This window comes from Saccopteryx leptura, chromosome 6 (assembly GCF_036850995.1).
Source record: "Saccopteryx leptura isolate mSacLep1 chromosome 6, mSacLep1_pri_phased_curated, whole genome shotgun sequence".
Lineage (NCBI taxonomy): Eukaryota > Metazoa > Chordata > Mammalia > Chiroptera > Emballonuridae > Saccopteryx > Saccopteryx leptura.
This window is the reverse complement of record NC_089508.1, coordinates 8,480,786-8,623,878: the sequence shown is the minus strand read 5'-3', so window position 1 is coordinate 8,623,878 and position 143,093 is coordinate 8,480,786. Positions and strand designations below refer to the sequence as shown.

Sequence of the window (143,093 nt, the reverse complement as noted above, 5' to 3'; positions counted from 1 at the left end):
TGAGGCTCAAGGAAAATATGGAAATGCTTTGAGAAGCCGTGTAAATAAACAGATTGTTTTGAAAGCCCAGGGACATTTTGAATTCTCTTCTGTCCTTTGCCTTCTTAGGTCTGGGCATCAAAGGTCTGATTTGAATGTAATGAGACCAGCAGAGCAACCAGCAGACCTGACGCTGGCCTTGGAGGAGAGATTGCAAGTCCCTTTCTCTCCCCCTGCAGGGACATGCCCCCGGGCTGGGGCTGCGGAGGCTGCCTCCAGATTCTGGACTGGAGTCTCTCCTGGTAACCGCTCAGCTCTTGGGTGAGACATTGTTTCTTTCTGATATATTTTTTTTTTGGGGGGGGGGGAGGAGATTCCTTTTAAAGCCCACAAATATTTGCCAGTTCTTTCTCTCTTTAAGAAATGTTTTTCTCCAATCTGTGATGCTAAAGACTGTCGTGGGCATTGCAGCTTCCGTGGCCCATGAACGGTGACTGCATACCAGGCTGCGCTGCCCCAAAGGGGTTAATTGCATCTGAGCATTGGAAAGTGATTATCTAATTAAACTTTGAGATGGAACGGTAAAAACACTGGGTGGCAGACTGTCTGTAGGAGGGTCCCCTGAGGTGCTCCGCAGTGACTGCTAATCATCGTCCCCACCCAGGCTGTGCCTGTTTGCAGTGGAGCCCAGGCTCGGACCTGGCTCTCGGAGCTCGGGGTCCGCTCAGAGGCTCGTCGGGGTTCCCCTGCGTGCTCGGCGCCCTGCCTGGACTCTGTAGTCGGACCTGGGCGTCTTGACAGACCTGCATTGCTGGTCTTCAGCTCCCGTTTCCATTTAAAATCAGAAGGTTATTTAAGTGCTTAGAACCATGAAATCAAAAGAAATGGGAAGGGCTGGGCATTATTCTGGATATTTGTGAATCTTACCCAGGAAATTTGGTTTTTCAAGACCTAGGATGCCACCCACCTGGAAAGTGCACCTGTCGTGTTTAAAGCTGTCGGGTTTATTCAGTCCTTCCAAGCAAGGCCCCCCGGGGGGCACTCCGGTGGGTACAACCTGAGTTTGCAACACGGGCCCTGGAGCAGCCGGTGGGCGGGGACGGGCCAGATGTGCGGCCCTAATGTAGCTCTTGGTCACTCAGATAACGATCCCATTTGCTCCTCACTCCCCCCCTTATGGTGTGCTTACCTGCACCTTTGCCTCTTCTCAGATGTGGAAACTGAGGCTCCGGCCCCCTGGCATTGGGGACCCGCATCTTTGTACCTGCTGCTCCATGGAGACCTTGAGAGGGAGGAGTTGGTTTCCACGGGGTGCAGGGGGAGTTGAGAAAGAACGTATCATACAGGAGATGGCGTATGAGTACGATTTTCACAGATGGGGCTCGACTCGTAAGAGAAGGCGCAGGAGAAAAGCCACTGGGCATCGAGGTTGGGGACCAGCAAGTTGGCAGGAGTGACTTGAGACACCGGGCTTTGTTTTTATTTTTGAACGATCCCTTCGTGCAGCAGTAAACATTTATTGAGCACCTATCCTGTGCCAGACCCTGGGGGTGTAGAGACAGACAAGACAAACAGGAATGCTGGCGGGGCCATGCACAAGCCAAGCCAAGACAAGCCACGCTCAGATCCGAGTTTTCGGACAATCACTGAGGGGACAGTTCGGAGGAGGGGTTGGGTGTGGACGGGGTTAGGAGACCTTCGAGGAGGCTCCTGTCGAAGGCTCAGGGAGAGATGAGGAAGAGCTGGCGTGGGACCAGAGCAGCGAGGACAGGGGGACAGACTTAAAAGCACTTACACTGAAATTCCAGAATTATTTCTGTGTGTTCTTCGGTCTGGCACATGAAGGCACTGTCGTTACAGGCCTACCTCCGAGACATCGTGGGTTCGGTTCCACGGCGATGAAGCAACATCGCAATAAAGTGCGCCTTCATCTTTTGGCTGGTGGAGGATTGCCTTCAATTTGCAACAAAAAAGCTACATCTACGGAGGGCAGTAAAACGAGGCGTGCCTGTATTTCAACTCCCCCTTAGAGTTGTCTTTGCGGAACAACACTTTAATATTTTGCCCTCAGCAAAGGTTACAGAATGATATAAGTAGAGCCACTCAAGGAACATCACTGCATGCTTTAAATAAAATGAGTATTGGGGACATAATTCATTATACTGCTCAATGCCACTTATGCTAATGTCCCTATGACAAATGCATTTAGGGCGCCGGGCCAAAAAAAATCGGGTCTCCTGACATACAGGCTGGAGTCTACCTCTGGACGATGAAAACCTGCGGTCGGCCACCCTGCCTCCCGGGCTCCAGCTGCTGGGAAGCGCGGAGGAAAGTTTGGGGCTTCATTTCTGTAGCATTATCCAGAATATTGTATCCCCGCCCCTGCTTGATTTAATTGCATCCTATTTTTATTGTAAGCTGGGTTTTGCTTTTTTGTTTTTGGTTTTTTTTTTTTAAATGGAGGTGGGGAGAAAGTCCAGTGATTAAGTCAATCAATAAAAAGCGGCTAATAGCTCCTGGCAGCGTTAATGGAGTTTGCATGTGTCTCCTGAACACCACTTCCCAAACTCTGTTCCATGGCCACACAAAGGTTCTGTGAGATGTTCCAGAGTGGGGGGCAGGGAACAATCCCAGCTGGTGGCATTTCCATCTTCAGCGTGTTTTAAAGTATGTGTTGGGAGAAAAGGCGAAGCTTAGAGACAGAGCCGTTCTTATGATCCAGCGAGAGAGGCTATGTGGTGTCACAGGAGTGCAGGCTGCGGAACCAGCGTCTGCAGGCACAACGGGACCTGGGAAATTTCTCCATCTCTTTGTGACTCAGTGGCTTCACCCGTAAAATGGCACTAATTGTAGCTTCTACCTCAGAGGGTTAAAAGAGGGTGCCTGGCCCTCAGTAAGCCTTTGATTAGTGGCGGCTTTTATTTCTAAGCGCTCACCTACCTTTGGGAAGTGGTGTCCTGTCCCTGACAATGTCCGGAAGCCACGTGACAGGGGCCCGCCGCAGGAGGCATGATGTTCGGCACTGGGTTGTACATTTTTGCCTTCCTTCTGCCAAACTGTGCGTGTTTTCTCCTTGACAATTGCCAATCTTTGTTATGCATTTTATCTCATCATTTTAACATTTATTGGTGCAATTATTCAGTGTTTGCTTTATATTAAGCATATGGATCAGATTTTGATCATTTCTTACCACAATTAATTCAACTGTGAGACCCTTTTTTTTCCTATTTTAATTCAGATGATATTGCACGAGCCTGTGTGGGCACCCTGAGAAAACAGTACGATTGCAATGATATCCCATGCTCAGACAAGTTTGGGAACCACCGGAGGTTATATATTTGTTTTTATATGTAGTCTTTGAGCAAGACTACTAGGTAGACTCAGGTACGGCACCAGCCAACTTGGTCCTTCAAAATATCATCACTCTTTATAACAGAAATCTGATCTGTAGAAGCTATGGGTGTTTTTTTTTGTTGTTTTATTTTTTGTTTTTGTATTTTTCTTAAGTTGGAAATGGGGAGGCAGTCAGACAGACTCCCGCATGCGCCCGACTGGGATCCACCTGGCATGCCCACCAGGCGGCGATGCTCTGCCCATCTGGGGCACTGCTCTGTTGCAACCAGAGCCATTCTAGCACCTGAGGCAGAGGCCATAGAGCCACCCTCAGCGCCCAGGCCAACTTTGCTCCAATGGAACCTTGGCTGCGGGAGGGGAAGAGAGAGACAGAGAGGAAGGAGAGGGGGAGGGGTAGAGAAGCAGATGGGCGCTTCTCCTGTGTGCCCTGGCCAGGAATAGAACCTGGGACTCCTGCATGCCAGGCCGATGTTCTACTACTGAGTCAACCGGCCAGGGCTATGGATGTGTTTTTTTTTGGATGTTTTTTTTTTTTTTTTACTATAGGTCATAGTTCTGCCACCAACACCAGCTTGAAAACTGTGCCTGTGTATTTAGCTTTCATTCATTCAATAATGATTTACCGAGTCCCTCCTATGTGCCAGGTACCATGCTCAGCATTGGTGGCACCGAGTTCTACCTTCCGTGTTCCAGATCTGTGCTGTCCAGTACGGCAGCCACAAGCCACACATGGCTACTGCGCACTTGAAACGTGGCTCGTCCCAAGTGAGACTTGGTGCACATTTTAAATGCACACCGAAACTCAAAGATGTGGTATGAAAATGAATGCCAAGTATCTTTTAAATAATATACTTATTTTAAAATCTATATTTATTATGTGTGATTACATTTATATATACTACAATTATTTAAATAATATTGGTTACATGTTGAAATAATCATATTTTAGATTTCTTGGATTAAATAACATTGATGATTAGAATTAACTTCACTTGCTTTTTTACTTTTTTTTTAGTGTGGCTATTGAAAACTCTTAGATTACATAATATGAATCATATTTAAACTTTATTGGATACTGCTGGTCTAGAAGGTTCTCAGATATGCAATTGGTTAGCTTTCACATAATAATGGGATTGCTATAATTTTTTAATTCTCCCAAGAGCCTAAGCCTGACATGGAGAGGGTCCCCCAAAGGCAGGATGGAGAGGTCAGCTGCAGCTCCAGCTGTGGGGGGTGGGGCTCGAGGCCCTGCTTTAAGTTGGGGTCAGGCGACTGGGTTGGAATCCAGGGAACTGAGCAAGGGTAGATACATACTGGGGTCAGATGGTCATTTGGGGATGCATAAGTCAGCTTTTGCTGTGTAATAATCACAGCGTCACAGAGACTGAAACAACAGCCTTTGGTCTCCCTCAGACCTCTGCAGGCGGGCTGGGATCCAGGCGGGGGTTGGCTTCTCCCTGAGGACTTGGCCCAGGTCTATGCCAACAGCATTCATTTCAGTGCCCAGACTCCCGGGGCAGCTGGAAGAAGCTCCCATGATGGGGCAGGTGCAGGAGGCAAAGCCCAGTGCGAAAGTGCCTCTCAGCCTCAGGTCATCTCACCTGCTAACCTCCCATCGGTCACCTGACCAAGACCAATTTCAACAGCAGGGAGAAACATTCTACTCATGTGCACAAGGGGACACAGCAAGTCACAATGGCCAGGTCCCGTGTGCAATGCTACACGCTCTGTCTTGTCCCACCAGACTCAGGTGGGGTAGTGGGGGACACCGAGCCGGACAGAAGGGCTGCGTGGGGCCAGGTGGCCCACAGGCCCGCACTGGGCTGCCCTGTGCGCAAGGATAGACCTCGTTGTGGGAAGGTCCTGACATGAGGGAGTGCGGCTGTCTACTCTGCCCTGCACGCCTCCCTGCAGCCAGGGCAGGGGCCCTGTGCAGACAGCTGACCCAGATTAGTCTGTGGGACAGAATGGGCCCCGGGGCAGCCTGGCCAGGGAGAGGCCCATGTGGCCCAGAGCCCCAGCTTCTGCGCATCGAGGTCAGGCGAGGCGGCCTGATAAAGTCATGTCCCCAGGGATCGGCCGGGCAACCCACTTCCTAAGGAGGGACAAAGTAGAAAGGCTGAAGGGGCAGGACCGGGAGGTTGGGGACCCCAGCTTGAAGTCTTAGATGGTGTCCAGGGTCTTCAGGAGCCAGAGAGAACAGTTGCTGCAGAAGTGAGGGCAAAGGCCGAGGCTGGAGGCCAAGGTCAGGAGCTCAGCATGGACCACGTGCAGGACAGGGACCTGAGAATGGAAGCCCCCTGCATGGGGGGCCTGCTTGCTGCCAGGGGAGGGTGGCTGTCCTAACAACGCAGGGTCTGTCCTTCACTCGTGCATTCACTCATTGACTCATTGCACACACACTTCGTTGACTCCTGCTGTGAGCCCAGTCCCATCAGGAGGAGGAACTAACACCTAGGGCACCTGGACTTGGAGGTGCTTCCGCTGCGCAGGGAGCCTCGCCACCGCAGATCTACACTAACAGAGCATGCGCAGTGCTCTAGCGGAGGAGGAGACGTGAGGAGAGGAGGCGCTCGAAGCACATCCCCCGAACCCCGGGGCAGGCATGGTGATCACAGTAGCAGCCCCGATGTGGACCCCTCCAGCACCCCCAGAACGACTCAGGGGGCACTTAGCCACAGCGCCATGCTGTACTCATTAGTGAAAGCCTCCTTTGTCCCTCTTCCTTGGGGAGGAAGGACAATGTCTGGTCCCTTTTTGCTCAGGGGCCAGCAGGCTCTTGGTGGATGTTAAATGCTATAATACCCACTTATTTTAGCAGCCTCTGCTTTGGTTCCCACTGGTAGCTGGAGGAGACACACACACACACACACACACACACACACACACACACACACACCGCCCATGGGGTCTGGCAGATGCAATTAGCCTCTGGGTCCCTCAGAATTAGATGCAGGTGGCTAATTGTCCATGCCAGGAGGCAACTGTGGGCACAATTAGTCATGTCTCTTTCCCCACTCGGGGCTAATAATGGGTGTGGAATCTGAGGGGGGAAGGAAAGAATCTGATGGGGCCCGGTGTCTCCCTTAGCCCTGGGTTGTGACAGGCAGCTTTGGGTGGTAGCCGCACTCATTCTCCGGGCCTGGGGAGGGCTGAGGGGGCTGGTGTGTGTGTGTGTGTGGGGGGGAATGAGTGGCAGCTCCTCCTCCACTCCCCTGCCCAGCCCCGCCAGCACGCAGAGCTTGTGCACCCCAACCTACTGATGGTGCCAACCCCTTGCTTTTGTGTAGCTAATTAGGGGGTGCACACATAATAGCATCCCACAGCCTGCCCAGGGAGGGGGTGGGGTTATTCCATCCCATTTTACAGATGTGGAAATGGTGGGCCACTTGGCAACTGGCAGAGCCCATGTTAGAGCCCGGGTCTAGGAGGCCGGGCTTGCTCATCTCACTCCCTTTTGTCCCTCCTCTCCTCCCTTTCCTGTGGGGGTCGAGGAGTGGCTCCCCAGGGAGAGAGAGCAGCTCAGGCAGAGGAGGCTGGAGAAATCTCCCGCTAAAATTTTCCTCAATCAATTTTAAATGATGTTTGTTTAAGCTTTGAAGACCTTTGCTGCCTAAGATGTTTTCAAGGAGGCAGGGGGGATACAGAGATGGTGCAGGCACAGTCCCTGCTTCTACTGGGGTTTGGGGCCCAGCAGAGAGAGTCAGGCATGCAGATGACATCCGTTATACCAGGGAGGATGTGACTGGGCGCTGAGACTTCCCTGGTCGCTCCCCTGATCTGCAGAGGGAGTTTTGGTCGCATTCCGTTGCTTCTCTGGGCCTCAGTTTCCCGAGCTGCTAAAGCAGGGTGTTGAACCTCACTGAGGTCTCAGGTCTGCCCAGTTCTGCTAGCTGATTTTCAACACTGCAGAGGAACCAAGAAGGAAGCAATGGCTCCCGGTTAGGGAGGAGAGACTGGGGAGCGGAAATGGTGAGTAGGGGAAGGGCTCACCAAGATGCATATCTGATGTGGGTGTGACAGGTAGGGTTCCAAGAGGGGAGAGGTCAAAGCAGACCCGCATCCTAGTCCAGGCTCTGCTCAAACTTGCTTTTGGTTGCAAGCGATGAAAACCTATCTCCAAGGACATCAAAGGGAACATATTGGCATATGGAGGTAGCTAGTCTCTAAAAATGGCTTCCTAATGAATCGTGCCTCTTGGTAGTCATGCCTTATATAGGCTCCTCCCATTGAATCTGGGTTGACCCCAAAGCTCCCTTGTAGGCAAGGTAAGTGGCAGAAGTGACGCTGCCTGGCTCTGGAGGCAGAGGGGTTGCAGCCTTCCTCTTCTGCTCTTGGAACACTCGCTCTGAGGAAAGCCAGACTCTGTGGGATGAACCCTCCATACTACGAGGAAGTCCAGGCTAACCACATGGAGAGGCTGCTTGGAGACTGATGCCTGGCCAGCCCCACGCTGTTTCGGCTGCACCAACCTTGCCCATAGACAGGTTGGTGAAGATAGCATCTTGCACCTTAAGCTTGGGAGACATCTGAATACAACAACACGCAAGACCCCTGTGAGACCCACCTCTCCGAGCCCATGAAGATAACTGCTGGAAGCCACTACCTTTTGAGATGGTCTGTGATGCTGCGATCAATAACCAGATGACACGGAGAAGGCAAAGGCCCGGGGAGGCCTAGCTTCAGGCAGGGCTGGATTCCGGGGCTCATATAAACATGGCCGGGTCCCGTTTTTCTCTCTGTCTCATGTGTTCTTCTCTGTGCTGCCTTCTTTCCTGAACCACCTCTCTCCGCTGATAGTCCCCCGCACTTCCAGACTTGGGTCACCCCTGCTTCCGGCGGTCCCAGTGGACCTGCTCTTTCTCGGCATTAGAACGAATCTCCTGAAAGTACAATCTCATTGGCCTCGTCACGTGCTCTTCCTTGAACCTTTCCTCGTGTGGCTGCAGGAGAGGGCGGGGAGGGAACGCTCTCAACCTCTAGGAGCCGGGGTTGGTGACATGGGAGGGTGAGCTTTGCCCTGGCCAAACAATGGCTTGAGCGGGGGTGGGGGGGGGGGTGACACTTCCCAAAAGGATATTTAAGGGGGCTGTGTACCAAAGAAGTGAAAATGGACTCGGGACAGGCACGAATAGATGTCTGTCCCGTGGTGTGGTGTAAGAAACTTAACTTTCTGAAAATTTTGCTTCCTCTTATTTTTAGAAAATTCTTTAGGAAATAATGCTTGTCCTGCCCAATTGATCATGAGGCTCTGTTTGGAGAAGGTCACAGCGGGGAGCCTGGGAAAGCTGTCGACAGGATCTCTCTAAAAGAAGTGACTGTCAACACGCCGACAGCTTAAAAGCTGAACAAAGTCCGGCCGGCTGTGGCTCCCCCAGCCCCAATCCTGTCCACAGTGAGGAACAGAACACGGAACAGGAGGCTTCCAGGTCAGCAGGCAGAAGGGAGTGTCCCCACACACCTGACCTGCAGGAGACCTTTATCATACCTTTCTGGGGCCATGCATTCCTGCACCTGTGGCAGAGTTTGTGTCCCCGAAGGGTTCCCTGAGTCCAGGTCTCAGCTTGAAGCCGCGGAGGGTTGCTGGAAGGGGGAGGTTTTCCCTTGAACGGGCAGAGGGATCAGAGACACTGCACAGGGGGGAGGCCACCTAGGACGGCCCATTTTACTTGAGGACATACATATACATTGTTTTCTTTCTAGCCATTTCTCTCAAAACGCCCTGACATAACTAAAGAAAGGAACTTTTGCATTAGTCAAGGACACGGGGCAGAAAGAAAAGGCTATGAGAAAGGTCTTGATGCTAGAAGTCAGAAAGCCAACACTCTGTCTATTGCTAAAGCAATTCAGTTCTTGGCTATCTAATTCTTAAAATCTGGTGTGCATTAAAGTGGTATGTGCCCATGCACCCATCGATCCACCCACCCATCCATCCATACATTATCCATCCATCCATCCATCCATCCATCCATTCACCCATCCACCCACCTGGCCCATTGCTCTGTTCACGTAAGTCAATTATTCACCTTGTTAAAGCCATACCAGCCTCAGTCGGAGAAAAGCTCCAAAGCCTGGTAGAGGCCTAGAGAGAAATTCTCAGAGCAGAGAAATGGTTAAAATAAATCAAAATAAAATTGGAGTTGGCTGTGGTGCTTATTCTTAATGACACACAGGAAACTATAAACCAGCCATGCTACATAATTGACCACTGAGGATTTTTCGCTCTCAGTCAGTTTGAGATGTACCGAATCCAATATCATATCAGTGATTTGATTTGTTAATAATCAAATTGCAAATACCTTTTCATTTGGCTTCAAAAAGCAAACAGCCATTCGGAATAATTTTTATGGGTCTTGGAATGTAATATAAACTTAAAATATTGTGTTTGCAAGTCCTATTGGCATGACCGTATTATAATTTATATTGGCCTATTTTGATGTACAGTGGCATAATGAAACTTTAAAAAATATATTCAGCAAAGCTGCGTCTAAGCCCGAGCCGGCAGCACGATTAATGTAAGAACATCATGGGGATTCTTTGAATATTTTCTTAAGGTGATTTCTAGAGAATGGCTGTTCTACTCACCACAACTTTCACTTAAGCAGGGATTGCAAAGTCTGCCACCATTCTGCCTGGGTCACCTGGCCGGACCCGCGGTCTGACCCTGCTTCTCCTGCCCCACACCCCTCCCTCCCAGGCACCCTCACCCCTACCCTGTTATTTTTGGTTTTCTGAACATACCGTTCGTAAACATTTCTGTCTTCAGGCTTCTGTTTCCTCTGTCAGTGAAGCCCCTCCCCTCTCCCCTGCTTGGGGAGTGTCCTCAGACATGAGTCAATGCTGTTCCATGCCCTCTGAGGTATAGTCACGTCAGGGTCACCCTGCTGACTCACCTGAGCGTTGATCCTAGACCCCTGGCCACTTGCTTTTGAGCTATGTCATGCCCACTTCTGTTAGCCAGACACACCCAACATTATGTCCCCCGCGGAGGGAGGCTTCTAGAAACAAGGTTTGAGGAAGGACGTGCTCTGAGCTCGCTTCTTTCTCTCCCAACCTCAGCGCTTCAGCTCAGTGCATAAAGGAGGTTCTCCTGAAAGAGCAGGATTCTGTATGCAAAAAAATAAACAATCAATCATTCTTTAACCAGTCTTTCTGAGGGTGTTTCTGGGGCCTCTGGTATTCACTGTTGGGAATAAAGGCCAAGCTCTATCTCGAAATGAAAAGGCAAAAAGGTGTGGGTGATGGAGAGGGGTGGTCGTGGCCCCACGACCTGGAAAAGTCAGAAGTCCAGATTTGATAGTTTCTCACGCACGCGTTCTCCTTCCGAGAGCGGGAGACACGAGTTCGCGGGTGGACGGCAAGGAGCTGCTGGGGAAAATGAGGAAAACGAGCAGAAAGGGGCAGTTCGCCATCAGCGTCCGTTTCACAATAGCGCCTGCGCACAAAGGCCCTGGGTGAGGGCGTGCACTTTGAGTTCGTTACTCAGGGGGAATAACGGAGACGCGGCTCGGAGAATTGAAAATTCCCAGTTACAGTTCCCACGAGCGGGGTTGCTCAGCTTCTGCTGAGTGACACGCGAGACAGTCGCGCTGAACCCAGTCACAATGTGAGAGGGAGATGCCACCCACCCAGGAACAAAAGCTCTGATGACTTTGTCAGGTCCCATTTGGAAACACAATATCAATCTTGCCTTATCCATATTATTGATGGGTTGTGGGTATTCTACTGTAATTATGTCAAAAATGAAATATTTCAAAATGTGATTGGCGGGCTGATTACAATAATGCGCGTGATTAAGCCCAGGGCTTGCTTGTGCAACTAAAGGAAGAATGTCAGTGGCAATTAACTCTATTTTCTTTAAAGTTTGCCAAGATTTCTCTTGTTTTTCATTGTGTCGTTGTAAAATAGCCCACCAGGCACCTGGCGGTAGGCATCCTTAGTATTCTCCCTCAGAAGAGCCAATGGGATTGGAGGCAGAAGTGAAAGGAACCCTCGCCTCCTGTCCCCCCTAGGTGAGCCGTGCCAGCCTCAGGAAGGGGCTGGAACCAAGGACAAAGACTGTTCCAATTCTCTCCATGCCTCTCTCTCTTGGTCTTACTCTGCCTCAGGCTCTCTCGGGGTCCATCAGTCTCGCTTCCATCTTCTCTTTTCTCTATCTCCTCATTTCAAAATCCTGAAGGGACTTACTGACTCAAAGTCACATGCCCAGTTGGCTGCCATTTTGCATAATGCAACCCCACCCCCCACCACCTCTGACCCATCACATAGGCCACAGATGGGTGGACTTGATGGGTAGGTCCGCGGCTGGGTGTGAAGGAGCAGGTAGGTGGTCACATCTGTCTCCGTGACCCCAGGAATGGGCTGGGCTAGGGTTCGGTTTTGCTCTTATTTCAATTGAGTGAACATTTTCAGAGAACCTACCAGGCACCAGGCTCTGATCTGGACCCTGCTGGGTTTAGAGTCCAAGAAATGACACCCCGGCCCTGGCTGGTTGGCTCAGTGGTAGAGCATCAGCCTGGCGTGCAGAAGTCCCGGGTTCGATTCCCGGCCAGGGTACACAGGAGAAGCGCCCATCTGCTTCTCCACCCCTCCCCCTCTCCTTCCTCTCTGTCTCTCTCTTCCCCTCCCGCAGCCGAGGCTCCATTGGAGCAAAGATGGCCTGGGCACTGGGGATGGCTCCTTGGCCTCTGCCCCAGGTGCTAGAGTGGCTCTGGTAGCGACAGAGCGACCCCCCGGAGGGGCAGAGCATTGCCCCGTGGTGGGCAGAGCGTCGCCCCCTGGTGGGCGTGCTGGGTGGATCCCGGTCGGGTGCATGCGGGAATCTGTCTGACTGTCTCTCCCCATTTCTAGCTTCAGAAAAATACAAAAAACAAAAAACAAAACAAAACAAAAATTCAAAAAAAAAAGAAATGACACCCCTTGTCTGCCCCTTGGCATTCATAGGCAATTGGGAAGTCTCAGGCAGGCCTCGCTGACCTTCTCTGACACCCCAGCTGCTCTTCTGCTAACTAGCACCCACCCCTGTGTGGAGAAACGATTCTTGTCTTGGCCCCACACTGCCATGTGGGGTTTTGTCTTTAGAAGAGTGTGTGTTGAGCGCCAGAGCCTTCCGGTGAAATGTAACAGTGGCATTTAGCTCATGAGGAGCTTGTCCTTCCCAGCCCTGAAAGTCATCCAAATACAGGTGTCACTTTTTCTCAGAAGCCTTCCCTGATCCCCTGGGCTGGTCTAGGAGCCTCTTCTCTGCACCCTGGCGCCGCCCTTATTTTGACCTTAGCACACTGCTTTGGATGCGGTTTGCTCTCGAGAACACCCCTGAGTGCAAGGAAGGACCGTGTCTTACTCAGCTGCGCAGGAGGCCCAAGAACATAGGTGGAGCTCAGTGAACGTGTGTTTGTTAGAGAATGATCCCTTGTCTTTTTCTAGAGCAGCCATTGCAAAGTACTACTAACCAAGTGGTCTATAACAGCAGACATTGATTGTCTGACGGTTCTGGAGGTGGGAAGTCTAAGGGCAGGGCGTCTACAGGGCTGGGCTCCCTCTGGAGGCTCTGGAGGATCTGTTCCAAGCCTGTCTCCCGGCCGCTGACAACTTCCTGGCTTGTAGCAGCTCAACGCCACTCTTCACGTGGTGTTCCCTGGGTGCGGGTTTGTACCAAAATGTCCCCTTTATATAAGGACTCCAGGCACACTGGTTAGGGCCTACCCCATCTACTATGACCTCACTTAACAAATAACACCTACAATGACCTTATTAACTAAGAAGACCACCTTTCTAGCTATTCAGAGAGTTAGGACTTTAACGTGAATTTTGGGAACACACAAACTCAACTCATAACAAGCCTTTAGGCTGGTCTCAAGGTTCCTTCCCTCAGACTGAACAAAGAGCTTGCAAGTTGCCTACCTCACTGTGGCCTCACAATACCCCTGAGCCAGAGAAACAGCTGGCGTGTTACAGAGACTCCTAGGCTCACAGCCAGGGCCTGCGAGCGGGTCTCCAGCCCCCAGAGCAGGACCTGGGCCTCCAGCAGTGGCCTGGCCAGCGTGTTCCCTCCGGGGCCTCCGGGACTGTTTTTCTCTCTCCTGCAGAATGGCCTCCCCGCACGCAGCAATCTGTCAGCCCCGCCCCTCCACCCCAAAGGCTGAGGTAAGGCTGAGCTCTGCCCTTGGCTCTTCTAGGTGGACTTTGAACCTTGGGAGGAGACAAATGGCTTGAAATCCACCCCCCCACCACCACCACCACCACCGCCACGAGGTCTTCCTTGAAGGGCAGTGTTTGCTGGCTTGACAGTTGCGGTCTTGGATTTGACCCAGGAACATAGGGAATCTTTGCAGAGATGACTTTGCAGGGGGAACGAAACACCGGCTGACGTGGTGATATTGCTTGGCTCCCCTCGGATTGTGTGAAGTTCTCATTAATTAATGAAACCCACCTACTAATGATGTTCCCCGTATTCATGCCGTGTCCTTTCTCAAACGGGCCATGGTTCCTATGTTGTAGGGATTGTGGCTACGGCATGACACATGCTGGGGCAGAAGACAGGGTGAGAATGAACGATAAAATAGGAGTTGTGCTTGAGAAGTGTGTGTGAGTGCGTGCTTGCGCGCGTGTGCGTGCTTGTGTGTGCACATACACTGCTTCCTACCTTTTTACAGGATAGTTTTAAGTAGATTTGATGCTTTGAGATTGTCCAGTGTTCTGTGTATGCCTTACTGTGTATTAAACCACCCCAACACTTACTGACGTAAGACAACAGCCGTTTAATTATATGCACACTTTTGTGGGTTAGATACTGGGACAGGAACGCAAGACAGCCAGTCTCTGCTTCACAATGGCTGGGCCTCAGCTCAACTATGGCTGCATTGCCGGGGCCTTGAACCTGGCTGTTGGCCCCGCTCCTTGATTCTTCTCCACGTGTGCTTGCTAGGACCAGATTGTCCTAGAGGGCATTTGCAGTCACATGCCTGATGGCCGGGCTGGGGCTGGGCATTTTGCTCTCGATACACACCTCTCCACGTGGCTGTCTTGGGCTTCCTTACAGCACGGTGTTCCGAGGGAAGGTGCACAGCATACCCTCTAGGAGTGTGTATTCCAAGGTTAGGTGGAAAGTCCGGGGCTCTGATTACCTAGATTCAGAACGCACACGGTGTCCTTTCTCCCACATGCTGTTTGTTGGCCAAGCAAACCACTCAGGCAAGTCCTGATTCAAGAGGAAGGGAAAAAAACTGTACCTTCGGATCAGAAGTTTGACAGAATGTGCCACATCTTTAACCTTTAAAGCTCATCCTGCCTGTGAGCTCTTACCCCAGCCCTTCTCCACGGGGCCCTGGAACTACTGTTCTTAACCACAGATCCAACCATGTCCACCCCCTTCCCCCCAACATAGCCATGTGTGTGCGTGTGCACACACCCACTTACAAACACACACTTCTTTCATTGCCACCGAAGAATACCTAAGCTTCTTGGAATGCACGATTCAGCAGATTCTTCATGGCCTGGCCTCTACTTACCTTTCTATTCCTCTCCCCTTGTGCCCCAGTCCCCATCCTAGTTAAGTTCCTTAGAAGTTCCGAAACCTCCTTGTCTTCCTCTGGGGTCTGTGTGCATCACCTTTGCAGCATCCCTGCCTCCCCGGCTGTTTCCTGTGGCTCTGTCATCCTCCATGGTAATTGTCCGTTCACGTAGCTGCTTCCCTTTCATTCAGCCAGATCCTTGCAGCCAGGAGTCATAGTTTTAAGGGTGTTGTCTTTGCCAAGGAGAGGCCACGGGCAGGGGGGCAAATTTTGTGAAAGGGGGAGGCATGCATGAATGAATGCAATGAGAACAGGCGGTGAATGTCGCTGAGAAATGGTTTCATACTGGAATTCCTGAACGGAAGCACATAAAGTATCGGCAGGAATTCCAGAGCTTAGAAATTGCTGAAAAGTTCCATCTCGGCTTCCGGGATCTTGGAGCCTTCCCTCACCCCCATGTTCGCTCTGCCTTCCTTCCGTTAGTTTGATGGACTGGTGGATGTTGCTTGGGGGAAAGATATTCTGTGGTGGAATATGTTTGGGAAGCCCAAGATTAAACAAAATTAAATTTGTCCCCTTTGACTATGGGAGTTACAGATGCGGGTGGGCACGGAGAATCTCCTCACAGAAAGTAGGGATGCCATGTTTCCCAAACTTATTTCATTCTGGAACTCATTTAGGGCCAGTGGGAAATGCAATTTTTTATTTTACTTCTCACTGTTGTTCTTCCCACCATCATTGTCAGGGCCTAGTCCTGCTGTTAGCCCCCGTTGACTAGGCAGGCAGATGGTGGACCACGTGGCCCTGGTCCTCAACTGTTGGCAAAGGGTGGGTCAATGGCCAAGAGGGACCAATAATATCCTCTTCTCCACAGCAGGTCACTGAGCTGGAAGGTCACATGGAATTGAGGTGGAGGCAGCCTTATTGGTCCATACACCACACGAGTGACCATGACAACTCTGTGGCATGTTCAAATGCCCTTTACAATGAGGAAGATGGGGCTCAGAGGAGTGAATGGCTTGCCTAGGATAAACCTGAGAGTCGGCGGTCTTTGAGTTCTGAGTGTGGGGTTCTAGCCACTACACCACTTCCCTCTGTGGGGCCCGAGTCCTTCTGTTATTCAAGAATGACATCAACCAGGGACAGGGAACCTTCTTTCACTGAGCACCCAGATATATCAGTTGTAAAGAATTGGCTCCTCACAAGTGCACAGGAAGCTGGTCTTATGGGACGTATATTATAGATGAAGGGACCCAACCCCGGAAACACACAGACCAGTGATGAGGTGGGCGAGGACGACACTCCATTCCTGGACAGCCTGGCTGTCTTTCCTGAGCGACGTACCTTGCCGTCCATCCAGAATGGCTCCGATGTCCATGAAGGGGCACACGGGCAGTGAGCCCGGCGAAGTGTGTCTTACGAGCGGGGGGTCCGGCCTCACCGTGGGGTTTGCTGTGCTGCTCGGGCTGCTTGCAGGGCCGCCTTCTGGGGGGAAGGATCAATGGCCAAATTGGTAGAGCCAGCGAGGCTTTTGCAATAAAAGCTTTTTATGCCTCTTGTTCAAAGCATTTAAGTGCCTTTTAGATCACAGATTGAACCATCGCCATTATAAAGTGGAACCTTTTAATACCAAAATACACTCCCAGAGTAAAATTCCATTATGGGGAAAAGCATTTCACGGCAATGGGCTAGATAATAATTCTCTCACGTGTAATAGGATGTATGAAATGTTTGATGATAAATAGAGCTTCTCAGCATTGTAATAAAGCGACTGATACTGTGGTGTGTGTGTGTGTGTGTGTGTGTGTGTGTGTGTGTGTGTGTGTGTGTGTGTTGTCTACACATAATAAGTTCCATCTCATTCCGGACACCAGTTTCTTTATCTGTAAACAGTGGGAATTGAACTTGATGGGTTCTGAGGTGCTTTCTGCTCTCAGATTATATGAAAAAGCTATTTTCCTACTCTCGGTTTCCATTTCCTCATCCTTAAGATGGGGTTTTTTGAACCAATCAGGAAACTTTCAGTTGCAAGTGAGAACTGGAAGTGGCTTAAGTAAAAGAGAAGAAATAATATATATATATATATATATATATATATATATATATATGGACTGTAATGTCTCGTGTAACTAAAAATTTCGGAAGTGCTCTAGGTTCAGGTACGGGTGCATCCAGCTGCTCCGGCCGTGTGACCAGGCTCGGCCGCGTGGTCAGTCGGGCTCCCCCTTCGGGGTCCCCTCCCTTCAGTCCAGGTTCTGTGCTCACTGCTGGGCAATGCCCGCAGAAGCAGAACTTCCTTCTCCCAGTATTTTCAACAAAAGCCCCTGGACTGAATCTCATTGGCTCAGTTGGATGGCACGTCTACCCCTTAACCAATCACTATGTTCAGTGTACAGACTACACCGATTGGCCAGACAGACCTGGGTCAGGTGCCCACTCTACAGCAGAGGCGGGAGTGGGGGAGAGCCCATTCCAGCTTAGAGTGGAAAGTTCTAGAGGATGGTTCCCGTGGAAGGATAGGGAGGAGTTGCTGAGGCCGGAAGGGGGAAAGGATGCAGGCCCAGGAAACAGGAGACGTCCGCTGGGGGTTGGAACCAGCTCTCGCTGGCCCTGAGGCTCGTCCAAACTGTAGAAGCTTAAGCATGATAAAATGCTTGGTGCTCGGGGCACTTCGGAGGTTATGAAGTCCAACCGGTTTTGCTTCAAAAGTTGCAGGAGGCTGAGGTTCAGAGGGGAGAAGTGACTTGCTCAAGGTCACTTGAATCTTTCCTAGCGGGCCTGCTGCCAGAGCTCAGGTCTCTTTCCCTCGGAGTCAGGCTCCTTGACCCTCCCCTCTGAACTGTGCAGCCAGGGAGGCCTCCTGGGCCGCACCGACCCAAGGGAGGCTCTTGGCAGTGTCTGAAGTGTCTGAAGAGGGCTTTGCTTTGTCACCTTGCTTTCCACTGACAACAGCCCTTGGCGCAGCCAGCTCGGGGTGTTTCACGTTGGCTGAAGCCTTCCCAGCTTCCTTATGCAGCTTTCAGACTATATGCTACGGATTCGCTTGGTCAAGTCATTTAACCTCTCCGGGCATCAGTTTCTCAGTCTGTAAATCTGCCCTTGTATCAAAGCCCTCTTCATTTCCTTCCTTCCTGCATGCATACCCCTGGGATCTCTTGTGTTCTAGAAGGCAATCTAATACACTCTTCCACGACCTGGGTATCCATGAAGGCTTGGAGACCACAGCAAGTGTTTGTCTTTTAACACAAATGAGTTCAAAGAGTACAATGTGGGCTCTCTAATGATGGGAATGTGTCAGGCAGTGAGGGATGGTCATATCCCTGGTTTCAGAGACGACACACCTGGATTCAAACCTGGACTCCTCCATGTGTGTGACCTTTTCAGACCTCTGTTTCCTTCTCTGGAGAGTGGGGACCTTGCAGGGTGGTTGTGCTCGGGCCAGAGCAGGCTCCAATCTGGAGAGGACCTGTAGCAGCAAGAGACATGCCCGACAATACCTGGGGATGGATAGAAAGTGTCAGCACAGCCTTATCTTTTAATCCCATTAAAAGGAATTAGGGCAGCCTCGTCGGCCAAGGCTGCTGTGGTGGGTTCTCTTGTGTCTCCAAAAAGATATGCCCAAGTCCTAAACCCTGTTCCTGTGACTATGACCTTATTTGGAAATAGCCTCTTGGCAGATGTAATCAAGCTAAAGATTTGGAGATGAGATCACTCTGGATGTAGGGTGGGCCGATAATTGGTGTTCTTGAACAAGAAAAGGGGAAGATTCGACGCACACAGGAAGAGCCCTGCGAAGACGGAGGCAGAGATCGGAGTGATGCAGCCAGAAGCCTGGGGCTCCCGGAAGCTGGAAGAGGCAGGAAGGAGCCTCCCCTAGAGCCTCTGGAGGGAGTGGGACCCTGCTGACACTTTGATTTTGGACTTCTGGCCTTGAGAACTGTGAAAGCAGAAACTTCTGTTGTTTTAAGTCACCGAGTTTGCGGTAATTCGTTGTGGCAGCCATGGGAAACTAAGACAGCTGCCAACCTAAATTGATGATAAAACAGAAACTTTGTGAGGCCTGTGGCGTTGACTCAAACTGCCTTTCCGACGATGAAGAAGTCTTATCTCTGTCTTACTCTCCCCTGCTTCCCCCTCCCCTCCATTCCTTCTCAGCACGAGCCCTATCTTTATGTTCAAGTCTGATTACCCATGGAAATTTTTCCTACTGAGCTGATTAATCACAACACTGAGTCATTCATATTGCACGTAGAAATTCCTGATCGTGCTTAAGAAAAGTCAGTAACCGACACGTACACATAAGCCAGAGCAATGATGAGTGATGTAGCTCACTCCGGATCATAAGGTGTGTGTGTCGTGTGTGAGGGGGTGGGATGCAGGAACGCATTTTTAATCATAGGTCGTTACTAATAAAAATATATATTAATACATTGTACTCATGTAGGCTTTGGTGAGCCAGCCCTCCCACCGTTCATTACTTCCTTCAGCAAGTAACTCGTTGGACGCTGCGCTCAGCACTGTGCAAGGTCTCTGCTCTTACAGACCTTCAGTCTAGTGCGGGAGACCAACAGCTGCATGGGCAACGAGGTCGGATGTTGAATTTGGTGATGAGTTGACTTTGGTTGAATTTAGTGGTGAGTGCTTTCAAAGGAAAAAGGCAGGGTCCTGAGAGAGGCGCTTGAAGGCAGTGGTTGAGTCCCAGCCCCGACACGCATTGTTAGCTGTGCACCTGAGACCAGCTGCTGACACTGTGGGGCCTCTGTGTCCTGGTTCCCTGGTTCTTGGACATAGCCTTTCCTTTTAGTCTTGGTCCTCTCTTTGGGTTTCAGCGGTCAGCCCGAGATGTGGATTGAGCTCCGCTAAGTTGGTAGGGCGCAAGCTCCCACCCAGCCTCCCCCACGGTGGGCAGCGGCGGTTGTCTTCGCCTGCCCCTGCCGGCCTTCCAGTGGTTTCGGTCTGGGGCTGCCTGAAGTCTTGCTCATGAGAACACAATCCACTAATCAGCCACGGTGTCAGGGGTGGTTAGACGGAGGGTTCAGGGCTGCCCCTGTCACTCCCTTCTTTCTGGGATCCCCTCCTCCCCAAACTCCAATGGCTCTGGCTGTTCACATCCCATCCTTCCGCTCCTCAGGCGAATAAGATTGCGGTGTTCTCGAGTTCGAACAGCCATGCGGGGAGTGTCCTCGCTGGAGAGTCAGATGGACATGGCTCCCCTGGAGTGTGTGGCTCTGGTCGGGGGGCAGTTTCGTATGATGGAAGCTCTGCCGCCATCACGACCGGAACGCTCTGACTTCTTTTCACTGTTCTCACGGATAATCCATTCTCGTTTCTAACGAGCTCACTGCATGCTGATGAGTCCCAAGTTTTCACCTCCGCCCTCTAAAATCTGCAGATTTGAGCGTGAAGATGGAGAACAGGGCCTCGAAGACTCAGAGGTGGGAACCGCGGAGGAGACACCGGGTGGAAGGTCCTGCAGCCGAGCTTTCAGCAAAGAGACGGAAGCGAGGGTAGGGCGGTCCCAGGGGCCGAGAGGGGACACGCTTTGAGGGGAAGAGAATGGGCACCGGGGTCAGAGAGGCTGGCAGGATTAGAACAGGGGTCATTGTCACTGGTAACACAGGCTCACTGGGGACCAGAGCAAGCAGGCTTTTGGTGGTACGAAGAAGGCAGGTGGCCCCTTGGAGAAGTTGAGGAGAGGGCCAAGGAGGAGAGGAAGAAGCAAAGACATAGACGGAGGTGAGGGTGCGGACGAGGGGCCGCCGCTGGAGGGGCTGTCGTCCACGAGATGGTGGCCTTTTGCAGTTTCTCAGAAACTGCTTTCGGGCCCCAGGTCTGCGCATGTGCCTTGCCCCCTGCCGGGGATGCGCCCCCGTCCTGTCTGCTGGAGGCACCTGCACTTGCCCTTCAGTACTCCACTCGGCCCCGCCTTACCCACCAGCCCGCTGGCCTGCTGGGTTAGGCCTCTCTCTTCTTTTTTAATTTTTTTCTCTTTTATTTCCTCCTCTGTCACAACTGTTGGGGCTTAGGAACCCCAGCAATGAACACTTTTGTCTCCTTCCCTTTGATTTTTTTTTTTTTTTTTGTATTTCTCTGAAGCTGGAAACGGGGAGAGACAGACAGACTCCTGCAGGCGCCTGACCAGGATCTACCCGGCACGCCCACCAGGGGGCGACGCTCTGCCCCTCTGGGGTGTCGCTCTGTTGTGACCAGAGCCACTCTAGCGCCTGGGGCAGAGGCCATGGAGCCATCCCCAGCGCCCGGGCCATCTTTGCTCTAATGGAGCCTCGGCTGCGGGAGGGGCAGAGAGAGACAGAGAGGAAGGAGAGGAGGAGGGGTGGAGAAGCAGATGGGCGCTTATCCTGTGTGCCCTGGCCAGGAATCGAACCCGAGTCCCCCGCACGCCAGGCCGACGCTCTACCACTGAGCCAACCGGCCAGGGCCCTCCCCTTTGATTTTTGAAGTAAATTGAAATACAGACATAGAATCAAACAGATGAATATCCGAATGTCAACTTTATCATCGATAAAGCCAGCTTGACCTACGGCCCAAGGGGCTCCTTAGACTTTGGTCCCAGATGGAAACTTGACTCCCCTGAGCGAGTGGTATACAGCCAGATGTGACGGGGGCCTCTGCCCCCCCACCCGTGAGCCTCAGCAGAGTGGCTGGGGTCCCAGAGGTGAGTCAGGAAGGCAGGCTGTTCCTGATCCTGGTGTTCCCACCCGTGGGAGCAGGAGCAGGCAGTCAGATGGGGGTGGGGGGAGAGACAGGCACTTGGCCCCATTCTGAGTTCCATCTCCCAGCCTTCCAATCAGACACGGTGCTTCTTATTTGAGAGGAGTGAGTGGGAGAAAGGCTGACGTTAATTTCTAATACTCCCCTGGGGTGTGGACAGGAATTATCCAATGGGAACTTGAGGGTAGAGACGCAATCCCTTCCCATTATGCAACAATCCCCATCCTATAAAGGTCGCTTTGTGTCCGTCTGCCCCAGTTGAGCGTGGCCTCTGAGACACCGCATTCTTGTCTGGCTCATCCCATCCTGAGAACCCAGCACCAGGCCTGGGACAAAGTAGGTGCTCAGTATACCACTGTTCAACAGTAAGCGAAGAAACTTCAAGGTAAAATAGTGGATGCATCGAAGGACTGTGCAATGTGTCCTAGATCCTTTTAAAGTTGCTTGACAGATGTTAAAGCACCTGGGGCCTGATCTCTAAGACCAATGGCAGTCAGAAGAAAGAATGATCAGGTCCACACATTAGCCTTTGGTTTATATTTTGATTCCCAAAGATAAATGTAACACCAGTTAAATCATGCTTCACGCCACTACCGCAGGTGTTAGCTTATGAAAATATTGGCTAAACCCAGCTCCCCGGTGTGAAAGGCAAATCCTGAGAAGCTCACACATCCCGGTGAATCATTTTTATTAATGGTCACTAATGGTCTGCCATCAAGCCACACCTGTTTGGCTCGTTTGCTTGAATTGAACATAATTTACCAACTTGCTGATTATTCATTCTCTCTCAAGGTGTTAGACAAAGACATCTATGTAGAAAAAGAGGGGAAAAAATGTCCACTCCTCTGGTTTTATTTATTTATTTATTTTAATTTTATTTTTTTTACAGGGACAGAGAGAGTCAGATAGAGGGATAGATAGGGACAGACAGACAGGAACAGAGAGAGATGAGAAGCATCAATCATCAGTTTTTTGTTGAGACACTGTAGTAGTTCATTGATTGCTTTCTCACATGTGCCATGACCGCGGGCCTTCAGCAGACCGAGTAACCCCCCTTGCTAGAGCCAGTGGCCTTGGGTCCAAGCTGGTGAGCTTTTTGCTCAAGCCAGATGAGCCCACACTCAAGCTGGCATTCCCGGGGTCTCGAACCTGGGTCCTTCTGCATCCCAGTCCGACGCTCTATCCACTGCGCCACCGCCTGGTCAGGCCACCCCTCTGGTTTTAATAGGCAGTGAGGAGTTGTCACGGCCTTGGAGTCAGACCGGCCTGGGTGTGAAGCCACATTCTGTCCCGGTGAAAGGCCCGTTTCTCACTGTTGGGTGACGATAGTCACGCCTGTGTTTCAGGGGTGGGAATGAGGATTACATGAGTCAGTGCCCTCCTGAGACCGCCTCTGCCAGAAGGGCAACATGTCTGCCTGCCTGTCCCTTTGCTATTTTCTAGGAATTCTGTCCATCTAGGTACCACTTTAAGGTACAGTTGCATCAGCATCAGACGTCCGGCCTCATAAGAGGTGCCCCCTGGACTGAGTGACAGAGGGGGCTCCTGGCTAGGTGGCAGCAAAGAGCTGGTGCGCAGGATGGACGGGTGGAGAGGAACCCCAAGGCTCTCAGGCAGTGGGCACGGGGACACTCGGAGGTGTAGGGGTTGGCTTACACGAGAACCACATGGCTCTGTGGCTCCAGGTGTGGCCGCCATGTATATTTGCTTGCTGGGCTGCCATAACTAAATGCCACAGGCTGGGCGACTCCAACAGCAGAAATTCATTTTCTCTGAGAGTCCAAGGCCATGGAGTTGGCAAGCCCGGTTTCTCCTGAGGCCTGAGGCCTGTGTCTTCACACGGTCCTCCCTCCGTGGGCATCCGTGTCCTCGTTTCTTCTTGTGAGGACACCGGAGTGGATTAAGGTCCACCCAAATAGCTTCATTTCAGCCTAATCCCCTCCGTAATGACTTGTCGGCAGTACAGTCACATTCCGAGGCCCTGGGGTCAGGACTTCAACATATCAACTTTGAACTTGTGGGAGCACGGTTCCGCCCATCCCACATGGGAGCAGAGCAAGCAGCCCAGAGCCTGGGAGAAGGGGCGAGACCCCAAGTCTGTTGCATCAGGCGTGTCCCACGTGAGGTTCTATCAGGGCCACTGTCCGGGATTGGCCTTGGGCTGGGGCAGGGGCAGGGTACACACGGGGCTTTTGTCAGAGATGCCTTGGCCCACTCACCCTTTCGCCTCCCTCTTTCTTCTCGCCTTCCCCCGCCCCGTCTTGGCCGGGAGGGCAGTCTGCTGACACTTCTGCGGTGCTTGGCCCTTTGCCTTCAAGATCTTGACTTTCGATTCTCAAAAGCCCAGGCTTTTGACTCACAAATCTTCCCTGAAATATATTGCTTCTGCTATGAGTTTCCAAAGCGCACTTTACAATTTGCACACTGAGATGTGCCATCTTTGTTCCCGGGGTCACGTCCTTGTGGCCTCCCTCCTCGGAGGCAGGGAGCCGGAAGCACGTCCCTGTGGCCCGGACTGGGGAGAAGCCACCGGCCACAGAGAAACTGGTGGGGGAAGCAGAGGGGTATGCGGGCTTACTGACAAAATAGAGATCCCTGCACTCCGTCTTCTCAGACCCTGTCTCACTACTCCTGAGCTCGGCTCTGGTCTCAACCATCAGATCCCAGGTTTCTGAAGATTGGGGGCAGTGTGCTATAAATCCCATATATATATATATATATATATATATATATATATTTTTTTTTTTTTTTTTTTTTTTTTTGTATTTTTCTGAAGCTGGAAACAGGGAGGCAGTCAGACAGACTCCCGCATGCGCCCGACTGGGATCCACCTGGCACGCCCACCAGGGGGCGATGCTCTGCCCATCTGGGGCTTTGCTCTGCTGCAACCAGAGCCATTCTAGTGCCTGAGGCAGAAGCCACAGAGCCATCCTCAGTGCCCGTTCCAAATTTGCTCCCGTGGAGCCTTGACTGCGGGAGGGGAAGAGAGAGACAGAGAGGAAGGAGAGGGGGAGGGGTGGAGAAGCAGATGGGCGCTTTTCCTGTGTGCCCTGGGTGGGAATTGAACCCGGGACTGCTGCACGCCAGGCTGACGCTCCACCACTGAGCCAACCAGCCAGGGCCTAAATCCCATATATTTTTTTTAACGTCAAGGCAGAGCATAGCACTGGCATAGGACAGCCGAGTTCAAATCCTGGCTCCCCCGCTTATTAGCTTATGACTTTGGGCAAGTTGCCAACGTTCTCCAAGACTCGATTTCCTCACCTGTAACATGGGTTAATAATAGTGTGTACCTTGCTGAATTGCTGGGAAGACTGGCTGTGATGCTCAATATAAAGTGCTTAGGACCATGCCTGGCATGTGAGAACTGCTAAAATATGTCGATGGTTATTATTTAAAAGTATTTTCCTATAGATTGATAGGCTACGGGTTTAGTTAAAGCCAGGTGGTGGTGATGGTGATGATGCGTGAAGAAAAAAAGGGGGAAATGCATTTTCCACGCAGTGACTATATTTGGCAACAAGTCTCTCCAATTCTCTTGCGATAAAAGGATTTTGTTTTGCTCAGAACCCCTTTGAGTCTCATAATAATGCTTATATATAGTGCCTTTTGTCCCAGAATCTTGGAGCAGCCCTGAAATCAAAACACAACAGGAGCTGGATGGTGGCAAAAATAAAAGCAACAATTTGCTTTTGTTTTTGGAAGAGCCTGCCTTCCTTTCCTCATTTGCAACTTGGCAGCTGCGTGTGAACATGTACGTATATGTGACCCGAGTCTGCGGCAGAGCTCTGACAATGAATGATGACAGCTGCCCGCAGCTTGGCTCCAGGAGACGGACTGACACAAGAGGGGACCTCGTGGTGCTCAGAGGGAGGAGAACGGGAGAGGGACGGGCAGCAGCAGGAGGAAACCACCTTCCCGAGAGCCTGCTAGGGGCCCCAAACTTTGCACATGCTGTCTCATTTAATCCCAAACGCTACCAAACACGTGCACATGACGAGGAGGCTCAGCGAGGCTACCCATTTCTACAAAGTCGCACAGCAGGTCAGTGGCGGCAGGAGGCTCCAGGCGAAGGTCCTGTCTCACCCGTAAAACCCAAGCACTGCTTACATCACCACTTCGTTTGTCTCTTCTCCCTGAGAACGTTCGTTTTCGCTTTCAACAACGTGTGGAGTGGGAGGAAGGAGGAAAGGGTCTGTCGCTCGGGAGTTTGGGAGTCAGACCCAGTGTGCGTCCTGGGGCGCGGAAGGCAGAAGAAGAGGGGTGAGAGCTGGAGTGAAGTTCTAACGAAACAAACGCCAGGCATCCCAGAATTTCATCAGATCCAGGAGCCCATCGGGGTGAGATGCCCCAGTGTTTTATGTGTTACTGATAAGGAAGAAATAAAATCGCTGATAATTATCACCAGGCACTGATTGCAAGACACATCTGAATTTTAGAGACATTACAAGGTGAAAAGCTTGCGTGCTAGAATTGATGAGAGATGTCATTTATCAGGGACAGCTCCTCTTCTGTAGTAGTTGACCACGGGGCACAGTGACCAGTGTAGGTGTTTCAAGCGCAAAGGGATTTAACACAGAGAGTGGAGGACCTACAAGCTGCGGCCGGGCCGGGCCGGCAGGAACCCACCCGCTGGAGCTCGCACCCCTGCCTTGCCCGGGAATCCTCCAGCTCTGCCACAGTGAAGAGGGGGAGGAAGGCTGCCTTTGAGCTGGAGCCTTTCAGAAGACTGTCATAGTTCCAGTTACCCGTACAGAGAGAGGGAACACAGCCCACCACCCTTACTCCGACACCAACTGCAAAACACCCTTAGTTTCAATGTTCGTGAGACGGACTCACAGAATTCACCGGAAGCTGTTATACTCGTGGGTATGGCTTATTGCGGGGAAAGAAGACAGGCTGGAACTGGCCAAGAGCAGAAGCCTGATGGGTTCCAGATGGGGAGCTTTATTTGTCCTCTTCCCCGTGGGGTTACAACAACCTCACTCTTCGAGTATTAACGTGGGACAGCGTGCGTGGTGTGTTGCCCACCAGGCACCGAAGCCTCAGTGTCCTGAGTTTTTGTTAGGGCTTCATCACAAGGGTCTGTTGATTGGCAGTGGGCTGATCTCAGGCTCTAGTCCCTCCGCAGGTTGACTGACACAGCATGACGCAAGGCACCCACGACAAGTGGCATCGGTCCTTCCTGCACGACCAGCCCCCTGCCCTAAATCATATCGGTGCCCCCAGGCTCCTCAGCAAACAAAGATAATCCTTTCAGGCGTGAGATTCCAAGGTCTTAGTGATCATCTCCCAGAAGCTGAGGACAAAGGCCAGAGCCTTTTTTTGGAGCAGGGTTAAATTCTTTACTAGACAAACTCCCAACTGTGCCTGCACCCAGAGATCAGGAAGCGGCTACTGCCACCAGCACAACTGCTTTCTGACGCTCATGAAGTTAGACATGTGGCACTAGAGCACTGCTGCAGAGATGTCCCACAGCTCTGTGACTGTAAGGACACCGCGTTCTGCCCTTCAGAGCTTCCTGGAGGAGTCTAACTGAGGGAACCTAATTTGCATCCAGAGCCTTAAGCACTAGGGTGTCTGGACATGCAAGTTTTAGCTTTGCAGCCCCTGCAGTAGGAAGGGAGAGTAGCAGGGGCAGAAACCCGTGCTGAGTGTCAGGAGACCATACCTGCCGATCCTCCTGACAAGTGGCAGAAAGCAGCCCATCCCCAGACAGCTGCCACCACCTTGGGCTCCCAGCGATCCACTGGTGCACTGTGCAACAATTCATTCTTGGAGGGGCACACATTAAAATTTCTAAGGATGGCATCTCGAAAACCAGCTCAACATGAAATGGTGAACGAACAGTTGTGCGCTTCATGGAGAATGGCTAAGCATTTGTTCTTTTGAGTCAGCTGAAACATTGGCTTAAAACCCAAACTGTATCTCTTACTAGCTGTGCGACCTCGAGCTAGATACTTACCTTCTCTGAGCTTTAGTTTCCTTATCTCTGCAGCGGGGAGGAGAGAATATCAACCTTCAAATATCATATTATTGTGAAGGTTTCTTGAAATGTTGTTTGTAAACTCTTAGCACAGTTCCTGGAAAATGCTTAATAAAACTTAAAAAAAACAGAAGTTGCCATCATCATCATCACCATCATCACCATCATCATCACCACCATCATCCTCATTGATATCATTATCAGGATGAAGAAAAGGAGAAGCAAGGAACACTTTTCTGAAACTTTAAATCCCTGACCTCAGAATAATCGATAATCATCAACTATTATGTCATGAAATCTAAAAGGACCTACTGCTGCAGCTGTGGGAGCCTCTAGATTAGTGCAGCACAGTTGTTGGTCAGTGTTACTTTGTCTGTGAAGCCCGGCAGAACAGCTTGCTCTTTTTCCTGCATCCTCCTGCCACAGAGTCTGTGCCTACAGCTAGCTCTTGTCTCATTACTTTTTCCAACATCAGCAACTGCGATTGACATCAGGGTGACAGAGAGTCAGACATTCTATCGGTCACTGCAGTGTGAACTTGAGCAAATCAGATCATTTCTCTGGGGCTCTGTCCCCTCTTCTGGACACCGAGGTCCCCAGGTTACACGAGATGGTTTTTTTTCCAACACATAAGTGCTCACAAAACACACAGCCGTAGGATTGGCGCGTCTTGCTCTCCCACTGGATTATAAATCTGTTAAGGACACTGTGACTGGCATATAGTAAGTGCTCAAAAGTCCTTCCTGGAATGGAAGTAAGGGCTCTGGGTGCCTGGGATGTAATGAGGCATCACAAGGGGATGGAGGAGCAGAACCAGGGGCAGGGTCCTCAGAAGACCCCTGAATGCATTCTGCTTCTCGTCCCTCTCCCTTTCCCTTCCTCCTAGGAGGTAACATTTCCTAGGGTTGTTGTTAGGTTGATGACTCTGAGTAATGACACCCTAGCAGCCTTCCAGGTAGATCAAAGCTCTTCTCATATATTACCTCATCTACCTCCCATCAGCCGGGGGAGACAGAGAGCGGGTTGGGTCAGGATGATTGTTCCCATTCTACAGATGAAAGCAATAGGGCCAAGGACTTGTAAAATGACTCATGGGTGGAGCCCGCGTCCACTGCACAGCCTGCCAGGGCTTTGTTGTTTGCTAGCGACGCTCATGTTTGTTTGAACTTCAGACTGAGTTTCTGCTATAGTCCAGCCTATACCAACCTCCTCACCCTTTCCCAAACCTCCCTGTACTATCGTGACCTTTCTATGCCTTTGTGGTAGGGTTTCCAGGGGTGGAGGGGCTTCTGGAAAGAAAAAAGGACCGATCAATACAGATCCCATGTATAGATTTTTAGCTGGTCTGCCCTTGCTAGGTGGTTGGAAACTTTTGTTTCTTGGGTTAAACCCACTGATGGGTCACCCAGTTTTATCCACGATGATCTGTCAGCCAGGAAACCCATTACCTGACTATGACAGTACTTTACAAATCTCTATCACAGACTGGAATTGCTTTTTTATAAGAAGTCTCCTCATGTATTGAAGTTATGCATAAAGGGGCAGTAAAAACAATATTTAGAAGCGTATTCAGGGAGCCTTTATCTCTTTAAAGTTTTTCTTTCTCTTTAAGAATTGAGCTATTCTATGTAAAAAAAAGCACAGTACCTAACGCATGGTAGGTCCTCCTTAAACATGAGATGATCCCGGAGTCCACAGTGGTGAGCCCAATCCCTGACTCACAATAGGTACTCAGTAAACATCTGTTTGGACTATAGAGATAATTTACATACATGGCAGGACTATATTCACAAACCTGTCCTCCCAGTTCAATTCTTAACTTCTGAAGTCCAGCCACAGCAAGTCCTCAGAGGTCAACTTTCTGCACGACACTGATCTTGATACCAAGCTGTCAACTCATCAAAATTCACTGAAGATCTCCTTTGTTCAGATCCTCACCTACATACAGCACTTCAGATACGCCGTCTCTGTGACGGTGGCTGGCTCTGGTGTCCTGCCACACTCTGCGCTGGTAAGACATTTCAGCACGTGTGGGTGGTACTGGAGGAGTTGGCAACTGCCCTGGAACATAGCTGCACCGAAGCAGCGTTTAACAGTAAGCCACCCAGCTGAGGGCGAGGCAGCCATGAGCCCCAGGACAGATCCATTCCATTCTTACCTTGGAATATGTCATGTAGTGTTGCTGATTTAATTGTGTTTTAAGGCCAGCCCATTGTCAACCCAGTGTGGAAGCAGGGACAGTTTTCAGCACTTGTATGGTGAGTTTAAGGGAACATGGCCGCAACATGACAGATAAGTTCCAAGGCTTCTTAGCATGTGTCTGTAGGTGTGCTGTGTACATGTGTGTAAGATGCTTTCTTTCAATGGATTCTGTCCACTGAGTCTTGCTGGAGAATCCCACACACATAAGAGGTGTGAATCTTTGAGCTCTCTTTGCTGACAAATGTTCATCAAGTGCTCACCTTGTGTGCAGGTTTCCATCAGGATTTCAACAGGAAGCAGACGACACATTTGAAAGAGGATAATTTGAGGAAGGTTTATTTGCAATGAGCCAACTAGCAAAGGAGATGTGGGGGTGGAAACCACAGGAAAGGAACAGGAACTTGAGTTGCAACAGCAGCCCGTGATTTTTCATCTGAAGATCTAAGGCATGAAGGGGGAGGGGAGATGTCACTGTGTGCTGAAGGGAGAGCCATGGAGCAGTCACCTTCAGCTAAGGGACACAGCCAACTGAAGGTGATCTTACCAACGAGGATCCCAGGGAACACCTACCCTCAGCAACCTTTGTCTTTCTGTCCAGTCCTCTGGGGAGTGTTCCCCATTGGCCAACTTCAAAAGAAGCCAGGGGTCATAGGAGCCTTCAAGTGGTGGTTTTTCCAGCTCAGCCTCCTGGGCTGGAGGGCAGGCGGGAGCAGGTGATGGGATCTGGAAGGGGCAAAGGTCAGTCATCATGCACAATGCTGCACTATCCAACTGACAGATTTAGGTTTCGTGGGGACTAAAGTTCACACAGGTTTGGAGGCCTTCTTTAGGAAAGTCATACAAAAATATTTTACATGGCAAATACAAAAACCAAAACCAAAATCACACAATGATGTAACCCCATTGTTAAGGCTCTTCCCAGGGCTTTAGAAAGGACCTGTTCCAGTGAGGCTCTGAAGCTTATGTTTCATAAGCTTTATTGCAAATCTCTATGGCTTTGGTGATTTTGACCTAGAATAGTGTCCCAGTCCACAATACGCTTCCAGTCTTATGGGTGATGGAGGCTTAGACAACTGATTGTAAGTACAAAGCAAACTGTGGCCTAAGAAAATCACGGATAAAATACTAGCGAAGGTTAGGAGGATATTGAAAGAGGCTTTGAAAGACAGGCAGGCTTTAGAGCAGTGGTAGTCAACCTGGTCCCTACCGCCCACTAGTGGGTGTTCCAGCTTTCAGGGTGGGCGGTAGCAGAGCAACCAAAGTATTGATATAAATAAAAAGATAGATTTAACTCTAGTAAGTTGTTTTATAAAGATTTATTCTGCCAAACTTAGGGAAAATCCGACATAAAGTACTTGGTAAGTAATTATTATTATATGCCTTAACTTGCTGTAACTCTGCTTTATAAATTTTATAAAGTTACTTCTCTACTTTATAAATCACCATTACTGTGGAACCGGTGGGCGGTTAGAAAATTTTACTACTAACAGAGAAGATACAAAAGTGGGCAGTAGGTATAAAAAGGTTTACCCCTGCTTTAGATACATGGCAATGGGAGTGGGGCAGAATAACATAATCCTCTCTACTATTGGTTACTTACTATGTACAAAGCGCTGTCTATAGATGTATTCAGTCCTGACAGAAACAGGAAACTTAGACTCCTAGGGATTAAGTAATTTAGGTCACAAAGCTATAAAGTAGGAGAGCTAGGATTTGAACTAGTGGCTGGGCTATTTAATTCCGGAGCCAGGCCCTCGTGCACTGAAGCAGCTGCTGGGGCGCAAGCATTCCAGTGCGGTGCAGGTGCACCAGAGGTGGGAAACGCAAGTTCACACAGGCAGAGGAGACAGCCAGTGGGAACTTTTACATCCAACCTGCTGTCAACACTTATTTAATAAATCAAGCCACTGAGAACACTGGCAATAATTACTTCGGTTGCTATGCACCGAGGGGTACAGCCTCTGAGCAGGACTGACTCGGAGCCTGTAGACCACATTTCCCAGAAGCCCACGGGGCAGAAGGCGGGGGAATCCTACTGCGACTGTGAAAGACTCCACTTCCCAGCATGCAGTGGGAGCGCGGGCTCCCAGTTCCCGGCATTTCAAATGCGGCAGAGGGGCTGGCACAGGCTCCGCCCCGCTCCGCGACGTTCCCACTCGCCCCGCCTCTCTCGTTCGCCGCCGAGCCAATGGGAAGACCCCATACTGCCGAGTGTGACGGGGTCAGCGCCACCGCGGAATTGCGAGTCGGCGAAAGCGGCGGGAAGTTCGTACTGGGAAGACGGCGACAGCTGTGCGGTTTCAGGTAGGGGGGCTGCGGGCGCCGACGGGGGCCACGCAGGGGGCTGCCGCGGGCTGGGCCGGCGCGGGGCGGCCGGGCGGCTGGGACCTGGGGCGGCCCCGGGGTGCTGTGCGCAGTGCGGGCATCCCCTCCAGCTCGGTGTCCCGTAGGCCCCGCGGCGGCCCGGGGCTGCCCGCACCGGCCGGGCCGGCCCCCGCCCAGGCTGGCCTCCAGGCTTAGCTGCACGTTCGGGACGGCGTGGTGCGCGCTCGGAGCCCGGCCTGAGAGATGGGGTCTGTGCCGGGCTGGACCGATGAGCCCCCTCTGCTGTCACGGAGCTGGCGTTCGGGAGGGTCAACACGGAGGAGAAGCAAGTACGGTCATTTGCAGATGCTGAGAAAGTTCTTTGCAGTGAGGACCGGCGATGGTGGGCCCGGGTGATGGGGGTGGGAGAGGGCGTTTCAGAGGAGGTGACGTTTGACTTGAGCCCTGAGAGGGGGCGAAGGAGCCTGTCCCGTCGGGCACAGCGTCCGGGACCGCCCCTGGGCTTACCTGTCCGGGTCCGGGTGAGGGAGCTTGCGCTTGGGGGTCTGATGTCAGTGGGTGGAGCCCCGTGGGAGTTTTACAAGGAAGGGGTTTCGTGACCCACTGACAGGTCCTCTTCTGATCTCTCCCCACTCGCGGGCGGGGTGCCACCCCGTACTGACGCAGCTGTATTCAAGGGCAGCAGATAGGTTTCCTATCATCAAAATAGGTTTTGGCCCTGGTTTCAAAACTCTTAGCTGATTAGTTAATTTCGACGAACAGCACCAGAGTCGCTGATGGGGGGGTGGGGTTGGCAGGTTTCTGTTGAACCCACTCTTCTTTTAATTTCTCTATCAAGCCAACCATTTTTATCTTTCTCTGTATGGACTCTTCCTTTCCCTCCCCATCTCCCTTTGTGGGAACAGCTTGGAAATAGTTTTGCTATTGGGAGGGCGGTGCTTTTCGGGAACTGTTGAAGAGCGTCTTTATTTTCCTTTCTCCCCCTTAAAAAAAGAAACAAAAAACTGGAATTGCCCGTCTGTTGAGTCTGAAATTCGCAAGTGAAAAGGCATTATGCAGCAGTATTTATTTTTCAGAGTTCAGAATGAAGACACTTACTTTTTCAAGATATGCTGAGCGTGATACTTTTGGGGGAGAATGTAGTCTTCAGTTTTAAAGCAATTTTGGAGGGAAGCAAGACTTCTTTATATAATTATTTTATTCAGATTATGCTTGTGCTGTTCAAAATGGCATGGAGTAATAGGAGTTAAATGTCTGGGTAGATAAGGTTATGTTTATCTGCCACCTAGAGAAGGGGCTGTAACTTAAGAAGGCAAGAACAGCTTTCTCTGCGGCACCTACCACAGGTGGTGGTCTCTGCATCTCAGCATTGCTGGTCACAGTCTGTGTTAATACAGTAAAACAGCTTGCATTTAATAACAATAAGCTTGTGTTAAGCATTACTATCAATTTAATACTAGTATCTAGTACAAATTGTATCAAGTTTATAGATTAATGGCTTATATTCAGTGCTGCAAAGATTATGAGAGGATATTTGTTAAACAAATGAGATAATGGAGTAGTCATGTGTCAAGGATAGAACCTGGCATGTAGTAAGTTAGTTAGTGCCCAGGAAATGGCTATATGAAAAGCTTAGGCTAAGTTTTATTCCAGGATGCAAGTGTATATTTTAAAAATAACAGTAATGAATTCAAAATGTTGACAGCCCCTAAAATTAAATTTCTTGAATAGGCCAGCATTTTTTTTAAAGGAACTAATGTGAAATAATAAATAAGTGAATATCCCTCATGTCTAGAAAAGGAAAAACAAGATTTTTATTTTGACAACTATATTTTTTCCTTAAAGCCATCCCTACTAAGATAATTTACTATGAATAGAATTTTGATTCGGAGACTAAAATAAAACTTAACTGAAAATGAAGCAAAGCTTTACATTTTATCTTATATCAAATGAAGGATTACTCCTGAATTGGTACAAATGTGCTAGTGCTGATGTCTTCATATATCAGGCAGTGAACTTAATGGGCATTCAATTCTGCCTCTTTGTATGGGTGAGGCTTTCAGGAAAATTGCTTTTAATGGGTCCAGAGAATGGATTGATAACTGAGTAGGACTGGAGAATATTTTAAAGACCGGTAGGATGTTTTACTTGCTTGCTGAGGTTAATTTTCAAACTGAGTGGAAGTGGACTCTTTAGATATACTGTGCCTACTGTGTGCCAGGAACTACTAGGGTACAGTCTTTTCTTGCTGCTGCAGTGTTTAGTTGAAGTAAGTTTTCTTTTTTTGTGTGTGTGACAGAGACAGAGAGAGGGACAGACAGGCAGGAAAAGGAGAGAGATAAGAAGCATGAGTTATTCGTTTTGGCAGCTTAGCTGTTCATTGATTGCTTTCTCAATGTGCCTTGACCCGTGGACTACTACAGCAGAGTGACTGACACCTTGCTCAAGCCTGCGACCTTGGGTTCAAGCCAGTGACCTTGGGCTTCAAGCCAGCAACCTTTGGGCTCAAGCCAGCGACCATGGGGTCATGTCTATAATCCCATGCTCAAGCTGGCGACCCCATGCTCAAGCTGGAAGAGCTCTCACTCAAACCAGCAACCTTAGGGTTTTGAACCTGGGTCCTTTGCATTCCAGTCTGATGCTCTATCTACTGTGCCACCACCTGGTCAGGCAGTTTTCCTTGTTTTAAATTAATAGAAGTCATTCTTTTTAATCTCAGGTATATAACATCCAGCACACAAGAAGTCAATAAATGTATAGGACACATTTGAAAAACTACATTATTATTAAAATTTAGCAAATAGAGAATTTTGAACAAGGGCGTAAGAGTAATTTAGATAGGTGGTAGAATCTTTACAAAGCATTTAGTAGGTGGTATAGCTAGCCAGGATGTGTTTGTACTCTAGGATATATTTGGCTCTTTTGACCAAACTACCATTAATATGTACTTGACATCATAAAGATGCAAAGTGAGCTGTGCCCCCTTCCCCAGCTCCTGTATTATACTCAAGTATCTAGCATTCTGAGGTTGGGGTTTTGAAGTAATTTCATGCACTTTCCCAGTTACTTCTCCATCTCTCCCAATGTTGTCGTAAATGTTTGCATTCAAACGCAAGCACGTTCTAAGGTTCTCGTTCTGAGTGCTGTGTTGGCAACACTTTAAAAGGAAAGTTCTCGAGAGCCTAGAGAGAGATGAGGTGTGCCCTTCCCCCCCCAAAGGGTTAGATTTTTAGCATTTACCAGTAAATACTAATGACGAGTAACTACTTTTAGTAATACTCTTCAGTAAACTTACTAAGAATTTTATTGGCCGCATCAACTTTGTCAGCTGGGAAAAATACATTGTCAATCATATTACTTAGTCTTCATGTAGGTATGTGACTCTTGCTGATTCTTTGCAGTAACTTCTATCTGTTCATGAGCCTCTGGCCCATAGGAACGGAACCGATACACTAGGATTTGGAAGTTAAGATTAGACACTGCTCACATTGGCAGATATTTGGGATGAATATTAAACATGCACTTAAATGTTTATCAAAAGCCATATACATTAAGTGAGAAGATATAATAGATGGAAGTTAGATAATTAAATTGCAAGGTTATTGCTTTAAGATTTGGGAGTGTTCTGTCATCTACCTTTTAAGCAAATGCATACTTTATTGGAAGAGGCCACATTTGTCTTGTGGAGCTCAGTATCTGGAACAAGATGGTTGGTCCCACAAGGGACTAAATTAGAGAACTGGCAAGTCATTAGGAACAAGGGCCACCCCATCCCACCCTGTTGGGGGCTTTATAGTTTCCTCCTGTGCCTTTATCGCATTTTCTCTTTACACATGAGAGGTCTTGCTGCTGTTTGCAAGTGGGGCAGATAGGTTTGCTGTGGACATAGCTCCTCCTGTCAAGAACCCCCGAGAGACGCTTATCTAATTGTCGATTATGCTTAAAATAAAAAAAAAGATTAGAAATCCAAGATAACTGTAGCTTTATTTCAGGTTAGTTACTTTTCTCAAATTGTTTTTCCAAGTAACAGCTGAACAAATGTCGTTATTTGATGGTATTATGTATAAATGCGTTGTGATCAGATTTCACAAGGCTGAGTGTTGGAAACTGCTGTTAAACTTTTAGTCTTCCTACAGTATTGGGAGGACTTAGAAGCATAAACCTTTCCTGTTTCTTCTGGCAGTGTGGCTTTCTTCACCTCTTGTTGCAGTTTACAGTTTACTTTATGGCAACAGAGCCATCAACATACAGATTATATCTCATAATTCTTTGTTAGAGGGGATAAAAAAGAAGTTAGGAAAAACATTAAAAAAATTTATTTTTTAAAAACTAAGGTCAGGCTTAATCTTTCTGCTTTTTCAGGCTTTCAGGAAATACTTTGGAAATTGAGAGTTTGAAATTATTATACACCTCATGTTGCTGGTAGGAATGTAAAATGGTATAGCCACTTGGGAAATTAGATAGGCAGTTTCTTAAAAAGTTAAACATATGCCTCACACATTACCCAGAAGTCGTTCCCCTGGACATTTTGGAAGAGCAGTAAAAACTAGAGGCAGAGACACAAACTCCTGCAGGTGCTCCCACGGGGATCCACCCAGTGCTCCATTGCTTGGCAACCAAGCTATTTTAGCGCAGAAGGCAGGCCATGGAGCTGTCCTCAGCACCTGGGTCAATTTGCTTGAACCATTTAAAGCTTCCCCAAACTTTTTACACAGGGGCCAGTTCACTGTCCCACAGACCGTTGGAGGGCCACCACATACAGTGCTCCTCTCACTGACCACCACTGAAAGAGGTGCCCCTTCCAGAAGTGCAGCGGGAGGCTGGATAAATGGCCTCAGAGGACCGCATGCGGCCCCACGGTCCGTAGTTTGGGGACGCCTGATTAAGCCATGGTTGCAGAAGGAGAAGAATGAGAGAGAGAGAGAGAGAGAGAGAGAGAGAGAGAGAGAGGAGGGGAGGGGTGGAGAAGCAGATGGTCGTTTCTCCTGTGTGCCCCGACTGGGAGTCGAACATAGGACTTCCACACGTTGGGCCAAACGACCAGGGCTTAGAGGAGTAAAAACTTTTGTTGACCCTAAGACCTGTGCATGATGTTCACAGGGGCATTGTTTATAGTAGCCAGAAACCAGAAACAACTGCACACATCCTCCAGTGGGTGAATGGTTAAATAAAATGGGGAATAGCCACATAATGAAACAGTACTGCTAACAAAAAGAAACAAATCACTGACACATGACACATGCACCAATTTGGATGGAGCTCAAGGGCATTGTATTGAGTGAAAAAAGCCAATTTCAAAAAGTTGTATGATTGTATGATTCCATGTATACAACATTCTCGAAATGACAAAATTACAGAGATGGAGAACAGATTAGTTTTTGCCGGCGTGAGGACATCACTATAAAGGGGTAGCATGAGGGAATTTCTTCGGGGTCATAGAGCAGTTCTGTATCCTGATTGTTGTGATGGTTACATGAATTTTTACACATGATAAAATGCCTTAGAACTAGATACAATACAAACAAAAAGAGTGTAAAAACTGAAAATCAAATTAGTTTAATTACTAAAGCTGTATCAATGCAATTTCCTAGTTTTGATAATTGTGCTATTCTTGTCCATTGATGTCTTTTGCACATTATACTTAACCATTCACCCTTTGAAGGACATGTGAGCTATTTCTAATTTTTGACTATTACAAATAAAGCTGCTAACATGCACGCACAGATTTTCATGTGGGCATGTCTTCATTTTTCTACGATAAATGCTTAGTAGTCCAGCTGTTGGGACATAGGGTAGGTGTTTAACTTATTAAGAAACTGCCAGACTTCCCCAGAGTAGCTGTACCATCTTACAGTCCTGTCATCACAACACGAGACATCAGTTTCTCCGAATCTTTGTCAGCATTTGGTGTTGGCGATATATTTGTTACCTGTTACAATAGGGATGTAGTGTTATCTCATTATGGCTTTAATTTTTATTTCCCTAATGGCTAATGATGTTGAACGTTTTTTCATGTGCTTTTGCCATTAATGTCTTAGTTCAGTGACTTTGTATTCACTGCTTTTGCCCATTTTGTAGCTGGATTGTTTGTTTTCTTACTAAGTTTAGAGTGTCCTTTATGTGTCCTGAATACAAGTCCTTTGCCAGATATATGATTTGTAAATATGTTCTCTCCGTTTGTGGCTTCTCTTTTTGTTTTCTCACAGTGTCTTGCAGCATAAGGGTTTTTACTTTTGATGAAGACTAACTTACTGACACAGGGATTGTGTTTTTGATATCATGCATGTCTCAGAACTCTGCCTAGCCCTGGATCAGGAAGATGCTCCTGTTTTCTTCTAAGTGCTTCACAGTTTTATGTCTTACGTGTAGGTCTAGGGTCATTCTGGGTTAATTTTTATATAGGATGTGGGGGTTAGGTTTTGGTTCTTTCTTTTCCTTTTGCCTGTGGATGTCGAGCTATTCCAGAATCGCTTGTTGGAAAGCTTACCCTTTCTCCAAAAAGTAAAAAATTATTTTATTTACCTTTATAAAACAATCAGTTGGGCATACACTGTAAACTGCATACCAGAATGAAGACCAGAAATGAGTGAGCAATTAAGTATGACAGTTAATACAGATTCATGAAGGTATGACATGGCTTGAGTCTTGGTGAAAGTAAGTCTAGTTTTGATAGGGAGTGGGGAACCATTTAGAGACTAACATGAGCAAAGGTAGGTCCTAGAGCAAAAGGTGAGAAGACCTGGCTGTTTGGGGAGTCATCGGGTGAAGGGGGGAGAGGGAAGTAAAGGAAGAGAAGTTGGTTCATGTGTGTGGAAGACTGCTGGTTAGACTGTAGAGATTATAATCAGTTCCGTTGGCTGCTAGGAAGGTACTGTCGGTTCTTGAGCAGGAAATTGATAGTGGATAAATGATATTTAAGACAAGTTGTTTAGGGCCATGGGGGAAAGGAAATAATAGGTTGGTTGAAAGAACAGTATATACTCATGACCCTTAACTTGGTTTACCACCTTGTGTAATGTATGTTTTTCAGAAAGCTATGAAACTGGTGTCACTTCAGAATATTAAGTTCCTAGTATTTCATAGAAGAATAAAGGTAGATTTTAGGCTTTGCAGCTGTCTTCAGTGATGGATGCTGAGAATCTGCTGGACTTTCAAACTCCATACTAATGCTACTTTTAGTAAGTTGTACATGTGGGTAAAGAGTAGTTTGGGTTTTTTTCTCTTTTTGGGGGGCGGTTTGGGCTCGTGGTTGATGTGGATGAATGACATTTCTTATCAGGCCTAATAAGGGCCTAAGAGTTGACAGCTGAAAGGATAAAAACAGGGTTGGAAGTTGGTCCAAAGAGGAAAAGTTAATGGAAACACTTTTGTTTATTATGGCAGAGGAGACGGGGGTTAATCAGTGTGTCCTGATACTTGCTTCTGGAGAACTATACAGAGAATGATGATGACCAGCTGTTCCTCAGAACCACCAAGGACTGCATGAGGACAAATGGCTCTAACGGCAGCACTGGGGTTTTAAGTCTTAGGGAAGCATTTCTGGGAAGTAAGGGCATTAGATACTGCACTGTTGATCCAAAGTTCTTTAAAGGTAGGATGGGAACCAGACACTGTGTAGGAAAATTATAGGTAGGGGGTATGACAGGTGACAGCCCCAAGTCCTAATTTATTGTGACGGAAATACTCAATATTTTTTTCTCAGCACTCATTGCATTTCTTTATATTTTTCCTCGAACAGATTATACTTTTTAAAAATTTATCTATGACAGTCTCATTTGGTTTCAGCTCTCTTTTGTATATTTAAATGATTTTTTTTTTTTTTTTTGGCTATAGATCAGACTTCTGTCATTAAAAAATAACCACTCAATAAAGAGAACTTATTTCATGTCAGACTACTAAATATCAGTGCATTTCTACTTTTTAATTGAAAGCATGGAAAAGTGTATTGTGCTGTTAAAAAGAAATCAAGGGCTGTGAGCAGAGGGTTTTACTGCAGAAGAGATCAGCACGACAGGAACTGAGGGGAGATGGGAAGTGTGAGAAGATGTCGGGCAGCCGCGTGTTTGCGTTCCAAGTACCTTTTCTGTCTGATTTCGCTTCCTTAGTCGGAGTCTTTTCTTCCATCCTAGATCTTTTTTTCCACCGCAGTGTTGACACTGACCAAGACTGTTTCATATGTGATTGCAGCCCTTCGGTATTAGCGCAGAGAATTTATTTTTCCGCAGAAGAGCAAGCTCTTACAGCGCTATGCAAGCTGCCCATTTAAAACTATCATTGCTTGGCACCTATGCCCTAGTGACAGTTTGACCAACATGTGAGCAGGCACGGTGCCATCCTGACAGATGGGCGTGAGTGTCGGCAGCCAAGAAACCATGTATCTGCGTCTAGTGTATTTGTTAAGGGCAGGATTCCCAGTCGGGGCTGTTCAAACGTCTGTCCATCCTGAGCTTTCACGCCTGTGGATAAAGGGATGTCATCATTAATCTCAGTTTCTGACTGAGAGTCCCTGGGTCTATAAGAGCTTCTTGGCTCTTACAGAAGTAGTCAATTGGGGACAATCAGGATAATTGTTCTCTCCTTCATCACAGGACTTCTTCAAATAATCCTTTCCCCTTTCTCCTAGCCAGCCAGGTTAGCAGCGAGTACAGAGATATTCAGACGTTGTTCCGCATTTCTAGAATGTGGGCGGCTTCCTTTCTCTAGAATGCAGAAGCTGTGAAAGTCATTTCATATTTATGGCCCAGACCGGGGTGTGTACAATTGGAGCGAGGTGGATCTGAGCTCAGGTACTGACTGACTGCTGCTGTGTGACCTAGGGAACCTAACTTCACCTTCAAACCAGGGAAGAGTGCTACTTCATTAGGGTAGTTGTGAGAATTAAGTGTGAAATACGTCCATTCATCACTTGATACAATGTCTGGCCCATGGTCAGTGTTCAGTAAATGTTTATCATCATCACCATCATCATAATCATCATCACTTTAACATCCCTGTTTTTCTCTGGAGAGTTATCTGAAACAGATAATCTTTTTAAAATTTGTTTCCCATCAGGTTTGAAAGTCATGTATGTCCTGGTTATTGTTACGTTATCTGGTCTATAACGGAATGCTTCCAGTGACAGGGAGCTCTACCTGTAGTGTTTTAGCCATGAGACTAGTGACGTTTCAGGCCGATTATTCTCTGTTCTGGGGGGTTCTTTGAATTTTAGGATGTTCAGCATCGTCGCTGGCGGGGGACAAGGTCATCTCCAGTTGGGAACTGCTGCTCTAGAGACAGCCTATCTTGTTTTTTTTTTTTTACAAAATTTCGACTGTTAGTAAGTTCTTGTATTGAGAGGAAGTCTGCTTTCTTATTTTCCCACCCAGTCCTGTCTTTTGGAGACATGAAGAACAAGCTGAATCCCTGTCCACTGTTCTTTCAAATACAGGGTGGGGTAAGAGCAGGAATTTGGTGGGGACAGCTTGTCCCTCTAGGATGGTGAGAGTCTAGAATCATTCCGTTGCTCCTTCACGCACATGTATGGCTGGGATGTCTTGAACACCAGGGTCATCTGGGATTAGTCAGCACCTACATTAACAAAAATCCTGTTTTCATTGATGAGGGCGGGGTGGGGGAGAGGCACATCATCTTGTTCCACCTACTCGTTCTATTTAGCTGTGCACTCATTGGTTGCTTCTTGTCTGGGCCCTGACTGGGGGCGGACCTGCAGCCTCGGTGTGCCGGAATGCCGCTTTGTCCACAGCCAGGGCCTGCATCTTTTTTTAAGTGGATCTATTTTATTTTTCCAGTGGTTATGTAAAACACAGTGTCAACAGAGACAGAAACTTCCACTTGAAACTTGCTTTGCTTCTTTGTCACTTTTGAGTCCCTGGTGGACTGTAGATAGTGTTCAGTTCTCACTGCTGGAAGGTTCCAGAGGGACGGCTGACCGTAGTGGTCATCATGTACGTGTTAGTGTCAGCGTCCAGCAGCAGCACTTCCTTGTGACAGAGAGGAGGTTTTTAAGAAATGCCAGGTGAGTGCAGTCTCTGGTAGTGGATAAAATCACAACTGTTTTGGAGATGAGCTCCTGCATTCTCATTCTGGGCCCTTGTAACGAGACACCAAGCTTAACCTGGACATTGCACGTGTGGGCGCATTAGTTGGTGTTGTGTTTCTTCAGTGCATGTCCTTCCTCTTCTGGTTTGGGAATAAGTCTTATGCCTTACAACTAGCCCTGTTGTTGCTTTAAAGGGGTCTGTGCCCTGGCTGCAGATTCTCCAAGCGGCCTTGGCTGGGTTCCCAGAGGAAGCTTCCCGAGAGGGACTTCTCCTCGGAAGTCACGCAACATCAGTTCCGCTAGACTCTCTTGGTGGAAATAGACACAAACCTGCCTGAATTCAAGGTTAGGGAACATAGACTTTACCTCCTTATAGGAGGTGTGTCAGAAAATTTTTGGCCATTTGTTAAAACCACCACAGATTATATACAACATAGTATTTATCCATTTTGCTGTAGATGGGCATTTGAATAGTTTTTAATTTCTAGCAGTTGTGAATAATGCTGCTGTAACCATTCTTGTTGGTATCTTTTGGTTCACATGTATTCATTTTAGTTGGGTACCTATCTTAAGAGTAGAATTGTGGGCATAATGTATGAGTACCTTCGGCTTTAATAGATGGATACTGCCAAACAGGTTTCCAAAGTGGTTGTACTAATTTTTACTCCTACCAGCAAAGTGTGCATCCCAGGTCCTCGGCAGCCTTGCCTCCACGTGGTACTCCTGGTAAACAGTAAAACCGTTCTGTGGTTGTGTGGAAGATCTCGGTGTGGCTTTAATTGGCATTTCCCTGACGACCAGTGAGTGATTTGAGCACCTTTTCATATATTTGTTATCCATTTGGGTGTCCTGTGTAGTGAGGTGCCTGTTGTCTTTGCCCATTTTTTTTTTATCAAACTGGGTTAGCTCTCTTTTAACTTATTGAAATGTTGGGGGTTTTATACATAGCTAGCATGCATATAATAGGTCTCTTTATTTTATATGGATAGAAATGTTTTATACACAGTTCTTCCCTTGCATTTTTTTTTTTTTTTTTTGTATTTTTCTGAAGCTGGAAACGGGGAGAGACAGTCAGACAGACTCCCGCATGCGCCCGACCGGGATCCACCTGGCACGCCCACCAAGGGCGATGCTCTGCCCACCAGGGGGCGATGCTCTGTCCCTCCGGGGCGTCACTCTGTCGCAACCAGAGCCACTCGCGCCTGGGGCAGAGGCCAAGGAGCCATCTCCAGCGCCCTGGCCATCTTTGCTCCAATGGAGCCTCGCTGCGGGAGGGGAAGAGAGAGACAGAGAGGAAGGAGAGGGGGAGGGGTGGAGAAGCAGATGGGCGCTTCTCCTGTGTGCCCTGGCCGGGAATCGAACTTGGGACCTCTGCACGCCAGGCTGACGCTCTACCACTGAGCCAACTGGCCAGGGCCCCCTTGCATTTAAAAAAAAAATTTTTTTTTTTATTCATTTTTAGAGAGGGGAGAGAGAGGGAGAGAGAGAAGAGAGAGACCGAGAGAGAGAAAAGGAGGGAGGAGCTGGAAGCATCAACTCCCATATGTAACTTAACCAGGCAAGCTCAGGGTTTTGAACCGGCGACCTCAGCATTTCCAGGTTGACGCTTTATCCAATGCGCCACCACAGGTCAGGCCCCTTGCATTTTTTACTTAATGGTATCTCAGCGACCGTCCCATAAGTATAAGAGGAAACTGGAATATCTCATACTAGAAAGCAAGGAAAATTCCTGAGACTGTTGGGGCCGTGCCAGGACACAGTGGCCCACTTCTTGTGCTGCCTAGCACAGCGATTTTCAACCCGTGTGCCACAAGAAATTTTGAAAGATGCATAGGGGCACTGAGACCTCTTGTCCCTGAGATTGTCCACTAAAAAAATGACAACAGCCAACATATCAGTAGCCGTCCGATGTGAATGCATTAAATTTATACCTATTTATTTATTTATTTATTTTTGGCAGGTTGGCAAAGAAATATATTCTTTTGGTGTTTGTGCAGCAGAATTTTAGTGATTAGTTTGCCTGTGCCTTGAGGTGCAGAGGTTGCAAGTCGCTGCCCTGGTGCCGAGGAGGAGGGAAGAACAGCTCTGGGGCCGCGCTGTGCCCCCCCCTTCCCAGGTGGACTGCTGCTCCCTGGTTAAATGTCAGCCGTCCCACAGCATGCTTCCGACACGGTTTCTCCGAGTGTGTGATAGAGGGAGACAGGCGTGACTAAAACCAGGGGCGCTATGCCACCCTTAAACTCTTGGCCAGAGAGTGACTGCTGCCTCCTTACCAGTCACGGGTTCATCTTCCTTCTAGTCTCCCCTCCCTTAGGAGAGGTCTCTTGCCATACTCAAACATAGGACGACCCCACTTTCTCCCAGCATCCAATTCAGAGAGGGCCCTGCTCCCTCAATCCTCCTCCAACTCAGCCAACCAAAGCCCGAGCCCTGTAATAGATCCTCTAGAACATTCCATTACTGATTGTCCCACTGTCCCCATGGTGTGTGTTATCTCAGCTTGTTTAACTTACAGGTATGTTCTTGGTAGTTTTTGGTTGAAGGGCTTTGACACCAGAGATAGGACGATCTGAACGGCCGTAACATATTGCAGGGGAACAGGTTAAGTTACAATAAAGGAACACAGTCATCAAAACTCAAAATGTAGGAAATTTTACAGAATGAATGACAAGGGGGAGGAAAAAAATAAAGAGGATGATGACCTTTGTTGATTAAAAAGATTCAGGAACATCAGCCAGATGCAGTGACTAAAAAAATTAACTATAGGAAGGCATTCTATGAGACAATTGAGATTTGAACATACTTACTAGTTACCAGACTCAAGTCAAAGGATACTGGGATGACCTCACCTAGCTAAGATAATGCTTCCAGATGCAGGTAGGCTGTCTCCTGAACCGGGGTGGGGGTGGGGCGCAGAGTTTCAGTGTTCACAGAGAATGGGGAAAGTGGACTATAATGAGGTCTGTCAGATCAGGGTGACAAGGCCGGTGGCTTAGGCACCGCGTGGTTTGCTTCCCAATGTCCCCTGTGGACTTGCCTGCCCTCTCAGGTGTGATGCCTTTGCTCAGGCAGGGCAGGCCGTTCCTAGCTCCTGGAACCGGAGCGGAGGTGAGTGACTGGACTGCAGTGTCTGCTTCCTGGTTGGTTCCTAACCGGTGAGGGCTCCAGGGCTGGACCTGCCGCCTGCTCTGTCAAGACGCAGAATGAGAAGCGAGCAGCAGAGACTTCACGGAATCCTTCTGTGTTGGGGGGATGTGGTGACAGTGTGGTATGCTGGGCTTGTGTTTGAAATCGTGCCATACTGTGTGTTCTCAGTTAAAAAGTTATTTTTTATTGAGTTATTGGGGTGGCATTGGTCAGAAGCATTATATAGGTTTCAGTTGCACAATATTCCACAACGCATCACCTGTATACTGTATACTGTACACTGTATTGTGTGGTCACCACCCCAAGTCAGGTCTCCTTCCATCACCATCTATCCCCCTTTACCCTCTCCTACCTGGCCCCTCAGTTAAAAATTAATTCTGCAGTTAGTGTTGACTCCTTTAGAACTTTTAGAAATCATTTAAAGGAAGTGACAGTTGAGGAGGTTTATTTGATACTGTATTTTAAAAAAATCCATTCACTATGCCAAACATTTTTATAATAAACATTAATCACTTTCCTAATACTGTACATGTAAAAATAATTATGATAAGGAAGAAATTTTTCTTCTCTGAAGATCCTTCCTTTCTCAGAGTTAGAAGCGCGAGTCCTCACCTAGTTCTTTCCAGCGTGGGTGTGAAACCATGACTAGGGTGACAATTGCTCCAAAGATTGGATCAGAGTTTGAGTTTAGCTCAGTGTTCATCAGGAATAAACCTATGAATTTATAGGATCATTATTTCTCGAGGTTCACTTCTGTATTCTTATAGTTGTTGTGTTACATTTGACTCTTATTTGTTAATGCTACTAAGGGTGCCATATAGCATGAATGCTTTTCATACTTTTATTCACATGCATGTTCGCTGAGTGACACAAGGGCTCTGACCGGCTGTCTCTAACAGGAACTCACAGTTCATCACCTTTCTGTGTCTCAGGTTTCATGTTAAATGGTGTTGGTAATAAGTGTATTTTTATTCCTGAGGATTTTCTTACAGCTCTGTTCTCACCTGTGGAAACTGTGGGCAAGACCCTTTGTATTGGCAAGTGGCTATAAACTCAAGAGTCAGTGTTTTATTTTTCAGATGATTTCTTAGCACTAATCAAACGCATTAATCAAATTCTGATCAGCTGGCTCATTTGTGAGAGAATTATCTTTAGATGTATTGCTTTCAAATTGTTCCTGATGTAATTTAGCAAAAGAGGTGACGAATTCTTTGTTGACCGATTACCTCTTGTTTGATTTTGCACTTGAACCCAGTGTAGTTTGGCAGGAAGCCATTCACACCAAAATAGGTAATTACTTCTTAATCCCAAATAAGTTTGAAGTAAAAATGAGTGGTTTTGGCTTGGGATACAATGGGATGGGAAAAGGACAATGTTTTTTTGGCTCCTTATGTGTCATTCATTCACTTATTTATACATTTTACTCAACTTCTAAATGAACCAGAGGGGATTTTTATCCCAGTGGCGTAAACCAGTAGAGTGGTATGTAACGGAGCCGTTACATGGAAGCGAGTGAGTCAGTGAAGAAAGGCAGATGTACCGGAACGCCTCCGTCCAGATCTCTGTATCACAACCCTGTCAGCCTTAAACGTTCAGAGGCGGCGGCTCTTGGAGTAGGGCTTTTAGTGTTGAAGTTCCACTGGTGATTTTGGTGGATAGCCAGGATGGAGAAGTACTGCCTCAGGATGGTGCGTTATGTAATAGAGTTTAATGCTTTTGCGCTGCACTTTCTGGCTCTGATTGAAACAGAGGAAACAGTTTCATAGCTCTTCAATATCTTAAAAACTTACATCACTGGAAACAAGGTGCTTTTTTCTCACCATGAAACTGACAGAGTTTGGTTTTGTAGATGTCTACAACTGCTCACTCTCTTTAATAAATAGGTTTATCATGGATTCAGAAACATTGTTTACCTGGAAGTCTTTGTATTGATTCTTGTTGGAGGCTGCTGGTATAGTATTAAATTGTAACTGTTGATGCTGTTCTGCAGGAAGCTAGGGCAGTGTCCTGAGCCCAAAGGTTGCCTTTCATTCATGTTTGTATTTCCAGCCCCTCACACAGTTTCCAGCACGTATTTTGGAGGTGTTTTATAAATGCCTTTGGAATAAATGAGTTCAAGTGTTTAATTTCCTGGTGAACTAACTTGCCATAAAGATAGAGCTGAGGAAATCTAGAATAAGAGACGATTAGCATGTTACTTACTTAGACCATCTGTCACTAATATCAATTATTTCTACTTGGCACTGAAGACTTGTTTTTGGGGGGTAGGGTAGTTTATGTAAAGCCAAAAGAATTAAAGAAAACCTCTTAGGTTACTCTCTAACCCTCTGTTTAGGGGCTAAAAGTACTGTTTTAAAAACTTGACATTCTTACTATTCAGTGAGGACTGATGCATTATTTCAATAGTAACTCCATTGTGGTAACCGGTAGTAGCTGCTTCTGCCTTGCCCCCTTCCAGTCTGTTTGATGCAGTAACCAGAGCGGTGTTTTAACATGTAAGTCAGAGCCACTGCTCCTCTGCTCAGAACCTCCCATGATTCCCCGTCTCGGTGTGTCTGCAGCGGCCTGTGTGTTGGGTGTGTCACCGTGCTGTGCCCTTTTACATCTCTGCTGGGAGCCAGTTTTCTGCCCTGGCTAATTCCCTGCCAGCTCTGCCAGCCTCCTTGCTGTTTCTAGAACAAGCTGGGCATGTTCCTGCCTCAGGGCCTTTGCACTTGCCACTCCCTCCGTGTAGGATGCTCTTCCTCCAGACAACTGCCTGGCTAGATTCCCTCACTTTAGTCTTAGGTCTTGCTTTAAATGTCACTTTCTTATGAGGCTTTACCAGATCACCTTTTAAATTCTGCACTTCCCCCAACTCCCTGTCCCTACTTTACTATTATTTTTCCTTAGCAGTGGACATGTTTTAATTTTTTAAAATTTATCTTAAATAAAGATACAAGGTCAGTGAGGGCAGGGTTTCTTGTCTGATTGTTCACTGCTCTGTTCACATTTTCTAGAACAGTCTGGCATAGAGTATGTGCTCAGGAAATATTTGCTGAGCAAATGAATTAATGAAGCAGGCAGTCCACATTGTCATATGTAGAATTCCATGGGAGTCAGTATTATTTTTTAGTTTAAATTAAAAAGGAGTATAGCATGGTGAAAGTTTCTATGTTTCTGTTAAAAAGTTGTAAACCACTCACTCTAGTAGAGCGCTACCAAATTAAACATATATTTAAGTTACAGTGGAATAGGGCTTACTCCTGTCTACTTTCTGGAATGGAATTTCATCCATTACAAACCCTTTCCTACTTCGAGGTGACTTTAGTGAGAAAGGCATTTGACATTTGGGATTTGTATAAATTTATATAGTTCCGTCTATAGATGGAATGGATTTTGAGAATGGAATCATACATGTTAGCAAGAACTATAAAAAAATGTAAAAACTTTGGTGAGAAATTGGTCAAGTGAGAAAATTGTCCTTGACTCAAATGTTTAGAGTGTGAGTTTAATTTTGATTGAAATATTGTGAATTAAAATGCAAGTATAGTACCTTCCAAAAGAAGTATTGAATATGTTTACCCTTTTGCAAAGTCATGTGGCCTTCAGGGCTCACGTGACCAATTGTCCTCTGCTAGCTCTCCTCCTCCCCCTCCTCCTCCCCCTCCTCCTCCCCTTCCTCCTCTGCCTGCTCACTCCAGACTGGCACCCTTACTCTTCTGTTGCCTGGCATGCTCCCGCCATAGGCTTTGCGCTCCTTAACCCTCTGCTGAGAAGATCTGCCCTAGATACTCGCCCGGGTGGCTTCCCCACCTCCTTCCAGTCCTGAGTCACGTCTTACCTTCTCCATGAGGCCAACCATGAGCCCCCCCCCCTCCGTTAATACTGCAAGCTGCCCCATGCACTCTGTCTTCTATACCCCTTGTCCTGCTTTACTTTCTTAATGTTTGAACATAGCACCTGCATTTTCCAACATACTAGATCATATATCCATTATGTTTATTTTTATTACGTCTCTTTCTGCTAGAATCTCAGTGTCAACGGCAAGACCTTTGTTTTGTTCCTTGAGTATAGCAGGTGCCTAGAACAGTGGTCGGTACGTGGTGGGTTATGGGCAGGTATTTGCTGCGGGCGTGAATGGATGCACAACTGCGCCTTCTCTCCGTCAGTTCACAGCTAACCTTCGCTTATTGCTGTGAAGCTGGTCATCAGGGATTGGAGCTCCCACCTGGGGAGAGCGGCCTTCCTCATTGCACCGCCCCAGGTGTCTGAGTGCCAGCGCTAGACAGTGGGCCGGACACCGGACACCCCCAGTGCAGAGGAGGGGGTCTCAGGGAAGGAGCGGTGAGCACCGATGAGTGCTGTGGAGCAGGCCCACGCGAGGCCCGCTGTGTGACCGGGCTCCGTGCCCGCCCAGCGCTGTTCGGGCAGATCCTGTGCCAGCAGCACAGTCAGGGTCACGGCGTCGGGCATGGGAAGGGAGAGGAAAGGTAGGGTGACCATGGAGGGGCATTACAACACACTTTTAAAAAAATGGGTAGCCATGAGTGTATTTAAGGCTGATGAGAAGGCTCTAGTTGAGGGAGAAGTTGAATGTCGGACAGCGGTGAGTTACTAGTTGAAGTCTTGAGGTCGGGACCGAGGCATGCAACACAAAGCAGGGCGGTTACTCAAGTGTTTAGAGTGTGAGTTTAATTTTGATTGAAATATTGTGAATTAAAATGCAAGTATAGTACCTTCCAAAAGAAGTATGCTTACTCTTTTGCAAAGTCTTCTGAGAAGGGTGACGTAGGAAGGCGCATTCTGGTTTTGAGAAGGATGAACAGGGTTTGGCATAGTCAGTGTAGAGAGTGGGAAGAGATTTTTGTGCTGGGCTTTTAACAGGAGTGACACATCCCCTGCAGTTGTGGGCTGTTAATGAAGTGTAAGTTAGACGTCAGGTACTCACAGGGCAAAAGAAAACTTAACCTTTTGCTGTTTAATTTTGCACATTTTTTGAATTCCTGCCAAGTGTAGTATATTGTAAAACAGTTCTCTTTTCTGGGAGCTTATAAACTTATCAGTAACATTTGTCAAACGCAGTAAGAGGTAGGAACAGTGCTGAAACTGGAGGTCACATCTGACAGAGGGGGAGAGACATTTGGGTGGGGAAGATTTCGGTAAGTGTAGATCGTGGCGGGGGCAGGGGCAAGAAACAACTTTTACTGTGAAGAGTGGAGGTAGACCAAATTGGTGCCACGTTAACGGAGCGGCGAATAGTCCAGTGTGCCTAAGCAGCCTTGAGTCACCAGGCTGTTCAGCAGCGTCAGGGAAGCTACGAGTTTAAAGAACGCTTCGTGAAAATATAGGACCCTCTCAGAGGGGCTAATGTGTCTGCCTATTTTAGGGAGAATTTATGTCTAGCGCCCACTGTGACCAGCTTTCTACAGCACTGCCATTTTCCAGTTTGGGTGTGATGAATTCATAGAGCTCATTAAGTGTAAGCGGAACTGTTGGAATCAGTCAAGCTTTTTCTTTTCTCTCTTCCACAGAAGATTAAAAAGAAGAAATGATTCCAAATTTGAATCCAGGACTTGGAAAATGCCAGTTGTCTAAATACAGTACCGTATTGTGATAAATATAGCTATTGAAATTTAAATACCTTTTCACAAAACTTTATTTTAATATTCATAGCAGAACTTTTTTGGAATGTTATCTGAAAAACAGGACCGTTTTATTATCAGAGCTGACTATTAATTAGGGTATTGTTTCAGATATAAAAGTTGATCTGCCACTGAGATTCTATTTGAATATGTATAGTTCCAAGCTTGCTTTGTGTATTTAATAACTTTAGTACCATAATTACTCTGTTTACAATTAAATTTTGGTGAATATGCGAATGTGGACGATAGCAGCCAGTGATTTCAGAGGAGGGCAGCGCTGATTTGCATTTTGATGTGCTTTCCCTGCATCTGCGTTTCACTTAGTGGCAGGGGGAAAAGGAGTTGGATTTTGTGGTGGATTATATGTGATGCTAAACTTTTTCTTTGAAACATCTCTGTTGGATTGGCTATCATAATAGTGGATTTTCTTTATTCTGAGTGGTCAAAAATTACACAAAGATTTAATTTGGTCAAGGTTTGTGTCCTCTGGTGTATAGTGTAAGGTATTTTATCCCTGCCGAGGAAGAAAGAAGGGCGTATTTACCAAGCGTGGAATAGCAAAAGCTTTATTTAGTAGAGCACATCCCGGACGAGGTTCTCTGGTCTGCAAAATGGGCCAGAGAAGTCGCGCTGCCTCCCCTGTTTGGGGGCAATTTATAGCGTCGTCGTTAGGGTGGTCGGGTTGATATGACGTGGCGAAATTTCATTGGCTGACAGTTGTTCTTTTTCAAAGGACTCCTGGAAGTTTCTTTTGGCGTGCATGGGTGTGGGCGGTTTCTGCCAAAGTTCCAGGCCTGGTTCCTCACATGACCTTCTCCCATTGCCAATCAACCTCACATACAGGAATTATCTACATTAATGTAAATCTTAATTAGATATTGGTTCATTATTAGAAGAAACCTATAGTGTACTAATGCAGTTGTTTAAATTGGGATTTTAACTGCTTTAGAGAATTCACTAACTTACTGAAGCAAATGCTATGGTTGTGTTATCACAGTTTTTGAACAGGGACTTCTGGTTTTAAATAATTCTACTTTTCTTCCTTTCAGAGATCACATGAAAAGGAACAAGATTGGGAGACACAAATTTCCCGTTTTCTCAAACTAGGAGCCTTGTGACCCTGAGCCGGAAAATAAGGGGCTGCCAGAGGCAGTGTGGCTCAGAGAGGGGCATGGGAGGATGTGGAAAGGGACACTGGGTCTGAGAACAGCCTCAGCCGGAGCCGCAGCTTGGTGCCCTCTGGAGTGAGGGCACGCCCTGAGGTGCCGCCCCCCCAGTGCGCTGGGACAGGAGCCGGCAGATTGGTGCCCTCTGGAGTGAGGGCACGCCCTGAGGTGCCGCCCCCCCAGTGCGCTGGGACAGGAGCCGGCAGATTGGTGCCCTCTGGAGTGAGGGCACGCCCTGAGGGTCCCCCCCCACCCCAGTGCGCTGGGACAGGAGCCGGCAGCTTGGTGCCCTCTGGAGTGAGGGCACGCCCTGAGGGTCCCCCCCCCCCCCAGTGCGCTGGGACAGGAGCCAGCAGCTTGGTGCCCTCTGGAGTGAGGGCACGCCCTGAGGGTCCCCCCCCCCCCAGTGCGCTGGGACAGGAGCCGGCAGCTTGGTGCCCTCTGGAGTGCTGGAGTGAGGGCACGCCCTGAGGGCCCCCCCCCCCAGTGCGCTGGGACAGGAGCCAGCAGCTTGGTGCCCTCTGGAGTGAGGGCACGCCCTGAGGGTCCCCCCCCCCCCCCCAGTGCGCTGGGACAGGAGCCGGCAGCTTGGTGCCCTCTGGAGTGCTGGAGTGAGGGCACGCCCTGAGGGCCCCCCCCCCCAGTGCGCTGGGACAGGAGCCGGCAGCTTGGTGCCCTCTGGAGTGAGGGCACGCCCTGAGGGTCCCCCCCCCCCCAGTGCGCTGGGACAGGAGCCGGCAGCTTGGTGCCCTCTGGAGTGAGGGCACGCCCTGAGGGCCCCCCCCCCCAGTGCGCTGGGACAGGAGCTGGCAGCTTGGTGCCCTCTGGAGTGCTGGAGTGAGGGCACGCCCTGAGGGCCCCCCCCCCCCCCCCAGTGCGCTGGGACAGGAGGAGGGAACGGTGCTGGCAGGAAAGGGGCTCCGCAGCTCTGTGCTGTGCTGACCGTGTTCCAGGGTCCTGATTGGGTGGCCGTCGCTCAGTGAAGATGCAGCTTTAATCTTACAGCCTTGTGCAGAGAACCAGCTAGGGCCTCAGCTGCAGATTCACCTTCCTCTGCTGGTGTGATGACCTGAGTTAGAGCCTGTAAACATTTTTTCCTTTAGGCACAATGTTGATTTTGTCACTAGAGGGAGAGGGAGGGACCCTGCAAGACACAGTGGGGAAGGGGCTTCTCTCGTGTGGCAGTAGGCTTGGTTTCCCCCCTCCCTCTTTAAGGTGTGGCTGCCAGCCTGGCTCACTCTCCGTGGTGTGACGTTCTTTAGTGTGCTAGTGGGCTGCTTCCGGCCCCCGCAGGACCCCAGCGAGCAGGTCCCCGTGGACCGGCTCCAGCCCGCTGGTGCTCCCGAGAACCCTGCCACCCGCAGCCTGTCCCATGAACAGTCCCTTTCTGTGTGCTCTCCCTGAGGCCTGTCGGTAGGAACTGCTGTCTGCGTTTGCTCAGAGTTCTCTTTACCCCTTTTAGTCATTCACCACCTTTTATAAATGAATAATTTTTATATTAAATTTTTCTGTTTTTAAGTTACGTGTGAATTTTTTATCTCCTGACGGGACCCTGACTGTTTCAACACTTCTGATCTGTGCACATTAATGTTAATATTACATAAATTAAAAAAAACCCAGAATGAAATAACTCATAACTTGATTAATTTTTATGAAGTGTCCACACGGTTTAAATATCACCGAGACTGGGACACAGAGCATTAACCTCCCTCTGCCCACTCGAGTCACTTCCTCCCCACGTGCTGTCCCTGCTTGACTTCTGTCGTTGTGGGTTAGTCTGGTCTGTTGTTACACTTCACGTAAGTGGAATCATACAGTATGTTGTCTTGTGTCTGACTTCTTTTTCTAAACATAGTGTTCAGGAGGTTCAGGGGTTCATCCATTTTATTACATATATTTTTCGGTTGATGGACACGTGAGTTTCTGGTGTGTGTGGCTGCTTTGAATAAAGCTGCTATTATCATTGGTGTACATGACTTGGGGACACGTTTCCTTTCTCCTAGGTAGAGGCACAGCAGAGGGACTGTTGGGTAAGTGAGCGACCACTGCCAGTCTGATGTCACGGCGGCTGACACAGTGCAGCGTCTGGGAACTCGACTCGGTCACACCCTCTCCAGCCCTGCTGTGTGTCAGGCTTCCCTGTCCAGGGTTCAGAACCTTTCAGGACAAGGTCATTTTTTTTATTTATTTGTATTTTTCTGAAGTTGGAAATGGGGAGGCAGTCAGACAGACTCCCGCATGTGCCCCACCAGGATCCCCCTGGCATGCCCACCAGGGGGCGATGCTCTGCTCATCTGGGACGTTGCTCTGTTGCATCCAGAGCCATTCTAGCGCCTGAGGCAGAGGCACAGAGCCATCCTCAGCGCCCGGGCCAACTTTGCTCCAATGGAGCCTTGGCTGCAGGAGGGGAAGAGAGAGACAGAGAGGAAGGAGAGGGGGAGGGGTGGAGAAGCAGATGGGAGCTTCTTATTTAAGTGCTGTTTACACTCTGTATTGTGGTCAAAAAAGCAAAACTTCTGAAGTGTTTATGAAGTGAGCATCATATTGATATCAAAACAGGTAAATATAGTAGAAATACTGCAGACCAGTGTTACTTAGGAATATCAGTTTTGTTCCCAATTAAAATAATAGCAGATAGAATCCAGCAGCACACTCTGAGAATCATAACTGTTATTAGGTATGACTTTTTGATTTTTTAGGACTGGTTGTCATGTTAATTGCCCTGTATAAGTAAGTGGTCTACCAGCTGCAGTAGCTGCATTTGCTTTGGTCTTTATGTCTCTCAATATTTTGAAAGGTTTGTTATTTGGACAAAGTGTTTATTAATCTACTGCCATCGTCCCCTCTGCACCCAGCAGAAGCCAGCCCGTGGGCACTGTGTGGCTGTGGCCTGAGCCCTAAGAGTCCCGGGGCTGGGAGGCTTCTGCAGCCTCTTCCGTGAAAGCCCCAGGAGGAAGGATGTCTCATTTAGGGACATTTTAAGGAAATGTTTGGTGTTGCAGTGGCCTCTTTCTATTAGAGCAACAGAGTATGTTTCAGTGACTTCTTCACATACATGTGGAGTGGACTGAAGTGTGAAGGTTTTCCTATCTTATATCTTATACCGTTATAAGTATAAATAGGTCAAAAATTTACCAGCAAATTATGAAACCAAAGAACAACTAAAAGAAAACACGGGAGACACTTGAAAAAGGTCATTTGACTGGGTGAGATCTAAAGATAGTGTAAAAACCAAAAGTTCAATATAAAAAATAGTAACAGACAAATTGGGAAGACTACAGTGGTACCTTGAGATACGAATTTAATTCGTTCAGTAACTGAGCTTGTAAATCAGTTAACTCGTATATCAAACTGCCGATACTGGACCCGTGTGTCAACGCGGCAACTTGCGGTAGCTTTCCAAATCACGACTCATGGCCCTGGCCGGTTGGCTCAGTGGTAGAGCGTCAGCCTGGCGTGCAGAAGTCCCGGGTTCGATTCCCGGCCAGGGCACACAGGAGAAGTGCCCATCTGCTTCTCTCTCCCTCCCCCTCCTTCCTCTCTGTCTCTCTCTTCTCCTCCCACAGCGAGGCTCCTTTGGAGCAAAGATGGCCCGGGCGCTGGGGATGGCTCCTTGGCCTCTGCCCCAGGCGCTAGAGTGGCTCTGGTCGCGACAGAGCGACGCCCCGGAGGGGCAGAGCATCGCCCCCTGGTGGGTAGAGCGTCGCCCCCTGGTGGGTGTGCTGGGTGGATCCCGGTCGGGCGCATGCAGGAGTCTGTCTGACTGTCTATCCCCGTTTCCAGCTTCAGAAAAATACAAAAAAAAAAAAAAAAAAAAAATCAAATCACTACTCATATCTTGGAATCTTCCTTTTTGATTGTTTGTGTGATTGGACAAGCTCATAGAATATGAAACGATTTCTAGTTTTGATCACGTGGTGATTGTTAATTATAGAAATAGTAACTTGTTTTTAGGTAAGAGGAGACACACAGAGTTCTGCATGCATCCCAACCGGGATCTACCTGGCAACTCCATTTAGGGCCAATGCACGAGTATCAAACTATTTTTAGCACCTGAGGCTGACCGCTCGGATCAACAGAGCTATCCTCAGTGCTTGGGGCCAGTACTTGAGCCAATCAAGCCATTAGCTGTGGGAGGGAAATAGGGAGAATAGGAGGAGAGATAGGAGAAAGAAGCAGATGGTCGCTTCTCTTGTGTGCCCTGACCAGGAATTGAACCTGGGATGTCCATACTCTGGGTGATGCTCTGTCCACTGAGCCACTGCCAGGGCCAAGAACAGTAATATTTTAATATTTAAAACAATAAACTATTTACCAATACAGAAAACCTTATTAAGCAAATAGACTTACTGTGGTACCTTGAGATGCGAATTTAATTTGTTCTGTAACCAAGTTCGTCAGTCAGTCAACTCGTATATCAAACTTCCGATACTGGACCCAGGAGCCAACATGCCAACTAGCGGCTGCTTCCCGAATCATAACTCATATCCCGGAATTTTGCTCAGATCTTGAACAAAAATACGGACTGAGTTGCAGCTCGTATCTTAAAAAATTTGTATGTTGGTCTGTTCGTATCTCAAGGTACCACTGTATAAGGTACTTGAAGAAATAGAACTTTTTAAAAAAAAATTTTTTTTTTTTTTTGTATTTTTCTGAAGCTGGAAATGGGGAGAGACAGTCAGACAGACTCCTGCATGCGCCCGACCGGGATCCATCCGGCACACCCACCAGGGGCGACGCTCTGCCCACCAGGGGGCGATGCTCTGCCCACCAGGGGGCGATGCTCTGCCCCTCCGGGGCGTCGCTCTGCTGAGACCAGAGCCACTCTAGCGCCTGGGGCAGAGGCCAAGGAGCCATCCCCAGCGCCCGGGCCATCTTTGCTCCAATGGAGCCTTGGCTGCGGGAGGGGAAGAGAGAGACAGAGAGGAAGGGGGGGGTGGAGAAGCAAATGGGCGCTTCTCCTATGTGCCCTGGCCGGGAATCGAACCCGGGTCCCCCGCACGCCAGGCTGACGCTCTACCGCTGAGCCAACCGGCCAGGGCCTCAAGAAATAGAACTTTGCCAGCATCAAGAAATAGAACTTTGCCAGCGTCAAGAAATAGAACTTTGCCAGCGTGGGCTCCATCCCAATTACAACTTTCTTATACTTTTCCAGTGTAACTTCTATATTTTGTGGTAGTCTTTTATTTCCTTTATAGTTTTATCACTCAAATGTATATCCCTAAACACTATAGTTTAGATTTGCCTGATTTAGTTTTGTTTTATGTGTGTCATTTTTAAGTAAAGTTCCACCCCTCTCTCTTTCCTTTATTGAAGAGATGGGCTTCCTGTACTGTAGGGTTCCCACAGTCAGGGTCATGCGGATTGCTTTCCTGTGTTACAGTTTAATGTGTTCTTTATTCTTCTTAGAGCCTGAGAATTGATAAGCTTGATCAGATTCAGGAGCTATTTATTTTTTTATTTAAGTTTTGGCAAGTTTGCTCCATGGGTAGCAGTGTGTTCTTTTATCAGAAAGTGGGCGATGCCTGGATGTTGCTTACATTTTGGTGTTAGTAGCCGTCAAGGCTCAGTGTCTGGATTTATTCATTAGGAGGGAGAAATGGTATTCTTTTTTTTTTTTTTCACATTTTTCTGAAGCTGGAAACAGGGAGAGAGTCAGACAGACTCCCGCATGCGCCCGACCGGGATCCACCCGGCACGCCCACCAGGGGCGACGCTCTGCCCACCAGGGGGCGATGCTCTGCCCATCCTGGGCGTCGCCATGTTGCGACCAGAGCCACTCTAGCGCCTGAGGCAGAGGCCACAGAGCCATCCCCAGCGCCTGGGCCATCTTTGCTCCAATGGAGCCTTGGCTGCGGGAGGGGAAGAGAGAGACAGAGAGGAAAGTGCGGCGGAGGGGTGGAGAAGCAAATGGGCGCTTCTCCTGTGTGCCCTGGCCGGGAATCGAACCCGGGTCCTCTGCATGCTAGGCCGATGCTCTACCGCTGAGCCAACCGGCCAGGGCTGAGAAATGGTATTCTTAGTCATGTATTAGCTGAAGTTTTTATATATGGAGACATTTCTCTTCACCTTTTATCGGTTACCCCGTGGTATAATTTATATTAGCAAGGAGGGGTATATGCTTGATTCTTGCCCTTTATTTACCAGTTTTCAAAAGTGTGTGGTTTTCTATTATCCTCTAGAGGTAACTACTTAGAATGTCTTATTGTTATAAGCTATTAGATTTACCCATTTTATATATTTTAACCCATTGTGGTTGTTACCTTTGTTGACACAAATTGGCTCATCTTTGGTCAGGGGGAACATCCTTCAAGCTGGTTCCTTAGACATATTTGACATAACTCTAAGTATTTCTTGATAGCTGTCTTGACATCTAGAAACTACAGGTATTTCAAGTCTATCTTGTGCATTTGCAGCTCTAGACCTGTAATCAGTCATTTCTTCAACCTGGTTTGTTTTAACAAGAAATGATATTTCAAGAATACAATTTGTTTACTAGGCATGCTTATCGCTGCTGGGTTGGTCATTGTTTTTAAGCCTTTTTGTAATGGGTTTAGGCAATACAAAGAGAGGGGTGTGTGTGTGTTTTGTAAAAATACCTTCTTAATTAAAAATATTTCCAAATATACAGCATTTTTAACTTCTGTCTTTCATCTGTATTCTTTCTTCCATATTTGAATCCTGATTTTTAACGATGCAAGGGGATGATACAATTAAAATATCACATAATTAACTCATCTGCATTATTTCACATTTGTGCAAACAGTAGCCTTAGTTAACAAAACGAAGTATTAAGTATTATCACAACGTGATTATTGTATAATTACTTCTTTGCATGTGTTCTCTTAGGTTGCCTGGTTGCACTATATCTGCACTGTCAGAACATAGACCCATTATGTATATTTCAGTCTTTCCTTTATTGCCTTTGCTGAGACTGGGGTTCTGCAACTAAATATCTATTTACTGCTCACTGTCAGCTCTTCCCTTAGTCATTTTGGGTATCTGAGGCTTGTTTTCTAGTAGATTCTCACTCCCTTTTTCCAAGTTGAGCACACTTTGACGTCTTTATACTTGAGATTTAACTGAGTATAATATCTTCTGTTTATGTTCATGATCCTCGAGTCTTAAATACGTTACTTTTTTTTCTGGCATAAAAGTGTTGCTGTCAAAGTGATGACAGTCTCATTTTATACCTTTTTTTGGGGGGGGGGCTGGGGTACTCAAAGAATATTAAAATATTTTACTATTAAGTTCAATAATTTTATTAAGTTATGCCTTAGTGTTGGTCATTCTGGGTCAATTTTTCTTATGTATGTGGTATGAACTTTCATTTTGATCTTCACATTTTTTTTTTAATTTTTATTTATTTATTCATTTTAGAGGAGAGAGAGAGAGAGAGATTGAGAGAGAGAGAGAGAGAGAGAGAGAGAAGTGGGGAGGAGCAGGAAGCTTCAACTCCCATATGTGCCTTGATCGGGCAAGCCCAGGGTTTTGAACCGGCAACCTCAGCATTCCAGGTCAACGCTTTATCCACTGCGCCACCACAGGTCAGGCAACACATTTTTTTTTTAAGTTCAGAAAAATTGTCTCCTTTCCCTCATGTTAGTTGTCTTGTGTTTCGGTCTATACTATGCTTTTATCACATCGGTATTGACTTTTATAAACTTACTGCGTTATGATAAAGTGTGCATTCTTTTTTTAAAAAAATTTTTCCACTAATTTGAGAGAGGGAAGCATCAACTCGTTACACTTAGTTGTTCCATTTAGTTGTGCACTATCTAATTGCTTCACATATATGTATCCTGCCTGGGATGATCCCATGACCTTGGTGTGCTGGGATGACGCTTTAGCCACTGAGGGACCTGGCCTGGCCCCAGTGTGCATTCTAATTGGGTGCACCTTTCCCCCTCGCCTTGATAGACCAATATTTTTGTGGCTAAATAGCATTTTCAGTCATAGATGATATTAAGATCTTGGATCTTAAAACTGAGTATTTTCTTGAAAGTAATTGCATAGGTTTTATTTTATTTATTGTTTTCCCCCCTACAAAAATTAAGAGATAATTAAATAGGATTATGCGTTAGAACAGATGTCCTTAGTTTTAGAGTTGGATTTAAACAGCATCCGTATCGCACAGAAGTTCTAGTGAAAAGTGTTTTAAGCACTTCTAGGATTGGAATTCTGAGTGTCGCCTTGTTTGATATTTTAGTGACGATGCCCCGTGTTAAAGCAGCTCAGGCTGGAAGGCAGGGCCCTGCGAAGAGACGGCTGGCAGAACAGTTTGCAGCTGGGGAGATCATCACCGACCTGGCAAAAAAGGATTGGAAACTAGGCTCACCCATTGGCCAGGGCGGCTTTGGTTGCATATATCTTGGTAAGTACATGACTGCTTCCAGTGGATTGTCAAGCAGAAGTGTATATGCTTTTGTATCAAATAGTTTCTCATTTAATGAGCTTTTCCAGGGTGTTCCTAATAATCTACACACCATCAACCTAACCTTATACGATCAGGCGGAAGTGCATCTCTGACACTGGAGTGGGAAAGAAGACGGTTTAGTCACAGTAGAAAAAGAGGATGAAATGCCTATAATATTGTCATTCATGAGCCCAGTGCCTGTAGATTTTTAAGGTATTCCATATGAGCTTAGTATTTTTTGAGACCCAAAGAATTCTATGTAGAATTTTTTCCTCACTTCTACCTAATTAGGATTTACCCCTCTGTTTTGGTTTAATTTGGCAATTTTTAGATCTTAACTGTTGTAGATTTTTTTTTTTATTCCTATATAACCCTAATAGTCATCATCATAGAATTAGGACAATGCTTTCGAAACTGCATATTAGGCCTGATTTAATGTACTATTAGCATAGTAACCTTGACATTTTGGGGGACCTATTGCGGAACCTGAGATTCCGTATGTTAACTACCTGATTACTTCTAAAGCTGTCCCCTTCACCAAGAACATTACAAGTGATATAACGCATTTCATGTTTGCTTTTCATATTTCTAAATTTTCTGTGTTCTTATTCTGCCTCCAATCTCAATTCGTCTACTTATTGAATTTCTGCTTGGAGGTTTATAAAAGTTTGTTTTCAGTAGTGGAACCCCTTTTCTCCATGAAGCAGTATCTTTCTCAGAATACTGATACTAGCCCTGGCCAGTTGGCTCAGTGGTAGAGCATCAGCCTGGCGTGCCGGAGTCCTGGTGGGTTCGATTCCCGGCCAGGGCACACAGGAGAAGCGCCCATCTGCTTCTCCACCCCTCCCCCTCTCCTTCCTCTCTGTCTCTCTTCCCCTCCTGCAGCCAAGGCTCCATTGGAGCAGAGTTGGCCTGGGTGCTGAGGATGGCTCCATGGCCTCTGCCTTAGGCCCTGGTTGCAACAGGGCAATGCCCCAGATGGGCAGAGCATCACCCCCTGGTGGGCATGCCGGGTGTATCCTGGTTGGGCGCATGTGGGAGACTGTCTGACTGCCTCCCTGTTTCCAACTTCAGAAAAATACAAAAAAAAAAAAGAAGAAAAAAGAATACTGATACTGAGTGTAGACATGTGGGAACCTGTTTGAACTGCACATTCTCCAGTCCCGCCCCAGATCTGACGATCAGAAGCTGTAGTGTAGTGGGCCCATGCACGCTCCCGTTTGAGACCCCCAACATAAATAGCGAGCAGCTGCTCTTCCTCAGCCTTCCTCAAGGGCTGCAGCTGGTTAGCTGGTCTCTGGAGGTGTGTTCATGAAGCATAGCTTACAAACCACGGCTTTACTGTTTTCATAAGTACGCTTCTTCTGGGTCATGGGAAATAGGTGTCGGTTCTGTGGTTTTGTTCAGCACCAAACCCATTTCAGTGAACTAGGCTGTCTCTGACTTACGGTGAAAATCCTCACAAACTGAAAGGTTCGTAGCTTTTTATTAGCCAAGTGTATTCTTTTTGACCTTGTAATTTAGAGATGGTTGTCCCTTTGTAGAATGTGGATTGGGGTATCCCATAGGGGAAATGGGAACTTGTGTTTAAACAAACAGGTCCTTAATTTTGCATTAGTTACTTTGCTTTTGTAACCAATGGCAAATTTGGAACTTGCTTTTTGCATGTGTGCTACCTATTTTATTGATATTTGTATTTATCATCAGAAAGTGTTATCTGAGGGTAAGTGTTTTTAATATTTAATGGTTTGAAAGAGTTCTGTGATAAAACTTCACTTCTGTAAAACTGGGTTGGTCAGTCTGGAGAAGGGGTTTGCTTTAACACTGCCTTCAATTCTCAGCAACTCAAGATCATCAGTTTCTGCTCATGAACTAAACACATTCTTTTGAATTTTCTTTGACTATTTTCTGCAGCATTTGATACTGTTTGTATCACACTCATGACTGTCGCATCCATTGTCTTCATGACGTCATTCCTTCAGCTCCCGTTTTCCCTCCTGCCTCTGGACCTGCCTGGCCATCCCCATGGCTGCGCTGTGTGTGTTCTCTTGGGCTCACTTTTCAGGCTGTCTGCTCTTTCTGAGTGACCTCATCCAGACTCACGGCTTCTCTGAGGGTCTCTTTACCGTCGGTGTGCAAGTCTGAGGCAGATCTTGCCAGTCCTCTTCTCAGAACTTCTGTCGATAGCCTAGGACTTGATCTCCACAGCGCAGGCCCGTGGCCAGGGGCCCCCAGGGATGTCTACGCTGTGTCCTCCAGGCATGTCCACAGCTTACACTGTCCTCTTCCACCCCCTGATCCTCTCGTGGTCAGGCGGGGTTATCTGAGTGAGTGACACCCTCAAGGCAGACACTGACGGCCTCCAGGTGTTCCTTCAGTAGCAGCCCTGGTGCCTCACCTAGCCTGTCAGTGTCGCTGAGTGACTCCTCGGGTCCGTTCATGCCCGCCCACCGTTGCTGCCCTGCCTTCAGTGTGGGCCGTTTCCATGTCCGCTCTGCACCCTCCCTGCGCAGGGATCTTCTCCGCTCAGTCTTGTTCTCTTGCGTCCCGTTGTTCAGCATCATGGCTTGAGTGACCTAATCTGCTTATCAGATCATATGACCTCCATTTAAACATCTTTAAGGTGTCCCCGGTGCCCTTGGGGTACAGTGCCACAGTTTTGAGCATGGCATACAAGACCCTTCCTGTAGTCTGGCTCCGGTGTAGCTGTATCTTCCCTTGTATCTGCTCACGACCTCGCTTTGTCTCTCGTGCTGCCTCTTGATCTCTGTGATGCTTCTTTTGCTTCAGTTTTCCAAAGCTAAGTTTAGGGCAGGCACTATTTGTTCACGGTCCCCATAGTGCTAATCCTTCCTTCCCACGCTGCATCGGAATGACTTTTCCTCCTTCCAGAACAAACCTGCGCTTCTTTTTTATCTTATTTTTTTTACTTTTCGGAAGTTAGAAGTGCAGAGGCAGTCAGACAGATTCCCACATGCGCTCAACCGGGATCCACCCGGCACGCCCACCAGGGGGCGATGCTCTGCCCATCTGGGGCATTGCTCCGTTGCATCCAGAGCCATTCTAATGTCTGAGGTGGAGGCCATGGAGCCGTCCTCAGCACCTGGGCAACTTTGCTCCAATGGAGCCTTGGCTGCGGGAGGGGAAGAGAGAGAGAGAGCGAAAGGAGAGGGGGAAGAGTGGATAAGCAGATGGGTGCTTCTCCTGTGTGCCCTGATCAGGAATCGAACCCGGGACTTCCACACACCAGGCCGACGCTCTACCACTGAGCCAACCAGCCAGGGCCTCAACATGTGCTTCTTGACAAGGGGCAGCTCTTCTCTCGGTGTTCCTAGTGCCTGGCATATTTTGCAGCACACATTGTTGAAATGAATTCCTGAGCTGCTTTCCCCTCTCCTCCTATGCATTGTACAGTATTATGAGTATACTACCCTTATTTTAATATTTTATGCACTACATGCTTATTTAAAAATATCTGACCGTGCTTTATTACTAATTTAGTATCTCAGTGACGTTCCCTGACTCTTCCTTCTGCCCACTAGCCTATTTCTTGGGTGTTTTTCTTTAGACTGAGGTATTCTAGCCGCTTCCCAGCTGGTTGGTGGTTTCTTGGCTCCTTTGCCTGTCCCTTCTCCTCTCTCCACCTCTAATGTGAGAATGCCTCGGGCGCAGTCCCGGACTGTCTTCTTTTCTGGCCGCCCTCATTTCCTAGGGGATCTCTTCCAGTTTCCTGGGCTTTAAGTGAATCATTCCTTGTATTATTATTTATTAATTGCATTATATTTCCATACCAATAACTGTAAACCTGCTTTTGCCTCACCCTGTGCGTCCACTGCCTATTTTCATCTGAACTTGGCTAATAACCAGCATCTCGAATGTTAGACACCCCAAAGCCCCAGGCCCTCCTGTGGTTTGCTCCATATTCAGAAGTAGCAGCTTCGTCTTTCTAGTTGCTCAGGCCGAAAACCTAAAGTCTTCCTGGCCTCTTTCCCCATCTTGACCTCCACGTCCAGCTCACTAGCAAATCCTGCTGGCTCTTTGAAAGTACGTCCCCACTCAGACCATTTCTCACCACCTTGACTGCTGCCACTGTGGGTCGGGCCGCGCCCATGTCACGCAGAGTGCGGATGGATGTCCCTGCTGCCCTCTGCTCCATCCTCCGTTCCGCAGCCCGAAGAATCTCTAAAAGGCAGTCTGACCTCGCCAGCCCTCTGCAGAACGTTCCAGTGGCTCCCCTTCTCCTCTCAGAGTGACAGCTGTCTGTCACCCTCCAGCTCATTGTGAGTTCCGTTCTGCTCTCTGGTCCAGCCTGTTGCTTCCCACTCACTTACTCTTCTCCAGCTACTTTGGCCTGTTAGAACCTTTCCTGAGACATGTCCGAGGCTCCCGCGTCAGGACACGGAGCTGCTGGGCCTGGAATGATCTTCATGGCCCATTCCCTCTCTGCCTTCAGACCACTGCTCCAGGGACATGTCGGTGAGGTTTCTCTTACTGTCTTGCAACACTGTCTGCCTTCCTTTTCTGCTTAATTTTTCCCTATAGCACTTAACCACCAGAATACATTGTTCAGATTTTAATTGTGTCCTGCCACTGAAATGTTAGTTTCATTAGAATAGGGATTATGTTTTCTTGGTCACTGATAAATCAGTGCCTTTGAAACTCGCATGCAGTAGTGGGTACTTGTAAAAATATTGAATGAGTCCGGGCAGTCTTCTGTTCCTGCCTCCGTGTTCTGGGGCGATGTCCTCTCTGTTTGCATGCCACGCCGTGACGGCCACACTGGGATTACTCAGGCTGGCAGGCAGTCCAGTGCCACATCCTGGGTCTGGACGAGTTTCCCCCCAGAGTGGGGGTGTTTGGAACGCTAGCCCCCTCTTTCCTCACTGCTACTTAGAAGGACTCTCTAGCTTCCTAAGTTTAAGAAATTGCATCAGTTATCGTTCTTTTGGGAATTCACAGCGTACGTTAGCTTACCAAAGATCACACATACATTTGAATTGAAGGTTTGACTTAGAGTTTTTCATACTTAATTGGTGATCATGTTAAAGATACCAGTCACTGTAGATGCATTCCAGTTTTAGACATGTTAACACATGAAAAAAAAAGTCTTAAAATTGATGAAATATATTGTAATGATATTCTGAAACATATTTGGGAACTGAAATTTATTCTATCAAGGGGCTATGGATATACAGACTTAAGTGTTAATAAAGGGTTAATAACAGGCTATTTATAATGATGCTACTTCTTGTTCTGATATTACATGTCTTTTTTCAAACAGCTGATAAGAATTCTTCAAAATCGGTGGGCAGCGATGCATCCTTTGTTGTAAAAGTGGTAAGGAAAAATTTTTTTCTTTTAATGTTGCTTTAGTGTGGTACTGTATTTATTTGGTAAAACATCCTTTTTGATAACCAGAATTAATTAAACCATAAGGTATTACATTTTTAATAATGTTTCATAAATATTTAATGAGACAAAAGTAGCTTTATAGTTTTAAATAATTTGAGTTCAAAAAGTCTCTCTTCAGTTGTTTGAATTAGAATGGCACTAGAATTTTGGGGGAAATGAATGAGAGCGTAGAGGTCTGCAGGTGTGGAGTTAAAGGACTCAGAGCAGGCCTTTGATAGTAGTTGTATTTGCAGTAGGTGAGATGCCTCTTATGTGTATTTTTATGGAACTGGACTGCCGTCATGATACTTTGTTGTATTTTATCTTGCACTTGCTTCTGAACTACTTGGTCAGTTAGTTCTGTGTATTTCCAATTTTCTTCCCTTCTCCTTTCATTAGTAAATTAAATTATTGAAGTGTGATCGCTTTGAACTCTGTTAGCTTACTGACGTTGAGATTAGTTTGTAAGGAGCAGGGGTTGTCAGCATTCCGTCTACTGCAAGTGTATTTGCATAGCCAGGTCAGTTTACATACTGTGCACTAGAAGACATTTTCACTATTATTACTATTTTTTGTTATCGGTATATTATGCATTTTTTTGCTTATTAACATTTGTAATTCACCTCTCTCAAAGTTCTTTCATTCATGTCTAAGACACATTTTTGTTACATAGAGGAGATACAGGATCTGCTATTTAAACAAATTACCACATAAGTCCTCCACGCCTCCTTTTTTTCCTAAAGGCTACAGAACTCTGGAATTATTTAGAATTACCACATGTGTTTTTTGTTTGTTTTGTTTTGTTTTATTTTACTCTTTTTTAAAAAAGGACCATATTTGATTCCTAGGAGTTAACTTTTTTGGATCTGAATTGCTTTAGTGATTGTTTTTAACATTTTAAATTTCAGGCATAGTTTGTTTTTTTCTAAGGAAATACATAGATATTAAGTAAACAATTTGAATACTTTTGACAAGTACATATAACTGTAATTCCCACCCTATTAAAATATAGAATACTTCCCTTACCCCCAAAAGATTCCTTGTGTCTTTCTCTGGTTGAACCCCACTCGTCTTGAGCTTTTCCCGCTGTGGATGAGCGGCTCCTGTGGAGAGCGCTGTATAAGTGGTATTTATTCTGCAGCGTGGACGTTTCTGTCTGACTGCTTCTGCTCAGCACAGTGTTTTAAAGGCTCATCAGTGTGGCTGGAGTATCAGTTGCTTGTTCAGTCTGACTGCTCAGTGGTGATCTGTCTTGGAGACATTCCAGTTTGCTTCCTGTTTCTGTTGATAGACAATGTGGTTGTTTTCATGTTTGTCTATTATGAATAAAGCTTCTGTAAACATTCTTGTCCAAGAATTTTTATGGATAAAGGTTTTTATTTCTTTTGGGTAAATATCTAGAAGTAGTTACTGGTTTATAGGGAAGGTATATAGATAATTTTATAAGAATTGCAGAGTGGGTGTGTCACGGTCATATCCACAGTACTGCGTGTGAGTTCTGGGCACCCACATCCCCTTCAGCACGTGGAGTCTGCCGATTGGTTGGTTTGTTCGTTAGTCAGGGTATTGGAAATGTTGCTGTGTCTCGTACTTTTAGTTTATATGTACTTGATGACTGATGTTGAGCACGTTTTCACTGTGCGTGTCAGCCATTCATTTTCCTCGTAGAGCCCCTCCTCAGCCTTCTGATAGCCTCTACCCAGCCCCTTCTTATCTTTAAATAACAAGGCTGTTTTGCTTCTTAAAATTGAGCAGTAAGGGAGGTGTTCTGGATATAAGTCCTTTTTAAGATATACATACATGTTGTAAATTGATGTTTTTCAACCGTTGGTCCTGGTGCTGGTCCACCAGAGATTTTGTGCTGGCCCATGAATGTTAACCACCTTGATGTTGTATGAAGATCGTAGACCCAGTGATCTTAGTTGAACTCGCTTACACTCAGGGTGATTGCCACTTATCAGCTTACATCGTTGATGAAAATACCATTGAAGTTGTCTTAGACATCTTTGGAACTTGCAGCCTCATTCAGACAAACTTTTGCACTGTGCAGAGCATTTAGGAGTCATGCGCAGTAGACAAAGCATTCGGACAAACTTATGTAGTCAGTGCATTGTACGTGTGGAGTGCGGAACTCAAGCACCAGCTTGTACCCTGTTGCCCTGTTCTGCACAGTGAGATAAAACTGTATTCATTCTGTGTTTCTGTTCTGGCCGGCTAGGTCACAGGTCCTCAAGTGTGAAAAGGTGGAAGTAGTATTTTGTCTAGTCTGTAGTTTGGCGTATTATCTTTTATACTTTTTCTACATCTTTCGAGATGGGTCATAAGACTTTCCTCCTTTATTCTGTTAATGTGAGAATTACATGATTGATATTTGAGTGTTGAACTAACTTGGTATTCGTAGCATAAACTCCATTTAGTTATGGTGTATTGTGCTTTTTACATAGTGCTGGAATTGACTTGCTAATAGTTTGCTAAGGATTTTATGCCTTTGTTCATGAGGGTTACTGGTCTTTAATTTTATTTTGATTTTTCTAAATTAAAATTTTAATCTCCTCGACTGGCTTGGGTGCAGGGTTGTGGGGCACTGTTTGGGCTCCCCATTTTCTTCCTGCTCTGTCTTCGTCCCCCATCTCTGCCTTTTTACTCCCGCTTCCTCTGTGAAGAAGGCTGGGCTCTGTGGGCTCGCTTTGTTTTCTAGCTGGTACAGGTAACCAGCTGTTCTGTACGGCCTGCTTTGCCTAATGTCTGAAATAGTAATTTCCTGTATCTGTCCAATTTTTGTATTTGTTCACAGTGGGAGGGCTCATTGGGTCCCCGTTACCTTGTCCTGATTGTAAGTGGAAATGAAGTTGACAACTTTAAAGTGTGTCACTGGTATGTTTTCCCCCAGAGTCACTTTTCCTCATGCCTTTTTCCTTTGATTTTTCTTCTTTCTCATGTGTGGAATAATAAGCCTTTTGAAACAATCAGTTTGCTACTGTATCAGAACAATGGAAGTTCTTACTGTTAAATTGGGTCATTTGCATGGAACTGCAGAATATTATCTGCATTTGTCATTGATACAACTAATTAAACTATTAAAATCTATGGATAAGATTAGTTTCTTCTTAGGATCTTAAAAATGTTTCCATTGTGAGAAGAAAGTAAGTCCTCATATGAGTTTTCATAATCTTGAAGCTCAAAAACTAGGTTACTTGTGACTGCTTTGAGCTGGTTAGCCTGATCCTCTCCAGGTCTGGGAAGGGAAGCGTGCCGGCCAACGCCTGGGGGCGGCTGGTGTGGAGCCCTGTCTCCTTCTCTATAACCTGAGCTTCTTTAAACTGGGATTTATTCTAGAATTAAGATAGTCTTCTGTATTATGGGTAATTCTATTGTTGTGATTCAATGTAACTTGACTTTTACTACCTTTTTTACTTACAGAGTTAGGAAAGCAGTGTAGTAGTAACAGGTCCTTCCTAACTGCTTAAGGTAGCAGATCGCCTTCCTTCCTCTTCTCCCTCTCAGACCCTGTGCAGTGCTCTGCCTCTCCTGTCCCCTTCCTTAGTTCTGTTTCCTTTCGCCTGCATCATTCCTCCGTGTTATTAGGACAGTGATAAATACTCAGTTGATTTCTCTTTTGCATTTAATATTTCATTAACGGTTTCCATGTTGTAGTTTATCTGTGATCCTGGGAGAATGTCGTACACAAAGTAATATTATTGACTTTCTCTTCTCTGTCACGGGCAGAGTTTAGTAGTGCTGTTCGCTGTTCCTTCCCTGAGAGCTGCCTTCTCTGAGCTCTCTTTCCATCTCATGTGCTAATATCCTTCTCATACCTATTTTTTTTTTAAATTTTTATTTATTCATTTTAGAGAGGAGAGGGAGAGAGAGAGAGAAAGAGAGACAGAGAGAGAGAAGGGGGGGGAGGAGCTGAAAGCATCAACTCCCATATGTGCCTTGACCAGGCAAGCCCAGGGTTTTGAACCGGCGACCTCAGCATTTCCAGGTCGACGCTTTATCCACTGCGCCACCACAGGTCAGGCTCATACCTATTTTTTTTAAAGTTTTTAATTTGTTTATTTTATGTCCCTAACTAGGTTTAAGTTGTCTCATTTTAAGAACTTTGTTTTCGTTAGGCTGCCCTCAAATGCCTACTTTGTTCTTTTGAAACTTTCTAGCCCTGATTTCTAGCACCTTTGAGCACTCCCTGCCTCCCCTCCAGCGGGTCCCTGCCTCCCCTCCAGCCGGCCCCTGCCTCCCCTCCAGCCGGCCCCTGCCTCCAGAGCAGCCCGTGCTCAGCTGGCCTTCGCTGGGCATCCCACCGCAGCTCTGCCCATGGCTGCCACCCTCATTCTGTCCTCTGCGCATTAGGACAGTTAAGTTGAAATGGTTCATCAAGTAGAAACATATAAAATGAGTATCAGATTTTTTCAGTATTAAAATCTGAACTTCTTATGAACATTTGCCATATAAAATATTAAGGGCTATTAGTAATCATGTTTTCAAAGAATAAATACTATACTACTCTTTGGGGAAATTTCATGATGATTATTAAATAAAAGGCAAGACACAAAACTAGTACAGAGGATGTTTTACAGAATAGCTATGTATATGAAGAAAATAAACCAAAATATTTTCAGATTTTCAAAAATGAATATTTTCTCTTATAACTTTAGAGTGTATTTTATCTTTAGAGAAAAAAGAATCTCAGCAAATATTAAGAAATAATCAAAGGCAAATTGCTTTTTAATGTGACATTAGATTTAATCATGTAGCAGCATATTGAGCAGTGGCTCTCCGCTCCGCCTGTGCAGTGTGATCAGGGTCTCGGTGCACAGCCTGGTGAGGGCAGCCCCCAGAGGGTGCTCTGTGCATCGAGCTTGGGCACCGCCGGCCGAGTCTGGCGCGCAGAGCTCCTTAATTATGTCTGGTGGAGCCATGCACGCATGCTCACGTTTATCTGGTTTGGGGCCCTTTAATTCATAGGGGCATGCAGGTACCCTGTGCTTCTCTAGGGCTTCTACCTTCATGTGGGAGACTTGTCCAAGAAATTTGGTTTCTGCTAACATGCCTATCTGCTCATGAAAGAGCTCCAAATAGTTAACCCACAGATTTTTTACAGTTGGCTTTGAAATGAGGTTAAGACATTCATGTTCAAGGTAGATGTTTAGGTAAATGCTAGATATATTCTCCCTTCTACCAAATGAGTGTCTGGTTTTGTTAGAGTCTTAATCCGTATGGACTTAATCCCTATTTATTTATGACGGTCACCAGAGATGGTAAATTTGTATCTCTGACTCTAGATAACCGAGAGCCACCATCTGTATTTTATTTTAGGAAAGTAAATGTGCCCAGAGAAATGGTGAATTAATAAGAAGTTGGATAATGCAAGGAGAAAAACATTCTCTTTTGTGACTTCTTTTTAACAGACTGTACTAATGAGTATTATACATTCCCCCTCTGCTGTTGCGTCAGTGAGCTGACAGAGAGCTGGAGGTGGAGGGCGGGCTTTTGCATCTTGGAGCCGAACAGTTCTCTGTGTCCTGGGCCCTTCCCAGCATGAACTGATAGAAGCCTGGCTTCCAGGTTCCATGGGAAGAAGTTTGCAGACTGATGTTTCAGTCCCCTCACTGATGTTATAAGAAGTGACCCAAATTTTTAATTCATAGATCATAAATTTTTGGTAGAAGGGAGAAACTTTATACAGCTTCATTTTTAAATGGCAGCCAGTTGCTTTTAGATGGTGCCATTGAAATATATCACATTTTAATTTTTTTGCTGTTGTCATCTTCATTTTGACACTTAAAAGTCTTAAAGAAACGTTTAGTGATATTCTAGTTAAAATGTCAGTCCCAATTTCTTTTCTAAATCTTGGCTATTACAGAGTTGGCAAAGTATTTTAGATTTGAGATATGTTAATAAAATTTTAGTTATGAGTTAAGGTAGTTTCTTCAGCAGAAATAGCTGGCTTTGGCTCAAGTGCAATGCCAACGAGGTGCTTCTTTATTTTGTTACAATGGAATCTTACCGGATTAGAAAAGTATGCGTGTGCTGAGACCCCTCCCTGTAGGAGGCTTTCATCATAATACCCTGATTTATATAGGTTGATTCTCATTATTACAAGTTTAATAAATTACTGCCTGAAGGAAAGCCTGAAAATTAAAGTTGATATAGCATGGGTTGAAATGGAATAAATCAGAATTTTATACTGATGGGTAATCCAGGATTTGTCTTAGGAAAACCCCTTTCAAACCTGAGTTATAGTAATGAACTATTCTAAAAGTTAGCATTTGGACAGTAGCTTTACCAAAATTCCTCCTCTTAAATTTCAATTTTTTTGTTTCTTAAAGTCTTTTATATTTTATTTTATTTTTAAAATTTAATTATTGATTTTAGAGAGAGATTAAGGGCGAGAGAGAGGCAGAAATACCAATCTGTTCCTGTATGTGCCCCCACCGGGGGTTGAACCTGCAACCTTTGCATATTGAGACAGTGCTCTCTAATCAACCGAGCTATCTGGCCAGGGCTTTTCATTTCTTACACTAAGTCTCTTCCTCTCGCCGAAGGCCTGTTCTCAGCCGTGAGCTCCAAACATGCACATGTCTGTCCAGCTTCCGGTGCTGCTAGGAAAGGGGCCACAGGTTTCTGTGACACTTGACGAGCGGAGTCTGCAGAGTAGTGGATTGGCACTCACACCCTCACGTGTTGTTAGATTCTGCTACTTAAGAGGTGATGACATGCAAGATCTTATGTACTGTTCTCTTCCATGGCGGGCGGAAGAGGCATACCTGGAAAGGTAGAACTCAGGAGGCAAGCTAGTTTTTGGGTTCTGATCAGTGTCATGTATGTTACCTATTTACTGTCACATGCTGTCTCTTAACCTAGGCCCTGCCTGACTCAGATCGCTTATTACTTTTCCTCAAAGCATTTCAGAATCCTGCATTTCTAATTACAAGAATTCTGAGATATTATTAGAACTGTGTGTATAAAGTGACTTTGTTTAAACCTCAAGGAGTAAAATTAACATCTGTGACAGGGTATCTTGAATGAAAAAAAACCCCTATTTTAAGTATTTGCAGAATAGTAGCTGAAAACTATGTATTTTCACAAATATTCTCTCAGTTAAGGTAATGGGCCTCATTTATCACTTCTACTGCTCTGCTGACCCTTGAACTAGCTAAGCTACATAGAAAGTCTGTCCAAGTAACTTTACCCCAGACTTCCTAAACAAAAAGCAATTCTGAAACTAGTTTGGAAATCTTAGCTTCCTCATTTGAAATTTTTACTCCTTTTCAAAATTTTTCTTAGATTCTCAATAAACAGGATAATACCAGCACAGGATATCAAACATTAAACAAACATTGTCTGGCCCTGGCCAGGTGCCTCGATGGCTAGAGCGACGTCTCGGCACACCGAGGTCGCGAGTTCGATCCCCAGTCGGCATGTACGAGAAGCGATGATGACTGTGCAGCTAGATACTAGCTGGAAGGACAAAGTGGAACAAGGAGTCCATGCTTCGTTCTTCTCCCTCTCCCCCCCCCCCCCCAAATCAATGGAAAGATAAAAAAAAACCAACCAATTTTAATCAGTCAATTTATTATTTAAAAAGTTCACAAAATTATAAGCTATTTCCCACCCTTCCATAGTTACTTAACAAGACAAAACTCCCAACGGGCCTGATATATTTTGTTTATAAAATACCTTTTTGTTAGTAAATACCTCTGTAAATTTAACTACTAATGCCCCATAGAATGTGAAATGGATGTAGTCCAGTGACACTGGTGGGCAACAGTTGTCACTGCGCCCCTTCTTCCTCTTACTTTTAGCTTACCATATGGGAGGTGAGTGGTAGGGCCCCTCAGTTTGACATGTGGGAGTCGCTGTCAGAAAGGAGAGGCTGCAGGCCCGTGGCCCGTGCTTGCTTGCTCTGGAGTTCCAGAATATTCTTCGTGGTAAGGTCGGCTTTGCCAGCCGTTTCAGACTGTGTAATTGTCATCAGAAACACAACAAGAGTAGGATTTGACACTAATTGGTTAAAATAAGTATCGATGTTTTAGTAAATCTTAGAAATATCTTGTAGTCCCTTGGTGAAACAGTTAACCTTGTCCCTCATCTTTGCTTAAAAAAAAAAAGCCTAATGAAGGTAAAATAAGTTTAAGATTTTTCTTAACTTTTGCTAAGGCTGAACCACACTTCTAATTTTGTATAATTTATCACTTACAGAATTGGAACTGGAGAGAAATATAAGATTTATGGATATTTTGAGAATATCTGAAACATTTCTAAAGAGTTTGACTTTTTCTTACACATAGTTATAAACTTAAGCATCAAAACTACATTGTTTGGTAAGAGAAATGGATTTGTTAGTTATTTTTGAAGGTTCTCTGAAAATAACTCAGTCGTTGTCACCACTGCTGGTACTAACTGACTCCTGTGTTTCAAGGAACCCAGCGACAACGGACCTCTTTTCACTGAACTGAAGTTCTACCAGCGAGCCGCCAAGCCCGAGCAGAGTAAGAACCGCAGTCCGCGTGTGTCAGTGCGCGTCTCTGCTGCCACTTGTTCTGTGTCAGCCGGCGCTAGAGCGTCGGGTCTTACGTCATGATTATCTTTTACTTGATAAACACGTTCTAGTTAAATGAGAATTGTGTGAGAGAACTCGGATTTCATCATGAGCTTGTTAGAAGATTTTACCTGTATTGATATATAGACTACTGTTAGTAAGGATATATAATAGGAGATGTTAAAAATAGAAAAATCACCCTCATCCATGAGTATGGCTCAAGGATCTCCAAATCTTTTTGAATTATTTTTTAAGTTCTGGAGAATGTAACCTGGGTGGGGTTTGGGGTATCATCACTGATAAAGTGGAGCACACTATCGAGGTGAAGAGCAGGGCCTCTTCTGGCCACTCTGGACCCCCAGCCCCCCGCCTCCCCACCGCGGCCCACGGCTGCCCCACCCCAGGGCCACAGGGGTCTCCCGAGGTGAAGAGCAGGGCCTCTTCTGGCCACTCTGGACCCCCAGCCCCCGCCTCCCCACCGCTGCCCACGGCTGCCCCACCCCAGGGCCACAGGGGTCTCCCGAGGTGAAGAGCAGGGCCTCTTCTGGCCACTCTGGACCCCCAGGCCCCCGCCTCCCCACTGCTGCCCACGGCTGCCCACGGCTGCCCCACCCCAGGGCCACAGGGGTCTCCCGAGGTGAAGAGCGGGGCCTCTTCTGGCCACTCTGGACCCCCAGTCCCCCCCCCCCGCCCCCCGCCTCCCCACTGCTGCCCACGGCTGCCCCACCCCAGGGCCACAGGGGTCTCCCGGTGGGGTGGTACAGGCCTGGCAGGCTAGGGAAGCCCTCCTGGGTGAGGACTTTCAGAATGAGGTAAAAAACTTTTTGATTGTGGTAAAAACAGCCTTTCTGTGGAACCAACCAAATATTTACATAATTAGGGATATTAATAGCAACCACAGTACTGTGGTTTGATTTTTTTTTTAAAGAGTATTTTTGCAGATTTTTCATTGTAAAGACAATGTTTAGGGCAGGGTAACAAAATATTGTGGGCTAATAAAAATGCTTTGAATTACTTTTTATTTATTGATTATAAAGTACTGTTTTACTTCCTTTTTTAAATGACTAAATCAAAGTGAAATCTTATTATGGATGTAAGTACATTTTACTGTTAGTGATTTAAAAGACGATGACCAGCAATTGAAATCACAAGCCTCTGTTTTAATTTTTAGTTCAGAAATGGATTCGTACCCGTAAACTGAAGTACCTGGGTGTTCCTAAGTATTGGGGGTCTGGTCTACATGATAAAAACGGAAAAAGGTAAAAATGTGTATGTTTCGTTTCTTGCTTCCCCGTTTTGAGCGTTCCCTGTCTAGTTGGTTAGTGAGACTCGGCCGAGCGCCCCCGTGCGGCTGGGCGGCCCTCTGGGTGTCGGGTGTGTGTGTGCGCAGGTCCAGGATGCCCTGGCCCCTCGGCTTTTCCTACAGCAGATGGCGGTGCCTCGTGGGAGCGGGCGCCTCTGTCTGCAGGACGGGTTCACACGGTAGCAGCTGCCTGGAACCCAGGTGACAAGTAGGAACAAACCCAAATGCGCCTTGTGGTGTTTTTTTCTTTAAAAACAAGCAAGCAAACAAAAACTCCATGTCCTTGGTGTAAAAGGCAGCCCTTTCATTTGGTATTTCATGTTGGCATATACCTGCCCACTGTAGCATTTTGCCTTTTATGAGGTTTCAGCCCCTGGCTGGTGAGAAAACACTGCTGTGTGACATGCATGAAGCAGGACAGTGGAGTGGCACAGTGTGGGACCGTGACTTCTGGGTCTTAGCTCTGAGAACGGAGAGACTGACTGGCAGAGCTGAGCTGGAGAGAGCCTCCGCTAGCTTGGTGGTGCTCTGTCCACACGGGACGGGACGGCATCTCCTGGAGGAGGGCTGGGGCCGCGGTGGGCGGGGGCATTTAGTTAGGAAGGGTGGGATGCTTCCCTGCCGGGGAAGGAGACTGGCCCGGCTTTCGGGGCCTTATCGGGCCCGCTGCCTTTACCGGCCCTGCTGCCCTTCTCATCCCAGCTTTGTGCTCTGTTAAGTCCGTGCCGTGGGGTCTCGGGGTGTGCTTCCTACGCGAGCCATTTCCAGGCTTCCTACGCGGACAGTCCCCCACCGCCCAGAATGGTACTGCTTGTTGTGAGCTTCCCTTTCCTGGCAGGGAAGCCCTGCCGCAGGGGACAGATTTCCTGTCGTGTGTCCTTGGCCGGAGCGCCCTCAGCGCTCCTTCGTAAAGCAGTGGTGGCACGGGCCGGCGCGCCGGTGGGTCAGCGTGGTCGAGCCCTGGCCGCGTGGAAGAGGACGGCTCGCCTGTGCCTGCGCATGCGCCTGTGGGTGCGCTGGAGGGAGAGATGGAGCGGAGAGCTCGTAGAAGGGTGGGCGGCCGCTGTCGTTTGTTTGGAAGCTCTGATTCTGGAGTCCGTGCATCTCTTAGGGAAGGTGAGACTCCTTGAAATGATAGACAACATTTTGTTACATATGGTTTTGCTGAGACAAGATTCTGTATTTTTAAGAAAATTCCTGGAGAAATAGTATAGATCGAGGTTTTATTCGCAAGTTAAGAGCAAGGATTCTAGAGCTAGACTGACTGGTTTTAAGTCTGTTTGGCTCCTTAAAATGTATGTGAGTGGGTAAGATACTCCTTTCTGACTTCAGTGTTCTCGTCTGGGGAAGGAGGGAACAGCTATACACTTAGGGGGTTAAAGGTGAAGCTCTTAGTCTCCATGGAAGGTGTGTGTCAGCTCTCACTCTCAGATGTGCCTTTTATCCCGTCAGGGCTAAGAACTACTGGTCTAGCAAAGCGCTGAGCAGGAGGGATGGCTTCTAATGGGACAGGACCATGCATGAGGGCTCAAGTGGGCTCTGGCCCGCTGTGTGGCTGATCGCCATCTTTCTTTAACAAGGAACAGGGCACACTTGTGGGAGAGAAGGAGACAGAGACGGTGGCAGATAAGACACAGAGGAGCGAGCACACATAGCTAGAACCTATGTGTAGTAGGCAGAAGCTCTTAAACAAGGGACAGTGACAAGCTGGTGAAAGAAGGAGTGTTTGAGAATTGCTTTGCATAGTGTACATGGTGCTTTGGAGCCTCTGGAGGGGATGTGGGCAGCAAGACCCCCCTGCGGTTATTGCGCGAAAGCAGAGACTTTTGCTAGCACTCAGCACACTGTCAAGACCACGCTTCACAGAGCTGACTGGGAGGGAAGTGGCTGGGGTGAGAGCATTTCAGAATAACAACGTTTGCCCTCCTTCCAGAATTCTTTTTCACAACAAACAGTGTGTCACATCCAAACCTACCCACCCCTGAACTGGATTACACTTGGTTCCATCCGTGTTGTGCCGGGCTCGTTCCTTTCAGTTTCTCATTCCCTCATCTGTAACACGGGGCAGTGGCCCTTTCGTTAAGGAGTCACTGTGAAGAGGAAGTAGTATGTGCTCAGTAACCATTAGTTGCATCATCATTCCCCCTGAACTTGCCTTCCTCTTCCCCTGGTTTTGCTTTGGGCATGGTGCCTTTTGTTAAAGTTGCCTACGTCGTCATAGCCTATTTTACCTTCCATAGTTTTACCACATATTTTCTGGTAAAGCAGTGACCCGTCACACTGTGGAGTGTGAGTGTGGCCCTGTGACGTGATCAGGGCCTGGGGCCATGGTGGGGATGGAAGGTGACTCAGGTAGCCGACAGGACGCTGCAGGAGAGCTCTGCCCCTCGTGGACTGGAGGCGCTGTGGAATGCAGGGACTCGGGGACCAGACCCTCGGGCCACTTCTTAGTGCACCTTTATCGCGGCCACCTTCCCTCTTAGCCTGCTCTTTCTGTGACATGAGGTTGCTGGAAGTGTCCCCTACAATGGAGCATCATTACCTCTATGGTAGTGATTTACTTTTTAGGTTGACACTCTTAAGAACTATCATTTTCGCTTTTATAAAAGTAAAGATATAGGAATCCTTATTATTTATTTATTTTGCCAGAAATTCTTATTCCCTATAATTGATTTGAATTAATAGTTATATAGTGCTTAGAACAATATCAGGATCATAAAAAAAGTTATCTGAAGTCATTATTAAATTGCGCTGATTTCTATTTTCTCGTTATTTGCCTTGTTTTATCAAGTTTCCAGGAGAGTACACATTGATGGTTTTTCTTTAGAGAGTTACTTGTAACTAACTTCCACTGTACTGCCCAGTGGTGGAAACGTCTTCCCAGAAGAGTATGGTGCTAATTTCTATGCAGTGTACAGAATCGTGCTTCAGTTGATGTGGATAATTTAGAAATAGTGAGGTGATTAAGGGGTTGTTCATAGAGTTAGTGTGGAGTGATGTATGGCTATAAACAGAGAACTGTTTAATGTGATGTGTGAATATTCTCAGGTTGAATTAGGCATTGTGGTTCAGCTCTCTTTCAGACTGTCAATAGAGGTTGTGTTTTTGTTACTCATTATTTTATCTTAATTATACACATATCACTTATTTGTAGAAAAACAAACACGTGATCTGTCCTTAGTCTCATTCCTCCACCTTTGAAAACCTGTTGTACAAAGGAAGTCAGGTTGTTAAAATTATTGTTCCCTCTTTATTGTCTTAGAGGTCACCGTACTGAAAACTTCCATGAGTGGATACATTTGCCACTGACTGCGTGACATCGGGCAAATCGTTTTACCTCCAAAGACATTAGTTATTTATTAAAGATGTTCACGTGAGATGATCTCTAATTCTCTTCCAGTTCAAAAATGGGTAGAATTCTGAACTTGTTATTTGGCTTGTTGTCATTTGATGTTAGCTCTTCCTTCCCCGTTGAACTCGTCATGCCGTCTGTTTATCTTAGAAGCCGACAACACGTATGTGGGATTTTTGCGTCCTGCTGACGTTTCCCTACGTTTAGCGTGGTGGTCGAAAGCATGGCCCCACTACTTACTGGAGGACAAACTATTCCCTCAGTTTTCTTCTGCTGTCAAATGAGGCTGATAGCACCTGCCTCGTGGGTGACGTGCGGTGGGTACCCGTGTGCAACCGAGCGCTTAGAGTAGTCCCTGCTCACACCAAGGCTTCAGTGAACGCTGCTGTGTTATTATGGGGCTTGTTCATCTCGTCCTCATGGGAAGAGGTCTTGGTACATTTTTAGTGTGGTCTTGGTGTTTATTGACTTACTGAGTAATTTAAGGAAGTCAGACTCTGGAAAACTTAATAAAGGCAAAAGTGACCCTCAGAGCAAAGGTGAACTGTACTTTTGCAACCTGATCACACTGAAAGTATCACGTGGTTGTTGCGTCTTGGAGTGTGAGTGCCAGAAGGACCTGTGAAAGCACGAGCCCTGCTTTCTCGATCGAACCCTGTGGAATCTGGGGCCCAAGAAGTAATGTGGCTTGACTAAGGTGACAGCTGGTTTGTGGCAAAACCCTGGGTCTTCACCTTTTCTCAGAATATTTTGTCTTCCCCAAATCTTGTCTGCTGAGTATTTAATATACAGTCCTTTGGCACCTTTTTAGCGATATTTTCCATTCCGCTATTGTTACAGCATCTCTTGACAGTCTTGATTTTAGCAGAATGGTAGCAGTACTGCTAAAATGTGCCTTACAAACAGAGCAGTGGTCAGAGGAAGGAAGCTGATACCCAGAGACATGCATTAACTATGAGAAAGAGCAGTGATGTCATTCGGCTCTGACTGCTTTGTGTTCACTGTGCATCAATCTGTTGGCTTCTCCATGGGCATATCTGACAGTGACTATTGTCTCTAGCTGAGACCAAGAGGAGGCCTCAGGGTGAAGGTGCAGAAAAGCACTTGAGCTCTTGAGAATTCTCCTTAGAAGGAACTGTTTCAAGTGTTTGTCTTTCTTTTCCTTCTTCTTTCTTCCAAAACCAGGGGTCCCCAAACTTTTTACACAGGGGACCAGTTCACTGTCCCTCAGACCGTTGGAGGGCCGGACTATAAAAAAAACTATGAACAAATCCCTATGCTCACTGTACATATCTTATTTTAAAGTAAAGAAACAAAATGGGAACAAATACAATATTTAAAATAAAGAACAAGTAAATTTAAATCAACAAACTGACCAGTATTTCAATGGGAACTATGCTCCTCTCACTGACCACCAATGAAAGAGGTGCCCCTTCCGGAAGTGCGACGGGGCTGGATAAATGGCCTCAGGGGGCCGCATGCGGCCCACTGGCCTTAGTTTGGGGACTCCTGTCCTAAACATTGCCTTGAAAAACTACTTTGACAAGGAGATTATTCAAAGGTAGTTTTTCAGAATTCTATTTTGTTTATTGACTTTATTTGTCTTCAGTTACAGGTTTATGGTAATGGATCGTTTTGGGAGCGATCTTCAGAAGATATATGAAGCAAATGCCAAAAGGTTTTCTCGGAAAACTGTCTTGCAGCTGAGCTTAAGAATTGTGCGTGAGCTCTGTGTTTGTTGCGTTTCAGCCAGGGAAGCTCTTGCGTTGAGGCTCGGTCCTCTGCTGGCTGGCGCTGGTACTGCACTAACTCCCTCTGCTGCTCTCCTAGCTGGACATCCTGGAGTACATCCATGAGCACGAGTACGTCCACGGGGACATCAAGGCCTCCAACCTTCTCCTGAGCTGCAAGAATCCTGACCAGGTGAGCTTCTGGCTTTAATTTCTACTATTTAAAACCTGCTGTCTCAAAACAAATAGACTTGCTTTGAACTTCTGAACCCATGCAGAAGTTTTACTTTTTGAAGTAGATATGGTAATAATAATATTTCTTCTTGACACTTTTCTCTAGTTAACATTCTACATTTTTGATGCAATTTGTTGGCACTTTATCAAGTTGGCTAGTTTGCCCTAAATAATATTCAGAAGAAGTGCTTGTGATACAGAGTGAATTTCAAACAGCGATTTGGGGGTGGGAGCTTAAAATTACATAGTGTACCAATGAATTATGTCTGCCTGTCTGCTTTGTCAGTTTTCTGTTTCCTTTGTTCAGGAAATCCATCAAGTGTAAGTGTTCTGTTTCTTGGGAAATTTGGTCTTTAACATGTTGATTATTCAAATCAGTTGGTTTACAGAAATATCTTAGCTGTCGAAATTTGTATGCCCTTAGTGTTTGGAATTCAGATTTGCATTTTCTTTTAGTTTATTACATTCCCTTTGTAATTTTTACTTTTTAAGGAGAGGAAAAAAGCTAATGTTATTTTACCTTTATTTGAGCTACTTTACTTGCAGTAGAGGGATCTAGACAATTGAATTGTGACTGATTGTGATTGTGGTGAGGTTTAGGTGACATTTCATTGTTGAGCCGCTGCACTGACTCCATTCTGAGTGTTCTCTCTTCTTACTCCATCTTGTCTGAGAAAAGATGATTTAAACATTCTAAGTGTGTTTTTGTCAGTAGTCCACACTTCATCTTTTCCTCAAAGCCTTCTCTAACTTCGGCCTTAGATTCCCCTTTGCCCTCTGTCTCCTCTTCTCTTTCTGCCCTCACATGTTGGCTTCCCGCCTCCATCGCCGCTGTGGTGGCCAAAGGGGGTCTGTGTGCAGGTGCAGGAGAAGGTTCTCAACTAAAGCTTGCTCATGGAGAAGCCTTAGGGCAGTCACAGCATTTCCAGCCTCCTTGCTTTGGATTAAAAATAAAACATCGCTAAGAAGCTGAGTGATATGGTTTCTGTGAGTTGAAATAGACTGGACATAATAAATAACAGCACCACCCGTTTCAGTCTACAGCTGACTAAAACCTGCTGCCTTTTGTTTCTATGGAAATATGTTTGCAGCTCTGTTAGTCTTTGGGCATGTGCTTTGGGTGGGATTATTTTTCTCGTATTAGATGTATGTGCTCGACTCATCCCTCTAATTTTACTATACTTCTCTCTTGTGACCAACTGCATACGTTTGGGAGACAGTTCCCAGAACTGGAAATGTAACGCGAGGCTGCGGTGTAGAAGAAAGACAAAGTTATTAGGTTGCTATGCTAATCAGCTCACACACGCATGCCCACAGATGTGTGTGTGTATCTCATTAAAATTGAGGTTTAATTTTGAAGACTTGACTTTAATATATAATATTTTAATGTAGATAAGGGCCTCATCTAAAAGTTCTTGAGATGTTTATAATCTGAAATACTGTTATGAAGTGAATTGATGTTTGAGATTTTACAAGGGAAGAGGCAGAGGAATAGAAGACAACTGATGTGTCCCGTGCCCTCTAAGTCAGGGTGGCAGGCGCGTGGTGCAGGTGTCTCGTGGGGCATGTGTATCGCGACAGGTCCTGCTGCTTTTATGCTGGGTTCAGTCTTTCAGACTGTAAGAAGTGTGAGGTACAATCCTTGTCAAATAGAGGAGACAAGATTAATTCCAAGTGTAACACATATTAATCCAAAAAGAATACAAAGTCAGGTAATACTCTCTGGACAATAGCTACATGGCCATCTAATGTTTTCCTTTAAATAAAGTCAGAATGAGTCTTTGCTTTCGTTTGCATATAGAATCTAACTTGTTTGGGCTGCTGTAGTGCTTAAGTGACAGTATTTTGTTTTTAGCTTTTATAAGACTATGCAACCATTCCGGCTTTCATTTGTCTGGGTGCTTGGGAATTTGTAGGTGTACCTGGTAGATTATGGCCTTGCGTATCGGTACTGCCCAGAAGGAATTCATAAAGAATACAAGGAAGACCCCAAAAGATGTCACGATGGCACTGTTGAGTTCACCAGCATCGACGCGCACAATGGCGTGGGTATGTCAGCGGCGGTAGAACAAGAGCTACACAGCCTGGCGGTTCTGAGTTCTGCACAAGTAACCCAGCGGGGAAGAGCAAAGGGGCGGGGCGGGGCGGGGACGAGGGGCGGGTGAGTTCTCCCGTGTCCTCCCGTGTCCTCCCAGGCTGCAGAGACAGGCAGGTTTGGCAGTGAAGGTGGCTCAGAGAGCCGCAGTGAGGACTTCTTTCCGGTTCCATTTACCTTAGTTGGGAAGTTGTTGTCTCTCCCGGTAACAGTTTGAGTTTCTCATGCAGCCACACCTTTGTAATCGGTAAACCTGTCAGGTTAGTCCATTCAGCAGCCGTTTCTTTCTTCTGTGCTCAACACTGAGGGGGGGGGGGACGACACGGAGGTCTGAGACCCCCAGGTCTCCAGCCCTCTTAATAGCTCACAGCATTTTTAAGACCTTCAGGTTTTCCAAGGGCAATATTAAGTGTGTCATTGTTTTATATTTTATTTCCCAGATTAGTGGTCTCAGTTTAAAACTCTAGATTTTGCCAGTTTTGGTTTTCAAATAAATTGTTAGTTATAGGTAAACTATTTTTTTGATACTACCCAGTATTCAATACTTTTACTAAATGTAGCCAAAGTTTGCTGGTGAGAAACAGGACTGCAGAGCAGACCGCTCCCTCTCGCTCTGTGCGTGCTTGAAGTTATTTCCGCGTGCCTAATCTGCTCCCGTGCCCGTAGCCCCATCGAGACGCGGGGACTTGGAAATCCTGGGCTACTGCATGATCCAGTGGCTCAGCGGCCACCTGCCGTGGGAGGACAACCTGAGGGACCCCAGCTATGTCCGCGATTCCAAAATTAGGTAAAGGGCACTTCTGGGTTACCTTGGGCCAGCTCTCGAGAGGGCAGATGTTCTCCAGTCAGAATGTCGTAACTGGGGCTGTAGCTTAAACTGATCCTAATGGAGAAGTAGCAAAGGACCTGTTAAATAGTAAGATTTTTTTGTCTTTTGTTCAGGTGATTTTATTTTATTTATTTATTTATTTTCTGTATTTTTCTGAAGCCGGAAACGGGGAGAGACAGTCAGACAGACTCCCGCATGTGCCCGACCAGGATCCACCCGGCACACCCACCAGGGGGCGACGCTCTGTTGCGACCAGAGCCACTCTAGCGCCCGGGCCATCTTTGCTCCAATGGAGCCTCGGCTGCGGGAGGGGAAGAGAGAGACAGAGTGGAAGGAGAGGGGGAGGGGTGGAGAAGCAGATGGGCGCTTCTCCTGTGTGCCCTGGCCAGGAATCGAACCCGGGACTTCTGCACGCCAGGCCGACGCTCTACCACCAAGCCAACCGGCCAGGCCTGTTCAGGTGATTTTAGAAGAATGTCTACAAGCATATTGAGGCTGTAGCACAGTGCTTGCTTAATGTGCCGTTTACTATTATTCAGTATCAGTAACTTTCTGTGGCATCAAGCTTCAAAGAATGACTTATTCTTTAATTTTTAACAGGTACAGAGACAATATTGCAGGTTTGATGGACAAATGTTTTCCTGAGAAAAATAAGCCAGGTAGGAAAAGACTTTTTACATATTCGTAGAGATTTTGTTTTCCGAGAGAAAAGGTGTCTGTGGAATGTCTCTTGATGTACGAGTTGAGGTGGAGTTGTGCTGGGGCCTGCTCTCATCAGAAGAGCACTTCCCCTTTCCGAAGGAGGCTGCAGGAATGCTTGGGTTTCATTCAATTATTTATTGCTTTCAGGAAGGGGGCCAGATTTCATTCATTCATTCAGCTGTTTTCTTATTGATGTTTCATTATGTGCCAGGGATCATTCTAGGCACTAGAGATACACTAGTGAACAGAAAGTAAGGATTTCTGTTTTTCTGACGCTAATGCAGTAGTTGGAAGGGGTAGACAGTAAACAAATGAGTGAATTTTACAGTGCCGTATGTGGTTAGCACTAGGGAACAAGAACAGGGGTGGGATTAAGGAGTGAGGCAGGGAGGAGGGCTGGAGCTGGGCACTGGGTGGGCACGGCGCCTTGCTGAGGTGGGGGCCCCGGGGCCGGTGGGGGAGGAGAGAGGGTGCGCCCGCGGGGGCCTGGGAAGAGCGGTCCAGGCGGAAGGGCAGAACGCCCGCGTCTCTGAGCAGGGCGTCCTTTGAGGCCATCGCAGGGGCTTTGGCTTGCCTTGGAGCGAGAGTGTGAAGCTCGGAGCGGAAAAGCGACCTGAACTGTCTGTCTTTAAGGGCCATCTGCCCAGCTCTGTCTGGAGGGGGGGACTGCCCAGGGAGCGGGGACAGGTACGGGCAGGAGCAGGTTGGGAGGCTCCTGTCACAACCCAGCCCAAGCCCGAGGTGGCATGGAGGTGGCGTGACGTGGTCAGTTTGGATGTAGTTAGAGGTCTTTTCAAGGCTTCACCTACTTGTCTCTCTCTGATGGAGGTCCACCCAGATCTCATGCTATTTCAAGTTGCGACCTACCAGCTACATCAAGAAATGGAACGTTATAGGTGTCAAGAAACTCGCCCCTGGTCCCAGCCTGTCCCTCTAGCCTAATGAATCACTACCCAGCTTCCAATGCCAGACTGGTTTCCAAACTACATGGAAATGAAATTATAGCATGAATAAGACATAAAATCCTGCCCTTATGGAATTGCCAGTCTAGTTCCGTTTGATTGTCCGTCTTTCACTCGGAGTTGTGTTTGTGAAGTTTGTTCGTGTTGTTGCCTGGGTGTTCTGCATGTTTTTATTTTTTAATTTATTGAGGAGTCATTGACAACATAAATTATATATTAAAGTGTATCGCATGATGTTTTGATATACATATACATTGTAGAATGACTATGAAAATCAAGATAATGCACACATCTGTTACCTCACACAGTTAGCTTGTTTTAGGGTGAGAACACTTTGATCTACTCTTAGCGACCTGTGTGTCGCTTCGGTCCTCAGACCCGGTGCTGAGAAGTGCTGGCCTTGCCTGGTACGGCTTCTTCCTGTGGGTGTGGTTCTGCCTCACCGCACAGTGAGCCTTTGATCATTCAGGAGGAGGTCTTTCTCTTCACGGGAAAACCAGACCGTACTTCTTGCTTCAGCCTGTTTTCGGTATGTTTTATATCTCATTTACACAAAGAAGCCAAGGGAAAAAAACAGTGGCTATGATGTTCTTTGTACGTAAGCACATTTTCATAATCTATGTACTAGGTCCGTAAGTAGTTTTGATAGCTTTAAAAATGAAGCAGTTATTTTTATGCATGTTTAAATTTTAAGTATGTCTTCTTATTGACTCACAATTGCAAAAATGTTTTTTTTTTTACATTGTATCTCAAAACATTTTTTATTTTGACTATTATCTGACAGTGCCTGAGTTCAAAACCAAACTTTTCATTGAAAATATGATCGAAAAAACATCATTTAACGAGCTATACATTTTAGTTCTAATTTAGCTATAACCATAGATTGTTTTCTTAGGAGGGATAAATACGTTATATTTATGATTTAAAAATTACAAAGTAAGTGTGCTATTCTTTTAGATGAAATTGCTAAATACATGGAGACAGTGAAGTTACTGGAGTATGCAGAGAAACCTCTGTATCAAAATCTACACGAGATTCTTTTACAAGGACTGAGGTCCATCGGAAGCAAGGACGACGGCAGACTGGAGCTCAGCGTCGTGGAGAATGGCGGTTTGAAGGCGAAGGCTGCACCCAAGGTGAGTCTTGTTCTTGAGTTAGCCTCTGCAACAAGTACTGCTTTTCATTTTAGTAGGGTGAATCAGTAGCTCAGTGAGGAAAATAACAGATTGCTTGGCAATTAAATATCTATCACCATTATCTAAAGGCAAGCTCTTTATGATACAGAAAAATATATAGAAGGTTGTAGGAAAATATTTATAAACATATCATGTACAGTAGCAAGTTATTTTTTTAATATTCTAACTTGGGACAGTCCTGTCTGGCAGAGGGTTCTGATGAGGCACTCATTCATAGTTTGTGCATCTCTTCTTCCAAGTCAGCCCCTGGGGTTGACCGGGTCTCAGTTTTTTCTTGTTTGTCGGTGTGGTCCACGTATTTATTACCTGAAAATTGGTATTGAAAAATTACCATTTGAAAGTTTTCTTATTTGTTGGTGTTTTTACCGTTGGGACATGATTTTGCCTTTACTGAAATGTCATTATGTAAAGTGCTGTGTATGCATATAAGGCAATTGATTGTTTAGAGAGAAATGTTAAGAAGTAAATGAACTTTATGGTAGAAGTATTGTGTGACCAATAAATAACTCTTGGTAGCACCTTACTCTTGAGATTTTACAGGTATGCGTTAACTTTTTGGATTATTATTGGTTATTTCTAATAATTATTGACATTGATTTTCTTTCTAATCTATAATGAATAAAATGTGTTAGGTGCTTTTATATTGACAGGGCAAACTACTTCTGGAAGAATGATGTTTACATGATTGACCAGTGTTACTGTTGTTAACTCTAAGCTGTAGGAGTTTCCTTTGGAAATTTCATATTCCAAACTAGGAGGAAAGGGTTAAAAACAAGTTTTCTCTTTACAGTAAGTAGTAGCAAATTAAAATATTTTAATCATTCTGACTTACAAAGGAGGAGATTGGAATTTTGAAATTGGATCATGAATTTGACTTTTTGGCAAATAGTAGATCTGTAATTTCATCACAGAATTGGAAATTACACTCATTTAATTAATATTTGCATACATTGTTTTTTCTGTAAGTTTTGTGTTAATTGTATCTGCTCAATTTCGTGGTCAATAGTGTGCTAAAAGCTACGGTCAGCGTTGAAACGAGGGAGTGAGGTGGTAGCCTGAGTGTCCCAGGGCAGTGTCCGCGGCGGCCGGCGGGCAGCGGGCGGCTTGGCGCTCAGAGCAGACTGCCTTACCTGACATTTCCAGCCCACTCGTAGGGCGGTGTTCTCTGAAATTCTGCTGACTGAGAAGTAACGGTCTGCTGCAGCAGGAACTTGCCCAGTGCCGTTCCCCCTTCCTTTACAAACCGCCGTTTGGACCGGTGCGCTGGAGGGAATGTGGTTTCTGCGGGTTGGCCGACCCTCCAGCTGAGTAGGGCAGCCTGCTGCGGAGCTAACATCTGTGCCCTTACGATTGATTCTCTGTGCCCTGGAGCAGCTCAGAAGGCTGGAAATGTCCTGTTGATCACCCCTGTTTCTGTACGGCTTCATTTGGAGGGGACTGGGAATACCAAGGGGAAATATTTGGAGGCTTCCTTTATGAGTTTACTGCTTTATTTGACTTTTTTTGTCTTCGTGGCTAACACAGGACTGTTCTTAGTAGGGAAGAGAAATTAACGAAAGGGTGAGGTAAGATCATGAAGCCTCTCTAGCTGGAGGCGAGTTAGTAGATTTGTTGGCCTTTTGTTGTTGTTGTTTTTTTTTTGTAAAAGTGAAAGAGTTGGGCCAGACCAATATTTTAAAATTATCTTCTTTTTTTCTTGTTGTTTAAACCCTAGAACAATTTTTCCAATTTAATTGTAAATACCGCATGTTTAAGACACATAAAAGCAGAGGGGGCTCTCGACAAGGAAAATCTTTCTCTGTTGAGAGATTAGTATTCTGTTTCTTTTTTAGCAAAGTTTACATAAACAGGATATCTTTTATTTATTTATTTTAAATTGCTTTGGTTACCAGGAAGCTCAGCATTAAGTACGATTCTATGATTATAGAAACTATAGTAGTAATCCTTAAAATTAGCATATTTGCTCACTCCTCTGTTTTCTTTGTCATGATTTTTAAAGTTTTTTTAAGATTTATTATTCAGATAGTCCATATTTAAACCAGTTTTGTTTTTGAACCTATTTATTTCTCAAAAATTCATTTTTAGGTTTGCAAAGGACTTTAGAGATTATAATGTGATTTATGCAAAACAAAGTCAAGCTTTGGAACTTGAAGTGTCTTGACTCTTCATTATACAGTGCTTCCTCCAGCTCAAGAGCTGATTTTGTCTGACAGCATTTACATTGATAACAAATCTTTGCACACGCCTTATTTTCTATCTTTAGTGTTTCCGGTTTCATTGCTATATAGTTGACGTCCAGAACTGTATGAGTTTAAGGTGTACAGCATAACACAGCATAATCTCTTTGACTTAAATATATCATAAAGTGTTTACCACAGTAAGCTTAGGGAAAAAATAAGAAAAAACTATGTGTTCTTTGTATGTATCAGACTCAAATCTCTTTTGGAAAGGGAGCAGGTGTAATCTATTCAGTATATGTTTCTCTTTATGTTCCTCGCATATACATTATGGGAAAACCTGTAAGGTTTGAGCACCAATGGAATGAAGCAAGGTTTCTATGCATTTTTTTATAACCATGCTGGATTGAGATACAGTGTATTTGGAAACTAGAGTGAAATATGAATTTTCTCTCTTGGAAGAGTTTTTAGTCTCAATGCCTAAGAGTTTTATTTAAAGCTCAGTATTTTGGGATGACAGAAAGCTGAAGAAGAAAGAGTCTAAGGATCAATCTGCCCTTAGAAAGCACAGCCAGAGATTTTCATTGTTGATTAAACTAAACACTTTCGTTAGAATCTGGCAATAGAGTTTCAACAGTTACTGGATTTAGAGTGCACTCTTAAATCAACATTCAACAATTGTGTATAACTCTGATTTAAGTACATGGTCCAAGCTGGGTCTCCGGGCTATGAAGATCAATAATGTGTAGTGTCATCCTTAAAGAATTCCTTCCTATCCCGTCTGGGGCAAGAACAGCGTAATTTACTGGAACGACCTCAGCAAGTTCTAAGGACATGAATACTGCTGTTAGCTGTTTACAGTGGGGTTTTGATTACGTTGCTTGCTCAAGCCAACAAAAAACGGACTGTCCCTTAGACCAGTGGTCCCCAACCTTTTATGGGCCACGGATCAGTTTAATGTCAGAAAATATTTTCACGGACCGGCCTTTAGGGTGGGACAAATAAATGTATCACGTGACCGAGACAAGCATCAAGAGTGAGTCTTAGATGGATGTAACAGAGGGAGTCTGGTCATTTTTTAAAAATAAAACATCGTTCAGACTTAAATATAAGTAAAACGGAAATAATGTAAGTTACTTATTCTTTCTCTGCGAACCGGTACCAAATGGCCCACGGACCGGTCTGGGGGTTGGGGACCACTGCCTTAGACTGTCTTAGGTGTGGACCCTAGAGAGTCATTGAGTAGGTCTGGGGGTGGCACTGCAGATTATATTTTATTTGTCCATTTTCAGACAGTAGAGACTGTTGCTCCTAATGAATGGAGTACATAGCCGTTCTTTCCATGTCTAAAGGTTTTGTTTTTTTAAAGTTCTGTTAACGCTAGTTGGCTTCCCTAGAGGTCCTCTGAAAAATCACTAACTGTTGTTGGGTAAGTCCCCGCGGGCACTCAGCCCAGAGCAGAGTTGAACAAGAGCAAAGCCTTCAGTGCAGCTGGGTGGCCGCCGCCGCTCTGGTGGAGCTAGCTTCCCAGCTCTTCAGGACTGAGAAGGCCTCATGCACTGTTTCATTTGTATCCTGTTGCCTGTAGTTTAAGTAAGATTACTCCAAATATACCCTCTAAATTTGGTGAAAATATGTGTAACTTTTTTAGTATCACAGAGTAATAGAAGCTGTTTGTTTTAATTGTATAAATTTAGATTGTTGAAGTTGATTTTTTTAAATAAGATATGAATTTTTTAAAAACTCCCTTTTTGTGGAAGTAATGTTATCTGTCTTGCTTGTAAAATTGTTGCGTGGGTTAAATGAAATATATAAAGTGCTTAGAATAGTGCTGGACACATAATGAGATCAGTAAATATTAATGCATGATTCTTGTTCATGTTGTTTCTCTGACTTTTTCTCAAGTCTTTCTGGTTTCTTGATGTCAAGAAAATAACACAGAACTTTTCGTCTGGATCTGTTAACACTTTTTGAGCTATGCTCTTAGAAACTTAAAAGTTCAGTTTATGAAATAGGGTATATTAGGCAGATGGGAATGAAGGCTGGCTTGCTTTGAATAGGAAATGACTGGGAATTGGTAGAAGTTGATTTTGCAACAAAGATGGTAGTTACTGTGAAATAAAGACTCCAAAATGCAGTTCTATACCTTATTCATAATTAAAATATATCATATAAACCAAATTAGTGAATTTGAAGTTAACGTTTTTCCTGGAGCTGTTGAGTGATATAGGCCAGTGGTCCCCAATCTTTTTTGGGCCACGGACCAGTTTAATGTCAGAAAATATTTTCACGGACCAGCCTTTATGGTGGGATGAATAAATGTATCACGTGACTGAGACAAGCATCAAGAGTGAGTCTTAGATGGATGTAACAGGGAATCTGGTCATTTTTTAAAAATAAAACATAGTTCAGACTTAAATATAAAGTGGAAATAATGTAAGTTATTTATGTCTCTGCGGACTGGTACCAAATGGTCCACGGACCAGTATCGGTCCGCGGCCCGGGGGTTGGGGACCACTGATATAGGCTGCAGTATTACAAGTAGAGGGCAGGAAGCACAGGCCTGGGAGTGCTGGAAGTTTCGTCTGCCATCCTGTGCCTGAGAGTCTGGGAAGTAGGTGTCACGTGGACATAGCCTTACTTGGGGGAGGTCAGCTAGCCTGTGTTTAATAGAACTCAAGCCTGATTTGTTTTGTAAGAAACTGATTCATGTATGGCTTGGGATCCTTGAATTCCTCCCCAGCATATACGTGGAGTTTAGTTTTCACTGAAATATTTATCTTTATATAAATACTGGCCTTTTCAGTTTGCAGGGTTCCAGCTTATGAGTCTTATGCTTTATTTTCAGAATTCTCCAGGGGTCTCAATAGTAATAGGATATCGACTGTTAAATTTTAGGCTGTCATTAAACATTTATGTAGTGCTTTGTATTCTGTAAGTGCTTTAAATTATTTTTTGTATACTTGACAGCCTTGATGTGAGATACATCTGCTTACAAATGATGAAACTAAAAATTCAAGAGGGTAGGTGACTTGTCCAGGACCACGCAGCCATGAATTTGTTATGCATTTACATACCTTATTTTTTGCTCCTTAAGACATACTTTTTTTCCCCCAAAAATGGAGAGGAAAATGCCCGTGCATCTTACGGAGTGAAAGATATGGCATTTTATTAAATATTTTAACAGACCATTTGGTTCAGAATATTTTTTTTCTTATTTTCCTCCTTAAAACCCTAGATGTGTCTTATGGTCAGGTGCGTCTTATGGAGCAAAAAATACGGTAGCTTTCTTTCTCAGTGGTGCTCAAGGCACTTAGAAATCTTCTTGTCATATGAGGCATAAAGAAAGACAATGAAAGCATAACTAGGCACCCATTTGCTTCTCTTCATAAACTGCCCTTAAAACACCTTAACTGCTAAAAGTTTTTAACATTAATGGTACTGAGTGAAGAGGTGTCATTAATTCCAACTTAGAACAGAATACAGTGACATACTGCTCTAGCCTTCAGTTTACTGAATCTGTGGAAACTTCTTTCAGTTGTTAAGTGACTGAAGGTTTGATCAGGTTTGAAGTGTCACGGTCCTTGTGATATGAATGATATTAGAGCTGTGAAAGGCCACTGTTGCCAACAAGTTGGAAATTGGATGCATTGGTTTCAGAAATGTTGGGGGCTCTTTCCAGACTGGTTTCCGTTACTACAGGAAAGCGATGAGCGTCAGCTCTCGCGCACGGGCTGCCCCCGGAGAGCACGTGACCCGAGCTCAGCTTGTGCCAGGCTCTGCTCAGCACTGACTGCCTTGTCTGGAAGCGAGCGGCACTGGGGCTCCGCAGCGGCTGTCGGTCCCGAGGCCCAGCCTCAGGAGGGACACAAACACACTTGCCCAGATAAGCAAGTAGACACATTGCTTTTGCTAAAAAAAGTGTTGCCCATGTGCAAACAATCAATTCTCACTGCCAACCAGATGAAGTGTGTGTGTGTGTGTGTGTGTGTGTGTGTGTGTGTGTGTGTATTCTGACAGCTTATACACGCATCGGTATTTTTTGGCACACTCACGAATTAGCAGTAATTTTTGCTGCATTTTCAAATGACAGTAAATTCTTCATTCTTCATGGTATTACAAGAGTGAGATAGCTTGAACTACTGGAGAACAAGATATTCAAGACATTGTTAGACGTGTATTTAAGCATTTTCTTTTGCTGAACCCTTTCCCCAGACTTGTTAATAGTTAGCAAAATCACTTGAGTTTGACGTCCTCTTCCCACCTCCAGAGTGGATAACTCATCAGTGTTGACAGAAAAATTAAACAAAAATAACAAGACAAATGAAATCAAGTGCCGATGAGGTCGTGCCTGTGATGCGTAGAGTTTGAAACTTCATAGAATGGGACCCTGTGTATGTGGAATTATGTGGGATACTTATTTAAGGAGGGTCATTTGGGAACTCTGAAATGATTTCTTGCATCAGTATAGTTTTTGATATAACTTGTGTGTGTTTCATGTTTTTATGAAAGTTAAAATTACGTCCTCCTTAATCTTTTTGTTAGCAGCTATTCTTCAGCTTCAGAGAGATGCCTGTAGCAATGGCAGGCGCAGTGGCTGCTCAGTAGACACGTGGTGGCCCCTCCCTCTGCGGACAAAGGCAGTGACATTGTGGAGGAAGTGCTCAGTGGGACCATGTCCTTGCCCTCCGGGGCACCCTGGGGGAGAGGACTGAGAGGACCCTGGAAGTGGGCCGCGCACACCACGCGGACGTGGGCTGTGACTCTGTAGGAAAGGGTACAGCGGAGTGCAAGCAAGCACCACGAGAAGCTGCTGCTTCAAGTGACAAGTCACATCAGGAGGCCACGTAGCTCAGCCCGGGGATTCTAATGCTGACAGAGAGCTCTGGTCTTGTCACCATCACCAGTGGAGAATCCCTGAGCAGACTCTTAGCTTCCTTCTGTCTCCACCTTGTTTTTTTCTGTCTCTATAATGAATTTTAACTAAAACCCACTGTTTTTGTAAATATTGTGGTGTAACACCTGTGGTTGGTTTACCTCCATGGAAGAATGTCCTAGTGTTGTTGTTTTTAAGTTACTGTTGAACAAAAAATCCTATTTTTGGTTACTGTTCAGGAATGTAATAGTAATTTATGAAGTACATACTCTGCATGGTGACTCGAGGCAACGGTCATCAGATAGTGAGTAAGTTAGCTGGTTAGTGCAGAGTTCCTTGTTCTTTGACACAGGTGTAGTAGCAAACATTTACCAGCTTTAGGCTGTATATTCTACATTTTTATGGTAAACATTTATGACTTTTGTATCAAGGGGAAAAGCCCAACAAGAGCCCGTGAGTAGCCAGCCTTTGCTCTAGCCATCTGGGTTTTCTCAGGGGCTGATGGAAGCATCTAGATGTGAGCTTTTCAAATTTGACTTGGGAAGCAAAGAATTGGCCTTTGGATTTTTGCCTCTGGATTTGAATCTTTTCCATTAAAACAGCTTTAAGTTGTTAACTCCTCTCCAATCAGTGTTTAGACTATTAGTAAATTGTCAGTCCAAATGCATCTAGCTGATTTCTCCTCCTATTTCTAAATTGGAAATGAGAAGCTGCTAATTAAGTAAATTTTAGCCTATCATATCTAAACGCTTCAAAAATACAATGTGTAACATGTACACTAATGCCCTTTGAAAGAAAGCTAATTTTTTGAAGATAGTTAGCTGTTCTGAATTAAAAGAAAACTCTAAAGTTTTGAGTTATTTTTGTGTGTCATACAATATTTTGGTGTTGTTTAGAAATGCTAGGCAAGGAACCTGTGCCTGGTATGCAATATGATGGAATCAGGGACCAGCACAGGCACGTTGTCAAGCTGTTTTCTTGACAACCGAAGAGAACCGAAATATAGCCAGCTCTTTGTATCTGCAGGCGTTGCACCTGTGGATGTAACCAAACTGAGATTTAAAGTGCTTGGGGAAAAACCCCCCAGGAAGTTCTAAAAAGCAAAACTTGAATTTGCCACATGCCGAGCACTACGCTGAATCCACGTGAATGCAGAGATGTGTGGACACACCCTGCGTAGCCTGTGTCTGAAGACAGGTTCCATGCAGATACCACGCCGTTTACATACGGGACCGGAGCACCCTCTGACCCGGCACCAGGGGCGCGGTCCTGGACCCTTTCCCCACAGCCCCCACAGCCCACGGGACAAGTGTGGCCCCACCGACGCCCAGGGTGCTGACAGATAACAAAGCAGAGCATTTGGAGAAAATCAGGAGACAAGCTGGCAGCAGATTGTTAGGAATTTTACTCATTGCCTTATCAGATGAATAGCAGAGACTTAAAAAAAAATTTTTTTTTTGGTGGTAAAATGCACATAACAAAATTTTTCGTCTTCGCCATTTTGAAGTACACAGTCAGTGGTATTTCCAGTCCCGTCACGTTGTGCACCGTCACCGCCATCGTCTCCAGACGCTTTTCATCTTGCAGAGCAGAGCTCTGTGCCTGTTCTACACCCCCATCCCCACCCCGCTCCTGGCGGCCCATTCAGCCTTCTGTCTCTGAGCCTGGCTGCTCTGGGGCCTCAGATAAGTGGACTCACATGCTGTTGGGCTTATTTCCCTCAACATAATGTCCTTGAGGTCCATCCGTGTTGTGCATGGGTCAGGATTCCCTTCCTTTTTAAAAAAAAAAAAATTACTTTTTGATCACAGTTGACATACAGCATTATGTTTCAGGGGTGTGTCCCAGTTGCTGGACATTTATATACCTTATGCAGTGTTTGCCCGGGAACTCCTGTGGCTGTCTGACACCATACAGAGTTATTGCAATGTTATTGACTGTATTCCTCGTGCTGTACTTTTCATCCTTGTGGCTGTTTTTATAACTGGCAGTTTGTACTTAGATACTGTTAAATGGGAAGTTTTTTGGCTTGTTTTAAAAAAATTGGTCATAGTCTGTAGACCATTGGTTCTTTCTATGCAGACAACATACATTATCGGGAAAGCTGGGCAGGAGATCCCCAGCTGACGTGTGGGCGAAATTCAGTGCTTGCCCTAAGGTACACTACTTCAAACACAAACACGGTGTTTCTTTGGCTGGGTGAATACTGTCTGGTTTTCATCCCCATGTCATTTACCTGCAGGAGATGAAGCAAGCTTTTTATTGGCTAAGCTTGAAAACAAGATGAATGCATTGGGTTCGTGGGTAGGATGTATTGGATGGCTCCCTTTATAATGAGCATTCAGAAGTCTGCCCTCCTAAAAACTGTAAAATGCATTTTCTCCCATCCAGACAGCAATGCAGTATTGAAATATTCCTCCTTAATTTCAGTCCGAATAAACAAAAGTGTCTGTGTTTATTCCTGCCTAATGCATCACAGATCTGCTGACACGCTAACCTTGGAGTCCTGGCCGGCGTTAATCAGGCCTGCGCGCCGGCGGGCGGGAAGGGTGTGCCTAATGCACGCCGCCAGTGCGGTTTGCATATGGAGGTTCTCACGGGGGAGCTGCCCTGTGCCAGCTGAGGGTTACCTGCCCACTGCCGTTAGTGTGTGTAATTATCGAACCAATCTGTTCAGCCCAGCAGGGTTGAGATGGTAATCACGAAGCAACACTTTGGAGAAGGAAGATGGAAGGCGCTTCCCTCCCCTCCTCTCATCAGTTACGTGAAGTTGCATCCACTCTCACGGCTATTTCTGAGAAGGGCTGTCTCCACGTACAGATCTGCAAAGTGAAGCTTTTCAAGCTCCCTAAGCTTTAGTCAAGTCCTTACTTCTGTATTTGTGGAACTTTTCTGTAGAAACAGGGTGGGTGTCTCTGAGTTTCAGTCTTTCTGCCCACCTTAAGAATATTTTGAAACAGTTGGCTTGGTTGTAGTAATAGGTAGCCTCAGTTCTGACCACGGGGGATTGAAGGTACTGTGGCTTGAGGGGAGCGGGCTCTCTGAGCATGTCTTTGGAACAGAACCCACGCTGCTGTCGGGAAGAACGGGGCTGTCCTGGAGCGAGGGGGTTCCCAGATGAGGTTGAACCTCATGTTGATTGTTAGAGAGTACAAATGAGGACGCTCTGACGCATTGTGAAGCTGTGAAATTTGCCAAGTATCAGATGATTTCCTAAATGATAACAGACTTATTTTAGGCAACCTAGAGAAATTGAGTTATAATTTGCATTTTAACACATTTAAATTTGAGAGACTACATAGGATAAAGTTACATGGAAAACGCGAAGTTTTAAATTATTGCTAAGGTCCTTCTATAGTTAATACCTACGTATAGAGCAGTTAAGTGATTTAAAAACTTCACACAGGTATGAAGTAGCTAGAAAATGTGTCATGATGGAAAATAATAAAAGGAAGCTGAACAGTTGGGAAGAATGGACGGCGACAGAATACTGCATGAACTCCTAAGTGACACGCATCTGGAAGAGTAAATAGAAAATAGGGAAGGCGGAGAGGCTGGCAGAAACTCCCACCTGTCTCTGAGATCTGGGGAGAGCTGTGTGCTTTTAAGACCCTTCCTTTACTGTAAGGTTTATGGCCCTCTTAAACTTTTAACAAAAATAGGCCAAAAGAAAATGCACCCGCAGCCCACAGACACACACTGTAAAATGGGAGGAGGAGTGCCATTGTCCTCAGCGGTAATACCAGAGTGCGTACAGCACCAGGCTTTCCTGGCCAGTTTCCCCAGGCTCAGTCCTGGAAGCTAGCACGTGGCTTTCAGGACCGAGTGGCATGAAGAGGTACAGCCACATCCACTGCTGAGACCAGCTGAATCCCTGAAGTTCTCTTCATCCCATGGTCTCCCAGCCTCCCTTCCTCAGGTGCCCGCTGCCCTGAAGTTGTGTACAGTGGTCCCTCCTGGCCGACACCCCCCCCCCCCCCCCCCCCGCTCCACATTTCTCTTTCCTCGGTGTCAGTTACCTGCACTCAGCCGTGGTCTGAAAATATTAAATGGGAAGTTTCAGAAACAGTAAGTTTTAAGTCGCGTACCGCTCTGAGTAGCGGGACGGAGTCTCTCGTCACCCTTCCTGGCACTGAATCATCCTGTTGTCCGGCGTTTCCACCACCCGTCAGTCACTTAGCAGATGTCTGGGTGACTGGATGGACTGTTGCAGTATCACGGTGCTTATGTTCAGGTCACCCTTATTTTAACTGTGTCCCCAAAGTGCAAGAGTAGTGAGGCTGGGCATTCGGATGTGCCAAAGAGAGGCCGCCACATGCTCCCATTATGTGGAAAGGTGTCGCGCACAGGAAAAGGTGCGCGCGTAGGGAAAGGGGTCGTGTGCAGGGAAAGGTGTCGCGCGCAGGGAAAGGTGTCGTGCGCAGGGAAAGGTGCGCGCGTAGGGAAAGGGGTCATGCGCAGGAAAGGTGTCGTGTGCAGGGAAAGGTGCGCGCGCAGGGAAAGGGGTCAGGCGCAGGAAAGGTGTCGTGTGCAGGGAAAGGTGCGCGCGCAGGGAAAGGTGCGCGCGCAGGGAAAGGTGTTGTGCGCACGACACCTTTCCACATAAAGGGAGCACGTGGTGGCCTCTCTTTGGCATACCTGAATAGGGTCACACATGTATACTGATTGCAGTAAGTTTGTGTATTTACTCGTCTGACCATCGAACCCCATCTCTTGCTCTCTCTCTAAACTTTTGTACAGAAGAAGCGAAAGAGGGAAGCTGAGAAGAGCGGGGCGTCCAGTGTGGAAGACATGGAGTGCTCAGATGCGCCGACAGAAGGAGGCATGCACACCCGTAAGTTGAACGGTCTTGCCTGTTACCTTCCATGTGTAAACTCATCTCCTTTCAAGTAAGGGGTTAACCATTGAAGTCATCTCGTTTAGATTTTATAATAAATATCATAGGAGAAGACCTTGTTTTTGTACCGTGAGTATGACAATGCCTTCTGCACACACGTTGTGTTTATTTACTGTTCACAGCAGTCATGAAATTGGGACCGGGAGCCTCTCCCGTTTTGCAGACGTAGAGCCCAGTGCCCTGGGCGTTGACATGGCAGAGCCACAGAGAAGGGGTTAGATGTAGACAGGACCCCGACTCTAGGCCCGCCTTCCTGTACCCGCCCACGTGGCTGGGGAGCGTGGGCAAGCGTTGGCTGGGCCCTCGGTTCATAGCTTCCCACCATTGGCCAGCTATGACCCCAGAACGTTCTTGACCCCAGAACGCCGGCCCTTGTTTCTCTCAGCAAGTTGGGATGCAAGGAGTTAAAGCATCAAACCATCATTTTCAAAGCTCTTGAAGCAGAAGGCCAAGGTCTAAAGTCAGTGGGTGCTTGCACACTGGTGCTGATGGCACTTCCGGTGTGGATAGCCCAGAATCAGAACTCCCTTAACGAAAGCAGCAGCCTCTGCACTGGGCCCGGTGGGTGGGACTTCGGCCTGGTTGACACATGGCCAGCCCTGTGGTGTAGGCAGATCCCGGGGATCTAAGAGATGCTCTATGAAGAGAGATTTGGTGCTGGCTACAGTGTCGTTTCTCTCCTATCTTCCTTTTGTTTATTTGATTTTTAGTCCTTGACTTTTGGTTTCTACTGGGAAAGGCCTATTTTACATAAAGGGTTTCACGAAAGCATGAGTGCCCTACTGAGACCGGTCAGTGGTGAGCTGGACCTCCCCTGTGACAGTGGCCCCAGTGCCCGCTGGCAGCAGGCAGGAATGCAACTTTCAAAGAGAATCCTCTTCACTCTGATTATATCAACATTTTTTTCGTTATATACGGTGTGTCCGTAAAGTCATGGTGCACTTTTGACTAGTCACAGGAAAGCAACAAAAGACGATAGAAATGTGAAATCTGTGCCAAATAAAAGGAAAACCCTCCCAGTTTCCATAGGATGATGTGGCAGCATGCGCGCGTGCGCAGATGATGACGTAACACCGTGTATACAGTGGAGCAGCCCACGGCATGCCAGTCGAGATGTGGACGGTACAGAGGAAAGTTCAGTGTGTTCTGTGGCTCGCTAAATTCGAATCTGTGACCAAAGTGCAATGTGAATATCGGCGCGTTTATAACAAAGCGCCACCACATAGGAATAACATTACTCAGTGGGATAAGCAGTTGAATGAAACCGACAGTTTGGTGGAGAAACCCCGTTCTGGTAGGCCATCAGTCAGTGACGAGTCTGTAGAGGCTATACGGGATAGCTACCTAAGGAGCCCTAAAAAATCTGTGCGTGAGTCCACATTGAACTACACTGAATAGGTATGAAACTGAGAGAGTTTTCCTTTTATTTGGTGCAGATTTCACATTTCTATCGTCTTTTGTTGCTTTCCTGTGACCGGTCAAAAGTGCACCATGACTTTCCTGACACACTGTATTACCGATAGAAGAACATCCTTGTTTCTCTGAGTCTACCCAAGAGAACACTTGGGCTCTCTGCAGAGCATGCATGTAGGTTCACTCTGGAGGCCCCAGCTTCTGACGTAGTCCCTGTCCCTGTTCTGTTGCGTCTTCCACTGCCTACTGTCTGGCCCTCTCTGCCCGTCTGGCTCACTTTGTCATTGGGAAGCGAGCAGTGCTGAGCAGTAGTACATCGAGGCATATCAGCCAGAGGCTAGCAGTAGCAGCTGTGACAATGAGGGGAGCAAAATGAAGATAGAGTCATAGTCTCACGTTAAAAACCCCCTTAAATCCTGAAACTGGCAGTGTTTGCTGAGGAGAGGCCCTGCATTGTTCTAGTAAGGCTGACCTCCATTTAAGATCAAACTGAACTCACAGTGGTTCATGAAGACTCCAGCTGCTCCTGAATGCATGGAGACCGTTGTTATGAGCTTGGCTTTCTGGGCATCTGAGGAATTTGTTTTGATGCATAAATGATTTCAAATTTGTCTATAATTATGAAAAATGTTTTTATACCTACAAATATAATTGCAGGTCCTCATACTGATAGTTTTTATTGTGAGAAACTATATTAGTGTTTCTGTTTTATTTACTAATGAAAACAGTAGATCCCATTGCTAATTTAAGGAGAGCAGTCCAGATTTTTTATATATATATAAAAGGAAGATAAAGAATAAACAGATTCTCCCTTATTCACATAAACTCTGAATTGCGGCCCTGGCTGGTTGGCTCAGTGCTAGAGCATTGGCCCGCCTTGTGAATATCTGGGTTTGATTCCAGGTCAGGGCACACAGAGTGCCCATCTGCTTCTCTACCCCCTCTTGCTTCTCTCTCTCTCTCTCTCTCTCTCTCTCTTCTCCTACTCAGCCATGGCTCTATTAGAAGTAGTTGCCCCAAGCACTGAGGATGACTCCATGGCCTCTGTCTCAGGCGCTGAGAAGAGCTTGGTTGCTGAGCAACAGAGCAATGCCCCAGATGAGCAGAGCATCTCCCCCTAGTGGGTTTGCTGGTTGGATCCTGGTCAGGGTGCATGCTACTGTCTGTCTCTGCCTCCTCTCCTTTCACTGAATTAAAAAAAAATACATTCTGAATTGCTTTACATAAATGCAGTCTATTTTAACATTGTGATTCAGTAGTTCCCTAAAGTATAATGCTAGTTAAGGTATTTTACTATCTAAATATTGAAAACTGAGAGAAACGTCACCTGAGATGGTAAAATAGTATTACTTCTAGGAGAAAAAAATGCCAAGGGGTCAGGAAAATGGATGTGTTTGTGGTCGTCAGTTTTAAAGTAACTTAAAGAAGGCACATTATTACATTTGAATTAAAAAAAATACAATCCATTTCGGTGAATTCTGTGTTTCAGAGCTTTAAGGTTTTGTCATAAACGTGTTTGAAGAATGGTTACCTCTAACAGAAGCTTTAGAAATGTCAGTTTCTTCATTAACAATTTTATTTCCAAACACAATTTATGGTTTACAATATGGTAAGAGACTTTTCTCACCATGTGATCTTTCAGAATGCTGTGCCTAGCAAAATGGGAGCAGCTTTCCTTTAATATCTATTTAGACCGTTTTAAAAACGTGTATAATTTTCTTGATACACCTAAACTCATTTCGACGAGTTGGGGGTCTATTGTGTAAGAACACATTCTGAAAGCTTTCAAAATGTGTATTGTGTGGGTTTCCTCAGAGAAAGAGAGGGGGTGATGGGTTGGTTTTCAGAAGAACAGAGGCCTCTAATTCTTTTATTTTTATGCAAGGCATAATTTTTACCAATTGAGAAAATTTGGTTATTTGCTGCAAGTAATTTCTTTCCCCCTCAAAATGACAAGCCTTAAAAAATCTGTATTCTGGCATTTCAGAACTATGCCAATATCCCAGAATTGGACCAAGAGTCAGTTGCTGTAGTCATGATCTGTATGGCGACTGTAGTTCGCCCGCTGCTTGGAGACTGCGCAGTAGTTCGCCCGCTGCTCGGAGACTGCGCAGTAGTTCGCCCGCTGCTCGGAGACTGCGCAGTGCACGGCAGCGGTCCTGGCGGTTCTTATCTTGATTTTCGAAGTTCCTTGGATTTTAGGGCTTTCTTGAGGATTCTTTGAGGAAAGCTTGATTTATATTCACTTCTTGATTATCTGTGCTCTACTCAAGAGAGAGAGATTGTTGAGGGCACCTTACGTAGACACTTCCCACTTGTTTTTTCCCTCCTGCATTATAAACTCAGAGGAGAGGATCCCCAAACTCGTATATTTTATTTTTCAAATATTAAATTGTACATACATTGGTTTTGTGATTGGGACTTTTTACCAGTAGTAGCATAGTATTAAAATGAGTAAATACTTTAAAGAGATGGGAAGAGGAATAGATTTTTTTTCTGCAGCAATCAAAATGGATTATTAGGAAAATATTGAATTGATACATGCAGAGAGGTGTCTTAGTTGCATAATACTGGGTATGGAATCAATTCCAGGTGGTGATGGCATTGAACTTTGAATCTAGTTGAAAGGATGAGCAGCAGTGGTATTTAATTTAAGAGTGAAATGTCAAATTAGGACGTTAGTGAGACAATACTACTTGAAAGTAGCTGCGATTGTTGTTAACTCGAGTCTCTTTAGTGTGGACTCTAGGTGGAAAATTTACTGAAGGGAGGAGATGGGCTGTCGCACTGAACTGACCTTGATCTTGTCCTGCCCCATTTTGCCAATCGCAGCAGATCAGAACCTTCTTGGTTTTCTATGGCAACTTAATTTCAAAATTCTTGAAATAAAACCCTAAAAATCTACCGTGGGATACTTTTAAAAGAAAGCTATATCACAGATGTTGAAGAAAAAACTCAGGTTTAAACCACCGTATTTATAGGCTATGCAGTTGACAGGAAAAAAAAGATACTCATCTGTGAAATTTGCTTTAATTTAGTACAGCGATTTTCTGCCCTTTTCATCTCATGGCATATACAAACTGATTACTAAAATTCACCAAAAACTATGTTTTGCAGATCTGAAAAAAATAGGTATAATTTGAATTCATTTACACGGGAAGGCTATTGTCATTTTTTTCATTTGATAATCTAAGGAGAAGAGGGGCAGTGCTCCTGACCAAATAGGTAGTGCGTTTTAAACATTCTTGCGGCACACCGGCTGAAAATCGCTGATTTAGTGTATGGCAGTTGAATAGAAACCAGAACTTGGAAAAATAAAAGACCACTAATTTTTAAACTGATCTTCTAGTCAGGTGACTAAATTAATCTGTGATCAGGAAAGCTTTAGACACCATTTATGGTTAGAGCTGTGTGGCAGATGTCTTGTCCTAGATTCAGAGACTGCTTTGTGCATCAGAGAGGAGGTATTGATGTCTGTGGGTGCACTCATTGACTGATCACAAGCATGCGCTGCCCTCACACTGGCGTGCTCTTTCCTTAAACATGGCCTTCTGCCTCTGCGCTCGCTCTGGTGGGAGGTGGGGTGGGGGTCGGGGGCTTCCTGAGGGCGCAGCTCTCTCCGGCCCCGGTAGAGAATCATGGTTTTATTCCAGCCCAGGAGCAGCTGGGTAGGAGCTGTCCTGAGTTACTTAGACCATGTCCTGTGGGGTGCTCCTCTAGAAGGCCCCTCGGTCAGGAGCTACGTAATTACTGGTGGAAAACACTGTTGTGGATAGTCCAGTGCCTTCCTGCCTAAAGACTCTAGGTGACAGGTTTTTAAAAGCAACAACACATTTGGAATACAATTTCTTGCTTTTCATAATATGCGTAAACTCATCAGTTCTCCAAGGAAATGAATACTTACCTTATCACTCTAGTCTACATTAAATTTAATGCTTTAAATTATACAATAAAAGTTTTGGGGAGAAATGTTTCAGGGGCTGTGTAAATTGGGTGTGTTTTACCAGTGGAGGAGTTCTGATGGAACTTAGAAGGTAGACTTTGCTAGTTTTGATATATTAAAAAATTGACATAATTTTCTAAGATCTTTGGGATATTAACCAGTTATACCTTTTTGTGTGAATTTTATTACAAATCATCATGGTCAATAAATTTTAAAATGTTAATAACTATGGAAACACTTATATTTCTATTCTTTTGCCTTTGTAAATGAATGATTAATGTTTTAAATTTCTTTATTTTCTCTTCAAGGTTCAAAAAAGAGAAAGAGAGTCCAGAAGTAAATCATACGCTGTGAACCAGTTTCTCTTTTCTTCCTGTTATTTGACTTTTTCTTTGTTTTCTACTTTAAGTGTTTTCATGTGAGTCTTGTGGGTGGGGGGGTAACAGGGAAACACCTATGTCTTTGAAAAATAATTTTTTTTATTAAAATAAATACTTTATACAATTGTTTAAAGGCTAACTTACAACATTTCAAAATCTTAAGGCTATACATGTTCTGTAAGCCGTCCCACGCCGTGGGACGTGACTGTGACGGGCACTTTTCAGTTGTGTACTTCCCAGAGCATGTAAAATGTTTGACCAGATCCTTCCTTTTAGGGAAGTATGAAACTTAAAATAAAGGGATCTTTTTGCTTGATACAAATACATAATTTGTTGTGGCCATTTGTTTGGTTTGTTCAGCTCCCCAAGCATTTCTTAAGCACCAGCTGCGTGAAATGGGAGGTGCAGAGACGGGAAAGGGTGCAGAAGAAAAGGGGGCTAATAAGTGCACCTGTCAGAGATTGAGGACACCTGCTTGCAAGTTAGGTGACGTCAGCATGTGAGCGTGCAGGCTGTGGTGAGACAGGACAGTTACAAGTGGTGGCCCGGTCACAGGCTTTATGCACTGGCTTTCCTTAAGGAAATCCTGTGAAATATGTCTATCTCCCTCCCTCCCTCCCATCTTGACATCTTATTGTTCACTCACATATTATTTTTCTTACAAATTTAATTTTTTTTAATAGCATGTAAGATAAGGTTTACTGGAAAGTTTTGTCTGTTTCTATCACAATAAGTTTTGACACGTAAGCACATGTATATTTGGCGCATGTGTGCCTCTCTATTTTTATCACTTAATGTATACATACTGACGTAGCAAATTAATTAAAACAAAGTTGATTCACATTAGTCTTATGTGTGAAGCGATAGTGTACTCATGGCTACTGATAAAGTTCAGTTACGCCACTGTATTGTATACGAATTTCAACAAGGAAGAAGTGCTACAGAAGCATGTAGAAATTTATTGAAAGTGTTTGGTGAAGGTACAGTTTCTGATAGGACATGCAGAAGATGGTTCGAAAAATTCGAAACGGGCGATTTCGACTTTTCTGATAAGCCACGTTTTGGGCGACCATCTTTGATCGATGACGATGTTGTTAAGACCATGTTGGAGCAAGATCCTTTTCTGACAACATCGGAGATCGCAAAGGCTTAATTCAGCTCAGCAAACCATTTTGGACCATATTCGGAAGATAGGATTGGTGTGGAAATATATTATTTAATAAAGTTTATTGATGGTAAGAAAAATTTGTATTTTGTTTTATTCTAAAAACGGACAGAACTTATATTTATGCCGTAAACCAAGCACTTGAGAGTTTTGGTTATTATATATTTTAAGGTGTGGACTTTTTATAGTTGCCCTGGGAACAAATGCTTGGCATTTAAACATTTGTGAACAATTTCAGGATTAGGTTTGTTGCAGAACCTGGGGTCAGACTGGATTCTCTACCTGGCGCCACACCTGACCACTTGTATCATGTGCAGTGTTTTTAGAGCTGTAGAGACACACTTTTATTTAAATGTTTAAGCATTTCTTTTAATATGTGTTCAGAATATAGGACAAGCCTAATGAAGGTATTTCAGTTTCTAAAATGAATTGATCTGAAGAAAATATTAAGTAATAGTACAGGAGTGGGGTGTAGACATCAAAAATTATCCAGGTTGAACTGAGTTTGAGCAACTTTGGACCAACACCAAGGCGATAACTTGCTGTCGGACGTGGACACTCAGTTGTCCCCTGAAGCTTTTGTCCCTGTGGTGGTCAGACACTGACCAGTACTGAGCACACCTGCAGGCTTCCCTTAACCGGTTAGTCTTTTAAATGACCCCCGAAGGCCCAGGCCTGTGTGACTTCACTGAGCAGAGAACTCAGCTTGGCGCAGAGACTTCTGCTTTCTGTAGGAAGGTTGCAGTTTAGTGCTCATCAGTGTTCCAGTCCCAAGTTTATTTGTAACACCTGAGTCAACTCTCAAGTTCTGTTTCGAACACATTGACGCTTAAAATAGGATAAAATGTGTGTGGTTTGTTTTTGTGTAGATGCCTTAGCCTTTTTTATTTTCCAAAACACAAAAACATAGCAAAACCTGTTGGTTAAATATTAAGAAAACAGCTATTCCCTCACATATTGTCTTTAACAAGTGCTGGCATTTTCTCGATGCCACTCTGTTGGCAGGGCTGTCGGAACGGAGAGCGGTCGCCGGAGTAGCCGGTTTGGGGCTGCAGCTGCTCTGGGTCCTACCCCCTGGTTTTTAAAAAATGGTTAGGTCATTTTCCTGTCCTCCAGAGTTTGGGGTTTTATTTATTTTTTGTCTTTTTTCAGTTCTACATTTACTCTGCCATCCTGTGCTGTGTTTACCCTCTTTCCAGCCCCCGTATCCAGCAAGTTGGCCACTCTGGTCACCCACCACAGCTCACCTTCCATATCTGCCGGGTGCCTCACCCGTTCTGCCACCTGGTCTGCTGGGGACGACTCCTGTGCCCCTCCTCCCGTCACCCAGCGGGCCCCGTGCGCTCTGCGTTTTTTAGAAAGCTGCCGGTAGATCTCTTAACTGGCTAAGCCCCGAAGTTCTAGGTGTTTCTCAGGAGCCACCTCCCAGGACAAATAAAATGTGACTAAGCCGAGCCATAGACCCCAGTTATTTCTCTGATTTGCTGAGTTAAACGTGCCTGTAGAGGCCGGAGTCGCATAGCAGAAAGTTAGTGGTGGAAATATAAATAAATTATATGCATTTAGTGTGTGTGTGTGTGTATATAGTTGAGCATTATATGCTGTTTATCCTTTAAATTCTATTTTTTAGTGTCCTTTATTATTCTGGCTATCAAGATGTATGAATAATAGTCACTGTAGGAAACAGAACATTTGAAAAACTGTCAAAAGGTAAACTAGCCATGCTGCTATCTCTGTAAGCACTATTAATGTTTTGACACATTTTCTTCTAGTCTTTTAGGTATTTTTATCTTTAAATAATTATCATACTTTATATAAAGCTTTGGAGTCTGCTTTTTAAAGCTAACATTAAATAACTTTCCTTGTTATTACAGATAATTGATAAGTATAATTTTTATGTTTCCATAATATTTTCTCTTGTGGGTTTATGACACTTTCATGACCATCTTTCTGATGTTGGACATTAGTGTTGTTTTCACTGTTACAGTGTATGTAATCTTCGTGAACAGAATTGGGCAGAAATCTTTGTCCACATGGACGGATACTACTTTAGGTTTTCAAAACCACTTGGCCAAAGACTAGAAGAATAGGAGAAGGTTACAGATGTGTATATATTATCGAATTGCTTTGGAAAAATTCATTACTTAGTACTGGCCCAGTAAATCAGAGTGCTCAACTTACATTTTTGTCATTCTTGAATATCACTCATTTTTATAATCTGATCATGTAAATTCTTCTAATGGCCAGTGAACCAGAGCGGTTACTATCTGTAAACTGCTCCTGCTCTCGCCTTGCTGTGTCTGTCGGCACTGTTTGTATAGTAACAGGCTTAATCCTATGTCACGTCTGTTGCTAACTATTCCTGGTTTATTTCTTACTGATTTTTTTTATTGTTATGAAGTTTGATTTTTATGGCTTTAATCTATGGATCTACTTCTGTGTAAATTCTGCCACTGTTTTAAAAGATTTCACATCCTGAAATCAGAAATATTTATCAGGACTCTTACTAGGTTTTCTTAGTTTTAATACTTAAAAATTTTTAATCCTTGTGAAATTTATTTTGGTATGTGTATGCCATGAGGAAAGACTCACAATGGAGTTTTTTCAAATAGCTAACCAATAGCTTCAGGTTCATTTGTTAAATAAACTCTCTTCCCCACCTGAGTGCACCTGGTTTGTGATGTCTGCTTTGTTACATATTAAGCTCTGTTTCTGGACCGTGTTCGACTTGATTGATCTCTCTTTCTTATACCCACACAATGCTGGTTTAATTGTCATTTAACTTATTCATTCTTATTTATTGCCCAAATCAAATTTTTAGATTTTTTAAATTCATTTTAGAGGAGACAGAGAGAGAGAGAGAGAGAGAGAGAGAAGGGAGGAGCATCAACTCCCATATGTGCCTTGACTGGGCAAGCCCAGGGGTTCGAACTGGTGTGGCCTCAGTGTTCCAAGTCGACGCTTGATCCACTGCGCCACCACAGGTCAGCCTGCCCAAATCAAATTAGCAAATCAAAATGACAGAAAACCTCACTTACCATCTCATTGCCAGTAGAAAATTCACTCTTACCCTGGGGCTACGTTATATTTTAGTCTTGTTTCATGCTTACTTTTTTCATAGTTAAAACAGTTGTATAGATAAAGTTTTGTGGGGTTTTTCCCCTTCAGGCTCACAGGTCGCCCCGCAGCCCTGTCCTTTGTGAGGGTCCGCGGCACAAAGCACACCGCAGTGCCTGTATTGTACGGGTCTTCCCCGAAAGCCGGCCCCCTGCGTGTAGCGGTTCCGGGCCGTGTGCCACGGACCCTCCGGGGTGAGCTGCCCAGCCGCCCGGGGGTTTCTGCAAGCACAGTGTTGACCGCTGCCACTGTGCATCCAGTGGGGAGTTCCTTTTATGGCGGTGGCATTTTCTGACTTAGGAGCAGTATTCCTGAATTTTTGTAGTTTTGGCTTGTCATGAAGTTGCCTTGATATTTCTGCATTGAGCAAATTAGTTTTATTTATAAACCACTACAGATGCTCTTGAAAAAAACTCCACTTTTTGACTCAGTTGAGCATTTGTTAGAAGCGTGAATTGTCAGAAGTGTGATGGAGGTGATCTGTCCTAGTCTTCATGCCTGGAGCGCAGATCTCGCGAGGGTTTGGGGGCCGTGAGTCCTGAGTTTGGGGGGAGGGGCCGGACCGAGCTCTGAGATCTGTTCCCATTTTTCTGTAGGTTGTCTTTCTGCTTCTGATATCTTCTAGAAGCCGGCAAAAGGGGTCACATTTATGTAAATGAATACCTTAACCATCTGGACTGCAGTTTAAAAACTGAAAGATAGCTGTATTCAATATTCTTTCTGACCTTGGCACACAAATCTTAGTCCAGAAGTTTGTAACGGTCCTTGTGTAATTCTCAGACGTGGGAGAGGCCTCTGCACAGTCTCAGCTGGTGCTTAGCAGTCAGAGTGCGCGGCGAAGGGCCTGCCGACCTGTACTAGCGGCGTTCTTGGGCAGGGAAGTGCCAGCGGGGAGGGCCGGGTTGATTGTATTACAGTGCCTCCGGAAGGGAGAGTCACTCCTGGAACTTTTCTAAGTAGAGAAGTACACCTTCCAAGATCCTTAAGAAGACCTTTATATTCCGACATTTTGGACTCCCCCCACCCCCGACCCCAAATAAAAGCTTTGTCTTCAGGTACCTGGTGAGCTCTTACAGAGCCTTTTGGTGCCGAGGCCTGAGGGTGATCCCCTGCAGGACTGTGCTTCCCGGTCTGGCTAGCCGGCCGCAGAGGGGTTGACCGTTCCTCAGGTTCCTACTCCAAAAAGCCTTGACTGGTATTTAAAAGCTTATGACAAAAACATGTAATTTACCCTACCATTTATAATTTAAAGGAAAATCATTTAGACATTTTTAAAGATTCACATACAGCCACAGTGGAGTTTTTTCCCTTTTCCATTTCTAAGCAGGCTTTTGGAAGAAGCTGTCTGTATTCCAGGTGCTATGGCGTACCCCACATAAGCCTTTGATATGTCAGGCACGTGGTCAGGAAGCAGAGGGGGCTGAAATTGCATCAGATGGTTCCCGAGGCCCTGTCTGTGCTGCGGAGGTCAGAGAAACCACGGCCCGCAGCGGCACAATTCGAGGTCAGAGACCCGGAAGCCCTGCCGTTCCCCATGAACTGTGTGGGGTGCACGGGAATGTCCGGAAGGGAGGGTCAAGCCAAACGAACAGTCATAATAATACCTGGTCGGTCTTTAGCTCAAAACGGGGGGGGGGGGGGGGGGGGAATAAACTTTTTTAAATGGTGGGTTTTTCTTTTCCCCCTGATATTGTTGATCACCCCATTTGAATGAAAAGCCCCTAACAAAAGAAGCAAGCTGCCTTTAGACTGCATTTACTGCTCTTGATGACTCCAGTTGTGTGTAAATATTAGAAAACAGCGGGGTCCTGCATTCCAAGAATCACTTGAGCAGCGCCATGAAGACAAGTGTCCTTACTGGCATTGTAGTCACACTCCCAGCTCTCCCGCTGTTTCTAATCTGTGCGCGCAGCCGTGAAAAACTGGACTGACATTTACAGGCACAGCAGGGAGACACTTGACGAGGGAATGCTAAAGACTACAGCACCTCCGACTCTGAGTGGCCGCCACGCACCGCAAACCCACACAGGCAAACCCGCAGGGCCGGGCTGGCCTGCACTCGGCCAATGCGGTCGGGAGAGCATCTGGAATGAAGCGGGCCATCTCCCCCCTCTCGGCACAACTTTTAGCAGCTCCCAACCGTTCTTCTTCAGACCTAAGATCTAAGGAGAAGCTCCAGCCCTGTGTAAGGGGACGGGGCTCTGCTGCTTTTGAACCGTGCTTTTTTTGAGGCTCTGAGCCTTCCGTCCTCGTCCTCACTCCCCGGCCCCGCCTCCCCAGCCTCTGTGAGTACCAGCCAAAGTCTCTGGGACCTGCCAGAGCCAGGAATGCAAAAGAGGGTCCCTCACTTTGGGACTGTAGTGTGACAGGCCACCGCCCCCCGTTTTGTCCCCGCGCACTGCCAGATCTGTGCGCCATCACACCAGCCATGCAATTAGGTTTGCTGCGCGGAGCCTGGCTGGTTTCTCGGCTAAGACTCTTTCCCTTTGGGAATAAGACTAGACAGACTGTCATTTGCTGTTACTAATTCTGCTTAGCATGATCACTGGGGCTTTTTTTTTTTTTTTTTTTTTGTAATTAGCTATCTTAGTTGGCTCTTAAATTTTAATAGCCAATTGAAGCTACGTTTTAGCCAAGTTCCATATCTAAATTGCGTTCAGTCCATTAACAAAGTTGGTTAAAAGGCTATTACGACAAAAGCCAATACACGGCGGCTCGCTCCTCCCCCTCGGCGGCGGTGGCCCGCCAGCCGCCCCCGCGTTCTCCGGAGGAACTCGCTCGCCTCCCGCGAAGTTGATGTTACTAAGCTGGACTCGCCTCCGGTGGCCAGCAATGCATGCTGACAAGTTTTATTTTTTATTGAGAAATGTCGCTGCCTCCCCCCCCTTTTTCCTCTTTAGTGAGGGTTCTTTGGGGGTTGGGTTTTACTTGAAGGTAGCAGGGGTGGAGGGGTGAGAGAGAGGGGGCGTTTAATACTCCGACTGAAAATTGACGGGTTTTGAAAAGTGAATAATTGAAATGATGTTTTTCTCCATTTCAGCCTGATCAAAATTATTAGCTAAACCATCTGAGGCACCTTCTGGTAGAATTGTAGTCTTGCTGGGTTTAGTTTGTAAAACATTTTGCCAGACATTAAAAAAAGAACTGTAGACGAGCCAGCACGCAGGCTCATAGCGCTCGGTGCCTAATTGATAGTCCCATTGTTACTATTTTTTTCAATTTGGAAGGCTACCGCTAACCCCAGCATTCGCCTGCCCTTTGCAGATTAGTGTACCGTGATCTTACTTCTTGCATCGAGTCCCCTCCCTCTGAATGGGACCGCGGGGCTGGTTTCCATTTCAAAGATACTTCATTTCAAATATTTTTATAATTTGTGAAGCAGGCTGTCCAAAAAATTAGACTGGTACAGGGCACATTGAGTTGACATTTCATTTCTGACTCATTAGAACCCTGGGCACAAAGATGTGGAGAGAGGCTGGTGGCAAACAGTCCTGTCACCTCCACTCGGCTGAGTGCGCCCCAACACTTACCTCCACCTGGCCGGTTTTGCCAAATTCCTGTTTTAAAATTAATAGGGTTTTTTTTTTTGGTTCAAAAATGTGCAGATTTTTTAAATCTTCAAATGGTGATTTTTTTCTCCTATTTCCCCATTTAGAAGATACCAGAAATTGTCGTTTGCTCTCAGAATTTTACAGCAGTGAGTGGGTGCCGCCATCCTCTGACAGCAGCCTTCTCTAACACCCTCAGGGCTGCCAAGCACTGGCTTTGGTAGTCTGTCCTCCCAACCGAAGGCCACCGGGCAAACGAGGGAAAAGCCCCAGCGGTCGTGTAACTCCAGTTCCATCTAAAATGCAGTTAGTGGCCCACGTTCACTCACGTTCTTTCGTCCGATTTGCTTCTCTGGCCTTTGGCAAGATGCCTGAGGTGCCATCCGTGATAGTGTGGCCTCCTTGACAGGTTGCAGAGCGTCACTTGTCTTAGCAGAGGGTCTGAAAAGCTGGAGAGCCCCTCCTGGTCTTTGTTTCTGCCGGAAGCTGAGGGATAAGCGCAAGAGAGGCCATTTTATCCAGTGCCTGTATGATAAAATGAACAGACTATTAAAATGTCTGTCGTTGCCCTTTGATTAAAAATAGAACTGGTTTTGAAAATTAGGCCATACACTTTCCCAAGAGGTCAGGGCTCAGTGGCCTCTCTCAAGGGAGGTGAGGCAGGAGCCACCCTGCCGGGGTTCTTCAGGGGCCCTTGGGTGACCCTTCAGGGGCCTTTGTGGACTTTAAGTGAATACCCAGCATGTGTTCACTGTCACCCAGCCTGGCATCATTTTGCGCTGAGATTTAGGAAGTATGCGTGTTTCTGAATAGGTAATACGTGCACATGGCCCATGATATGAACATCTGTAAGAATGAAGGTAAATAGTGAGAAGTCTTAAATTGAAGATTATGGACCTCCAAGGAATCTGGGTAGAAAACAATCCTGCTTGTTTGCTCTGTTAAAAACTAAGAATCCATGGCAAAAAAAAAAAAAAAAAAAAAAAAAATACAAAAAGCAACGAAGAGCCTTCCCTTTCCCCAGCCACCCTTCCTTCCACCGTCCCCTCGACAGAAATGACAACCAGCGCAGGTTTGGGAAGCCACAGCCTGCATATTTATTGTGTGTGTGCGAGAGGTGAAAGCTTCGATTCATCTGTTACAATAAAGAGTCTAGCCGAGCTATAGGCTCAAATGCCAGATTTCCGTATAGCCGTTCACAATGGGAGGGCATGTATTGTCTCATAAATTAATCTCAGTTTTATGTTATCTTTGAGGATCTCTTAATGAGTCCATCAGTAGCAAAGATGTTACTTTGCCTGTCCACACTGGGGACAAGTGACTGGCTCTCCAGCCCAGCCCAGTCCTTGGGCACTGATTTTTCAAAGTCCCGTTCCCCTCCCCACCCCCCACTGCCTGCACAACCTGCTTCTCCCCACCCTGGGGTCTCTCTACATCTCTCCTGTGTGCGACCACCTGATTCCTGGGCCAGCCAGTGTGTTCCTCTCTCTCTTGGTTTATTCCTTTTATCTGGTGGAGCACTTCCATTGGTTGTCTGAGGAAAAGGTGTGTAGGCGGTCAATTTTTAGAATCCTACATGTCAAAATATGTTCTACCTTTTCTCTTACCTGGTAGTTAGACTCCTGTGGAGTTACAGACGGGGAGCCCCTTTCCTGTGGGGTTTTGAAGGCGCTGCTCTGGTGTCTTAGGTTCCAGAGTTGCCACGGAGCAGACTTGAAGTCCTTTTCTCTTTCGGGAGCTTCGTTGTTCAGATGTTGGGAGTCACGGGCTGACCTAAGGGGTTTTTTGTTTGTTTCCCTTTACCCCCCCCCCCCCACCCACCTATCTTTCTCTTGGTCTGTTTCCCTAGGGAAGATGCTTCCTGTCTCTTGCCCAGATGATTGACTTGTTAAAAGGTCCCGATTGTTTTCACTTGGGCTGCTGTGACAAATACCACAGGCTGGGTGGCTTCGAACAACAGAAATTTACTTCCCAGCCTCCCCAGAGGGTGGAAGTCTGTCTGAGAGAGCCCAGCGTGGCCGGGTTCTGCTGAGAGCCCCTTCTGGGGTGTAACTGCCGCCTTTTGTATAAATATATTAATATAGCGGAGAACAGAGAGGGGGAGCAGGCTCTCCCCTGACTTACACATGAGGGTGCCACCGCTGACTTCATCTAGCTCCAATTACCGCCCAAAGGCCCCGCTTCCTAATAGCATCACATTGAGGGGCAGGATTCGACCTATGGATGTGGGAGGGTTCCCCAACATTCAATCTGTAACTCCCGTCCAGCGTATCGACTTCGCTTTAGACGGAATGTGCCAAGTCTAAGAATTCAGTCTAACCCTAGATTCTCTGAAGATTTTTTTTTAAGTTTTATAGTTTAGTTTTGTGTTTTACATTTAAGTCTGTCATCCAGTTTGAATTTGAGTTAGTTTTTGTATAAGGTCCGAGTTTTACGTCAAGGTTTGGTTTTTATACACTCAGGTATCCAGCTGGTCAAGAGCCCTGTTTTGAAGACTATTCTCCATTGACGTGCTTTGCACCTTTGTCAGAAATTAGTTGGACGTATTTGTAAGTGGGTCTATTTCTAGGTTTTCTGTTCTGTTTAGTTTATGGATATGTTCATCCCTCTGCCAGGACTGCGTTTTGATTATTGCAGCTTTTTTTTCCCCCTTTTATATGGTCAGTCATACCAGAAAATCTATCAAATCTCTTTTTTAAATTAGAGGCTTCCCTCTGGGAGCCCTTCTTCTTGCTCCATGGAGTATGCGTTGGTCCCTGGGTCCCTGCACCGCCCTCCCATAGGGAATACTGGCCTTGCTATAGTACTGGCCTTCTGTCTTCCACTCGGCTGTAGTGTGTCTCCTGTTCCTGGTTTCCGTAGCCCCTTTATTAATTCTCTTGCTTTGCACTCGTACATCTTCCTTAAAAACATACACGGAGGTTATTATTAGTTTTTTAAATCCTTGTATGTCTGAAACGATATCTAACCGCCTTTCTATCTGATCGATACTTTAGCTAGGTATTGAAGCCTAGGTTGGAAATGCTTTTCCTTCAGATTTAAGTGTCACATCACACTGTCTTCTAGCATTTAATGTTGCTGAGGGGAAGTCTCATGCATTCTGGTCCCCCTTTCTTTCTTTTTATTTATTTATTTATTTTTAATTTTTTTTATTTATTCATTTTATAGAGGAGAGGGGGAAACAGAGAGAGAGAGAGAGGAGAGAGAGACAGAGAGAGAGAAGGGGGGAAGAGCTGGAAGCATCAACTCCCATATGTGCCTTGACCAGGCAAGCCCAGGGTTTTGAACCGGCGACCTCAGCATTTCCAGGTCGACGCTTTACCCACTGCGCCACCACAGGTCAGGCTCCCCCTTTCTTTCTGAAGCTCTTAGAATCTTCTCTGAATCCTTGATGTTACCGTATTTCATGCCTTGGCAAGGCTTCTTGTCACTTGTACTGGGAACTCAATTATGTGTCAAGCGTTGAGCATTTACTTTGTCCCAGACACTGTGGTAAGCCCTGGAGACTCTGCAGTGAATAAGACAAGGTTTTCACTCTGTAATGATGGAGCTTATAATCTGGTGGGCGGGGGGGGGGGGGATAAATAATAAAATAACTACAGTAATTATAGAGTAGAGACAAAGACCATGCGGAATGCCAAACAGGAAAGTGAATTTGAAGACTGTCCATTGGACAGTGGGTGTTGCACTCCTCAGGGTGACCGGGGAGCTGTGAGGACGCTGTGTCAGAGCTGAGGACGCTGTGTCAGAGCTGAGGCCTGGGGGTGAGAAGGCAGAAGCCAACTGGGGGAGACAGTCCCCGCGAGGGACAGAGCCACAGGAAGGCGCCAGGCTCGGTGTGTTTGAGGTGCAGGGGTAGAATGTAGCTGGACAGTGCTGGACGCAGGAGGAACGGCAGGGAGTGACGTCGAGGGCTCAGCAGAAGCCATTTCACACGGGGCTGTCGAGAGGAGTCTGCGTTTTATTCCGATTGCTATGAAAAGCCCTAGGACAGTGCTGTGCAGAGGAGTGGTAGGCTCCGGCTTGACCCCTCAAAGCCCCCCTGGCCACCCTGGGAGGACAGACTAGAGAGCAGGAAGAGCGGAAGCAGGTGACCACCAAGGAGGCCGTTCCCGACGTCCACAGGGTGGGCTTGGACCCTGCGGCCCTTTCAGACCGGTCTGTGTGGGGGGCTGTGTTCCTGTGTCCTTGGGAGTGCTTCCTCCCCTCCAGTTTCTCTGTTTTATGTTCCTGAGCCTCTTTGCAGTTACTTGTTGGATTACTCTCCTATTTTTCTATATGTTTGCATTCCATTTTTGAGAGGGTTCTTTTATTTCTACCCTTCAGCATGTTTGGAGATAAAATGTTCTGAGCCGTGAGGCTATGCTGAGAGGGGGGAGAAGGTGAGGGTCCAAACGAGCCCCCTTGGCAGCCCCGCTCCCTCCCAGCACCCCCAAGGAACTCGCGGTCCTGTGCTGCCCAGGGGAGCCCCCGGGGCTGCCTCTGCTGCTCAGGGGAGCCCCCCAGGGCTTCCTCTGCTGCCCAGGGGAGCCCCCCAGGGCTGCTTCTGCTTTTATCCTCTCCTCTTTAAAAATGCATTTATTTAACAAATAAGTTTATTGCACACCCACTGTCTGCCAGGCCCTGTTAACGTTGGCAGATGGCAAGCAGAACTCTTTACCTGTAAATTCGTTTCAGTTTTCATAATAAAGGAATGTACTTTTTTAAGGGGAGCTCGGAGTTCCAGAGAAGTACGGGGTCAAGCAGGAATCGTCCCACCCACACTGCAGTGGAGCCCGTGGGAGCAGCCCCTGACGTCTCCGCACTCAGGTCGGCTCTGATGTGCCGGGTGCGGCGGCGGGAATGCCGTTGGTGGTTTTGGAGAGTAATTGTGAAAAAAGTGAAAAGTGCCCGAGATCAAGAATGGGCAAATCTTCAGGTGTCTGTGCCATACCAAGTTCTGGATTAAGTTAACACAAACACAGCGCGAACATAAATCTTTTTCTTTTCATTATTTCCTTCTTAAAAATTTTTTTTCAGTTACAGATGAAGTGTACTAGTTTCAGGTATATGACATTTACATAACTTACGAAGCGATCACCCCTAAAGCCTAGTACCCATTCGACACCTCGTCTCTTCATTTTCAGAGATTTCCTTCCTTTTTGTCCTTCCCTTCCTTAGTCCCTCCTTCCTTGCTTTCTCCCTTGTGTACCTACCTCGCCAGTGGGTAGGTGAACGAGCCAGTGCAGAAATACAGGCGTTGTTCCGTCAGGTGGACGCCGGCGTAGCTGGCCGACCTGAGGCGTCTCGGCTGTCCTATTCAGTCTTGGCCACATTTTCATCATCTTTTATATATAAAAACAAATCTGCTGATCGTGTTTACAGATGAAACAATTCACTAGCAGTAGAAAGTCATACTTGGGGTAGTGTCCAGTCAGGAGAGTCTGGACGGTGGTTCCGAGCCCCGTCTCCCACGGCAGCCGGTGGGCCCCTTGCTGTTGTGGTCTTTGTTGCCTCGGTACTGAGCAGTGTCTGGCCCCTGGCTGATGTAGGATAAATATTTGCCAGACGGACGAATGACGTGTTGGGAGACGAGGAACCCTGGGAAGTGCAGTGACTTTGTGCAGCGTTTATGTTAAGGGGAAAGTGGTCATTTATGCAAGACCGGGATGGCGGAGAGCAGGCTCAGCAGCAGACGGTGTGGAGGGCAGGGGGTTTGGGTTGGTCCCCGGGGCCCGGGTGAGGTTAGCGGGCGGACGATGACAGTGGGGGGGGGGGGGCGCTTGCTTGGCCCACTTGACTTCGCACCCAGCAAACCGCGGCGTGGTGCCCATTTGCATGGCCCCGGACCAGTGGAGGGGGAAGGGGGGAAAACGGTGAAGAACGCCATACAGCCTGACCTGTGGTGGTGCAGTGGATAAAGTGTCAACCTGTAAACGCTGAGGTTGCCGGTTCAAAACCCTGGGCTTGCCTGGTCAAGGCACATATGGGAGTTGATGCTTTCTGCTCCTCCCCCCTTCTCTCTCTCCCCTCTCTATAATGAATAAATAAAATCTTTATAAAAATATTAAAAAAAAAAAAAAAAAAAAAGAACGCCATACAGACACAGTGGGACAGCCGGGCCGTTTTGTCTGGCGGAGAGGACAGGAGTGGTCCAGGGAGCGTGGGCGGGAGGGGGGAGGGTCGGTTTCTACAGATATTTGAAAATCTGTCGTGTAAAAGGAGAATAGCTGTCTCTGGGTCACTGGGGAAGGGGCTCTGACCCTAATGAGACGCACGTTAGAGGGAGCTGGCCCAGGACCGAGAGGGACCGACAGCTGTGTGAGTCCCGTGGAGCAGGCCGCGGCGGAGGCTGTGACACCCTTGTCCCTGGGAACTCCATTGTCAGGAGGTTCTTACACTGGAACCTCTGTCCTGTAATAATAAACAACAATGTATGACTAACGGGACTTGCTGTTCCTGAGGGCCGCTATGTCCCAGGCCCCGTGCCCTGATGTTAGTGGTATCTCATTGAAGCCTCCCAGTGAGCCGGGGGCAGGGTTCTGGGATTTCCCAGGAACCTAGCGCTTAGGTCAGGTGCCTTGGACGAAGCCCCGCAGTTGGCGGTGAGCCCGGACTCATCTGGGTCCGGAGGTCCCCTTGTCGCCACTGTGCATGGAGACCACGGTCTCTGTGAGGAACTCGATGCCATGCTCGGCCAGTGTGACCTGGCCCTGCCACCCCACAAAGACTTCCAGCCCTGCTTTTATCAGTCGGGGGGGTCTGGGTCCTGCTACAGTAACAAACAATCCTACCTCGCTGGCTCAAAAATCATAAGGTTTCATTCTTTCCTGTGTTCTATGACCCAGGCTACACTGGGAAGCAGAACTGGAAATATTGGGTAACCAACACAAATGGCTGTCACACCTGTGCGTAGGAAGGTAAAAATAACAGTGACACCTTTTTATTGGTGTCAGGTCCTGACCTAATTAATGGCAAGAATGTTAAGTAATGAGACTTGAACTTCCTTGTGGTCCACAGAAGGCAGTCTTGTTTTATAATTACCAGCGGACTGTGGGGACCTTCACGTTCAGCAGCTCCTGTGGGCATGGAGCTCTGCTGGCTGAGAGCTAAGCCTCCGCGGCACTGCTCCTGTGGTCAACGGAAGTGTAGAAGCCGGTGCGCCCCGCCCCTCCCCTCTGGATTGGCCCCGGCACTGCTCCTGTGGTCAACGGAAGTGAAGAAGCCGGTGCGCCCCGCCCCGCCCCTCCCCTCTGGATTGGCCCCGGCACTGCTCCTGTGGTCAACGGAAGTGAAGAAGCCGGTGCGCCCCGCCCCGCCCCGCCCCTCTGGATTGGCCCCGGCACTGCTCCTGTGGTCAACGGAAGTGAAGAAGCCGGTGCGCCCTGCCCCGCCCCGCCCCTCTGGATTGGCCCGTGGCACTGCTCCTGTGGTCAACGGAAGTGAAGAAGCCGGTGCGCCCTGCCCCGCCCCGCCCCTCTGGATTGGCCCCGGCACTGCTCCTGTGGTCAACGGAAGTGAAGAAGCCGGTGCGCCCCGCCCCGCCCCTCTGGATTGGCCCGCGGCACTGCTCCTGTGGTCAACGGAAGTGTAGAGGCCTGTGCGCCCCGCCCCTCCCCTCTGGATTGGCCCGCGGCACTGCTCCTGTGGTCAACGGAAGTGAAGAAGCCGGTGCGCCCCGCCCCTCCCCTCTGGATTGGCCCGCGGCACTGCTCCTGTGGTCAACGGAAGTGTAGAGGCCGGTGCGCCCCGCCCCTCCCCTCTGGATTGGCCCGCGGCACTGCTCCTGTGGTCAACGGAAGTGAAGAAGCCGGTGCGCCCCGCCCCGCCCCGCCCCTCTGGATTGGCCCCGGCACTGCTCCTGTGGTCAACGGAAGTGAAGAAGCCGGTGCGCCCCGCCCCGCCCCGCCCCTCTGGATTGGCCCCGGCACTGCTCCTGTGGTCAACGGAAGTGAAGAAGCCGGTGCGCCCCGCCCCGCCCCGCCCCTCTGGATTGGCCCCGGCACTGCTCCTGTGGTCAACGGAAGTGAAGAAGCCGGTGCGCCCTGCCCCGCCCCGCCCCTCTGGATTGGCCCGTGGCACTGCTCCTGTGGTCAACGGAAGTGTAGAGGCCTGTGCGCCCCGCCCCTCCCCTCTGGATTGGCTCGGGAGTGCCGGGGGGCGGGGACATCAGCTGCTCTGTCCACGGCTGAGGGCAGGTTCTGCGATGCACAATTTCCGATCTTGCTCTCCTTCCCCTCAGGTATATCAGTTCTCTGTCCTTGCCTGGAAATTCAGAAATAAACCAAAAAACGGGCCGATGAATAATGAAGTCATTTTAAAAGAAGAATTGCATTGCTTCAATAGAGATTTGATACTTGAATGGAAAGGCTCCCACTTTTTAGAACTTGAGAGGTCGAGAGTTTGGATATCACGTAAAATCCAAGGAGGTGGTGGAGGACGTGCAGCTCACACGTCTTGTTGCAAAATCCGGTTGAAATCGACAGGAGTCAACAAAATTTAATTCATTCAAATGACGTACTATGTATGCCTCCAGACCTAATGGGTGAAATTTATACCTTTTGAATCTTCATAACGAAAATTCAAGGGCAAAGAGTAAGAAACAATGATTAGTCACATTATTTAAGTATGAAATGAACCCAAAAGACTCAACTATATATGACATTTTATGCAATTTTTACAGAGATCGCTCTATATGTAGTAATGTGCTGGGGGTGGGGGCATAAAGAACTTTTGTATTTTCTCTCTCGCCGGAGCCTGCGCTCTGCTGGCTCCAAGCGGCTCCGATCAGTGCTTGCCTCCCACACGGCCCCGAGGGTCAGCTGCTCAGAGTAATAGATGCTCTTCCATATCTTCCCAGTAATTAGGCAATTTTTATGTACGAGCTGGCTTATGCCACGCACACCTACATCATTTTGACCTTTCTTCCGCTTACCTGCAGCGCGTGGTATTTTGGGAAGTGAACTTTTCTTGGTGAGTGACAGTGTCGCACTGCTCGCCAGCTTCGTGGAGAGCGGGGCCGCTGGCCGCCCTGGCCGCTCTTGGGGCCAGGAACCGCAGACCCCACTGGGGCACCTCAGTCTGTAATTCCCAGCCCAGAAATGCCAGCCCTTCTCTCGGATGCCCGGAGCGGTCCCGGTGTGTTGTTTTCAATAGTTCACAGAATGTAATTCTGAGAGCTTAGAGGGACATCATAGAACCACAGTGTTCCCCTTCAGATGATGGTTCTGGACTGGGGGCTCACACACCAGCCTGGGAAGAGGCACCCCCCACTCCCCCCAAACATGGAGACAGAAGGAGAAGAACCTGGCAGTTGGCACACTGGTCTAGAAACAGGCTCTTGGTTCCTTCCCATCATCTGTCTGGGTTCAGAATCGGGCTCCAATGGAAAGAATTTTGGCCACACTTTGAAAGGACAATGCTTTGCTACCCTCCCCAGCCTGGTCTGCGTAGGGGTGTGGCTTTTAGTTCATCATCAGCCCTCTTTGAAATAAACATTCCATAGTGATTGTATCTTAATTAGTAGGTTGTCTCTCTAAATAAGCAGAGCCTTTTAGAATCTCTTGACCCTCAATCCAAATCTTGGAGCCCTAGACGTCTCTGGCTTGAAAATGTGCACATTTAGATAGGAGCGGATAAGTTGGCTAAGTCCCTAAGGTGGAGACCAGGACAGGGTCAGCTTAATCCCCCCAAATGGAGGACAAATGTCACTTAAGAGACCTTTAGTGTTCTTGGCCTTTGGGCATCAGATCTCCTGCCCAGAGTAGCCTCACCAGAGTCCTGGCAGCTGACTGTCAGATGGTGCTCCCTTCCCCTGGGCGGACTGGAGGTACACCTTCCTACAAGAGCATAGGACTGACATTCTCACTGAGGAGACCAGGATCAACCTTTGAGCCTTGATTTAATGCTTGGGGATACGGTAGTTCCAAACTTTTTGGAATCAACTCTAGCAACAAAATGGAGAGCTGCAAAGGAATAGAGCACTTGGGATCAAAAACAATGTATTGCTCTAAAAACAAAACCACGATATGGCTTGCAAATGGACTCCAGCGGCAGTTTTAAAATAAGAATCCAAATGAGGTTGGCATGGTGGCCGCCCAGAGAAATGAGTGTGTGGCCTCCCCAGGGGATATCATGAAAGGTTCCATGCCAGCGCGGACGTGGGCATATCTGCCAAAGGGCTGGATAACACACAACCACAGAAGCTAGGGATGCCGAGTCACGGCCAGGGAGCTGAGGTCAGTCTGCACTCGGCCACGGCCTCGGTGCATGGGGCTTGGAGGGTCTCTCCCTTTCTCTGCAATGAGCGGTGTCTGTCCGATGCTCTTCCTGGGATGCCTTAGCCCGCTCTCCCCTTGGCACACTCTGGACATCCTTCAAGACTCAGCCTGCCGTTCACCTCCCGAGTCCTCACAGAGTCCCTGTCCTCTCTGCCCCATCCTGCTCCTGTGTGTCTCTCTTCTGGGACATCCCCCCTTGCATCATTACACCTGTGGGCTTTTCATCACGCTCCACCCTGTCCCCCCGCACTGTGGGCATCTTGGAGGCAGGTGTTACCTCACTCATGTCAGTGTTTCCACTGTTGGCCTCGAGTAGAGGTACGGTGAGATGCCTTGTTGCCTTGTGAGCGGCTGGGCCAACCTCAGTGAGCCTCACTTGCCTCATTCATCATGCGTGCTCTAAACTCGCAGGGTCTTGTAGCAAGAAAAGGTGGGACTTCTGTGCTCTGATTACTGTGGGGATGTAGTTCACAGGCCTGTATTTCTGAGCATCCACGTGCAGTGGGCTTTGCTGGGGGTGCGCCGCCATCTGGAGTGCTGGTACCCCTAATGAAATCCATGTCAGGATCCATCGTGGGGCGCAACCTGGCCAGAACTACCCCCCCCCCCCCGAAGTGTGGTAAGTCACAAGTAGCGTTTGAAAGTCAGTTACCAAATGGACACCGCTGCAGAATAAAAAGAAGGAACTGCGGGGAATTAGAAAGCGACACGGAGCCGTCTTTAGTCTCAATGAGCTAGCTGCGTTTCCTGTCTTCTCGCAGCTGAACTCAGAGTGTCCTCGGAGCTCGGGAGCTGGGGCCCGGCGCTGTGTCTGGTGTCCCTAATTATGCAATAATGGTAATCACGGATCGGGGGCTCAGCTGAGACATGTCTGTTTCCCCGTGTCTGGAGCACTCGGTAATCATGGGGGAGGAGTCGTCGGAGCAGAAGTGATTGATTTCAAATTGTTGTTTGAGAAGATGCTGGGTGAGGCCAGACTTTCACAGCCCGGATTGTGGAGGCTGAGGGGGGAGAACCCCACCTCAGAAGGATGAGTCAGAGAGCTCTGACGCCCCCCAAAAGAGACAGCCCCAGGCCTACACTCCGTTCCCATTGCCAAAAGTTTTAGGGCCATTTGACCCAAATCAGAAATCAGATTCTAGCATTGCTAGTGGCTTTTATCATGGAGAGCGGGAAGTTAGACTAAGGGGTGGGACAGGCCAGTTTCCCTTCCTCATACCCTGGGGTGGGGGCTTCCAGTGTGCCCTCAAATCCAGCCACTGGCAAAGGCCTTCTGAATTCTCATTAGGTGGCCTTGGCCTTTCTGAACAAGTAAGGGCAGCAGTCGATTGCAAAAACAGTCACAGATTCCTTCCCTCCCATCAAGAGGCAGAGTCTGTTCCCTACTGCTTGCATCTGGCCGTGTGATAGGTGCTAGCGGGATCAGCAAAACAAGGCCCATAGGAGCGTGGGAAGTGCTTGCACATTGGGACGTACAGGCTCTCCACGGGACATGGCGTGGAAATGACAAGACAGCCTCCTAGGGGCCACTCCCCACGCCCCAGCCCATCAGCGCGCCAGGCCTTGCTCTGAGTCACGTCTTCAAGGGGCCGCGCCATGTGGGAGCCCTCACACAGTGCACATGAGACCCCACTGAGGCTGCCGAGGCCCGGGCTGCTGAGTGTCCCGGTGACCTGTGTCTGAGCCCCGGGGCGTCTCGGTCAGCTCAGCTCGTGTTTTCTGAGTGTCCAGCCGGAGTTAGGCTCTGGGCGGTCAGGGACAGAGGAAGGAAACTCAGGTGTGGCTGAGGCACAGAGATCCACAAACTGTAATTAATGTGAAGGAAGCTGCTTGCCAAGGGCTCCCAGGGCACACAGCTGGGGTGAGCGAATCAAGAAGGCTTCCTGGAGGAGGCAGTGTTGAGGATATGAGGCTTTTTTTTTTGCCTTTTATTTTTCCCAAACTGTAAGTAAGGTCCTGAGAGCAGCAGCAGCTGTGTGTGTGTGTGTGTGTGTGTGTGTGTGTGTGTGTTCCACTCCTGAAGACCAAGCACGATTCTCATGGAGAGAACCCCGCCCTTCAGAGATGGCCAAGCACAATGGCCAGGAGAGGCTGCAATCCTCACACTGCCCTGGGGTCATCTCACTTTGCAGAGCCTGGCACTGGGGTTCCCTAGGCTCTGTGCCATTTCTCAATGACATTCTCAGAAAATAGCCCTCGGCATCCAGCCCTGCCACTCCTACCTGCCGCGAGTGTCACACTGTAGCCACTGTAGCCGTCCCCTTGGCCGTGTCGAGTCTCTAGACTCCTCTCCGTCCTGGACCTGAGCATGCGCAGCCCCACTGCGTTCCAAAGCTTGGGACGACCAGGACTGACCCTGCCCTTGGGGCCCCTCAGAGCCCCCTTCTCACCAGGACAGGCCCCCCAAGGAAGAGAGGGTGCATTCAATTCCTTTCCGCCTTTTCTTTCCCAAGAAGTCAAAGCCACTCAGGAGTTCAGCGTGCGTGTTATCTCCTCGTGCAATAGTGCGGTAGAGAAAAATTCATTCGTCTTAAAAAAGAAAAGTTACAAAAGATACACACTGATAGAAAACATACTGCTGGAAATAAAAAAAAGAGAGAGAGAAGTAATGAATAACATTCCGCAAAATGCGACTAAAAGCAAAATGGTCTTCGGCCGTGGTTACAGGTTGGGTTGAACGGAAGGGGCTTTGTGATAGAGATAAAGCGGCTGTCCGTTCCGGGAAAGGGTGGGTGTGTATTGTACCACCTTTCGCCACATGGCCAGAGGAGGGACAATGCAATCGGAGGAAGACAGCTTCAGGAGGACAGAGGACAGTGGGGGGCAGCGAGGGCGGCCTCAGGGTTTCTGCTTTGGCCAGTGTGCGGGGGACTGGGGAGAGAGGCACGGCGCATCTCAGACGTCGGGCTGTGGTCAGAGGAGCAATTGTCCTTTGCAGCCAAGTGTTTAATCTCCATCCCTGCAACCCTTCTGACAGCCTCTGGCCCTCCTCGCGGGCTGTTCCAGGACCTTCCCGCTGGCTTCCCCGGGAGCGGGACTGCGGGGCTGGGCTAGAGGAGGCCTGGTGCAGATCCTGCCTCTGTCCCAGAGAACCGGAGACCAGAGACCGTGCAGCTCGTGGCCGTTCTGGCCTTGCCGGGCACCTCTCTCAACGTGGCCGGGACATCTTCACCCTGTGGCCCATGCAGTGCCCATTTTTGAGATGGTGATCAGTCAGGCTGAGTGGCAAACCCTACTGGCTGCTGACTTCTCACCGTTGCTCACATTCCATGCTAGAGGCTCGAAAGTCCTGGTGCTCCCTCCGCCAGTTCCCCTGTGGCCTGGGGTGGTCAGGTGCTCTGGTGTCAGATTATGAGATGCACAAGAACACTTGCAGGGAAGATTTTCTTCTCCAGCAAGTTGAGAGAGGGGTGCATAGGAAGCTCTTTTTGCTAGAGTCTCCCTTTCTTCTGCTTGCTCTGGTTGCTGCAGAAAGCTGAAACGCTTGGGGCAGTGGCAGCCATCTTGCAGCCATGAGGGATGAGCCTGGAGACAAGAGCCAACTTACAAAGGATGAGGGATTCTATTAGTGGCTAGAGAAACATTTTTTAAAATTCGGTCTCCTTGTCCTGCTGGGCATGAGTCAGCCCTGATTGCCCTAATAGCTTGTTACTGTACTCATCCAAACAAGACTTACTGAAGATCTGCCACGTTCCAAGGACTTCCGGGTACTGGGGATACATGAGAGAACAGACGAGGCTCCACCTCGGGTCCTCACGACGCCTGCATTCCTATAGGGGAGACAGGCAGTACCCCCCCACTACCATCTGTGTTCTCCCCCTTTCTGCCTGGTCGAGCACAGAGACACTGGACGCCATGTAGTGACGCCGCCACAGGACGGATGGAGCCTGGGTCCCTGAATCGCTCCTTGGAGAAGAGACATCTGCCAGTCGGAACTCCGCTCTGGACTCCAGCTGAGCAGGAAGGAAGCCTCTGCTGGCCTTGGAGCCAGTGGTCCCTGAGTGACCGCTCCCCTCGCTGGGAGGGAGCCCGTCCTGGCTGACCGCTCCCCTCGCTGGGAGGGAGCCCGTCCCGGCTGACCGCTCCCCTCGCTGGGAGGGAGCCCATCCCGGCTGACCGCTCCCCTCGCTGGGAGGGAGCCCGTCCCGGCTGACCGCTCCCCTCGCTGGGAGGGAGCCCGTCCCGGCTATGACCTGCCTGGCCCTTCTCCCGCGTCTTGTCTTGCACTTTGAGGAAGTAAAACCTGTTTGTTGAGATCAAGGCAGCTCAAGGTAGAGCTTTGCTTTTATTGAATCTCTTAGCGTCCCAAAGGATTGAATTATGAGGGTCTGGTGTTAAGATGTCCGGGGAATGCCCTAGCTGGGCAGCTCAGTTGGCTAGAGTGTCATCCCAACATGCCAAGGTTGTGGGTTTGATCCCCAGTCAGGGCACATAACAAAAATCAACCAATGAGTGCATGAATAAGTGGAATAGCAACAAAAACCAGTGTTCCTCTCATGGGGGTTGGCCTGCTGGCAGTGGGTCCAGAGCCATTTCTCCCAGCTTCTCTGCCCACTACGCTGGCCTGCATCCTGCCTCCGGCCAGCCACCATCTGACATCCTTCAGGGGCTCTCCAGGCTGGGAGTGGGGGGTCAATCTTAGAGCCTGGATTGGCTCGAGGGGGTCTGGAGGCCTGTGACTCAAGGTCACTCTTTGAATCAACTCAGAATTGCTGGCCGGTTTTCTTTGTCAAAGGCGTCCCTGCAATATCCCATGTGCTCTGCTAAGATCTGCCCGTTTCCCATGAGGTGGGGTCTCGTCCACGTCCCCTTGGGTCAGGTACATGTGTCTGTGTGTCCTGTGGCTGCCATAACAAACTGCCACGCACCAGGTGACATAAGACAACGGGAATGCAGTCTCTGGCAGTTCTGGGGTTCAGATGTCAAAATCAAGGTGTCAGCGGGGCCCTGCTCCCTGTGAAGGGTCTAGGGGGGACGCCCCTTCATCTCTCCCTAGCTTCCGGTGGCTGCCAGCAATCCTCGGCTTGTAGCTGCACCGTTCTGGTCTCTGCTTCCGTTGGCGCAGGGCCCCCTTCCCTGGGGGTCTCTTCTGTGTCCCTGTGTCTGAGCCTCCCTCTCCTTATAAGGACACCAGCCACATTGGGTTAAGGGCCCACCCTATTCCAGGGTGACTTCACATGAATGACTTCCATGTGTAGAAACCCTGTTTCCAAATAAGTGACATGCTGAGGTTCTGCGTGTATGTGGATTTTGGGGGACTCCATTCAGCCCCGTACTGCTCGTGACTTGGAACCAACAGAAGAGGCAGAGTGATGTCGCTGTCTGATTGCGTGTCCGCCACTCGCTGGCGAGGCTGTAGGGTTGGGAGCCCTGCGCTGGCCTGTGAACAGCCCACTGCCCAAGCGAGCCCACACCGCACACGTGGAGAGACCACCGGGGAAGCCCTGAGACCGTGCAAAGGGAAAGAGGTGCCCAGCCAGCCCTCTGGCTTCAGCCCTGTCCATCCCCCCTCCCACCACCATCTGACTGCGGCGGCATGAGACACCCTCAGCCAGAGCTGCCCAGCTAAGCCCTCCCAGCCCCTGACCTGCAGACACAGTGACAAGCACCTGCTGAATTGTGTCCCCTCCTCCGAGTTCATATGTTCACATCCTAACCCCCCAGTACCTCAGAAGGTGGCTGCGTTTGGAGATGGGACCTTTAAGGAGGTCATTAGGGTTCAGAGAGGTCATAAGGGTGGTGGCCCTCATCAAACCTGACGGGTGTTCTTATAAGAAGGGGGGGGGGACCCCAGGGCTGTGGGCACTCAGAGGAAGCCCCGTGAGGACAGAGAGAGGAGGCTGCCATCGGCAAGCCGAGGTTTCTGAGGAAACCCACCTTGCTGACACTTTGATCTTGGATGTCTACCATTCGGAACTGTGAGAAGATTAAATCCTGCTGCTGAAGCCACCACCTGGGCTTCTTTGTTGCGGTGGCCTTAGTGATTGACTGTAGGTAAAAGCGTGATGGTCACTGTAAGCCGCCACCACCCATCGGGGGTCTCTGTTACGCTCAGCAGTAAGGGGACAGGATGTGTAGAGCAGGGGTATCTCAGAGGCAGCACTCGGGTCAGGAATCGGACCACTCTTTCCCTTGCCTGAGCCCTGATGTCACCACCTGTCACACGGGCAGACCAGGGGACCACGAGGCCTCTCATAGCCCCACGACGAACGACTTCTGGCATGAGTTCTAGGGAGTGGTCAGTGCAGCAGAGAAAAAAGAAGTCTACAGCCATGTTCCTAGAAGATGTCTTTGGCTCAAGAGACATCTTCTGAGCATCTAGGTCATTCATTTCTAACAACACCTGCTGTGTGTGTGAGAAGCTCATTCTGTGTCAGATTGGAGGTGATTTACATGCATTACCTTACAACTAAATCTTCACCCTAACTCCACAGGGGCAAAGCTGTTTTTAGAGCTAAGACAGCTGAACAGAGAGGTAGAGTGGCCTGCCCAAAGTCACACAGCTAGTGGTCGCGAGGGAGCCAGGCTGCAGACCCCAGCCTGATTCGGAAGCCCACGTTTTCTCTCCCTGTGATACCTTTAACGGGCGCTGGGGCAAAGGTGTGTGTGAGTTTCATCTGTCACGCCCTAACTAAAAGCCGCTGTGTCTGCCAAGGCTTTTATCAGCTTCCCTGCACTCTAAAGTGGTCGTCCCTTCCTCTGACTCTCAGATGGAGGGGCAGCCAGGGAGAGGCGACTGTCCGGCCATCTGCGAGGGGCCAGAGGGATAAATGCTGTTATTGTTTCTTGAGTAAGAGCAGAGAGGATTTGTATGTCAAGGCCAAGCGAGGGGAGATTAGATCTGCCCTTCGAGGTCCTCTGCGGGCCAGACCCCGGACAGATGGCACGCTGCTGTCATTTGATATGGAATTAGGCCAAGTCGAAGTTCAGTTTGAGAGGCGGCGGTTCAAGTTTCCGTCAGCTGTCGGGAAAACGAGCTCCTGTCGTGAATGGCCTGCCCTGCGACTTGGATTTCCTCTTTCCATTTCTGAAAATAGCTTTTGTGTCGGATGGCCCCCTTTTCTGTCATGGGGGTACTGTTCCGTTGGGTGATTGGCGAGGTCCTAGTCGCCCATACAGAATACGCCTTCTATCGGGGTGTCGGGGTGGATGCAGAAGACGGCTCTGCAGTGCCGTGGCCAGAGCCACGGTCCCATCTCTGCCGCGCTGTGCCCGTGTGATCTTGGGCCCACTGCTTAATGTGTCTGAGCCTCAGTGCCCTCCTCTGTGCAGTGGGGATAAAATACCAACCCCAGGGTTGTTCGTGACGGTTCAGCGCTGTCACGTGACTGTCCCACACAGGGAGTGCTCAGTTGATGATCCTGCCTTTCCCTCTTGCTCCTTCTAGTCGGGGAGTGAGTCATTCATTCATGCACTTGCTTACTCAGCAGGTGCTAGAGTGCCTGCTGTGTGCCTGGCCCCCTTCGGAGTGCTGTGGTTTCAGGGACCAAAGCTTGTCCCTTTCTAGTGAAGGGGGTAGGCGGTGGCCAAGTGAACAGGTGGGATGCTTTCAGAGGGGGTAGCTCTGGGAGGGAAGGGGAGCAGTGGTGTGTTAGAGGCACGGGTCCGTGGGGGGAAGGGGAGCAGTGGTGTGTTAGAGGCACGGGTCCGTGGGGGACCCCTTCACTGCAGGTCTGGGTTCCTCTGGATTCTCCCAGAACGGCTCTTCCCCGGCCCTTCCCAGACCGGCTTTCCTATTCTAACAGGAGAGCTCCCTGCGACCCCCTTCACCGCTGTCGGGAGGGTGACACCTCTTGTCCTTCCAAATTTCAGTGGCACAAAATACCTTGAACACACAGTTCAGCCAGGTTCCTTAGGAGGCCGGGGAAACGCGGTGCCCTACGTGTTTCTAATGTGTTTGCATTAAGGAATAATTACGCATAATTGCTCTGCGGCGTCAGTACGTATAAAAACATCTACCGGCCTCTACAGTGGGCGCCGCCGCGAAGCTGCCTCTTCCCGTGGAAGATGCCGCGGATGAAACGCGGAGGGACACGGCGCGGCTCTTCCACCCACCGGGCACATTTGTGACCCGGCAGCAAGGAGGCTTCGCAGTCACTGCTAAGCCTGTGAAAATTGTGGCAGCGGATCGGTTTATATCGAGATATACTCGGGTTGTCCCGCTTAGTCCCCACACAAGAATTAAAACACCTACAATGTGCGAGGAGGTGGGGACAGAGTAGCAGCCACCGCATATGGAGCGAGGGCTGCTGGGTGCCGGCGGGGGACTGGGCATCTCAGAGGTGTCCCCCCCCCCCCCAACGCTGTCAGCCGCCCTGTGAGACAGACAGGCCCACGCTTTTATTCTCCTTTCACAGAAGAAGGCACCAAGCCTCACTGGCCCTCAGAGAACTGACCAGGTTCACGGAGTGAGGAGAGCACAAGGCTGGGGATAGAAACCCAGGCAGGACGGCCGTGCGCTTGGCCGCTCGCCACGACGACCAGGCAGTACGGTTGACTGATGTCTGGAAGGATCCATGCTTTCCCGTCGGTTGGATGTGAGAAGCTGGATCAACCCATTTTGCTACTGTGCCAGTGTTAGGGGTTGACTGGTGTCCACCCCCCACCCCCCCCCCCCACTAAGATATGTTTTCTCGCACCTGAAAACGTGACCTTACTTGGAGAGGGGGGGTCTTCATCCTAATGAGGTCACTTGGGTGGCCCCTAATCCAACGTGACTGGTGATCTCATAGAAAGGGGACATTTGGACACAGGGGCCTCTTCAGAAGGAAGATGGTGTGAGTGGACGCAGGGAGGTGGCAGCCAGGGGACGCTGGTGGCTTCCGGAAGCCGGGGGAGGCTGGAGCAGGTGTTCCCACGGCACCCGTGGACCAGCAGCGGTGCGGGCTGCTGGGGCTCCTTCGGCAAAGCCTTCCTCTCAGCCCCCCTCTCTTTCTGACCGGTTTGGAGACCTTTTCACGTGTTCCGATCCTCTCCGGCGCCCGGCTATCCGAGGGGCAAATGCCTCCGCCCGGACAGAGGCTCTCTTCTCACTTGGTGCTGACCGGAAGTTATAAATCCGGGCGCAGCAGGAGTCTGTTCCTCCCACAGCGGCCCCCGCCCCGTGGGCCCCCGCCTCCCCCGGCGCTGGGTCCTCACCCCGGGGCTCACTCTGTCCCGGGCTCACTGGGTAGCTCCACTCTCTGGAACGCACGCTGGCATTCCTCCTCCTAACGCCCGCTGCCCGACAGCTCGGCTTCACCCTCTCCTGCAGCCCCTCGCGTGGCCCCGGGGTCTGTGCGTCGTCGTTTTTCTCCATCCCCTTGATCAGCGTCGCTGTCTGGTTTCCGTGGTGCTTCTCCTCCGGCTCCAGCGCAGGCGCTGCTCTGTCTCCCCCCTGCCCCCCCCCCCACGCCCCAGCATGCTGTCAGCACCTCCTCCTGGCCTGGAAAGCCCCTCAGTGCGACCTCTGCAATCACATGGGGTCTCAGCCCCAGGGCAGGGAGCCTCATCCTGCAGCCAGTCACACAACTAAAATCCACAGGCTCGCTTGTCCCTGGGAGGGGGGGCAATGGCAGCCCCGGGCCGCAGGCTCTCCTGTCTGAGCCCTGGTCCAGGACAGGGCTGAGCCCGGAGGGCAGGTCCTGCACAGCCCTGGGGGCAATGGCAGCCCCGGGCCGCAGGCTCTCCTGTCTGAGCCCTGGTCCAGGACAGGGCTGGGAGGGGGGGCAATGGCAGCCCCGGGGCCGCAGGCTCTCCTGTCTGAGCCCTGGTCCAGGACAGGGCTGGGAGCGGGGGCAATGGCAGCCCCGGGCCGCAGGCTCTCCTGTCTGAGCCCTGGTCCAGGACAGGGCTGGGAGCGGGGGCAATGGCAGCCCGGGGCCGCAGGCTCTCCTGTCTGAGCCCTGGTCCAGGACAGGGCTGGGCCCGGAGGGCAGGTCCTGCACAGCCCTGGGGGCAATGGCAGCCCCGGGCCGCAGGCTCTCCTGTCTGAGCCCTGGGAGGGGGGGCAATGGCAGCCCGGGCCGCAGGCTCTCCTGTCTGAGCCCTGGTCCAGGACAGGGCTGGGAGGGGGGGCAATGGCAGCCCCGGGGCCGCAGGCTCTCCTGTCTGAGCCCTGGTCCAGGACAGGGCTGGGCCCGGAGGGCAGGTCCCGCACAGCCCACTGATGGGGGAGAGGAGATGCCTGGCACACATTTGCGTGAGAACTAGACTTTGAGGTGGGTTCACAACACGCGGAACAGTTGTCCTATGGGGGTGGGGCGCTGAGATTTATCTTCAGCGAATTTTCTCTGATTTCCCCAAACACTTGAAATTAATTCGGTGGACCGGAGCGAGCCTCTCTGCAGGGTGGCATCTCACCCCTGCCAGGGCTGAGCTTGGCGAGTTTACCAGGAGAGTCCCAAGGCTTCGCACGCGGCCCGCCTGCTCCTCGCCACACACCTGCCGAGCTGGAGCGAGCCTGCTGGACTAGTTCTCGTGTGTTCGCACAGGTGCCTAAAACACAGCTGTTGATGGTTCCGGGGCTTCTGTCCAACAGGGGCCAGAGGGCGAGGCCAGGGCCAGAGGGTGAGGCCAGACCAGTGGGAGCAGCTACTCTGGCACCTGCCATTCTGTGGAGAAGCCCACCCTGGAGAGGAAGTAAGGAGTGCCTGCTCTTTGGGCTCCCAGGGGCTGCAGCCACGGGCTCCCACGGTCTGGGAAGTGGGCTGGGCTTGCGGGTGGGAGCCACAGGGCTCGTGGCTCCTTGTCGAGCAGCAGATGGACATGCAGTTCTCGATTCGACCGAGGCTTCCCAGGCACCTGGACTCCTGGAGTCAGCGTGTCAGAGGGAGTCAAGGCACAGCCCCTGCCCGAGGCCAGAGGGCACGAGAGCAGTGACCACGTGGGAGAGTCTGCCGGGGGAAGCGGCCTCCTTCGGGCTGCTGGCCGCCACAGCTGGGACATGGTGACATTACATGGGGCCCACAGAGGCACGAGAGAGCAGTCCAGAGCTTCTCCATAGTGCTGGGGCGTGCTCACGGGGTGTGTGTGTGCGTGCGCACACGTGTGTGTGAGGGTTCCTGCTTGGCTATGCGGGGGTCTCAAAGTCAATTTTAATGAAAGCTTTTACAAAGTAATTTAGACTTTTTTTGAATAGTTCATGCATTTACAATGGTTCAACGTTCAAAAGGTAGGAAAGGGTCGCTGTGAAAGCCCTTGTCCTCCTTTTTCTCAGCCCTGCTCCCTCTTCTTAACGGTGCCATGTCACCATGGGCGCTGATGACACCGGGGGCCCGTACAGTCAGCCCGCCAGCGCCCCTCTACCTGATGGCAGTGCTCTGTACGCGACCTTCTGTACTCATGCTGTATTTTGAGATTATTTCATGTTGATGAGTCACTGCTTTTTCTTTCTTTCTGATTAAAATAGATCCCGCCGATGAGCATAAAATGAATGGACCTGGTTTTCCATGGAAGGATCTTCAGGTTGTTTCTGATCTTTCGCGGTGAGACAGAGGGCATTTAAGGGAAGTGACCTTATTTTGTCACCACCGGGTAAGACATGGCAGAAGCAGTAAAGCTCACCTGATACCTCATTTGTCTTCCCTGGTGGTCATGGAATAAATTCCAGCCCAGGGACCGAGAGCAGAAGCTGTCTGTCTGTGTGACCTCTGGGCAGGGACAGCGGGACACTACCTCGGCCACGGGAGAGGCGGAACATTCCAGATGGCCAAACGGCAGGATGGCAGAGCCTCCGGCAGCCTGGGTTCCTGGGCCTCCTGCAGACCCACGTCGGACGCCGTGAGGTTCTGCACGTGTGAAGGTGGACTCCGTTGTGCCCAGCCACGAGGCGTGGAGCTTGTTGACTTCGACCGGCCTATCCAGTTCACGACGGGAATCAAGACCCAGACATCTGGGACCTTGAAGTTAGTGAGTGACTTTGACAGGAACGGTTTCTCAAGAAATTCCTGGACGGGCTCCGGGAAGCTTACTGTGGGTGTAGAAAGAGCTTCTTGGAAGAGCCACCCTGCGTACCGCTATCACCCCTCTCCTCCCAGACGGTGTGGCCCCCATGCCTCCTGCCCAGACCTCTTGTGACCAGGCACTCTCCCTGACCCGCTGGGCTTGCTGCAGCTCATCTCCGCTCTCTCCCTCTGACCCCAGTGGCCCTCTGGGGAGCCCTGGCGAGGTCAGGTCTGTTAGAGAAAAAAAAATCACAGGTGGGTGGATCTATTCATGGAAACCCAGAAATAATCTAAATGCCCAACAACAGGGGATATAGTGAGTAATTTAGGACATATGTTGAAATAGCCATTAAAACTGAGGTCAGAGAAAAAGAATAAAGGAAAACGTCCCTGGCATTCTTGTTAAGAGAAAAATAAAGCAGATTACAAACTGTGTTTCAAGTACGATCCCACATAAAAAATATATAGCTTTCTATGTGGAAAATGTGCACTTTAGGAATGTGTTAATGTTGCCCCTCAGGTCCCTGTAATTTCGCCCGAATACAGTCTTTGATTACAGCCATTTCTTTCATTCTTGAAACTTCAGTTCCCATGAAGGTGCTGAGGGCTCCCAAATCCTAATTTCTTGCTAAGGATTCACATGGACCAAATGAACAGTTTATCACTCCCTTCTAACACTTGCTTTTTCTCTGTGCTGCTGTCTCGGTCCGTGGTTCCAGCCGTTCTGCCAGAAACCTGGGACTCAGCCTGACTGCTCTCTCTACTTTACAAACCCAACCAGTGAAGGAATCCTTGTTGATTATTTCTCTCTAACATCCCGCAGCCTGACTGCTCTCTCTACTTTATAAACCCAACCAGTGAAGGAATCCCTGTTGATTATTTCTCTCTAACATCCCACATGTCTGTCCACTTCTCTCGATCTCTTTCAGCACTTGATCTTGGGCGTTACTATTCATACCTGGAAGATTGCAACAGCCCCTTCCTTGGTCCCTCTTCTTCCCACGCCCTTCTATCCTCATCAACTGCACACGGGGAAGCCGGTATATGTCCCCACTATGCACACCTGTCCGTGCCACTCCCACCTCCAACAGTCATTTACCACGGTGGACAGTCCAAGTTCCCACATGACATGTGGTTTCTCCAAAGGGCTGCCCTAGCCATGCCTGTGGACTCCCCACCTTCTGTCTTACCTATGTGCCCATCCATCCATCCATCCACATCCACATATCCATCCACCCATTCACACATTCATCCACACATCCATCCATCCACCCATCCATCCATCCATCCACATCCACCCATCCATCCATACATCATCCATCCATCCAACATCCATCCATCCATCCATCCATCCATCCATCAATTTATCATCCATCCATCCAACATCCATCCATCCATCCATCCATCCACATCCACCCATCCATCTATCCACCCATCCATCCATCCATCCATCCATCCATCCATCAATTTATCATCCATTCATCCAACATCCATCCATCCATCCATCCATCCATCCATCCATCCACATCCACCCATCTATCTATCCATCCATCCATCCATCCATCCACACATCTACATCCATCGGTCCATCCATCTGTCCATCCATCTGTTCATCATCCACTCGTTCGTCCCCATCCATCCATCCATACATACATCCATACATCCATCTATCCATCTGTCCATCCACCAGCACATCGTTATGTATCCCTATGTCTCGAGTATGAATCACATCTAGTTATTGGGACAAACAACACTTCTAGAAATCCCACCTGGGAAATTAAAGACAACAAAACAAAACAAGATTCTATCTCCTTTTCCTAATGCTTTCTATTTTGGTGGCTTCTTGAGTTAATTTTTCATAAGGATAACCTCTTGCTTTCTCTCCCTTTTGTGGGCCAGTCCTGCCGGGGGTGAGGACGATGGAGACGCAAAGACCCGGTGCAGGTTCAGTGACGCAGATCCACTTTATTCAGGAAGTAAGCTAGCATATATACATGGGTTCAGCCAATAGGATGTTACATCGAGTCCTTCATAGACAATGGCTGAAAAGATCAGGGAGCTGTGTGGTTGGCGCTAAGTCACTTCCTTATAGCCGGGAGCTCCTTTCCTGGGTGTGCCCAGGAGGCTTCTGGGAGCTGGAGTATTCTCACAGCATTGCATCAGCCACAGCTGCTAGGAATGCGCCCTGCGCTCCACCCACACCTTTCCCTCCCCCACCACCCCCTCTCTTTTAGTTTTCATTTTGCTTGAGGTAAGAAAGGGTCCTTGGAGACCAATACTAAAGCCACGCTTTTGGTGTTTTTGTGAAATGTCTGTGTGGTGACCTCTGCTTGGGCAATCGGACCACCTCTCAAAGTGCCCACGGAAATATCTGGGCAAACCCACAGGAGGGAGGATCATCTCATTCCGGAGTCTGGGCTTCCTTGAACTAGGTGAAGTCGAAAGACAAAACGAAGCAACAAATCAGGAAAGGTACACCCAGACTTCCCTTATTTTATTTTACACCCTGTGGGAAAGATATTCACACACATTTGGATTATTTAAAAAATATTTAAAAAGAACAACAAAAAAACAAAACCTTTTCTGGCTTTGTCCGTCCGTGGGTTGTTCATTTAGAAGCTTGCTTATTACTTATTTATTTTAATGATGGAGGCCCCCTTCCGAGGAGGCGCGGAGCCCTAATGAGAACTCGCGGCGGCAGGAGCGCTCCCAGCATCCCTCCCTCGGCCGCGCGCGTCCCCAGGCTGCCTGGCGTGCGTCTGCCTCATTACGGACCCGGGCCCTGTCATGTGTTATTCCTCACTTAGTGACAATTTGTCACTGTCACCCTTGACATGTCACTCCTCGGCAGACGGATTTGACTCCGATGCCGGACCTGACACTTGGATGAGAGGCGGTCGTAATCTGAACTGAAATAACGGCTCGAGAGTGGCTAATTTCACTCTGACATACTTCCTAGGACCCCGTACAAGGACAGGGGTGCTGTGCCGGAAAGGGGAGGCTTGCTTTCTTTTCTTCCTTCCTTTCTTCTTCTTTTTTTTTAAAGCTTCTCTCCCCCCACCTCCGGTCTTTTCCAGCTCAGCGTCTGAGTGTTCCATTACTCTTTAGGATAATGCCTTTTATTTTTGAAGGATTAAGTCTTGTGTTTTAATAACACGCGCTTTCAATTAAGGGCACTAAGATCCATGGATATAACTATTACTTAAGCTCTAAGTAATGGTTGCATGTAGGAATTAGGGAACATGGTGCTTTAGATAAATTACATTCAAATTAGTTCTTATTATAAATGGGATAGAAAATGGATTTTTTTTTTTTTTGGTTCGTTCAGCTCTGGCTGGTCAAAGAGCCAACATTTGTACCGCCTTCATTTGTTTAAATAAATTTCAAGCCAGATTGAAACCCATACGGCCTGACATTCATTGAACGAGGCCATGTCAACGTACTCAAGTTTCCTAAGCTGCGGAGGAGTGAGTTTCTACTGGCTTGAATCAATAGAAATATTCCAAACCCTCCTACTACGAAAACAGTGTTATTTATATGGTGATTCTTTAAGCCATCCTTAAGTGCCCTAAATCTTAATAAAAACGCATTTAAACAGACTGGATGCAGGGTCTGGCTGGGGTTTTAAGGAACTATATATTTCCCCCCCCTCAAGCGATGATTACATTTTTTTCTCTGTGGGAAGAGATTCTTTTGTACAATATTTTCCAGTAAATGTTGCATTCCTTTTTTTTTTTTTTTTAAATGTTGCATTCCTTTTGTAAAGTGATGGGAGCGCCATGCCCGGTGAGCGTGGGTTTCTCTCCCTTCCCGTCTCAACTTCCTCTCTTGGGGTTGGGGGACGGCAAAGCAGGGGTCCTTGCCACACCTGCCCTGGGAGCCAGGACGAGAGCAGACTAACCTGCAAGGGAGCCCCCTGGTACTTGGTTCTGTTCTTATGGAACCAGGATCCGCTTTGCTAGTGGGCAGGGAGAAGGACAAACAGCCCGTGGGTGAGCATCCTTGAACCGTGGCGGAGGTGTTCTCTGCCCATGGGGGGCCGACCTCGCCAGAGAGGCAGAGTCCTCATCAGAGGCTCGCTTGCTGGTGGCGGAACCTCGGAAGGACATCGGGACACTGCAGCCCAATCCTGTGCACCTCTGCAGAACGCATCCGTGCATCCTGCCGGTATTGACTGAGCACCTGTGCTGTGTGGGGTGCTAGGGGTGCAGCAGGGACGGGGCTGAGGACTGAGCGGGTGAGGGTCCCTGAGAACCTGCAGACCAAGGGGGCGGATGCCCGGGAGGGGCGGGGCCTGAGGGAACCCTGTTAGAGACGGAGGGAAGGACGGCCTTTCCAGGAAGCACTTCTAGGTGGGGACCTGAAACACAGGTGGGACTGCACAGGTGTTTGGAGGAAGCTGGAACAGTCGGAGGCAAGGCTTGGTGCTCAGAGTACACAGCGGTGGTAGAGGAAGTGGAGGAATTTGGAGGGGCCAGGCCTTGGGGCGAAGCTCCTACACGTCCACTGACCTGATGGCTGTGAGATGAGTTTGGAGGGGGGGGGCGTGCTGGCTGGGCGTTCGCCTCTACTTGACTTTGTGTGTCAGTGGGCTTGAGCCACACTTCTAAAGACCGAAGGCACTGGTATTGCTTCCATGTGACAGCCCCCAGTTTATATGGTGCACCATGTTTGTTATCAAGAGGAACGCCGTGGAGACGTCTGTGTAGAAAAAGACGATTCGGGAGCTAAGGAGTCTCTCCCTTGCCTGCTGATCTCCATGTTCCCGGTCGGAGGTCAGTCCTATCAGGTCTTAACCACGTTTGTTAGTCATCCATTCACTCAGTAACTCACTCGGTTTATAATGTGTGCCCATGTCTCAGGCACTGGACAAAGTGGTGACACTCAGTCACTAACTCAGCGCTCTGGTGCATGTCTCAGTGGGGACATATGGCGGCATCATAATGAGAAATACGGGAACTGTGTGCACAAGCTTCCGGACGGTGGACAGTGGTCCCCAGACAGGGTAGGACGGGGGTGGGCCCAGAGAGGGGACAGTGCCTGCCAGGTTCTTGAGAGGAAAGAGACCCCAGCCACCATAGAGCTGGAAGATGAAGTTCCCATCTGAGAGCCAACAGGTAACACTTAGATCCTGGGTGAGTCAGCTGACGTTGGGGCCTCGGTTTCCTTACGCACAGGACAGCGGCAATAGCGATGGGGAGAGGTGGATGGGCCGGCACGCATGAACGTGAATCAGGGGCACGGCAGGGTTCCGTGGCCGTTAGGTGACCCTGACGACATACTGCCTTTTCCATGCGGTGTATCGACTGCCAACTCCAGCCGCCGGCAGTGATCTCAGCAGCTGTACAGGCTACACGTCTTTATCCCCACGTCTCAGGTGAGGAACTGACTCGGGAGGGGAAGCGGCTGGTGAAGAGGGTGGCGAGGGTCTTACCCGAGCATCTCTGACCCCGTGCGCCTCCACCCTCGCTGGGTGCAGCCTCAAGGAGCTGGTGGTCTAGCCCTGGGGGACGTCTGGCAATGGGAGGGGACATGTTGGTTGCTGTAATGCACAGGAAGTCCCCTCACAACAAGTAGTTGAGTGCCCAAAGTGTCAACAGAGTTGAGGTTGAGAAACCTTGTTCTACTTGGGGAGGGACACCGTGGCAGACGCTGTCAGTGAACGGGGTGCTCATGGCTGACAGAGCAGCTGGGGGAACAGGAAGGACGGGAGCTCACCCCTCAGCCTGGGGCTGGGCTGGGGCGGCAGAGGCTCAGTGGGAGGGGCTTTCCTAGGGGGATAAACCTGCAGTGAGACCTGCGCTGTGGAGAGGAGCGAACCCAGAAACGTCCGGGGGAGGGGGGTCGTTGCTGAGCAGAAACCCTGGGCGTGGTCGGTGCGTGAGAACCCCAGGAAGCTGGGTGTATTTCCTGAGATAAGGCTTGAGGGGGCACGTGGTGGGGGAGGGGTGAGACCAGAGGTGAGACGGAGGCTTTGCGTTCTCCCCTAGGGAGCTTGGGTATTCTGTGGAAGGCAATAGGGAGCCAGTGAGGGCTAGGGAGCTGGGAAGGGCTGTGAGCAGATCTGCATTTGAGTTAGATTGAAGTGTATGAATAACCTCCGTGGTGGCATTCATGGTAACACAGGAGGTCTGGGGGAGAATCCATACCCCAACCCAGCCGGGAGGCGCTCATTTATTTGCACCTGCCCTTGGCATCCTTGGGCATGGAGTGAGCTCTTTCACTTGCCTCTGCTCTTATCATGGACCCATTTTGCAGACAGCCAGGGAACTGTTTGGAGACCCGTCCTGTGCGCCTCGCCCCCTGGGGCTGTGTCAAGGCCTGAGAGGCTCGGAAGGCACAAGTGGCATCCTGAGAATGGAGATTGATCCTTGGCCACTGAGGAGCCCAGTGTCCACTGCTCAGATGGTGGCCAAGCCTGCCTTTTCCAGGGCCGGAGAGCGATTGCATCATATCAATCTAGCCCTCCTCCCAGGAGTGGCCCGAGAGTCACTTTGCCAGTCTGTTTTTAAACCTGGGGTTAATTGGGGACCGTCACGTTACTTCACGGGGGGCTTCTGAGACAGAGCTCTGTGGGCTCTCCGGCATTCAATAGTCCATTAGGCAGGGACTGTAAGAGGCGAAGGGTCAGCCGAGTCTCTGGAGAGAGACCTCATTAATGGGACAGTAAGTTTCAATCAGTGTCATGGCCGGAAAGGACCAAGGTGCAAACATGCCCGCCCTCAGCCCACTCCCAAAGAACCCCATCACCAGGCTGCCTACAGCGCGCTCACAAGCAGTCACAGACAAAGAACCCATCACCAGGCCGCCTACAGCGCGCTCACAAGCAGTCACAGACAAAGAACCCATCACCAGGCCGCCTACAGCGCGCTCACAAGCAGTCACAAAGAACCCATCACCAGGCCGCCTACAGCGCGCTCACAAGCAGTCACAGACAGAGAACCCATCACCAGGCCGCCTACAGCGTGCTCACAAGCAGTCACAGACAAAGAACCCATCACCAGGCCGCCTACAGCGCGCTCACAAGCAGTCACAGACAAAGAACCCATCACCGGGCCGCCTACAGCGCGCTCACAAGCAGTCACAGACAAAGAACCCATCACCAGGCCGCCTACAGCGCGCTCACAAGCAGTCACAGACAAAGAACCCATCACCGGGCCGCCTACAGCGCGCTCACAAGCAGTCACAGACAGAGAACCCATCACCAGGCCGCCTACAGCGCGCTCACAAGCAGTCACAGACAGAGAACCCATCACCAGGCTGCCTGCAGCGCGCTCACAAGCAGTCACAGACAACCAGACGTGTGCTCCGAAAACCCATCCTTGTCACCCTTACTGTCCCTAGGAGCTACCCCTCCCACTTCAGCCAGGCGCCTGCACAGGCACTTTCTCCGCGCGACAAGGAAAGAGGGCCAGCTGGGTGCGGCTCGGGAGCGGTGACTTCCTGTCCAGTGTGTGAGGCTGGGGGAGCCTCGTTCGGGGAGACGGTGCGGTGTCTGCCCATCTGCACGTCAGAGCCCCTGCTCTTTGTCCTGCCCAAGTGCCTACAGATGCCCCATGGCACCTGGCAAAGGCTCTTGACCCCTCCTGCCAGCCTTGGCACAAGTGTCAGGTGCTGGCTCGGGCCGCGGAGGGGGACATTTCTCTGCAGGGAGGTCGTACATGGACTCTGACTTTGGAAAGAATTTCAGCTTTGCCTCCAGTACAGACAGGTCAGTTCACCGTTCTGAGTCTCCAGGTGCCCATTTTCAGGATAGGGACATGGATGTTTAAAGTACACACACACACACACACACACACACACACACACACACACACACACACCCAGGAGAATGCTGTGGTGAAGGTCACGGGTATTCTGACATCCATTCTGTTGTCCCCAAGAGCGGAAATGGGTGGGATGAGTTATCCCCATTTTAGAGGTAAAGGAAGTGAAGCCCAGTAAGGCCACTGGTCTGCTGAAGCCTTGGCCCTCAGCCTGGACCGCCACGTCACGTGACCCTCACAGCGCACGTTGACTCTGGACGTTCAGCTTGTAAGGAAAGCACAACCGGAACAGACGTGACCTTCGCAGCAAGATTGGCTGAGTGAGGCCGGGCGGGGGACAGAGGCTGCGGGCGCGGCAGACAGGGTGTGGACCCTGGACCCACCTGGACAGTCACATGTCCTCTCTGAGCACAGTGTGGACAGCAGGACCTACTCCGCCAGGTTGTGTGCGGCCTCAACCAGCTCATGGTCAGCAAAGAGAACTCCAGACGCACCTTGGAAACAGTGGCCATTCCGCCTTCTTTGTTGATTGAACAAGAGTGGCTTAGCAGGCCGGGTAAGGGGAGTCCCTCCTCCCGGGGTGCCCGCCCGCACGCCGGGCATTGCCAGCTGCCTCCCCGCATCGCCCGTTCCTCTCCTTCAGAGCCGTGACCACAGCCTGGCCTTCCTCGGTCACTTGCTCACGGTGTCCCTTGGGCTTCTCCACACCAGGCTGCAGGCTCTGTGAGGACAGGGCTCCGTGCGTTTGGTCTTCGGCAGCATCCCCAGGGCTTACGATGGCCGTTGCCCATCTATGATCAGTGCTCAAT

The 143,093-nt window shown here is 47.8% G+C and overlaps 1 protein-coding gene across 3 annotated transcripts; it reads left to right on the top strand.

Moving 5' to 3' along the window:
- The first annotated feature begins 31,973 nt into the window (after positions 1 to 31,973).
- On the top strand, positions 31,974 to 104,557 carry LOC136376545 (serine/threonine-protein kinase VRK1-like). Of its 3 annotated transcripts, none has more exons than XM_066342671.1 (13): positions 31,974 to 32,070; positions 60,277 to 60,441; positions 65,765 to 65,820; positions 74,297 to 74,366; positions 75,588 to 75,675; positions 80,681 to 80,789; positions 80,902 to 80,994; positions 82,952 to 83,084; positions 83,797 to 83,917; positions 84,560 to 84,618; positions 86,581 to 86,759; positions 98,613 to 98,706; positions 104,434 to 104,557. In XM_066342671.1, exons 2-13 carry the CDS (start codon positions 60,282 to 60,284, stop codon positions 104,463 to 104,465), a joined length of 1,194 nt encoding a protein of 397 aa, XP_066198768.1. In that variant the 5' UTR covers positions 31,974 to 32,070; positions 60,277 to 60,281; the 3' UTR covers positions 104,466 to 104,557. The 3 variants fall into 3 exon arrangements, with proteins under 3 accessions (XP_066198768.1, XP_066198766.1, XP_066198767.1); XM_066342669.1 differs by lacking the exon at positions 31,974 to 32,070 and adding an exon at positions 32,206 to 32,420; XM_066342670.1 differs by lacking the exon at positions 31,974 to 32,070 and adding an exon at positions 32,208 to 32,420 and having other exon boundaries at positions 98,616 to 98,706.
- Positions 104,558 to 143,093: the final 38,536 nt, after the last annotated feature.

What these genes read in the sequence shown, in the direction of transcription:
- LOC136376545 (XM_066342669.1), top strand. Translation starts at nt 32,360, where the DNA reads ATGAGCCCCCTCTGCTGTCACGGAGCTGGCGTTCGGGAGGGTCAACAC. An exon ending in TCAACACGGAGGAGAAGCAA is followed by an intron (nt 32,421 to 60,276) that starts GTACGGTCATTT and finishes TTGATATTTTAG; the next exon opens with TGACGATGCCCCGTGTTAAA. An exon ending in AGCCGCCAAGCCCGAGCAGA is followed by an intron (nt 74,367 to 75,587) that starts GTAAGAACCGCA and finishes TTTAATTTTTAG; the next exon opens with TTCAGAAATGGATTCGTACC.